The sequence below is a fragment of the Cibotium barometz genome, chromosome 20 (assembly GCF_041138505.1).
Source record: "Cibotium barometz isolate CiBa-2024 chromosome 20, ASM4113850v1, whole genome shotgun sequence".
NCBI lineage: Eukaryota > Viridiplantae > Streptophyta > Polypodiopsida > Cyatheales > Cibotiaceae > Cibotium > Cibotium barometz.
This window is the reverse complement of record NC_141065.1, coordinates 7812393-7956571: the sequence shown is the minus strand read 5'-3', so window position 1 is coordinate 7956571 and position 144179 is coordinate 7812393. Positions and strand designations below refer to the sequence as shown.

The 144179-nt window shown below is 43.7% G+C and overlaps 2 protein-coding genes across 5 annotated transcripts; one reads left to right on the top strand and one right to left on the bottom strand.

The window, feature by feature from the left end:
- Positions 1-7692: 7692 nt before the first annotated feature.
- Positions 7693-45892, bottom strand: LOC147627508 (ycf3-interacting protein 1, chloroplastic-like). 3 transcript variants are annotated; one of them, XR_015268251.1, is made up of 7 exons: positions 45457-45892; positions 32848-32892; positions 23217-23330; positions 22846-22926; positions 22378-22765; positions 16942-19255; positions 7693-9793 (listed from the first exon to the last, which is right to left on the bottom strand). XR_015268251.1 is itself a non-coding variant. In XM_086814424.1 (6 exons), the coding sequence occupies exons 1-6, from the start codon at positions 45760-45762 to the stop codon at positions 9704-9706; spliced, it is 804 nt and encodes a 267-aa protein (XP_086670550.1). In that variant the 5' UTR covers positions 45763-45892; the 3' UTR covers positions 7693-9703. The 3 variants fall into 3 exon arrangements, 2 of the variants coding, with proteins under 2 accessions (XP_086670550.1, XP_086670549.1); XM_086814424.1 differs by lacking the exon at positions 16942-19255 and having other exon boundaries at positions 22598-22765; XM_086814423.1 differs by lacking the exon at positions 7693-9793 and having other exon boundaries at positions 18524-19595; positions 22598-22765.
- Positions 45893-88474: 42582 nt separating this feature from the next.
- On the top strand, positions 88475-132894 carry PEX6 (peroxin 6). Of its 2 annotated transcripts, XM_086814420.1 has the most exons (17): positions 88475-88796; positions 89411-90100; positions 90215-90461; positions 90603-90744; positions 90859-91057; positions 91173-91391; positions 109574-109909; positions 110298-110369; positions 110493-110579; positions 110670-110792; positions 110903-111013; positions 130432-130470; positions 130571-130692; positions 131621-131765; positions 131933-132016; positions 132182-132335; positions 132449-132894. In XM_086814420.1, the coding sequence occupies exons 1-16, from the start codon at positions 88518-88520 to the stop codon at positions 132317-132319; spliced, it is 3033 nt and encodes a 1010-aa protein (XP_086670546.1). In that variant the 5' UTR covers positions 88475-88517; the 3' UTR covers positions 132320-132335; positions 132449-132894. The 2 variants fall into 2 exon arrangements, with proteins under 2 accessions (XP_086670546.1, XP_086670547.1); XM_086814421.1 differs by lacking the exon at positions 91173-91391.
- Positions 132895-144179: the final 11285 nt, after the last annotated feature.

The following is a 144179-nucleotide window of genomic DNA, read 5'->3' as shown; positions in this document are numbered from 1 at the left end:
ATAAGCTTAGGTTGGTATGCCCGTGGCCTTAGGTTGGCATGGCTGTACGCTTAGGAAGGTACAATCGTGGTAACTTTTTTTATTTTTTATTTTTCAAAAAAAGGTTTTTTTTTTCGGGATGTGCGTCCATACGCTTAGGCTAGTACGCTCGTGCCCTTAGGTTGGTTTGTCTGTATGCTTGTGAAAGTACGACCGCGGTAAATTTTTTTTAAAAAAAGTTTTTTTCGGGATGCTACATCCATATGCTTAGGTTGGTACGCATGGGGCCTTAGGTTGGTACGACCGTACGCTTAGGAAGGTACGGCCGTGACAAATTTATTTTTAAATTTTTTTTGGATGGTACATTCGTACACGTAGGTTGGTACGATCGTATGCTTAGGTTGGTACGCTCGTGGCCTTAGGTTGGTATAGTCGTACGCTTAGGAAGATGCATCCGTGGCACGGTATGACCATATGGTTAAGAAGGTACGTTTGTGGTATTTTTTTTCTTAAAAAAGGGTTTTTTTTGGGACGGCACATCCATACGCTTAGAAGCGTATGCCTGTGGCTATAGGTGTGAATAGTCGTGGCAAGTTTGAAATTTGAAGTTCTAATTTGAATTTAAATTTTAAATTTTAAATTTGAATTTCAAACTTGGAGGGAAGTGAGTGGAAGACAACTAAGATCCCCTCATTAATGTAAGGTAGGTGGGAAAAGGGTAAAGTTAGAGGCTATCTCTAAATTAGTGGATTTCAACTAATTTAGAGTCACTCTAACTTAAAAATGATTAATCTTCTTAATTCCACTATTAATTACCTTTTTAACCCTCTTCTTTGCTCTCTAATTACTCCTAAATGGTGAGGAGTTGAGAGAAAAAATTAGACAAATGAAACCTAATTAGTGCTAATTCTTGCTAATTCTTGCTAATTAAAGCCTAATGGGAGTGAACTAAACATGGATTTGGGTCAAGACAAGTGTTTAGAACACTAATGCCACTCTAATTAGTCTAATTACAAGAAATTGGGCTCAATTTTTTGATTTTTTGCTCTGTCTAATCATACTAACCAATAGATTAGTAAAAATTAAGAGATAGTTTATGTTTTTTTTTTGATTTTTTGATGGATTAGTGTTCTATCTAACATTGTTAACCTACCTATGCAAAGTAATTAAGCAAAAGAAATAAAATTAAGCTAAAAATTAAGAACAATCATACTAACCAATAGATTAGTGAAAATTAAGAGATAGTTTATGTTTTTTTTTGGATTTTTTGATGGATTAGTGTTCTATCTAACATTGTTAACCTACCTATGCAAAGTAATTAAGCAAAAGAAATAAAATTAAGCTAAAAATTAAGAAAAATAATTTAGGTTTAATAAAAAACCCTCTTGATTAGGCTCTCAAATTAACCAAATCTCAAGTTTTTTACTTGAACTTGTAGTAATCCTACTCTAAATACAAAGCTATGCATGAATCACAACAAAAACTTACAAAACAACTATACAAAACATCAAAATACATAAAACAACCAAAAAATCGCATGCTAAAGAGCTTACCTAACACCGGGCTATGGAGACTTCGTTGAATTCAAATCAAAGATGGCTTTGACAAGTAGCGGATTGGCGCTCCTTGGGAGCGCCGTTAAAGATGTTGACGAAACCCTACCCTAATGTGTCGTGGGAAGTTGCCTATCCACCGAACTTGAGCTAGGCTCAAGAGCTCCATCGTAACTACTCGTCACCACCATCCTCCCGCACTTGTTTGGTTGCTCTAATCCAACAGGTGGTGCAATCTCTCTCGCGCGAAGATCGTGTGGGATCTCCACGGAAGATGATCACGAGTAGCCTAATCACTCAAGCAAGAGGGAGAGAGGAAGCAAGAGAGAATAAGTGATTAGTACTAATCACTCCTAAACCCTAACCCGAAGCACACCACACATGTTAGATTAGAGTTGCAAGAGAGAGGGAGAGAGAACACTCCACTTCTATTGCACAAATGGGAGAATGAGTTACAAACAAGAGAAATTGGCTTTTATAGTTCCAAGCCTTTTTTCCACTAGGCTGTCGAGAGTAAGTGACCCGGGGCGCCCAAAACATAGTTACAAGGCTTTTCTCTATGGTTTGGCCAACTGACCAAGATCCTCTTGTCTATATGCTATCACATTCATTCACATCCTATATCATTAATTCACATCCCGATTCACATGCTAACACATTCATTCACATCCTACATTCTTACCAATGAGTCTGGCACAATCATTCAGACCGCTTTAATTGATATCTATAGAGCATGCAACATAGAAGCTCACACCACTTTGATTGATATCTGAACAGCTGTAATAACAAAATGTTGGATGGTGAAGATGAGGACCCAAAATATGACCTGCTCCTAGAGCCTGCTGACCACTCTAAGGATTAGATTCATGGGTGAACCATGGACACTCTTCCACAGAAGCTTGGGACAACGTTAGCACGATAGGATGGTGTTAAAATCACATCCTTGTTCATGCTTGCTAGATGCATTTGAAATAGAACCAGCACTGGAAATCACATCCTTGTTTGTGGTAGATGCATTTGAAACAGAACTAGTACTAGAAATCACCTTGAGCTAAAGTTTCCCTTGAAAGACCAACACCTAGCTATATGGCGGTCTTGGTTGACACTTGAGAGGGGGAGGGGGTGGCTAGTTATAATGTTTTATCATGGGAGATGTGGACCTCATTAGGCCATCCACCCTCACACCATTCGCGTTACTAGCTGCTTCTACGGTGAAAAATGGCCAATCCTATTGATTTTTTTGAGACATAGGTTTACATAGATTTACATCAAAACTGAAGATGTGTTGCGTAGTCAATTGATAAAGAAAAACCACACTACTCAATCTTCCCCAAGGGGTGGTGGACGAGGACTTCCCAAACCTATCAACATTCCAAGCCTCATCCTTCACTTACATAGAGGCCACCTCCTCAGGTGGCCACTAACATCCTATTAGAATTATCTGAGCCTCAATGATGTGGGTTATGTCTAGGTTGTTTTGGTGTAAACACCCTCTTAGGTGTAAATACACTTCCACACAACATGGCTTGATCTCTCCATTTCTCCTTCCACCCCAACTCCCTCTTGGACTTGGCCATATTTCCAACATTGTATTATAGCTAGTCTCTATTCCGTCCCCATGTTTCACCTTCTCCCTTCTGCATTTTTAGGGTTTGTATTTTTTAAGGGTTTCTTCATTTTTAGGGTTTTTACATTTTCAGCCTACTATGAGCATTTGTGCTTTTTTCTCTTCATGTGACACACCCTTCATATGTTACATTTTTTTCTCCATTCACACCTGTGTTTGTAGGTTTTTTGGGTTCTCCCATCATGATGTTCCTCTCTTAGCTCACCTGTGCAACCCATATAGCATCCATATATGCTGCCTTTTCAGCTTTGAATTAGCCGCCTCTTCTTTGCCATATAGCTGTACATTTTGTTGCCGATCCAGTTCACCATAGCCATCATGGGCTTCATTTTTAGGTTTATAAAAAACTAGCCCACATAGCCACCTCTATGCACAGCACCTATAACAGTCACCTTTGTTGCATTTCTCTCTGTTATGACCAATCCATATTAGCCGCCCACATGTGCTATGGTTCCAACCCTGTTTGCTGAGACCACCATAAGGTCTACCTCCTATGCTTCTTTTATGAAGCCATGGGATCTTCTGGATTCAACATTGAAGCTTATCTCAAGGTATATGTGTTCGGCATATTGACGCTCACTTGATCGATGAACACATCTAACTTCGGTTCCTCTATTAGCCAAAAAGGATGACCCCTAGTAGCTATTGCTTAGAAACGTTGCCTTGAAAAAGGATCTTCATCGACATATGTTTGAGGGGGGATTCTTCCCCAGCTTTTAATCTATTTTCTATTTTATGTCAAGTCAAGGGTTCTGTGCCCAGATTTTCCCCCAAAATCTAAAATTTTAGATATCTTTTAGAGTTTGTTTTGTAAAGCCTTGGTGCTATAAAAGGTAAAGGTGTATTCTTATCCCAGTACTAAGCATTGATATCAACTTTGGTCATAAGCTGATTGAGGGGATAGCATGGCACGAGAAGTGCACATGGCTAAGAACGTCTCCTCTCTGCAATGATGTGGAGTTGGAGGTTCGGTGCTTCTTTTGCGTTCTGGTCTCACCACCTTTGCTCCAAGGAGTGCAATGATGTGGAATTAGATATCACTCTATTAAAGTGGGATTAGCAAAGTTTTATAATGACATGTTAACAAGAGCCTCTTAATTGCCCTCTAGATTAGTGTTTTGCACTAATCGAACTCTTAAAATGACTAGCAATAGGATCCCAATGCCCAAATACACTTAATGATCACTAAACAAAGTGCGAAACACCCAATTGAGCTCTCTTATTTATTTGGTTTTTAGCTCTCTTGAAACATCTTCCCTAATTGAAAAAACCATAAGGTTAAGAGAAATTAGTGATTATCAAAAGTTTCTTTTGATTTTTTATTATTTTTTCAATGGATTAAGGCTATCCAATGCATTGCTAACACTCTAACTCCTTAAGCTAGGCTAAGAAACACTAAATTAGCCTAGAATCAATGAATTTTTGTTCTCTTTTCTTATGTTTAGTGCTTTCCTCTCATTTTCTATGCAAGTAGAGAGGTAAAGCTCACTGAAGTAGAGTGCTCTCTTTTTTGCTTATGTGTTTCTCTCTTTTCTTATGTTTAGTGCTTTCCTCTCATTTTCTATGCAAGTAGAGAGCTAAAGCCCATTCACTCTCTCCTACTAAACCTAATTCACAAGATTCAAGCACTCTATGCACAAAACATAAAAATAAAAACAAGAAATTAACATAAAACATGAGTCATTAACTTGTCTCATTAGCAAAAAGACATCATTAATTCACAAAACCATGTATTTTTTGCTCTCTAATTACTTTACTCACAAGATTAACCAATCATTAACACAAAAACACAACCAAAAGTAAACACTTTTGACCAAATCTTTCAAAAACAAGATAATGCATGAAAGAAAATCATTCTGTTCTTCTCTAAACTCACTCTAAGGGATCCATAACACTTGTATATGACTTTTCTTGCTACTTAATTTCAATCCTTGTATTCTTTTACATCTACTGCAGTTGGATTAATCTCCGGTATCTCTGGTGCCTCCTCATGTTCACCTTCAATGTAGTCCCAATAGCCTTTTCCCATCAAGAAGTTTATTAATCTAAAACTCCAAGCATGTAAGTTGTTCTTGTCAAGCTTTTTTGCAAAAATCTGGTTAATTTCATAATTCGACATCTTGTCTGTAACACAAACTCACCAAAAACAACACTCTTGTTTGACCTGCACATAAACTGTTATATTCTCTGTAGAGCGATACTATACTACACCCAAACTGTCACAACTAATGACCTCAATTTGCATACATACATCTAATGGCAACTTTAAGACCTCTTTGCAGGATACACAGTGTCTGCATAACCAATTGTCCTCTTTGCAGTTTTAAAAATAGAAATCTACAGAGAATCGAAACTTACCCACAATGCACGTGAACGCATGCGAGCCGAAAAATGGAGGTCAAGATGCACCCGAAATGCGTTTTCGGCTCCAAAAATTTATCTAAAGTTAGTTGTCCTACAGCTCCACTCCTACGAAGACAACTCCTTAATCAGAGTTCGTTTACCTGTGCCTCTCGAAGAGCTCCCGACAAGGGTGTAGTAGCCAGCATAAAGAGGGAAGAGTAGATGAAGCTCTTACTCTCGTACTGCTTCTTGTGCTTCTCTTGTTTGCCGCTTAGCTCCTTGGCATGAACTAGGCTCTGATACCATGAAAAGATGCAGGGGAGAAGGGAGCTTGAGCTCTTGCAAGCGCACACACACTCACACAAATCCTAGAAGAGACAAGATGAGAGAATGAAAAATGTTCTTCTTCACAACAAAAAGAGTTCTAACAAAAGATAAGGAAAATACAACATAAGTACTAAAGTACTATGTACATACGGTCCATAATGTGAACACGCTAACTCGAGTGGGTAGGTGTGGACTAGTCGGTGTAGTCCAGCTATAGAATCTCTAGGGCGAAGATATATCGGTGCTAGCTATCAAACCCGCCAGTGATGTAAAATTCGAATGGTCATACAGGCGCCTTGTGAGTGTCACCTCATCTTGAGCTTGACTTCTCAAAAAAGTCCACGCATAAAGGCTACCCTTATACATTAGATATAAATGCCATGTATAAAAGATACTTTTATATATAGTGCATAAATTCCATGCATAAAGGCTAGCATTTTTTACATAGCTGATATATTCTAAAGGGGTAAGAGTAGCCACCACGCACAAAGGCACATGCAAAGGCCCTTGCCCTATGCATTGGATTTTTTATACATAGCCCATACTTTTGCCTACCAAATCACATTCTGGTTCATTCTTCACTAATAGAGTGCCTACTGGCTTGTAATAAAACAACAGATTTATGGTGTGTCTCTACAAAGTGTCGTTGCACAATTCACTTGTGTTGATCAATAGTGTTGCCACTCCTAGGGATTGTATGCTACACTTATGGGCTATGTGTAAAGCCTATGCATAGGGCAAGGGCCTATGTATATGCCTTTATGTATGGCTCTCCTTGGCCTATGCATATGCCAACCATACATATGGATTGTGTTAAGAATTTGAGGTTGAGTCTAAGGATCTAGTCAAAGTAGAAAAATGATTAAACATTGCTCTGGGTATCGAGTGGACCCGAGTTGTAGATACTTTCCAAGAGAAACAAACTTGGGAAGAGTAGCTTAGATGGTAATCATAAATAAGGATAGAAGAGTTGTCTTGATAATTGAGGAGTTAGAACATCTTGTTGAGCCTCGGGAAGGCGCTTGATTTTCCTTACAATTTGTGATAGTGATGCAATAAAAACACCTAAATGAATCATTCTCCTTTCATGTATAAGGATTATTCTAGTCAGAACATGCTAAATAGGTGAGTTGACAAGTATGCTATAACTCAGAGGGTGGACTATGTAGGTGTAGTCCAATTGTAGAATCACTAACAAAGATTCGTCATGTTGACTACCAAATGTGCCAGTGATGTAAATGTGAAACGATCATGCATACACGTCGTGAGTGTCAACTCTCATTGAGCTTGACATCTCAATAGGCTCGCGCTTATATAGACTCATGTTTGTAGACTCATGCATGTAGGCTTATGTCTCTAAACTAATACTCGTACGTCTAGTGAGTGACCTAGACTTACATTATAGTTGGTGGGCTCAAACTTATGGGCTCACCTCTCTACCTATTGACTTACGGATTTGGGCTCATGGATGTCGTGTAGACTCATGGATGTAGGCTCACTCCTATAGACTCATGTTTGTAGGCTCATGGACGTAGACTCGTGTCTTTAAAAAAAAACTTGGCTCACAAATTTGATTTTTATGAAATAGACCTACGTCGGCACAAATTTTTATGAAATAGGCTTATAATAGGATTGGTGAACAATTATTAGTAATAAATATACTTAATTCTCAATAATTACAAAGGATAAGAATTATCTAGTACAGATTGTCAAGAAAATCTTTATAGAACATGAGTAGGTATGTCCTTAGATAGTTTGGATTATGTAGATAAATTAGCAATTTAAATCACTGCACTAAGGCATACAAAAATTATACTACCCACCAGTTGACTAAATTAACCTCAAGCTACAAAGATCTTGGAGTTGAGAAAAAGAATACCAAACAAGTGGTATTATTTTCAACTTTATAACAATGCATAATAATTGAATTGAAATTGAATTCAATTTGATTCCAAGATAGTAATTTCTTGCCGCATGAAGGTGCACAGGTTCTTGCGCATTGTGCGTGCTCCTTACAGACAAATACTCGTAGGCGACGTTGAGAAGAGATTGAATGCACAGAGAGCATGACATTCTTCAAACGAGGATGTACAAAAATGAACAAAACGGTGTTGTATTTTCTTCTCTCAATTCTACGATCACCATCAATCACAGGACCCAAGTTAGGGCTCTCATAGTAGTCGAGCAACATGATGTTGACCATGGCAATGGAAGCCTGGCACACCAACATCTAACCCCCACGCCAACGGCCAACCATTCATTAGCCAAGCCCAGAGTCCATGGCGAGGCACCCACCAAAGGAACCCCGCCCTGAGCCAACTGCCTTGTCCCCAAGCCAACCACCTTGTTGTAAAACTCTTTAGAAGCTCGACGTAGAAGCCTGTGCATGGCCATGACTGTGTTATTGTAAGCTTTGTTCAAAACTTGACGTGAGTGATTGTAAGAGCTTTTTTAGACCATGGGCGCTGAACGTGAAGGCTTTTGTTCGAAGGTGCAGCGAGGGCTGGGCTATTATGCAAAAGCTCGATTCAGTGTGTGCAAACACCTCACTTTGATTCCATCTATTTGGCGCCGTATCTAGGTTGAGCAGGACAACTCGTCCATGACATATGATGATCAGGCTTCATAACACCGCAGCACCTTCTGATGGTACCAAAATCCATGCTTGTGAGGGAAACTGAGTGAACGCAATATGCAGAAGAGTCGCCACGGCACAGTAAAGAGGTCCATTCCCCACCTGCAGCACACCCCAATGGTGCCAGGATGTAGCCACGAAGGCGGGCGGCCATGATGTCTATTTTCAAGGCACAGTGTCCATTGACGGTGCCATGATATTCCCAACTAGCACAAATGTGCAGGATTGGAACTCTGCCTATAGCACCACTTCCGAGTTCCAAATCTGTGCGAAAACGCATCGTATCTTTGCAAAAGTTCTCCACACGTGCTCTACTCTGATAGTGCCTCCCTGCACCCCCTTCTCTCTACTTAAGCATGGCATTCAACAAGAAAGAGGCGCCTTGTCTCTCCTTTCACGCATGTCTGTGTTTCTTCATCAAATTGTACATAATTTCTGTTTTGTTGTGTGATGGGACGATGGATCCGAAGTTGACATCACAAACTTGTTGTGGAGCCCTTGATATGGTAATCGCTACGATAATGCAAGGTCAGCAGGAATGCTTTTGTGGAAGCTTGAAAAATCAAGGAAGATAGTAGTCTCTTGTAGTTTTGTGCTCCTCAGCTAACATCAAATCACCATCAAGGAAAAGGATCAAAGCTTTCAATGTTGACAGGACCAGCGCAAAAACTGGAGACAATCTGCTCTGGGCTGATGTTCCTGCTGCCACCAAGAGAACAAGCTGCTGGACAAGTCTCAAGTCTCAAGTCTCAAACACATGGAAAAAAGGTGCTTTGCCACATCAGAAAGCAGAGAAACGAAAAAGGAGATGCGCTGCAGAAGCCTGCTCTTCAGCAGCAAACACATGACATATCCTGAGTTTGCATGGGCTAGGAAACGACCTTCTTGTCAATTATGATATAACTTCTTTTATCAATCACTTTTAACATAGTTTAGACTGAAGTGGAAGTCTATCAATCAGAAAGGAAGTACAAAAGACAATGTGGCCTTCAGCCGCTGGCCTAAACAGCCTACATACGATAATGAATCAGGCATTAATAAGCTGGCCCAAACAGCCTACATACAAAGGCGAAAAAGTTCTAGTACAAGCTATAATGAATCAGGCATCTCGGAAAGCCCTCTTCCATATAACTCCATCTACATCCCTTTTGGTTTATCTACACTACATAATGATGATACATGCACAAAACAAAGAGCTGCAGCAAAACTGATGCAGTGCACATCTTCTCGAACAATGTTTTATCGGAGTGAGTTGAGAAAGAGAATTGCAACGACACCTATTCCAATCAGAATTGGTATGGCACTCACTAAGTATAGCACACTAAAACCCTGTCCCAAAAGAAAAGACTTCATTCTCTCTCTCTCTCTCTCACACACACACACACACACACACACACACACTTTTTTTTTGGTGAAAGCACTGTTCTGTTTATTAATTAAATGTACAAAGGAGTGTGTCTCACTCTCTCTCTCTCTCTCTCTCTCTCTCTCTCTCTCTCACACACACACAAAAACACAACGTTTGCAACACTCTTGATTGGGTCTCATAAGTCATTTTGGCCTTTTGCAGACTTTAACATAATCTCTCTCTCTCTCTCTCTCTCTGGCTTGTGCCTAATGTGCAAGTGAACAAAAGAGAAGATAGAGAACAATGGAATAGATAGACACATGCACAACACAAAACTACCTAAACTACTGTAAAATTTATGTACAAGAAAATAAGACACAACAGTACTCTCCAAGTACAAAATGATACTGAAAATGTAGATCTCTCATCTTCAGCCCTAATGTTGCTGTAAGATGTTAGTGTTCAGCCCAACACCAACTGTAGATCTGTTTCTAGCATCTCCAATCAGGCCTCAAGTGGTTGCTCCTAACTGTATGCTCCAAAAACCCTGAGATGAGATGAACAAATGAAGAACCAAATTTCTCTTTATATAGCAAAACCACTCTAGGTCGGGTGATTCAAGTCGGCCAGCCCTTTTTGACATAGGATTATGTTGTGACATGTTACTAAAATTAGGTGAACAAGGCTGAACACCTTAGGAAGGAGCCTCTAGAGATTCCTTTTAACAAATGGGAAAGTATGTCCATGGATTTCATTGTTGGATTGCCATGGACCAGCAGGGACATGATGCTATTTGGGTGGTAGTAGATAGGCTTACCAAGATGGCAAGTTTTCTAACTGTAAAAGCAATTGAATTTGCACAACAATTTGTTGGGCAGCTTTTCAGATTGTATGGTCTATTGTATAAGTCCCTGTGATCATCCTGAATCTTGTATGGGCAAACAAAGAGGGTGAATCAGGTTTTGGAGGATATGCTTCGTTCATTTGTCTCCACGTGATCGGTATATCCCTATGGTTGAGTTTGCCTACAATAGTACTAAGCATTCCATTTTTACAGATGTATGGATATCAACCTAGCTACTGTTACAGTCCATTTTTACGGATGTATGGATATCAACCTGATATGTGGTAACTATGGAACTTCATTAATGGGGTGAGAAATTTCTTAGTGAATATGCGAGAGATGCTAGTCAGTGCACAGAATTCTATCATAAGTGCTCTGGATTTGTCAAATCATGGTTTTGAGACTTCATAAACAGGGAAGGTTGGGAAATTACTACGTATTGTGGACCTACCGGATTCTGAAAAAGATTGGTGAGGTGACCTATAAGCTAGAATTGCCTCGTAATGTGCGAGTTCATCTAGTTTTTCATGTGAGTAGATTCAAGGAGAAACTGGAGTTGACTGGAGCTTTCTGGAGGGCACAATGAACCGGATGGGGTTCCCAGTGGAGTGGATCCGTGGTGTTTCAAGACTTTACTCAGCCTCTCACGTCAAGTTCTCATCCAGGGAGCCTGAGGTGACAGATTTCCCCTTTCTCGCTCGGTCCGGCAGGGCTGTCCATTGGCACCTTGCCTATTTGTCGCCAAGGCCATGAGTAGCTCTCTCAACTCAGGAGAAGGGGCTCTACGGATTGCGTCTCCCCATCCGTACTTAGGAGCTGTTGGACTCCCAGTTTGCAGATGATGCAACAGCGTACCTATCTGGAGATGTGGAGAATCTCCAGAGATTCGCAGAGGCGATTGAGATCTTTTGTCACGCATCAGGAGTGCAGATCAACTGACACAAGTTGTGTGGTTTTTGGGTAGGTAGGCTCTGCACCTGCATCGACTCGCTGCCCAATTGAGGCTTTCAGTGCATCCCGAGGGGCACTCCAGTCCACTATCTGGGATGCCAGGTGGGCATTGATCTCTCCTCAGAGCAGTAGCTTACCCTCTTCTTCTGAGCATTTGGAAGAAGTTGCACTGGAGTTCTGCAAGGCTCTCCCTAGTAGGTTGAGTGGTGGCGGCGAACCAGGTCCTTCTGGCCACCATGTGGTACATAACTTCTTGTCGGGCCTTCTCCCGAGCATGCAATTGTCAGATACAGCGGTTCATCCGGAACTTCTTGTGGGTTGGCAGTGATGGGAGGCTTGCCCGGGCCAAGGTGGCTTGAAGAGTGATCATTCAACCGCGATGCAGAGGGGTCCTAGGCATCATTGACCCCTCCATCCAGGGCCACGCTTTGTTGGGGAAGTTGATTGTTAGAGGACTCCTAGGTGGTGAGCGTTGGAAGGACTTCCTCTTGGCCTGGATTTCAGCCCGTACTCCGAGCCTGGGGGACCCTGGCTGCAGCACACCAGATGGATCTTCACAGAGATGCGGGCCCACGGATTTAGCCCACAGAGGGGGCCTAGGCATCATTGACCCCTCCATCCAGGGCCACGCTTTGTTGGGGAAGTTGATTGTTAGAGGACTCCTAGGTGGTGAGCGTTGGAAGGACTTCCTCTTGGCCTGGATTTCAGCCCGTACTCCGAGCCTGGGGGACCTTGGCTGCAGCACACCAGATGGATCTTCACAGAGATGCGGGCCCATGGATTTAGCCCAACTTTTGAGGACAGATTTGCAGCCAGCCTACTCCGAGCTTGATACCACCTTAAGCCGGCCCTTAGGCAGTTAGATCCGGTAGCTTCGGAGGAGCGTCTTCGGTAGCCCCTGATCTGGAACCCCTTGATCCGTTTACCCAATGGCCATATGTTCGGGTCCCAACCTCATGTATCATGGGGAGCGTTGAGCACAGGACCTACTAGGTCCCTTGGAGATTGGCTTGCACACAGACAGCTTCCCCCAGAGGCTCAGGAGAGAGGCCTGGCTAGGATCCGGGGTAGAGACAGACTTAGCCTCGACATCGACTCTGCTATTCCCCAAGAGTGGCTGGCCCCTATCCCAGATCTGATCCCCCCATAGTGGCTCGGCATGTTTACTAGGCATGATATTCTCTTGGTAGTCCATGGCGGGGATGAGGGTTCTGGTTTGCTCACTTTTCCTATTGGTCCCCACAACAGATTAGAGAGATTAAAGCCCCCTTTGGATGATTTCAGTGGCGGCACCTTACAGAGTGTGAGGGTGATTGGATTTCATGCACATGAGAGGCACATAGACCTCCCGTCGGCCAAGGTGGCCAAGGAGAGACTCTAGCGGTTATGGATTTGGGAGAGCCGGCCCCTCACGCACCTCCAGTGGGACCCGGGGGGGGGGGGGGGGGGGGAGTGGACTTGGCGTGATCATGTTGATCGGGAGGAGACTCTAGATACAGCTTTCTTTGCATACACCGCGCGGCTAGGCCGCAAGATTCAAATGCCTGAGGTTGAGGGCACCCTGACAACAGTAGTACATTGGCAGTCACAAGGCCTCTCACAGCGTTTTCTCTTAGATTTCTGGAAGTGGCTCTGGGACACTTTCTAGCCTCAAAAGATCACCCTCTTTCTTTGGCTGATGGCACATAGGAGCTTGGCAGTTGGTGTTAGCACATTCATCCCCAGTTTCTGCTCATGGTTGGAGTTCCCTTTTGGTCCCTTTTCATGGCCCTTGGTTGTGGGCTGGCCACCCTATTTTCTATATTTTTCTAGCATTTTTCCCAGGTCAGGTCATTGATGTCCAGTTGGCCAGCTTCATGATCTCTTGCTTGGGACTGTTTCAGTGCAGTATATTCCGCATAGTTGCTTCATATTTCTCTCTCTCTTGCACTCTCTCTCAGCACACTCTAGTGACTGTTTGCTTTCGCTCTGTGCACTCTTTCATGGTATCATCGCTCCAGGTTCAGCGTTACTCTGCTGCTCCAGCTTCTCCTCAGTTTCTAGCACCTTCATCTCTGCGTTTTCTTCTTAGATCTATTGCAGGTCGGCTGGCTTCTTCTGGCGCTTCTCCACTGCAGCTTCAGGTCATCCATCACAGGTTTTGACCATTGAGACCCCCTGTACACACTATCAGCTACTCTGCTTCAAGGCAACAGCACTTGTTGTGCTGCGTTTTTTTCTCTATAGGTGTTTCTTGCAGTTGATGGTGTTCTGCTTTGAGGATTGGTGGCATCCAGTACCTGTGGCGGACACTTCTTCTGAGATTGTGCATTTTTCTTTTGAGATTGAGCCCAAGCTTTTGTGATGGCTGTCCCGACTACTCTTCATATGTTCTCTGAGTCTACAAAGTTGGGTGGCTCCAACTACACTTTGTGGAAGGTGAAGGTGAAATCAGCCTTGCGTGGAGTGGATCTCTGGGATTGGCTTGTTACAGCTGCCGATGCCACCCCTCCCACCCTTACTACGTTGGTGTGACTCACGTACAGATTGATATTTGGCGGGCAAATGCTCGTCGCGTTTTCTCTTTTCTGATGTTGAATTGTCAAGGTTTTGTTCTCTCTCACGTGCGTACAACAGATGCTGCACATGAAGTTTGGAAGGCATTTGCAGATCTTTATGAGATTAAGTCTCTAGGTCGGATTTTGGCTTTGGAAAAGCAGCTTATGAATTTGTCAGTTTCTGCCTTTCCATCTTTATCTGCTTTCATCTCGAAGATGAAAGATCTCTGGGACGAGCTTGCTGTTTGTGGCAAGGATATCTCTACAGAGGATATGGCTATTCGGCTTCTCTCCGGATGATTTTATCACCCACCTGGGGTACATGGATGTACACCTATCACATGGGATACGTTGTGCCATTGGACAGATCCGGACCTCATCACACCAGCTGCGGATTGAGACGACAAGGCGATATGTGCATCAAATCTTGGATGACCGCATTTGTCAGCTATGCTACCAGGAGGTAGAGACAGAGGAACACTACATTTGCCGATGTACAGTCTATTATGAGATTTGAGGGAGATATCACTGCCTCTTCCGAGAGGGTTTTGGGCCGTTATGCAGGGTCATGGAGTTTGAGGATCGGAGATGCCTGGGATTGTTTCTACTTGTGCTCAGGAGACACAAAGAGACCCTCTTGGCGGCAGACAGGAGGCCGAGCCATGATGTACCTAGACAGAGGACCCTGACAGATTTCTTCGGCACCAGCACCAGCAACCCAGCCCACACAGTGCCTCTATTGGGCCATCAGGGCACCGACCACGCTCCTAGGGAGTTACCACCAATAGAGCAGTTATCTTATGTCGTGCTCGTCGGCCACGCCCACCAGGATCCCAACCACGGCATCCTCACCATCGCCAGATCAGAGCCATTATTGCTCGGCATCGGAGGTGCCTACCTCGCTTCTACGACCTCTCCATTCTAGACAGCCCCATGGCGGAGATACTTGATCTAAGGAGAGGGCAACACTTCAACTGATCAACATACATGGAACTACCTGATATACATTTTTCAGTATTTTCCAGTATTTTCTACTCAGTATCACCTCGGAGTCTTACAGTTCTGTTCTTATAGCTGTAGGACAATCAGTTTATTGTACTTTTTAGTCTCATTTAATTGTTCTCTTTGATGAGACACCAACTTCAGATGTACTCTTAGTTTTGGTCTCATAGGCCATTATGGCCTCTTAGAGACGTTAATATATCATTTCATTTCTCCAAGCTTTCAGAGAGGTTTGATGCTTACTTTCAGTCTCTTGTTTTTTCTCCTCGTCCTCTTTCACTTACTTGGGAGGAAGTTCTCCCCTCCATTATGCAAATTGAGTTTCGCTTTGAGGAGCGGACTGGCACCTTTGGTGGTTTTGATGGAGCTTTGGCTGCACGAGATAAAGGGAAGAGTCGATAGAAGAAAGGGAAAGGGGGTTCTGACAAGGACAAAGATAAAAAAAAAAATCTAAAAACAAGGACATTGAGTGTCACTACTGTGGCAAGAAGGGTCATAAATTGCCCCAATGTCACAACAAGAAGCGGGATGAAGAAGCAAAGGACTCCACATCTACAGCGGTGTCTCAGACCAAGAAGGATGATGGTATTCTTCTAATAGCAGGTACTCGTCGTGTACTTGCTCTTGTGACTTCTCAATCGCAGTCGTGGATTGTGGATAGCGGTGCTACTGCTCACATGACACCTCATCGGGATTGGTTCAAGGACTTTACTCCCAAGACAGGTGATATCACTTTGGGTGATTCTTCTTCTGTGCTAGTTCATGGACACGGCACCATCCCCATCTTCCGCTCCTCCGAGGACAAGAGGTACTCCTTTGATGTTCTGTACATTCCAGATTTGGCATTTAATCTTTTGCAAGTGAGTGCTCTTATAGCTTAGGGTGCAGAGGTGATAGCGATGTGCCTCTTTTCCAAAAACACACTGACAAGTAGAACTCCTACACTCTTTCTTTTAGTGGGGCCAAAGCATTTTTTCATATGCTCCTCAAACAACCACCCCACCATCTATCTGTTTTATGCATTATCCAAAGCGCATTAGCATGATCTACAATCAAGAAGGAGCAAGCATTTTGATATAGACCCTTTGAGCTGTTAGTTCATGTAACCTTGTAGCATGAGGTGGAGCATCCCGCCAGTCCTTCGAATGCTCCTATTCAACGGAGGCACTAGCTGAAGAGACTACAAGAGGCCGCGTATGAGATGCCATAGAGGCCTATAGTGCATGCCCAACCCATACCTCAGGCTTGCTGCTAGGAAGAAGATAACATAGCCTTCATCATTGACCACATCCGCCACGAAACGTCCATTCTTTTGTGATAGGAAGAAAGCTTTCCGTGGTTCAAGAAGGCCTAACAGAGCATGAAACAACCTACTCCAATGTGCGCATGGTGTTTCCAACCTCCCGTGATCTTCCATGCCATTCCAGTTCTCTGTTAGCAATTTCTAGTCCATGATTAACCTAAAGTTGAAGGGGCAACCTGGTATTTTCCTTGTAAAGTGCCCAAAAACCACCTCCCAGTAGTCGGGGTTCCATGCACCAAAACACACACACACACACACATCTAATCCTATACAAATAATGCCTAAAAAATAAGATTTTTCAAAAATTAGGGCTTCTTGAAAATGATGCTATGTGAGGCTATAGCAACACTTGAATGCTTGATATATGCCCTCAATTTTAAAAAAAGATGAAAGAATTTGGATTAATACTTTGATTAAGCTGGATTTGCAAAAAATTTAAAAAACTGGATTTGCAAAAATTTAAAAAACCCCCAAGAATTTTCTGATGAATACCTTTGTCTGCTAGTTGATTTTGTTGATTTGATGCAGGCTCTCCTCAGGTACTCAGCAGTGTCCTCTCCCTTTTTTTTTCAATCCAAATGTGCACCTGGTTGCTGCAGGTGCCATGTCTATGAAGAAGCTTGTGGCTATGGAGCGCTTTGACACTGCTGGCTGAGGGGCGGTTGGCACTTGACTGGGCAGCAAACAGCGATGCTGATTGTCGGGCATGTGAAGTTGGCGTAGATAGGTGGGCAGCAACTGGTGCAGGTTGGCGTAGACAGGCAGCGCTGATTAGGGGGGCTGGCTATGAGCTGGCAGGTAGTGGCGACAACAGAGTTATGGCGGGTGCAACAAGGCGGCTCAGTGCAGTAGTCGAGAGGCTGACCAGACCCGTGTAGTCGGGCTGCGCAGTTTGTGCAGTGGCTAAAGGCAGGTAGCGACTGACTGTGAAGTGGCAGTGGTGCGTTGGGTTGTGAGGCGCCAGGCGGGTTTTGAGAAACATGAGCAACAAGGCACCAACTCTATACCATGTTGATCTTCATGGTAGAGCTACAGCTAGGTTTTGCACAGCTATGGAGATTGAAAGATCTTCATGTCATAGGAGAGTGTGTGAAAGGAAAGAGAGAAGAGAGAGAACAAAGTTATTAGAGAGAGAGTGGAGTACACGACTAAAGATGTGATAGTTGCTTGATTAATTCAATGAAATACACATACCTTTATAGGTTACAAAGGTTGACCTTCTGACATTATTGCTTATGTCACTCACATACACACAAATATCTAGATATTATTGATACCCCTCTAAAAGGTGGTTCACACACAAACACTACCACACTCATTAGAGTGGGTGTAGAGGCGTCAATTGCCCATTGATTATTAAATGTGAAAGTAGGAGTGGTGTGTGTGAGTTATCCCATAAGGCAAAGGGATTGTATTACTTTGAGCATATTGTATAAAATCTTCTTGTCTAGCTTTTGTTGTGTCCATTCGAACTTGCTACAGGTAGCGCAAGTTTTTGGCGACCCTGCTGGGGAGGGAGAGTTTCCATAACTCTCCCTCCCCCAAATGTTTGGTCTTAATTAGGGTTTTCTGCTCTAGGTTTAGGGTTTCTTTGGTTGCTAATGTTCTCATCTTCATTTTTCTACCAATTCTAGGTTGCTATTTTGCTGTTGCTCTAGGGTTTCATCACTTGTGTGGAGAGGCTTTTGCAGGTCCATTTTCATAGCTACTAGTGGTGTGCTGCGCTTGCTTGGCTGCCCCCAGCACCTGTACTCACCTCCACTACCTTCGACCCCTCGTAGCTTCATCCCCCTCTCACCCTCCCTCATCTGTGCCTTCTCACTCTCGCCTCTTGTCATCACCTGACTCAGCCTTCGCTGCTCCGCACCTTCACACTCAGTGCATCCACCCGCCAGCTTCCCGCTCAGCTCCACTAACTCGTCATTTATACCTGCCGCCCTTCACACCTTCGTCTGCTTGGCCATCCACACATGCTGGCCACCCACCTTATGGGTTCCGAATGGCACCGCTGCTGACATGGTGGTTTGGAGCCTGCTCGGCACACCTTCACGTCACGTGTCAAGTCGTCAATTCTGAGTGTGGGCCGCCCATCTGCCTATCATCGCCACACCTCACCCACGCCCAATCTTACTGCGCAGCCCCCCGGGGCCCCTCTCTCCTGTCTTCCAGCAGTGCTTCCATTTACCGTGTGCGCTTCCCTTTGTTGAGAGCAGCTATCGACTCCTACTCCATCAGAAATAACAGCAATAGCGAGCACCTATCGAGGACTTTGAAGGCCCGAAGGTGATGATCCAGTGTGCACAGCTTCAAGAGAATCTCAGAATGTCTACCCAGAAAAGGTGCTGCCTACCAGTTTGGGGCTCTGATGGGTTTCCTTTTTGCTGTGCTTGGGGTTATTATTCTCGACATTGCCATCAACTTGTTCCCCATTTAATATGTAGCTCTTGACATAATCATTCCGCATCACGTCTTGCATCATTGGCACCACATTTTGGACAGGACCTTCACCATGGGCATCTTTTTCAGTGCTGATTCATACGCCCTCAAACAAATTAATTCACCTGTGGGGATGTGTTCCACTCTAGCAATTATATAGTTGTTCATTCATATGTATAAGGTTTGATGTCTGTTTGGATGGGTATCAGTGATCACTCCACAGTCAAACATTTATGTATGAGGAGTTGTAGGAGCCATGTGTGGTGTGGTGTAGTAGCTTAGGAGCCAAGGGGGCGGAGGGTTAGATCCACCCTTGGTGCAGTAAGGAGAAGATGGCTTGGAAGTTGGTACCAAGAGTAGTCAATCATGCCTCAGTGGTGTGTGAGAGTTATCCCATAAGGCAAAGGGATTGTAATACTTCGAAAATATTGTATAAACAGGGGCATTTGAAAAAATCTATGCAATCTTCTTGTCTGGCTTTTGTTGTGTCCATACAGTGGGTTCACACACAGGTAAGACCCTGATTCTGAACAAATTCATCAAATTATATACAGTATTTTGGGGGCTTTTGCAAAAAATTCATCAATCTGCTTCAATTGGAGCTCTTGCAGTATAGAAAATGTGGGGATTTTCCAAAATATGATGAAAATCATTGAATTGAAGCTCCTGCAGCCACAAAATTTTGGGGTTTTTCCAAAATTATTAAGCTCCTGCATCGAATTGGAGCCAATGTATCAATGAAATTTGAGAAAAATCATCAAATTATAGCTTATGCATACACAGTTTTTCGAGCTTTTGCAAAAATTCAACCCTCTACTTCAATTGGAGCTCTTGCAGTATAGAAAATAAGGGGATTTTTTGAAATATGATGAAAATCATCAAATTGAAGCTCCTACAGCAAGGCTTTTCCAAAATTAAGCCTCATGTATCAAATTGGAGCCAATACATCACCGAAAATTTGGGGTTTTTCCTCTACAACTACCAATTTGTGCAATTCTCTGCCTTGGCCCCCAAGCCTAAAATAATAACCCAAGTGTCAATCGCTTGGTAATGCCGATGCAAAAATGCAAATCTTCTTCAGCACATCATCAAGAAGTTTTTAAACTTCCAAAAATTATCTAATTCCTATTATGTGTGAGTCATGGGTTCTCTGCCCAAGTGGTCCCCCAAAATTGACTGTAATAAATGTGTTGTGACTATGTCAATCTTTCATGTGTTCCATCTTTGCAATAAGCCTTGAACCCTTTTCAATTTCCTTGCTTAGAGACAGGGGGGTTGTCTTGACGGACTGTCATGAGTGGTCACGCTCTAATATCAAGCTTGGCATGGGTTCCAAGATGTTAGCATCATAGTGTTCTTTCGTACCACATGATTACAATCTTGAGCCCAAATCACCATGGCTATTGAAGATCTTCTCAAGCATCTCCACCTTCGCTCCGAGGGGGGTTTGTTGGGATTCGGAATCACATGTTTCTGTGTCCCCCTCATGTGTGTGAACCCCCTGTGTGTGTGTGTGTGTGTGTGTGTGTGTGGACGTGTTATCACTGTTTCTAGTTCTCCTGTAGTAGCTGCTCCATGTTGAGGCAGCTATAATTGTCATTGCATTAATAATGAAATAGTGGTTTCCACAAAAAAATGTGTGTGTGTGTGTGTGTGTGTGTGTGAATAGCCCCTAAAAGGCTTATTGTTCTACTAGTGTGTGAAGACACTCTTATGAGTGGATAAGATAAGTGTGACATGTGGCATCAACTTATTAGAGTGTGATGTTTGTATGGGTCAACAGGTAAGGCTGCAAGCCTCCACAAGCATTGTACTTGGTGAGTGAACTTCTATCACATCAATCAATCTATCGTTGAGTCGTGCAATAATCTCTCTCTTGACCTCTCTCTCTCTCTCATTCTCAGCCCATTGCACATGGATCGCACCTCCGGAGCTCCCCACGAAGATGCACTTCTCCAGAGATCACTTCCTCACACTCATTGAGTATGGATTCATCCAGCAGCCGGGCTACTTGAGTGTTCACATGTCCCATAGCATGCGGATTGCGATTGGCCAAATACGGGCTTCATCCCACTGCCTCAGAGTGGAGACAGGTAGAGTTGAGCGCATCTTCAGAGCCGGGAAGCTCATATGGAGACCCAAAGAGGAGAGGATATGCCGATTATGCCACACAGAGGTTGAGACGGAGGAGCATTACATATGCCGCTGCCCAGTATACTATGAGATCCGCGGGAGCTTTCACTATCTATTTCGTAATGGGATTTGGTCCACTCTCCAGGATCATTGACTTCCAGGACCAGCGTTGCCTAGGCCTCTTCCTGCTTGAGCTCCGCAGACACAGGGACACCTTCTTGAGAGAGCTTCTCGGCCCCAGCCACGCCGCCCCCTCCCTCGCCAGCCAACCATCACTAGTTTCTTCCGAACCCAGGAGGTGGAGGACATCGATATAGTGGATCTTGTGGACCCTCCACGAGCTATTACGGGCCTACCTCGCCCGAGAGGAGCTACCTCAGACCAAGCCTCCGCACTCCAGTGTGCCCGAGAGGAGCTTCCTCGGACCAAGCCTCCGCACTCCAGTGTGCCCGACGCCCCACGCCCCCCGTCCGTTGGAATCACCTCATCAGCTCCAGATCTAGGACATGCTCCGCCGCCATCGAGCTACCTTTCCACGTGACATAACTGAGGGAGACCTCTTGGCCATACTCATTAGCCCCATGCTTGATATTTTGGAGAGTGGTATACCATCTACTCGGAACTAATGTTGTTCTCATGTTTCTATGTTCTTAGTTTTCCATGATGAGATATGCCACGGACATTATTGTATCACTTTGGTCTCATAGGCCCATTGGGTCTTTAGTAGACGCTTAATATATCTTTCTTTCTTTCTTCTCTCTCTCTCTCTCTCTCTCTCTCTCTCTCTCTCTCTCTACACACACACCATGGATCTCTTTGATCCACCATAGCTAGGCTTGTACCTATGAAAACTCTCATATGGAGACCTAGGGAGGAGAGGATTTGCCAATTATGCCGCACAAAGGTTGAGACAGAGGAGCATTACATATGTCACTGCCCAATATACTATGAGATCCACGGGGGGGTTTCATTATCTGTTCCATGAGGGGTTTGGCCCACTTTCCAAGATCATTGACTTCTCGAACCAGTGCTGCCTAGGGCTCTTGTGCTACTATTTAGTCTCATATACTCTTTGGGTCTTCAGACGTTAGTATAACTCTCTCTCTCTCTCTCTCTTGAAGTTCTCAAGCAGTCTTAAGACACTTAAGGGCACAAAATAATGGATAGCAAAGAAGCCTACACCAACACACATAAAGCCAAAAGGGTGCAGAATTGGCTAGAGTCTGGGCCGCTTGCAAAGAATGGAAATGGGCAGTCTTTTGTGATGGAAGAGCCCTGATCAAGAATTTCCACAAGCCCATACCAATCGAGCCTCCACTTGTTGTACGGTTGTACCCCTGCCATCACAGCCTCATCAGCCGATGAGTAGAGTTTTCTTTTCTGTTTAGTGTTTCCTTGAGTACAACAGATTGTCCCGAGACCTCCATGATCTTCATGTCAGTACATGGTCTCATAGGTCATTTTGACCTCCAACAGATGTCAACAAAGCTTGTTTTCTTTCTTTCTCAAAATGAAGTGTCTCAACATGAGCCAAGAGAAACATTTCACTGTAGAGGTCAGGAAGGCAGGAATTACTTACTACAACAGGTGGCACATTCGCGTCTTCTGACTCTTCTCCGGGCTGGAATTCTGCTGCTGCATCCCAATCAACCTTTGTCCTTTGAGCTACTACTCTCGGATCCACACCGGTGTCTGTACTTTTAGCATAAGGTGACTTCATAGGATCACTTGGAGCCTCTACTTCATCCTGGAAAGTCAATCCATAACATCAACACAGAAATTCAACCAACTGCTGCTAAAGCAAAGATAAATTTAAACCATGTTTACCTCAACGTTGGGCCAGGAAACCATCTCTCTTGTGAGCTCTCGTAGAGCAACTCGATCAGAGGGGATTCTCCCTTCATAGACCTTCACGCAAGAAGTGTAATCATACAAACCAGCAAATTGTAAATGGCAGCAAATGAGGATAAAAAGCTGGATTAAAATATTCCTAGTTTCCATTACTGAGAGTGGGAACGGCTGAAATGGCCAAAAAGGGTTTCATACAGGCCCACCGACCCTGAAACAACTGTTTTGGCACAAAGGCCCCAAATTTTGGGTGTTTTGGTGTGATGACTAGGACCCTAGGAGATGGAAGTGAAATGATAGCTTCTTCTTATATTTTGAGGCATACTCCTGCAGAAGAAACTGCTACTTACATCCACCAGAGCGGCTGCCATGTCATCTCTGGAACATCCCCTTTCATTCTCTACACCAAGCTGCTCTCTCTTTTCCTCCTCCCAAGGATCTTCAATCATTATTGTCAACTTCACCTGATTTAATCAAATCCATCAATACTCAAATTATAAGTACCTCCCTATATATGCTCATGCATTTTTGTGTTTTTGTACATTTTTAAAAGGCATATTTTCCTCTCTCTAACCAACCAAAAAGCAGCCTGTTACATCACTTAGTCTGCACAGTCTCAAATGCAAAAATCATGCAACGGCAATTAACCCATCTTACTTAAACAGACTATAGACCTTCTCCTCGTTCTCCTCTTTGCTGCCTCCCAGCTTAACTACATTAACCTCTGCTGTTCTAAGCAGCCACAAAGGCCCCCTCCCTTCAGACTCACAGAAAGAACTCAGTACCTCAAGGAGGTGATGTAAACAGCCATCTTGCTATCTGCTCCCTCTCGTCATCAACCTACCCTGCTGCTGCCCAACACACTCCTCTGCCTGCCCTTCTCTTCATGTTCCTCAATCCCTCTGCATGCACCAATTTTTTTAGAACACCCCAACAAGAACAAAAACAGAACCCCCCTTACAACTTCAGGATGAGATGTTGAAAATACAAACAGATTACACTGTCAAATCATAGGGTTAGTTACATTTCACTTCATGGCTGTCAATTGCAGACTTTCCAGGTGAAACATGACCCCATTTTGATCCTAAGAGCCCACACGATTAAAGGTTCATGGAGGCAATGTAATTCCTGAAAATTGCTGAGAGATTGTAAGATGCGAGCTCATCTCGGAGCCTATTTTCCTCAGAAGAAGAATTAGCTTTCCTGTGGAAGAGGTACGACATAAAGGACATCTGGCATATGTTCTATGAGACAAACCTAGGCATGGCGAAACAGTGTACATTGGATACACTGATGACACTAATGAGTGCTACCTGGAAGAGCTAATCATAAAAACCAATGATGTTTTGGATGGAGATATATCAGAGACTGCAGACAAACAGGTCAAAGGGCACACCAGAAAGCTCTTTTTGCCATTTGGTTAATCTGCCAGATTGGAGGTGTGGAATTTGCTTTGGATGCATTCTTTCATGTAGGAAGGTATGCGCAATCAGGGACGTGGATGGGCAATCATGCATCTGCAGCAAGCGCAATCCTTCATTCTATCATTGTCTAATTAGCTTATGACTGCTATAACTTAAAACATAACCTCAGTCACACAGGTCTTTCATCAAATTGACTTCAGTTTGACTGTCCTGGTTAAACAATATTAATCAGTAATTACAGCTTAGTTTAAGGGGGGAGAAGACACAGGCAAATTGCAAGATTGCAGTCTGGTTCAGAGTGCAATATATAACAATGATGGCAGGAAGCAGGATTGCGAACAAATACACAAAACAGCCGGTGTTCATGACCTCTTTTTTTTAAGAGATTTTTTAACAACCCCACCCACCTGTGTGCGGTCCCTCCCTCAACCCCTTTATGATGACTCTCCTGGCTACAGGGTACGAGACTTGTAGCAGGGCGGTTTGCCTGGATGTGTGAGTTGTAAGCATGGTTGTAATTGAGAAGGGATAGAGAAGATGTGTATGTGTGAGTTATCCCATATGCACATGGGTGCGATGGTGCCTTAAAGTTGTATAAAAAGGCATGTATTGGAGTTTGAAAAATATTCGAATGCAACACAGCTTGTGCTTTTGTGACTTACGTTCTCTCAGTTCATCTTGTTATTCATTTATGCTGTCATTAGTTTAGTTAGGGCATTCAAATCAGCTCAAATGTAGACTGATTTTTGGCATGCCCGGTGGGACTGGGGAGAGCTTCTATCGCTTCCCCTCCCTAGATCCCCATTTTGACGATTTTACAAAATGGGATGTATGACATTAAGGCTCTTCTGTTTTTTTTTTCTTCATTCTGTGCGAGATACTACTCGGCAGGCCCACTTCATGTAGTCGCACCTCCTCACCACATTTTCACTCCCTCAAGCCCTCTTGCTCGCCCTCCCATCCGTTTCTACCCGCGGCCCGCCCCACCATCAGTTCCCTCCATCATCGTCTCCTACTTGCCCCCCATCCACCTCTTACTATAATGCAACTGCTCGGGTCCCTTCATCAGCTACAGAGCTTTCATCGCTCTCCCTCCCCAGATCTCTGTGTTGACACTCAACAGTCCTAGCTGTGATGCACTGGTGTGCTGTCATCCCCATTGCCCACAAGGTCTACATCCTACTTATGTTCGTTAGTACTGCAACCCCTTGGTCCTTGTCATCGCCAAGATTGCGTATACTCACCGCCCCTCTTGTTAGTATTACCCCTTGCTCAGGCCGCCAATTGCTTCGAATGAGCTGATTATGTGGCTCCCCTATCCATTGTGGTTTGCTGCCTGTTGTGGCCGCTTGCATCTGCTGTTCAACATCTGTCCATCATTGCTCATCCCGAGTGTTGGGGCTTCGCACTCTTCTGGCTGAGGGCTCGGCACAGTTCAGACTCAGCACCTTCCTGCTCCTTGCCGCTGGCAGCTGCTTGTCACGTCACAGTGCGCGCCGTTGCCAGCTGCCCACATGTGCTGTCCTTGTTTGGGCCGACACCCATTGAACCCACTTTTCAACCTTCGCACAATTTCATTCGCACTTTACCTAGCTGTGTTCCCACTATTCGCCATTACTCATTCTCAATCCTTATCCGGTCTTATTACTTATCGCTCCCACTATCTACGTATTGTCCACCACCACTTGTCTCTTCTGGTTATTGCCATCTACCATCCCCTCTTCTACCATGAGTGGGTGCTCTCAATCTGCCTACTCGTTGTTGATGCACAGGAGGCCACGATTCACAAATTCGTTGTTGCAGCGTCCAAATTAAGGGTTTGGTGGGGAGACTATCATTGCTGCTTGTTGGTGGTGCTAAAGTCTTTATGGTGGTGCCAAAGGTCTCTACAAATCTTACAAAGCAATTCTCAGCTGCAACGGAACCTGGATTAATGATACGCGATCAAATCAAAGGCCGACACACCATCTCCATTTTAGGTCTCTTCTATTTCATGGTGTAATCTCTCTCTCTCTCTCTCTCTCTCTCTCTCTCTCTCAGATTCTGTGGTGAATCTTCCCCCCTCTCTCTCTCTCTCTCTCTCTCTCTCTCTCTCTCTCTCTCTGCCCGCCTCTCTACTCTGTGCGCACCCACCTGCGCGCCTCTGCCCGCCTCTCTGCTCTGCTCAGTGCACGCCTCTTTGCTCTACCTGTTCTGTTTTGTGCTCGCCTCTCTGCTGTGATCTGTGCGCAGGCAGCTGCCCCCCCTTTCCCCACCCGCAGGTGCCCCCTTTTCCCCATCCACCCTTGCTTAGGCCCCCAAGGCAGCAACTAGGGGAAAACATGTCTCAATCCCTAGAGGGAGAACAGGATGGTGAGACAACCTTTCACACCCCCACGAAGGCACCAAATGCCTACCGCAGAAGACTGAGGGAAGGGATCATGTCCCCTGGCTCACGAAGGCTTGCGAAGATGGCTTGACGAGATGAGGCCCTTTATGAGGAGATACAGCTGCACATAAGGACAGAGATGAACACCATGCGACAGGAGCTTGAAAAGGAATGGACTGTGCAGATGCATGCCCAAAAGAAAGTGATATCGAAACGCTGAAGGAAGAGATATATGTTGAAGGGAGAAATGCAAGCCCAAGTACGGGTTGAGATGGAATTAGCCCAAGCCTTGATGCACACGAAAATGAAAAAAGAGATGCAGGAATGGAAGGATACCGCACCGACGGGTCACGGCACCGGGCGTCCGCAGCTCCTAGAGTGGGAGCTCTGCCTGAGCCTCGTTGTTGATAGCCCCATCCTTTGGGAGCCCCACCCGATCCTCGTCGTCGACCCCCCCCCCTCCCCCCCCCCTTTCTCCCACCACCCAAGCCAGCCCCTTTGCCACCTTAACAACCGAGTAAGGAGAGAGCCTACGGATGGATCCTTCTCACAGCCAATGGGGAGGCCAACCCCATACAGCCACCCGAGTCCTCCCACCAAGAACGGTTGCCGGCAACCCAATCGGGGGCACCAACACGCACAGCACCATCGCAAGCGTGAGCACACGAGGGAGCACAAACGGGAGCCCCAAGCCCCTATAGAGGAGGGGGCCCACTCCCAGAGCCCCGTCCGCAGACACCTCGTCATGGTTCCTCCTCAGAAGAGGGAATAGTTCTCGAGATACTGGTCCCTGCAACAATGAACTGTTATGAGCCCTTACTCTTGGAGGCAGTGGCCGCAGCCAGCCTCCTCCATCTCCGCCTGGATTGAGGAGATTTGGATGCTGGAAGGTCATGGGCTAGCCGTCTACATACCACATGCATAGTGCCAGCGATAATGAGATCATACATAAATAATAGAAGACTAGGGCCATTATCATCCCTCCTCCAACAATTTTCGTGGCTTGGAAGGGATTAGAGTGGTGGAGCACTGGAGGTTAAGCGCGCAGTGACGTGAACACTACTAGAATGGGTGACCTCCCGGGAAGTGGCCCCCAATTTCCAACATGGTATTAGAGCCGGGGAGGCATAGTCACAAGGGAACGGGAACGTTTTGGGGAACGGATGACTGTTTGGAACGGGAACGAAAAGCTTGAATAAAAGGGAACGGAATCGGGAACGCCACATCATTGCATAAATGTGTTTATAAATGTACTTTATATATCTGTAAATGCTTTGGAAAGAGGCATAGTAAAGAAAGAACCTCAAACCATCTCAGTAGTGGCCATGATAATGCATAGGTGTGTTCTACATGATACATAGTTCACTTATATTTCTTACATGGTCTGCGGTGCCATTTTGGAACGGGAACGGGAACGGCTATCTCTATGGAACGCGTTCCCCCGTTCCAAGAGCTTGGAACGACGTTCCCTTGTGACTATGCGGGGAGGGCATGTTGAGATGTTGCTAGCGGAGCTGGTTGACTTGCCAATTCCTCTTGGTGGAGTTGAACGAAGGCCGAGTGTGTGTACGACTAAGAAGGCTACGTCGTGCTGGTATGCCCGGAGTAATCACTAGCAGGCGGGCATATGCTGGAATAGCCGGGTAACATCTTTGTGAGAGCACATAGACCTCTGAGCCAAGTGTCATCAGAGCCTCTGGGTACCCTACGTATTTTTGGCCATTGAGGGAGGGTGTTGGAAGGTCATGGCCTAGCCGTCTACATACCACATGCATAGTGCCAGAGATAATGAGATCATACATAAATAATTGAAGACTAGGGCCATTATCATCCCCCCTCCACCAATTTTCGTGGCTTGGAAGGGATTAGAGTGGTGGAGGTTAAGCGCGCAGTGGCATGAACACTATACTGGGATGGGTAACCTCCCGGGAAGTGGCCCCCAATTTCCAACATTGGACCTCCCACAACTTTCCTCCTGGGTAGGTAGCGACCGATCTGGATACCGCACTACTAGAGATTAGCTCCTTCCTTCAAGGACTGCAGCCCGGGGAGGAACCCTGGAAGGATTTCTTGATCAACTGCATTTCCTCACATCTTCCTACCCGTGGAGACCCCTAGACACTGGGGATTCAATGGAAACCATTATAAGGGTTTATCTCCAGAACCTGAGGCAGTCCATGCTCCCGCAGACTTCACCTTGCCACAAAGCATTATAAGCATTTATCTCCGGATCCTCTTATAAGCATGCCCAGTCCCTGCTCCTGTGGACTTTGCCTTGCCAACAAACCGTTATAAGCATTTATCTCCAGATCCCAACCCAACCCCCCCCCCCCCCCCCGGGGCCCGGTGGCCCCTTCTACCACACCCGGGATGGCCTCCAGGACCAAGTTTCTGTCACCCCAGCCTCTACGCAGCCTCACACCCCCCACCTTCACCGCCTCTTCCAGCTTTGCCACAGCACCCCCCCCCCCCCCGCCCCCTGGGGCCTGCCACCTCCTCCAGCTTCGCCACAACCTCGCCCCCCTCATTCAGCCACCACAGCCCCCCCACGAGAGCATGGTCCGCCCTCCTGTGGCTCCGGACCTGCCACCCACCCATTATCAATCATATCAGCAGTTCTCGGACCCAGTGGAGATCCTCGTTTGCTCCTCCCCAGTATCTTCTATATTCCCTGATCATGAGGGTGTCCCTCCATGCCTCACAGGTTACACGATGGATAATCTTTCGCTGCCTCATAGGTCACACGGTGGATAATTTCTTCTTTTGCTGCCTCCCCTTCGACTCCAGCTCTCTCGAGGAGGAGGTGGCGCCTTTCTGGATCTGTGTTGTCCTTCATCACTCCCACCCTAAACCCACTGACGTTGGTGCTGCAGTGTTCTATTTCCTGCTTTGCATAGCCGCAAAGACGGAGTGGGATGGCCCCACAGCGGACCACACCCTGTGAGACCAGGCGATTGGTTTCTCTCATCTTTTGCATACCCTCAGGGTCATTTATTACCAGCTCTGGTCGCAAAACCATCGAGGATTTCTACCTCGTCTTGCATGCCCTCATCAATTGGCACAAGTCATACGGTTTTTGTCCCACCCCCACCTGGCATCCAATTGAGGCCTTTCAATGGATTCCCAAGGGCACCACCATTTGCTACCTCAGCTGCCATGTGGGTATAGACATTTCTTCCAAGCAGCATCTCATCCCCCTCCTCTTGAGTATTCGGAGGAAGCTGCTATACCGGAGTTCGGCTCAACTCTCCTTGGCTAGACAGGTGGTGGTGGCCAACGATGTCCTTTAAGCCACCATGTGGTACTTCACTTCATGGTGGGCATTCTCTCGGTCTTGCATTCAACAGACCCGTGACTCATTTGGAACTTCTTGTGCGCCAATAACAATGGGCGTGCAGCTTGCAACAAGGTGGCATGGAGTCATCATTCCGCCTCCTCACAAGGGAGGCCTAGGCATTGCTAATCCAGGGACCCGCCGGGCCCTTCTAGGGAAGCTCATTGTCTGTGGTCTCCAAGCGGGAGGAGAACCATGGAAGGACTTCCTTCTTGCTCGCATCTTCAGCCTGCACCCCTTCCCGTGGAGGGCAGTGGATGCCCAGCATCATGTGGATCTTCTCAGCGGCTCCTCTCCACAAGCTTTCGTGCTTGGGAGGCCCATCCTCCTTCCTCTTTCGTCTCGCGAGCATCTCTTGGCGAGCAACGTCTTCAGCAGCCTCTGTTGTGGAATGCTCTCACTCGTCTCCCCTCTAATCACTACCTTCGAGCTCACTCACACATAGCATGGGTCCACCTGTGCTCAGGGCCAGCCCAAACAATGGGCACTTGACTCAGCTTCCAAAAGCTTCAGTGCAGGGCACCATAGGAAAACCAAAGACGCTATGTTTGGGATTGTCCACAGGCAGAGCAAATTTGAAAGCAGATCCTCCATCTATTCACTTCATTTTGTCACATGGGGGGCAGTGGCCTGAGAGGCAGGGGAGGCATTGCACTATGAGGAGGATGGCATTGGCCTTGCCCTTCAGCTCTCACTTCCGCCATCTCAGCCATCACCGTACCAGCATCCCAGTGGACTCAGAAGACCCAGGTATGCTAACTGTGAGAGCTCATCATTAGCATCTTCACCTGGCATATATGACGTGTTACATGCAGTGAGGCAATCAACAGTTCCCCTATATACAACCCCACCCCCCCCACCCCCCCCCAGGCGCCCGGCAGCGCCCGGGCCCGCGTGCAGGAGAATGTCTAGCACACATGGACGGACATCATACACTCTCTTCAAGGGAGATGGGAGCACCTTATTGAATGCAATAGAGGCACAAAGTATTTCTCCACATGTGAAGCCACGGCCCATTCCTCCCTATATGGACTCGGAGCACCCATCATGGCACTACAGGCCCCCAATGAGGCTCCCCTACACAACCACCACCCCCCCCCACCCCCCGGCGGGCGGCCCCAATGTAGACGCCCTCTAAGAGTGGCCAGCCAGAGAGGGAGTCCGCCCTCTTGATTTTTCTATTACACTCGAGACGGTTGTACATATCGCTCCTCTCGAGCTGTTTTGTAGTTCGTGTTTGCAGATGTTCGAGAGCTGTTTTGTAGTTCATGTTTGCAGATGTTCTTTCTTTTATGACTAATGGAGGATCTTTTCATGGAAGGGGAAAAAAATGAGACCAGCGAACACTATCCCCTTTCATGTCTTGCCTTATCTTTCTCCGTGTGACATTGCAATTGTTTCTTCAAGGTCACTCTGATTGTTGGTAACATGGACCGACTCCTTAGATCTTACCTGATTGATCAAAAACCACTTTCCCACATCAACCGGCCACCAAGCAAGTAACTTAAACTACTACTAATGATAGCTGGTCAATCTATATCTAGAAAATATTTTTTTCCCTGGTAAGACATTGGCTGAAGGGGTTTATCGAAATGCCAAGATGATTTAAGGTTCACTAATTAGGGTATGTATGGGGCAGCTATGTGTCTCTTCAAATAGATTTTATGTAGAGACAAAGCCAAGAGGTGAAGCAGACACGATAGCACAAGGAGCTTCTGATCTGCATGGTGTGCAAAACACACAAGGTGGAAACAATTAGACAATCTATATGAGAATACTAAAATAGGTAAGGGTGCTACCAATGTTTGTTCAAAAAGGGGTTCAATCCTTTATGTAGAGTCATTGAGTATGAGGACCAAAGATATATATATACCTAGATGAATCAAGGAACATGCCCGAATTCACCTTTTAGGAACGTGCATGTTATATACTCATGGTAGTCAACCCACAAGACTATATAACTATCAACTCCATTATGCGTAGTATGGACTAGATACTACGACATCCCCACTAACGTCATCAGTGCCCAATAGTGGGTGCAGAACTCTGTATCAAGATATGCTCTCATACACACACTCCACACACACACACACACACATAAGAGCATATATTCACACAAAGCCCTTCGTACTGAGTTTCTGTCAAACCTCCGGAGATGCGAGATCTGTAACTCTCTTCCTGTGAGATCTGTCGACATAGAGATAGACTCCTACAATCACACCACTGTGGATGAGAAGACACCGCCCCGATGCTCCATACTTCCTTTTGAAGGATTGGCCAGCAATGAGAGCGAGATAAAGTCTATACTAGTCCACAAAATTGTGATAGCTAGGATGAGGGCTGCTCATTAGGCGTTTTGTGGCATCCCCCAGGCCCACAATTCTAAGGAAAACATCCGCTACCTAGAGATCAAAGAGAACCGGAAGGATTTCCCACCACAGAGCCAACTAGATCAGATGTTGAACAAAGGCATGCTCAGTGAGCACCTGTAGGGTTCACAATCTCAATGAGATTTTTCGCCACCTTTATAACCTCACTGCTTTGACAGAGGTCGCTTGCAGCCTCAACAGAGGAGTAACTTGCTAGTGCTTCATAGTACACATTATCCTCAGCCACATATCCAACCAGAAGTACCCAAACAAAAAAAATGTGCAAGCAAGCAGATAAGTACACAAGCAATCAAAAAATAAAATATTGGAGCTGCTAATCAAGAGATTTGCAACCTCGAGAAATTATAAACGCATACACATTTGATATACATGTACATTTTATATGAATTGTAACATGATGTGCATATATCATATTACAAACAAGGACAAATAAATGGTTAGAACTGAAAAGATAGAATCTACAACCTCATTGAAAGGCATATCTCGTTTGTCATTGAGAATATTCAAAATCTGCAAAGCAGAACCATGATGTGTAAGTTTCCAACTTTTGACATCAAGGAAAGGCAAATGCATACAGCTATAAAGAAAAGCTTGGCACATTGATTAGGATTTCATCCTTGCAAAACAAAAATTATGGCAATACTTGAGAAAAATAGGAAAGTGTCTTAGAAAAAACAACTTCTAGGATGTCCAGCAGTCTTGCATCCAAGACGAATCACAAATTGTCTCATTTAGAGACTACTTTAGGCTGCAAGAAAATTTGAGATGAGATACAAAAACAGCTCTTTGAAGAATGCTTTTAAAGAATTACATCCAAATTAACTTGATGTACAAGACCAACACAACCTTACGAAGACAAATACAAGGACCTCACTGATCTCGACCTACACATGTTATGCACATCCACAACAATTCTCATACTCATTACCATCTTCATTTTCAAACTGTTCAAAGAGAAACACGCGGAGAGAAAAGTAAGGGGCGGGGAGGGAAGGGGTCGGGGGTCGGGGGTTGGGGAAGCATTGCTAAGTTACTTGCAAGTGGTTAGAGTCTTAAAGATTTCATGGGTTTGCGAGTGTCTAATAGGACTTTCGCTGGCCTATATAAGGCTTGTACATGATTCATTCTTGGTATCTGATCCCTCCCAAGGCCACCAACTTTGTATATACATACAAATTTCTGTATTATTAATATGCTGTAGATTCAGGTGAAAACTGTGTGATTTTCTCTCTCTTCTCTCCATTGCTACTACATGACTGCATCTATGTGTTCCTATGAAAGGTGTTTAGGGCTGAGAGAAGACACAGAGCTTCCGCACATGTAACATTGGTATTAGAGCTTCAGGCTGGTTCTGGGATATTGTCTGAAAGAACATTGAATGCGGAACAACAAAGCACCACGCAAGTGGAGGCCAACAACCGGCCAGGTCCGCCCCCCCCCTCCCCCCCCCCCACCCGAAGATCCCGAGGATCCCGAGAACCACCATAAAGGTGGGGATGAGAGGAGACCAAGGGAATTTTTCCCTATTAGAGGGGTTAATTAGGCCCCCACCCACTATGTGGGATAACAGGCTGCCACATGGCAGGGTGAAAAGCAGAGGGCAAGAATCCATTCCAACACCCTCCCTAGATGTGACGCCTGAAGCCGAGCAAGAGCTGGCGTTGCTCTGAAGACCGATACCATGAAAGAACGGTGAACACAGAACAGCAGAGCACCACGCGCATAGTGGAAGCATGGCACCATGCGAACGGAGGCCAACAACTGGCTAGGTCCCCCCCACCCGAAGATCCCAAGAACCACCATAAAGGTGGGGGATGAGGGGAGACCAAGGGCATTTTGCCCTATATAGAGGGGTTAATTTGACCCCAACCCACTATGTGGGATAAAAGACTGCCACATGGCAGCGTGAGAAGCGAGGGGCAAGAATCCATTCCAACATTGTTGCTGCCCAGGGCCACCAACTTTGTATATACATACAGATTTTTGGTATTATTAATATACTGTAGATTTAGGTGAAAACTCTGTGTTTTTCTCTCTCTTCTCTCCATTGCTTCTACATGGCTGCGTCTATGTGTTCCTATGAAAGGTGTTCCGGGCTGAAAGAAGACAGCAGCTTCCGCAAATGTAACATTGGTATCAGTGCTTCATGCTGGTTCTGAGATACTGTTGCTACTCATGGCCACCAACTTTGTATATACATACAGATTTTTTGTATTGTTAATATACTGTAGATTTAGATGAAAACTCTGCATTTTTCTCTCTTCTCTCCATTGCTTCTACATGGCTGCATCATAGGAACAAAGAAGACAACAGAGCTTCCACGCATGTAACATTGGTATCAGAGCTTCAGGCTGGTTCTGAGATATTGTCATTGCCCATGGCCACCAACTTTGTATATATATACAGATTTTTGGTATTATTAATATACTTTAGATTTAGGTGAAAACTCTACATTTTTCTCTCTCTTCTCTCCATTGCTTCTACATGGCTGCATCTATGTCATGTGCATGAAATGCCATGGACATTCTCTGGAGCTAGTCCAGAAGGGGGGCAGCCACGAAAGGAGCAGTAGAACCAGAAGATGGAGCACAAGAGGCAGTGTTGGACTTGGAGAGGAACTTGGGTGTCGTCGGCTGAGACAATAGACAGTCGGCTGTACCAGTTCAGAGGCGAGCTGCAGGTGCATCATGACAAAGCAAGAAGACCTGTCAGACAGCGTTTAAAGGCATTTAAAGCACAGTAGGCTGGCCGACCAGCAGTCAGCCAATTTTCCAAGTATTCAAGAGCCTATAAATAGCAAGGATGCTCCTCATTGTAATCATTCATTCCTTTAAGGAATGGGTCCAAGTTAGGGACTGTTTTGGGTGATGTTCACCTTTTTAGCAAGGCAGCCTAGGGCTGTAGACTAGAGGACCTTTTTGTACTATATAAATATACTAAATTTCCAGCTATCTCTCTCTCTCTACTGTCCCTTCTGTCTGCGTTTTTGCATCAGCATGTTCTAGATGGTGTTTAGGGCTGAAAGAAGACCCCCAGAGCTTCCACGTGTTACATTGGTATCAAAGCATTAGGCTCAGCAAAGCTAAACACTGATTCAGTCCCATATGAAGGTGTGCAGGTCCAAGGTACAGGAAAGTGCACGGGTACGAAGCCCAAGGCAAGGAACACAGGAACGGGAAGCGCTCCCAGGAGGTTTGTTGGTGGTGTTCCACAAAGCCAGAGGGGATGGCAGTCTTGTGAGCTAGATGGGTTCTCGGGCAACGGTCCCAAGGGAGGATTATCCTCCAAGGGGTGATGTGAGAGTGCCAGACTCATTTCTCAGGAATGAAGACCAAGACAGTGTTCAGAGTCGAGGCAGGAATGGATTGGGGACTGGGTGGAACAGATGCATAGATCTTATTCAGAGTCAGAGTGGTTTTGGAGACTGGGCCGGGCTTTCAGAGAAAAGGGGTTGCCAGTGATGGATGGATGACAAAGGGACTCCCGGAACAAAATGGGATGATGACAATCATCCAAGGAAAAAGTTGGAATCCCGTCATCAAGTTTAGCAAAGGAGGATGTCATGTGCATGAAATGCCATGGACATTCTCTGGAGCTAGTCCAGAAGGGGGGGAGCCAGGAAAAGAGCAGTAGAACCAGAAGATGGAGCACAAGGTGCAGAAGAGGCAGTGTTGGACTTGGAGAGGAACTTGGGTGCTGTCGGCTGAGACAAGAGACTGTCGGCTGTACCAGTTTAGAGGCAGGCTGCAGGCGCATCATGACAAAGCAAGAAGACCTGTCAGACAGCGTTTAAAGGCATTTAAAGCACAGTAGGCTGGCCGACCAGCAGTCGGCCAGTTTTCCAAGTATTCAAGTGCCTATAAATAGCAAGGATGCTCCTCATTGTAATCATTCATTCCTTTAAGGAATGGGCCCAAGTTAGGGACTGTTTTGGGTGATGTTCACCTTTTTAGCAAGGCAGCTTAGGGCTGTAGACTAGAGTACCTTTTTGTACTATATGAATATACTGAATTTCCAGCTCTCTCTCTCTCTCTCTACTCTCCCTTCTGTCTACGTTTTCGCATCGGCATGTTCTAGATGGTGTTTAGGGCTGAAAGAAGACCCCCAGAGCTTTCGCGTGTTACAATCTATGTGTTCCTATGAAAAGTGTTTAGGGCTGAAAGAAGACACACAGCTTCCGCGGATGTAACATTGGTATCAGAGCTTCAGGCTGGTTCTGAGATATTGTCGCTACCCATGGCCATTAACTTTGTATATACATACAAATTTTTGGCTGTAGATTTAGGTGAAAACTCTATTTTTTTTCTCTCTCCTCTTTTCATTGCTTCTACACGGCTACATCTGTGTGTTCCTATGAAGCGCCACCTAGAACTGTCGCCTTGTGCCGCTGCCTGCACAGCCCTTTGCGTTGCCATGTGCCGCTGCCTTGTACCATCTCCGCGCTGCTCAGCCTCTGCCCAACAGCGTCGGCGTTGCCCCGTGTATTCTTCAGCTTTTCGGCAAGAGATACGATTCCAAGTTCACAAATCCGCCATCCGGGTTCGGGTTAAGGATTCCATCGCCAACTTGGTGTTTGTTTTGTTGAGGATTTTCTACGGATTGGATATTGAGTTTATTTGGATTTGGACTTGGGTTTGGATTTGGATTTGGACTTGGATTCGGACTTGGACTTGGACTTGGACTTGGATTTGAACTTGGATTTGGATTTGGATTTGGACTTGGACTTGGACTTGGACTTGGACTTGGACTTGCATTGGATCTAGGCTTGGATTTGGGTATTGGATCTCGTACTAGCCCAGTGAGAGATTCTTGTGGGTCATCCCTGTGGTGTGCTCAGAGATCTCGTGCCTTGACACGGACTTCGACTTGGGATTCTACATCAGCATATTTGTTTGCTTTTGTATTCATTGTTGTATTGATCCTGGCCAACGTGTGCCCGTGGATTGTTTCTGAATAAATTCCTGAAAGGGGGCGGGGCCTAGCCTGTTCCCTGCTCAATGTGGTGTATTGTGCAAGATCACGGCATGCCCCACTAGGCTTACAGTGGTATTAGAGAAGGATTTCTCTTGAAGAAACTTTCTTGGGGTGACAGAGCCATGTCAGGGGCAGAGGGAGACCAAGGGCCTCATGTAGGGGACAACTATGAGGCCGATACAAAACTTCTAGACGGGAACCAATCCAAGATGAGGAATTCCTAGCTTGGAAAGCCAAGAAGGAACAAGACCATAGAAGGGCTCGGATGTTTGAAGATTTCATCAAGGATCAAATCAAGCCACCGAAGCAGAAGGAGTTGAAGCTGCTAAAGCCTATCTTCGGGCCAAAGGAGTCACCATTGCAGAAGGATCTAGAGCTACCTAGTCTATTTCTTGTGGAGGAAACAGGGAGGCTATTCCCAGGCTTGCTTTCTCAGATGCAGCTTCTTCGGGACAAGTAAGGGAAAGGAAGGCAAAGGACCCTACATCAACCAGCAAGATGGACTTCAAGCCGAGAGAGAAGAGCATCAAATTTGATGCTTTTCATGGAAAGCAGGATACACAAAAAGCATTATCTTTTGTTAAGCAATTTGATGCTGCTTTTGGAGACGACGACTACTCCGAAAAGTCAAAGCTCGCATGGTTTGTATGCATTTGAAGGATGCCGCCTTGAATTGGTGGATAAAAGTGGTACCGGAAGGGACCGAGCTGAAGACATGGACCAACTTCAAGACTATGTTCAACAAGAAGTTTCTACCCGCAAACTTTGAAGCAGATGTGTAGAAGGAATGGGATGAGGTAAAGCAAAAAGTTGGTGAGAATGTGACATCTTACCTTAACAACTTTTCGGCAGTTTCTTTAAAGTTTACTTAATATCCTCCTATTCCACCACTAATGGAAATGCGTAAGTTTGTCAAAGCTCACGGAAGCAGCATACATGGCTGGTCCAAAGTCTTTGGAAGAAGCCCAAGACCAAGCTTTGCAAGCCGAGGCCTTGTACATGACTTGGATGGACGGCAAGACAAAGAATGACAGTCGGGATCCACCTCAAAAGAAGAAGTTTAAAGACCAATCCCCATCAAGAGCTGAGTCTCAAGAGAAGAAGCATATGAATGGGACAAACCTCCACTCTTTCGAAGAAGATTGTCCCTCAAGCAACCTCAAGCAACGTGAGGAATACGCCAAAGAAGGGAAGTGTTTCCAATGTGGAAAGAAGGGACACATGGCTGCAAAATGTCCCGACAAGCCAAAGCAAGAAGCCAGACAGATCAGAAGATCATCAGATTGACATCTTGCCAGGAAGTTTGTCAAGAGGAGATTGCATTGAAGCAGTCTTGTACCATGAGGGCCATGTTTCGTTGTAGAATGGAAATTTTGTAACTTTTCTTGTCAACAAGGAAGATTCCTTTAAAAAGTAAACCCGTTTATGTGAAACAAAGGACTTGAAGCCAAAAGTAACAACTCAAGCTTCGGAGAAGCTACTACTATTGGCCTAGCAAAAATAACATTAAGTTTTATGTTCAATAATGTATGGAGGTCAAGTTTGACCAACAAAAGCTAGCAAGATTATTGCACCCACTGAATGTTCTATGGGAGAGTACTGCTATGGATTTTATCTTTGGATCGCCAAGCTCAGGGAGTGATGGTATATGAACATTTTCAGGTTACCAAGAAGATCAACCATGTATGCTATCGGTTGGACCTTTCAGATCATTGGAGGACACATAATGCCTTCCATGACAGTTTATTGAAACCATGTACAGGCTACCGCAAGAGGAGCCTATTTTGGAGGATCCACCAGGGATGGAAGAGCCAAAACAGATTATGTTTCATTCTATGAGAAAAAGAGAAAAGACAATGGTTAGAAAGTTCCTCTTGGAATTCAAGAATTATTTGCTACTAGATGCGAAATGGATATGCATATCTCATCATGGAATGGAAAATAAAACAGAAAGAAAACATAAACATTGCTACCTCACTTGGGCGATACAAAACTATCCATGGAAACTCATCATGGAAATACTAAGAACATAGAAGCATGAGAGCAGCATCAGCTCCGAGTAGATGGCATACCACTCTCCAAAATATCAAGCATGGGGCTAATGAGTATGGCCGAGAGGTCTCCCTCAGCTATGTCATGTGGAAAGGTAGCTCGATGGCGGTGGAGCATGTCCTAGATCTGGAGCTGATGAGGTGATCGTGGCCGACAGGGGGGGGGGGGGGGGGGCACGCTGGAGTGCGGAGGCTCGTCGGTCCAAGGTAACTCCTCTCGGGCGAGGTAGGTCCAGAACAACTCATGGAGGGTCCACAAGATCCACTATATCGGTGTCCTCCACCTCCTGGGTCCGGAAGAAACTAGTGATGGTTGGCTGGGACGAGGGAGGGGGCAGGGTGGCTCGGGCTGGAGCTCTCTCAAGAAGGTGTCCCTGAGTCTGCGGAGCTCAAGCAGGAAGAGGCCTAGGCAACGCTGGTCCTGGAAGTCAATGATCTTGGAGAGTGGACCAAATCCCTCTCGTGAAATAGATAGTGAAACCTCCCGCGGATCTCATAGTATATTGGTCAGCGGCATATGTAATGCTCCTTTGTCTCAACCTTTGTGTGGCATAATCGGCAGATCCTCTCCTCTCTGGGTCTCCGTACGAGCTTCCCGGCTCTAAAGATGCGCTCAGCTCTACCTATCTCCACTCTGAGACGGTGGGATGAAACCCGTATCTGGCCAATCGCAATCCGCATGGCATGTAACATGTGAACACTCCAGTATCCCGGCTGCTGGATGAATCCATCCTCAGTGAGTGTAAGGAAGTGATCTATGTAGAAGTGCATCTTTGTGGGGAGCTCCGAAGGTGTGATCCATGTGTATAGGTTGAGAAGATCTAACCGGATAACCTGGTTGGTATCCTCGTGTGAGAGAGCCAGAGAAAAGGGGAGTCCAAACTGTACTGAAGGGGGGGTAGGCGGTCCATGCGGAGCCCATATACTGAGAACCAAGTGGAAACTAGTGCATACCATACTCCAGAGTGGCCCTCAAGTGCTAGTTGTCTTGAGGACTCTAAGGCAAGCCTCGGGTACCTGTGGGGATCCATGTGACTGACGCGATGGAGGTATGTAACTGTCTGGAAGAGTGCATCAACTACCATCGGCGCTCCAGCAAACTCTACCTGGATAATCTGGTGTGGGACTGATGGTTTGATGTGGATCATACGAGAGAACATCATGACCTCGCTGCCAATCCTCATCGGATAAATCTAGTCCCCCAGAAGGCTGCTTCATACATCAAGGCTGGTGTGACAAGGGTGTCAAAAAGCCAGCCATTCGTCCTAGGCTCCTGGATATGTGCCAGGAAGCATTGCCGCTCAAGTAAGCTCAAGGCTGCATATCCCCATGTCACTCTGGCATGTGCTGCGGGAAGCATGGTGATTCTTGAAGCATGGGCCACTAAAAGTGACACCAAGGTAGACATAGGATGAGATAATCTCCACAAGGTCCCCTCTATATGTGAAGCTCGATTTGGATGTGAAGGGGCGAGAGGTATTGAAGACCATTACCTTGGTTTTACCAAGGTTAACACAGACGTCCCGCTGAGTGCAAAAGTCCTGTAAGGCATCCAACTGTCTCTGAAGCCCCTCGGCTGAGTCTGAGAGGACGACGATGTCATCTGCATAATACTAGTAGTATGGAGATCAATATGTCTGCCAATGTGGGGCCAGTCCCGCCTAATCCGTCAATGAAGCTCGAGATCTCATCAATGTAGGTGATGTCGTGCTCTACCCTCCTCGATGATGGCACGGAGGGTGGAGATGTGTCCTGATGCTCTGCATCCTTGCCTCTCTGCAAATGAACTGAGCTCCGCCTCTAGCACTGATCCATAGAGTTTGGCCAATGTGTGGCCAATCATGATCGTCCTGTAATTATTAGGATCAAGTGGATCTCTGGCTTTGAGGATGGGGGTGATGGTGTTGGAAGAGGGTGGAAATCCTTCACAAAGGGCTCTATTGAACATGTAGGCTAATAGGGGCGCCAGGGTATCATCGGCATGCGAGATGTACTCGGCAGTGAGTCCCTCATGATCCTGGGCTCGCTCATTGCGTAGTCTACGAATGGCCTTGAGGACAATGCCCTTTGTGAAGAAAGTGGAGGTGGTGGGATGGGGATTTGATGGTGGGGGTAGGGGTGGCTGATAGGGGATATGATAGAGAGAGCGTACATAGGAGAGAGAGCACCTCTTGTTGAACTCATGCCGAAGTCGTCGGTGGTTGAGGACAAAGGAGACCATGGTGTTGGCCTCCTCAATGAGCGGGCTGATCCATGGCCATGCCCCTATGTCCTTGAGGAGGTTGTTTAGGCAATGAGCCATACAAAAGGACACCATGACATGTCCATACATACCTTGGAGGATAGCTCCCGCAGCCCTATTCAAAGGCTCTCCATCCGCAACCAAGCCCACTATATGCTCAGGGCCAATGATCTCCATGGTGGTAGCCCACTCCGCCGCAAGCACATCCGCACTCTTCCCGGTGCCGGATGCATCATGAGATGAGATGAATTACATCTCTCCGCGGGAATATGCAACCACGCCATGAATACTCCTCTTACAGGTGTCGCTCCATCCATCCACAATGAGGGAGACTCCATTCCTCCCCATTGCCGCTTTGTGTTGTCAAATGCTTGCTCTACAATGCGCTTCTCCTTCTCAAGCAATGTAGTGCGCGCAAGCTCTCGGATGAGGGAGGCGTATAGGTTGAGCCATACTCCCAATCTGTTTAACCATGGCCTTGAAGTATTCCAACCTATTCAAGAAAGCAATTTACTAATGAGAAGGGGACTAGTATGATGAAAACATGAATGATGAATCGGCGATGATCAATCACACTTACCTAGCCGCTTGAAAGGCAATGTGGTCGTGTGGAAGAAGAAGCGGGCCACCGCCATATCCACCTCCTCCTTCAACTGGTGGTTCCAATTCTCCCAAGTGTAGATTGTCACCGTGGGCCGCGCAAGGGTTGAGAGGCCGTGGAGATGGAGGGTGCCGGCGTGATGGATAGAGCAACATTCCGACTCGATGGTGAAGGTGATGGCGTGCATGATGCCAATCGGCGCCCGATCCACCACATGACTCCATCGTAGAGGCTTGAGTTCCTCTCCCCATTATCACGGAATCCACGGCCACTCATGGTGTCCTTCTTGCCACTTTGACTGCCTCATAGAAGGCAAGCTTGTCGAGAAGTTCCGGTCTCTTTTTGGGCGTGACATTCGTGCAAAACCGCACCTCATGCAAGAGGTGGGCTCGCACTTTGTTGGTGCCACCCGTTCGCCGGTACGGGCAAAGCTTGCATGCCCATGGCCGAGAACCGCCTCCATGAGCAGATGGGGTGTAGTTAACCTCCTCCCACCATGTCCTCCCATCGTCCTTCTACAGGAAGCCCCGGCAAGTGAGGAGGATGCCATGGTTGAAGATGGCTTGTCACTTGAAAGTTGATAGCTTGAGAGAGGGAGAGAGAGGCTTGAGGGAGAGAGACTAGAGAGAGGCTTGGAAGTTGGAAGAGGCTTGAGGGAGAAAGACTATAGTCGTTGTGTGAGAGGCTTGGAAGTTGGAAGAGGCTTGACTCTTGAGGGAGAGAGACTAGAGTGCTTGTGTGTGTGTGTGGCTTGCCACTTGAAGCTTGACTCTTGAGCAATGAGCAATGAGACTTGAGGCTTGAAGGTGTGTGTGTGTGCTTGTTCTTATATAGATAGGCAAGAGTCTTGAAGACTCGTGGCCCAAAAAGGCCCCCAAGACGGCGTCCCCAATGGCCATAAAACGGTCATAAAAATGACCGTTAGACTGTGCAATGGATCATCGCCGTCCCCCACACTGTCCTTGCCCAAAGCCGTCCCTGTCCCCCGTCCCTTGTCCGACCGTCCCCGTTCGGACGCGTCCCGAAACGGCATCCCCATGTCCCATCCTCCCATCCCCTGCATCCCCTGTGACTATGCTTCGAGAACTTGCCCTTGAGATGGCTGCAAGTAGGAAGCATGTCCATGTGGCACTCACATGGGTGATACACATGACATTATTGTTAGATAAAACTAAGAAAGCTGAATAGGTAGCTTGGTCATAAGTTGTCATCGAGGATGATGACTCTTCTTAAAGGGGTGAGATTGTCCAATGTCACAACCCTAGTTAGTTGGCTAACAAATTGGCGAGGATCAAGTGGATCAAGACCAATATATGCACGGATCAAGGCCGAGAGATGAAGTATTCCAATCTGCCCATACTTTTCCTCGAATCTTGCCCTTGAGGCAGCTGCAAGTATGAAGCATGTCCATCTGGCACTCACATGGGTGATGCACGTGGAATTATTGTTAGATAGAACTTAGAAAGATGGATTTGGGTATAGGTAACTTGGTCCTAAGTTGTCATTGAGGACGATATCTATTGTTAAAGGGGTGAGAATGTCACAACCCTAGTGAGTTGGCTAACGAATTGGCAAGGACCAAGTGGGAAAAAAGCCAATAAATAATGCTTTGGACAAGAATGAGAGGACCGAGGCCAAGAGATGAAGTCAAGTCCTTTAAAAAAGTGGTCCGAAGGATAGCATTATACACAACGGCATGAGAATGCACACCTGTTGTAAGTGTGAATACTCGTCTGAGGCAAGCTATTGAAAGAAGGCTAGGTTCATGGGTTCAGCCAAGCTGGCAAGAGAACCCAATGCATGTGTGGGGGAACTAATAACCCGGGCCAAAACTCTGAGGGTGACTTAACTCCATCATCAGAAAATGTGCTTGAGATCTTGGGGACAAAACACAAAAATAGAAGAGCCTTGAAAGCACGTGGGAAATGATGGTGCGTTTCATGTTTTAAAATGCCCAATTGGTAGCCAGCTGCTTTGGTCGTTATCTGGAAACCCTAGCCCCAGCAGCCAGATCAAACATAATCATTGGAGTTTTGAATCAACAACACACAATTATTGGCAAATGTACAAGATAAATAAGAAGTCTTCATTGCCGTCTTCAAATAGGGGGTGAATATTGGAGAGCTTCTGCATCCTACCGCAATCGTGTCCCAAAATGAAATTTTCGTGGCAAGGAGACAGCAAACAAGTGCAACCTTGCACGAATGCATGTGTAAGCAAGGTGGTGCCCATATGTTGAAGCTATTTGTGAAAGACACTTCACCACTTGTGTTGAGACATTCTACTGGAGCCACATCAAGAGTTCCAACTACCTTTTCAATAGCATCAAACATAGTCTATAGGTTCTCCAGTAAGCTCAAGAAATCATTGATAGACAAGGATGGAGATGACATCAAAGCACTCAAGACTATAGCATCACTTATTGCATAAACAACTTTCAAGCACGGTGTCTAACCTTTGAGCATCAGTTGAGCTTTGGCCCTCTGAATGGTTCTAATCCAACCAAGCATCCAAGTGAAAACCATGAGAGACAGAAGAGACCATCCACAAAAAAGGGTGGGAGAAGCATTTGAAACAAACGTTCGGGATGTTTTATCAAGTCTTAAATGTGAGACCATTGGTTATGGTCGTCGCTGGTCATGGGAAACGGGATCTCAACCATTTAATCATGAAGCTTTTATTATGTGACATATTAATAGGATGCTCCCGACACAGCACTGCAGAATTGATTCCACTTGCGACTTTTATGGAGTAGGGAATGGCCGTATAGAGGCCATTTCCTCTGGTAATGGGGAGAGGCGGAAGTGCGACTGATTTTCCCACGTTGGAATGGCTGACCTATGGCACATTACTGGCTGTCATGGGGTTACAACAGGGTAAAGTGATGTGAGAGCTTCTGAGCTTCCTTAGGAGCAGCTGGCAGGCATTTCTGTTCAAGAAAGTGGCATGCGCCCAGTGCCACCCTTTAGAGGATGGACTCTCATTCAGGAGAAAATTCCACAGCAGCCGCAAGGCGATTTCTAGGTCGAGGAAACGCCCATTGGGCTGCTCGCCTTCCAAAACGGAAATAAGGACCAGCTAATCATCCACACCATTGGAACACTGCACTCTGTGGCGAGCAGCATTATGTACAACAAGCTCAGTAGATGCATCACAACGGATACAGAATGTGTTCAAGTAACCAATTGTCTCGAATTTATACTGACCCGCAGAATTTCTCGAGCATTGGCTTCATCCTCCTCTTCGGGAGAGAGAGTAAATTCTGCTTGTGACACCGCAGTATCGGCATTGACGTGGGGCACCATTCTGTGCAGGCGATGGTTAGCGGTTCCATGGGGGTGCCTCAGCTTGCTGCTCCTGGTGGTGGCTGTGGAGGAGGGCATGCTAGGGGTGGGGGGCCGCACCCGCAGAGAGAGCGTACATGGAGCACTGCATCCTGGCCCATTGGAATACGAAACATTAGGGAGCTGCTGTACCCTTAGATGAGGAAAAGAGGCAGCTGCAAACGCCATAGAGAAGGAATGGGTAATAAACTCTCGTTGAAACGGCTGATGAGTGATGAAATTGTAGATTGGAACTGATGGACCTTCTGATGAAATTGTAGATTGGAACTGATGTACCTTCTGACGACCTATCTTCTTTTCGGTCGAACGAGGGGCTTTTTTCGAGGATTAAGTCGTGGACGTTGATTATTTGCTATTTTTTGGTTCATATTTTTAAATTTTTAAAATTGGATAACAGAGGTGAAGTTCAACCAGCTCACTTGATTTTTAATGAGAGAGAGGATCTCCATGGCTTAAAGTACAAAGAAAGAAATAGAGGGAGATAGGGCATGCATGGCTTAAAGTACACAGAGATAGGGCGAGAGAGAGAGAGAGAGAGAGAGAGAGAGGGTGTATGTTTATCATGTTGATGTGCAAGAATTTTGTGAGGGGCTTATTTTACATTCAACAATTAGAACATTTGCAATTATTCTCGACAATTTTCTTGGTGCTGTTCGGTGTTCAGTTCAAAATGCTTACGTGTATGGCAATGATACTGCAACGAATGAGCATCACAAGAATTTTGTCATGACCGTCAGGGGGATTAATGATGTTGTTCTTGCCAACAAGAATGAGCATTAGAGTCTTTCCACTCAGGGTGAATACCCAGCATAGCACCACCTTTGTAATCTTTCTGGTGGTCGGTGAAAAACCATATATAATCTTTCTTGATTGAGTGCGATCGTTGATTGAGCTCAGGACCCCCAATTTTGACTCTTGAAGGGTGATGAAATCTAGACTGAGATCTTTTCTAAAACATCCATTTTAAAATAATCTGGGGTCTCAAAGGGTGCGTGAGACCTTGGGTGTTATAGGACATTATAGAGATGTTCTTCATACTTGCTGTTGTCGGTTTCCCTATTCTTCTAGAGACTTTAGCTTCAGGAGAGGGGGATTCTATTCCAACTTTGGCAAATCTCCTCTTCAACTGAGCAAAATCGTGTGTATCCATAGAGAGTTTAAGAGAGTCAACAATGATAACATTGTTAGCTGGTGTAACAAGAATAGACTCCTCCTTCAGCTCCCTCATAATCTTCCATGTTCTCATCCTTGGTTAGAAGTGTAGAAGTCTAGAGTTTTCTACATCCTTTTAATAATATTGGGATTGGTTCCTTCATTATTTGAGGGATAGTGAGGTCTTCTACAAGGATGTACTGATTTTGAGATGAGAAGATAGTAGAGGGAATATCAGAAGTCATAATCTTCCATGTTCGCATCCTTGGTTAGAAGTGTAGAAGTCTAGAGTTTTCTACATCCTTTTAATAATATTGGGACTGGTTCCTTCATTATTTGAGGAATAGTGAGGTCTTCTACAAGGATGTACTGATTTTGAGATGAGAAGATAGTAGAGGGAATATGAGAAGTTGATGGAATGTCTCTTTTTCCTCTTGAGACAATCACAAAGCCTTCATGATCAATTTAATTTTTTGATGGAGGAGGGGGAGGATTGGGTGTCAAAGACTTTTCTCTATTTCTCAAAGAGATCTTCCTAATAAAATCTTTCAAGAAATAGCCTTTTATTCTACATATTAGGTAGATTCTTGTAAATGACTTTTTTATTAAAAGGAGTGCCTAGACCTGTATCTATTTTGATAAAGTCATGGAGAGGTTCTAGAAGGTTGATTTCTACACAAACCTAATCCATATGTAGCCTAAAAATTCACCTAAAGGTTCACATAATAGAGGAATGCAAGGATAGAAAGATAGTTGGAGATCAAGTAGTTCAATCCACACCAAGATGTGAGAGGAGGGCCTAGGATCATGTGGCTGAAAGTAGAGATTCCAAGTTGTTACTTAGGTTATGGGTTGATTGGCAGATAGATCATTATTGTGCTAGAAGTGTAAGAAAACACAATAATGGAAGTAGGATCAATACAATATAAAGCACTGAATTGCAAAAAGAAATGGAGAGTAAACAATATTACTGTGCTAAACTGATGGCGTCCGCTTGATTATGAATTGAAGGCATATGCCCACTCATGTGCTCCACGACGGAAAAAGCTTTGATGGCATCTAGACAGACTCTACGAAGGATGTTTGCTTACAAGACCGCTTGAACACACTGAACTCGATGATAAACTAAGACTACCAACATAGTTTATATATAATACCCAAGCTCAGCATGGACATAGGTTGGCCACGTTAGCCAACCCATAATTTGGTCCAAAATGGACAACCAACCATGTCATCCGACTAGGACCATATTAGACTACAACAAAGTCATGTAGGCACTTTATACAACTCCCAAGGCCATTTAAGATCGTATGGACCCCCCTCAAATGGGCTATGCAACCTGAGAACAATGTGTTGGCCAGAACTCACTAATGCAGTCACTTAGCCCCCACAAGCATGCATCCTACTTGGCAGGTTTGCCAAGTCTATATAAGTCATCTCCTAACCATTTGGCCACACTTGGCCACACCAATCAGTATCTAAACTAGAATTGTCGTGGGCGGGTTCTCACTACAACGGCTAGGGGTCTTACAAAATAGAGCACATTTGTCACCTACCACAAAAACAACACGAGGGTGGAGCATTGAGCAAATGTTTATCCAAAAAGGAGCACTTCCCTCAACCATTTGGGGGGATTTGTATCTAAAAGAGATGTGGCCATTCTGAAGAAATTAGGATTTTAATACCTACACCCTCTTAATAAATTCTATTAGGAGGACAAGGGCCATGGACTAATCCTATGAGGAAAGACTACATAGGGGGGAAGAGAAATAGCTCCAATTTCCTTGGACCTATTTCTTAATAAATTCTATTGGGGGGACACGACCCATGGACTAATCCTATGAGGAAAGACTACCTAAGGGGGAAGAGAAATAAGCTTACTTCATTTAAACTTGTGATCCAATATTTGGAGCATCCCCCCACTTGACTCACGTAGACTCAGGCAATATCTTCCTTGTATGCCAATCCAATATTCTCTAGTACACTTGAGCATGCAAACCCAAGTTTGCTGCTCTCTTCTAACTCCAACTCGATTTCTTGGGCTGAATGGGTTGAATGCACAATAAACTTTATTTGTCTTTCCTCACTTACACCCCTTCACTCTTTCCTCTCTTGCATCCCAACTCTCTTTCTCCTTCCCTCCTCCTTTAGTACCCCTCCCAAATGGATATTCTAAACTTCCTTCCAGCAGTGAAACAACCTTCCTCCCCTCTCCCCATCCCCTACTCAAAAGCTCAGTTCAGTTCGGACCCTTAGCTTAATACCTTCATCGGAGTGCACCATGTTGCTAACCTGTTCACCTTCAAACTTCATCATTAACAAGAGAACATGCGTTAGCAGCAGCTTGGAACCCACAAACCACTATCATCCTATCTAAGCTAGGTAGTTGCCTCTCCCATGGTCTCTTCCCCATTCATCCCATCTGTGAATCCAACCTCTTTGAAGAGGACCTCACGGAGGAAGCCGATGATCTCCTCCTAGCAAGTGAAAGATATGTACTCTCCAAGGAAGTTGAAGAGCTTTTTTCCATGATCGCTTTCTTAGAAAGGCATGGCTAATGAAAGATCCAAACAAGCAAACCAAAGCAAAAAAGGACATGACCATGTGATTTTTGTACACTTTCGACCATCGCTTTCATTTTCCATCTTTTCACTTACTCAAGCCTCAAATCGCTATCAATTTTCTATTTCTATTGTCTTAACTTATTCCAATAGTATGTTATCTATCATCAACTAGATACACTCTAAAAAATTAATCCTCAACTCTTAAAACAATATGGCTTAGCTATGTTCAAGGTTAGCAAGATAAATTTTTAACGACGTGCACTAGCTCCATGGCAAGGTGCTCTATTAAATTATGATACGTGGGATCACTTTCCTGCTGATGTTCGATACCTCTCGCCCTAGGTTGTGGCTCTTCCAACTGTGTGTTACCCAAGATAAAGTTGCAGAGCCTCAAAGAAAGGCTTCTCTGTGAGTGTGTGGGAGAGGTAGGGTCTTGCTCTTGGACATGTGGTATGTCCATACATTGAGCTTCGGGTTCTCTTGTTTTGAGGTCAGCAGTTTCTCGTCCCATGCTGGGATGGTCTTTGCTCTCACTAGTGCTGTCAAAGATAAGCACCCTTTGGCTCCAAGCGGTATTAACCGATGGGTCTGACCTTATGAGCAAGGCAGCCTTGGGAGAGTTTACGTCATCAAAGAGAGGGTTGTTTTCCACCAATTTACTCGAACGTACGTGCATGAATGTGCGAAATTATTGTGCAGAACCCCCCTGTGAAGAGTCTTTTTTTTAAATGGTACGGCCGTACGCTTTGAGATGGTACGGACGTACGCTTCAGAAGGGAACGTGTGTATGCTTCTCAGGAAGTAGATGGCATGGGCGTAAGCTTCCTGAATGACGCATGTGGCCTCAAGAAGAAACAGGCGTGTGCTTTTGGATGGAGAAGGTACAGGCGTGGCAAGCAGATGGTACAAGCGTGGCAAGTTTGCCATGGGCGTACACTTCCGAAGAGACAAATGGTATGGGCATATACGCTTGCTAGAGCAAGGGGCAAAAGAGAATGACATGGGTGTGGCAAAAATGACGAGGGTGTGGCAGTTGAAGAAGGGAACATGTTGGAATGGGCATACGCTTCTGGAAAGGAACGGCTGTGACACAAATGGAACGACCGTGGCACTTCTAGTTTTACAAGATTTTTCAGAGAATTTAAGGTTGTAGGTTTGACTACCACCTACAATATTCTTTGACAGTGTAGTTGTACCCCTTGGTTTAATGCAATTTATGCCTACTTAATGCAAATATTCTCTTTTTAATGCTAGCTGCCAAATTAATACCTGAAGATTTCCCAAGATTTGCCTGGAAGGAATGGAACAGGCATGGCAAACTTACCACGGCCGTGTCCTGTATGGAACGGGCATGGCAAACTTACCCCCACGGTCGTGTCTTGTAAATGGAACGGGCGTTTGCTTCTCAAAGGTTCATCCAGAATGGGATTTTGGCCTAGTTTCCTCCTTTGATTTTTGCAAATTCAAGTATCTTTCCAATGTTTTTTTGGTTTTTTGTTTTGATAGGCAGCTAGAGCTAGTCTCTAGCTACCTATTTGATGCCTAGAATGCATAAAGAAACCTAATAAATTAAGATTGTTTTGATAATTAAACTATGATGCAAACTTAATGAAAAGATGAACAAAAAATCAAAAATTGTATGAACGTCAAGGGCAAAGATTGAACACTTACCTGTGTCTCCTGCACTTGGTGAAGACCTCAATGCTCCAATGCTTCGGTTGACTTCCATAGCTCCATGGAACACCATCAAACAAACAAACAACAAATCAAACACAAGCAAACAACCGGTGGATTTGTACTCCAATCGGGCAAAATTGAGGACTCTAGCAAATGAAGTAAGTGGAGGACCCTAAGCTAAGTGCTAGCCAAAGATGTTAATCCAAACATACAACCTTGCACATAAGAGAGGGAAAAAATAAGAGAAACAACCATGCAAGGGTCGAGTCAGAGATGTGCACTTAGCCAACCCTAATGAGGGTTAACTCCCCTTTGTGAGGCCACTAGGGGCTCACTCCACCACCATTTATGTCACCCAAGTGGAGATTCAAGAGCTAGGTGAAGAGCAAGAAAGATGGAGCTATGGAAAGCTCAACCTTCACTCCATGCCACATGCATGTAAGAGGGACCTTGGTAGAGAGTCGAGAGAGGAGAGAGGAGAGGAGAAGCTAGATCATCACCATCCCTAACATGCATACACCCCAACAATCAAGCATGCAAGTATCAACAACACAAGCATGCATCCACAAGCTCAAGAGAGTGTGAGAGAGAGGCAAAACTCAAATGAGACTAATGGGATTGTCTCTTTTCATATTCCATAAAATGTCTTATACAAAAGCTCTCATTTTACAATGGTTGGCCGCCCATTTATAATTGGGGGCCCAAAACTAGCTTCCTAGTTCTATGTACATATCTTTCCTATGACCGGCATTACATAATCCATAAGCTCAGTCATCCCATATCTCTTTTATCATTAAGCGCTTTGCACGGTTACAAAAATATAAGTTACAAGAAGCATAGCCATGCTTGAAAAATAATGTTAACCAGAGTGGTTAACACATGAATATTCTCACAGAAGTTCCCAGATATGGGGCAAGGATCTTGTCCACCAAACTCTGAAAACTGGCATATGCATTAAGCAATCCAAAAGTCATCACTATGGAGTAATGAAACTGGTCTTCTTATGGTCCTCAACAAGAGCTATTCTAATTTGATAGTATCCACTAAAACCATCACATACTAAGTACCTTTCATGCGCTGCTACTTAATCCAATATCTCATCTTGAAAGGGAAGAGGGTAGTGATGTCTCTTGGTAGCAGCATTCAGTGGTTTATAGTCCACATAGATTCTCCATTTATTCCCCTTCTTAGGAACAATAACAATAGGAGACACCCACTCAGCATCATCTACTGGATAAATAAACCCAGCCTATAAAAGTAGCTTGGTAACCTCTATCTCTAAAATGTGCCTCTGTATCGTCCCTAATCTCCTTAGTTTTTGAGCTATTGGCATCACTCCTTCTTTCAATTTGATTTCATAAACAACACTAGTGGTACCTCTTATCCGAGTATAATCCTTAGCAAACAACTTGGGATATCTGTCTAGCAATTCTTCATATTTCTCTTTTTCCTCTTTGGTCAAATCCTTTGCTAGCATCTGCACCAATTCATCTTTTGGAACATTTGGCTTCACATCTCTTTTTCCTCTCTGGTCAAATCCTTTGCTAGCATCTGTACCAATTCATCTTTTGGAACATTTGGCTTCACATCTTAAGAATAAGATGACTCTATTGAATGGTTAGTCATTTGTACACCATAAATGTTTGCCTCCAATTCTAACAAACTTTGGTCCAATTCTGACTCCGCATCATTTTCAGATGAACCAGTAGAATATTTCTTCATAACTGTCAATTGAAGTTGAATCAGCTCCTCTCTCTGTTTCTAGCTTCTCTCCAATCTCCAAAATCTTACCTCTTTTTAGATCATATCTTATCCTTTTTCCCTTAGGTCTATCAACAAACAAGTCTATACACCCTCTATACCAGTCATGTCTGGACCTCATTGCAATAAGCCAGGCCTTCCCAGTATGATGAGATACGCCTCAACACTGCTGGCATTACATGCATGTCAATCACTACCTTCTGCCCTAGTACCTTCATCTCCATGGCCTCAATTACACGGAGGCATTTGACTTTTGAACTGTTGGCCATTTTAACAATGAATATGGATTTTCCTGTCACTTTCAAACCCAAGTCATGAAATGCTTCCTCTGTCATAACACACACCTAGGCTCTATACGCTTTACTTACTTTTCTATCCTAAATCTAGACATCTACTATAGGCAGAATGCCAGACACTCTGCTCAGCTGAACTACATTAGTTTGAGGTGTCTTAACCTTGACGATGAGACTGAGGTCGAGTTATAGGAGTTTCCCTCACCTTCTTAGTACACTATAGCACCACACATATTTCTATATACACGAGACTGTAAGGGGATTCCCCTTCTCCTAGTTGAAAGTCAGCCATCCCAATTTTCCTCCTTCTGGCTCTAACTCTATCTCTAACTATAAGGGGATTCCCCTTCTCCTAGTTGAAACTCCTAGTTGAAAGTCATCCATCCCAATTTTCCTCCTTCTGGCTCTAACTCTCCCCTACTTACTGGACTCTGGCTTCTCCGTGGGTGCCTTTCCTTTTTTCTCTATTCTTTTTTGCCCTTGTTTCCTTACTAGCTCCCTCTAGAGCCTAGAGCGGAAATAGGGCAAAGCGAGATCCACCAAACCCAGACTCAACCACCTGTCTGGAGGTCCATGCCTGTCTCAGGGGTGGCCAATTCATTTAGGGCCCAGAGACCCATACAAAACCTAGGGCCAGATCCATCTTCCTAAGGGTCGAAAACATCGTACCAGAGAGAAAGGGCCTACCCGGCCCCTTCTCATCAACCCAGTCCACCTGTACGTCAACAATACCCATCATAGGGAGCATACCTAGGGTACCACATGGGCCACATGGGGCACATTCCAACCCACCCATGAGACAAGGGCCTCCAATGGTTTGTTATCCGCCTCGCCCCGCTCCTCCACCGATCATTCCCCAACTAGCACCCGCCGCTCCAGGGCTAACACTAGAAATGTTAAGATTAGCCATGGAAATAGGGAGGGGGGCATCACACCCCCAGCCCCAGCTCAACCAGCACCAGGACCCCGAATAAAGCAGAACAAACCCATAAACATCTCGAAGCTAATCACTAAGTTCGATGGGTCTGGAGACCCCATCCCACACTTGGAGATGTTCAAATAGATCTGTGAAGCCTTTGGCCACATGGACGATCAAGTTATGGTGAGTGCCTTTGGCCTCACCTTAGACGGTAAAGTCGGCCAATGGTTTAGGTCCTTGAAAGCTGAGGACAAAAACACCTTTGAAGCCTTGAAAGAGGCCTTCAAGGTTGGGTACTCTCGTCAAGGAACCAGATGGAGTCCGGTGGAGCAGCTACACAACGTACTCTATGTTAATGGAATCTAGAAAATTTGTAGAACTGGTTGTATAGAGATCAGACTATGCTTGTTCAAGCTGCAAGCTTGCGGTGGTTGTAGCCTCCTGCTGCTTACTGCTCCTCTAGTACCCTCCTTGTTGACAGTCCTCCCCTTCTTGCTGGTCTTCTTCTCCCTGAATTAAAAAACTCTTTTCTTCCCCACTCCGCTTGGTCTTTTCCTTGTCCAGAACTTGCCTATTCTTGGGGATTTTTAACTGCATCTTCTTTGTGGCCTACATCCTCCCTATGATTTATGTCCCCTCGTTGCCTTGCATCCTCTTTGTGGCCTTTCTCCTTATCTTTTTCAGCTCCTACTTGTGATTTAAACAGGGCTATCCGATACAGGCCAATTTTTGTTTTTGTGTTTGGGCGGTTGATTTTCCCTATATGGTCCTTCAGGTTGTGATATTATTGCGCCCAACAGCTTGGTGGCAGAGCAGAAGGCATAAGAAACCCACTCCACATGTCGTGAGCACCACCTCGGTATCGCACATGTGGAGGTGGCAAACTGTAACCACCAGAGAGCCGTTGCCAAGAACAAGAAGACTCAACATAAAAGGGCAACTGGTCACTATAGATAGGTACAAGGGAGATACGGTGTTAGACAAAAAAGAGAGATAAACACTCAGATAGAAGGAATGCATGAAGGGTGCAGTCATTGTATGCTCTCAATTGATAGTTGATCATGAAGTTTGTTATACTGATAGTACTCAGAAATGGTAGTATATGTTGGGCAGTTGCTCTGTATTAGTCTACAATACTTCCGAAATGTAACTAAGAGGAATCTTGCCATTTCATTATCTTTCTGTGTTACTCTCTGCAAGAAGGTAGCCCATGCTTATGGAAAGATATGAAGGATTGGATGGAGGGATGCCTCGGGGCGGGCATCCAAGAATCCATAGAGCTAGACCACTCTAATGAGTCAGAGAAAGACGAGGTTGTTGAACCCCACGAGATCACTAGCACCCCCACAATTCGATTAAATAAGCTCGAACAATGCTTTGAAGGCGATGAACTCAATTCTGCATTGCCATAACCTTCGACGGCCTCTAGGTTACAGCAATCCTGGATGGGAGAGCAGGAGCGAGCATTGTTACAAAACAATGCTAGGAAAAATGAGGAGCACTCGCCATGGATGACACAACATTACTGGTAAAACTCGTTGACGAAGCCATAGCTAAACCCATTGGTCTATTGAAGGATTTTAAATAAAGATCCTTGGAGCTACCTTCCGCCACACCTTTGTGGTGATGAACTTTAGACGTCACAGCCAATTTCATATGACTGCATGCTTGGGCGACCATTCATGGAGGGAAACCAAAATGATCAACGATTGGGATACCGACCACATCTACATTCGAAGGAAAGATTTGATAGTGAAGATAAACCTACGAATGTGGAAGGTACATCCCATGAGCGCGGCAGACCCTTCCAATTCCTCTTAACAAGAATTCCTTGTCACTCATAGAAACTCCTCCCCCATATTACCCCCAAGCTAATGGCTAGTTGAAAGCACTAACAAAGTTTTGTGTGCCATTCTCACCAAAACTATTGAGGCTAACCCCACAAGGATTGGGAGAAAATTTGAGGCCAACCCCGCAATTGGGAACAAAAGTTACCGGCAAAACTCTGGGCCTATAAAACCTCCTAGAAGACAGCTACCAATGCCACACCCTTCAGTTTGACCTATGGTATTGAAGCAGTTATGCCAATGAAGTTCTTAGTCCCCAACTTATGCATTGTTGTACAAGAAAAACTCATGGGGAATACCTTAGGCTATCGCCTGTTTGGGCTTGAAAATCTTGACGAAACATGCCTTCTAGTTGTATATAGCATGATTGTTGAGAAGCTAAGGCGTAAACAATGGTCTGACAACAAGTTGAAAGACAAGAAAATAAATGAGGGCGACATGGTCCTCCTATTTAGCACAAAAACACACAAAAATAAACTCAAGCTCAGAGGCTTAGAACCTTTCCTAGTTACAAAGATAACCCCACAAGGTGTTGTAAGCATAGAGACACTTGTTGACGATGTCGAAATGGCATGATATTTCAATGGTATCAAGTTTAAACGCTACTATTATGGCCCACCACTAACCAAAACCACCCTAAGGGCCAAAACCACCCTAAGTGTAAACGCTACTATTATGGCCCACTAACCAAAACCACCCTAAGGGCCATTCATGACAAGAAGCAAAGAAAAAAGGATCACGAAGACATGAAACAAGCAGCCCAACAAGAGGCTAGCCAAACCTTGGCAGAAGAATATAGTGGTCAATATGGCCCAAGTGGTAGACCTCAAAGAGGAAGAATGGGAGGTGAAGCCTGCTCAGTTATGGTTAGGAATGACCACCCCGACGAGCTTTGCCCAAAAATTAGCTCTTGTAGATATAGGGGCTAATCACAACCTAATATCTCATGAGACATGGCTTTCTCTCGACCCCCATTGAAAGACACTCCTGCCACACGGTCGCAACAATGGCATCTCAAGAAGTTCACTACTTAGGCATAGTCACACTTTTATTCCACGTTGGAAATAATCCCTTAGAAGGGAATTTTTATGTGATGCCTGTAGGGATAATGCGCAAAGAGATACTCCTCGAAAGGGGATGGATGGGACACAACAGGTGCAACATAGATTGGGATGCAAGGACAACTACCCTACAACTAGCCTCTGGCCAAGTTATAGTCCTCATGATGGACGAAGAAGCCATACCCACTGCTCCCTCAGGCCAAGAAGTCACTCCTCCGCTTACCATCATCATTCCACCATCCAACCCACACAAATCCATCCCACTCAAAAAGAGGCCGCTCATCACTTCGAACACACCACTGCTTGTCACATCCACTCCACTACCCCACTTGGTAGAAACCCAATCCCACATCTCAAAAACCACACAAGTTGCTGACCCACCACAGAAAACTAACCACACTAACCCTCCCAATAGCACTAATAACAAACCCATACAGGGCGTGCCTTCTCAGCTATGGATACCTAAAAGGCTCCTAACCATGCAAGGGTATTATGAGGGGACTTCTACTTTGTGGAACCCCCTGACGATCCAACTCTTATCCTCATACATTAGCACCCCGAGCTCCTCGTCCCCCTTGCAGGCAACCAATTCGACAACCACAACCCTATAGGGTAAAGGACAAACACCGGCCCAAGCGCTCTCTAAGGCCTAACTATCCTCAATGACACCCTTCGCCTTGCCCAACAACAACCTCTCGGTGGATCCCAAAATCTCTACTACAGGCTCAACATTTCTATGAGGGCAATCACCACATTTGAGTCCCCAAATCACCACCGCACCAACTCCCAACTCTTGTCACTCTGTAGTCACCCACCCTTCAATGGAGACCCAAAGTGTCCTCCACCACAGTGACTACTCAGGAGAGAAAGGGAAGCAAAAGCTTCAGGACGATAGTGTGACCTACCAATTGTAGCCAACAGTCCATACTAAAGATATACGCTTGACGTCGGCTGCTTCTACACCCGTCATTGTTAGGCTACATCGGAGTACTCCTAATCAACCCTTAACCACTCCTATCTCATGTACTCCCTCATCACTAGCCTCCGAACTCCCCAAGGAAATCCCCACCTTGCCATCACCTAATTGGAACCAACTCCTCCATTTGGCCAATTAGGCATGTAGATAGTATAAAACCCGCAATGGGGTGTTGGCAGCATAGCCCAAGGGTACAAAATCTGCTTCAGGGTACCCTAAAAAAATAATGCTATTTGCCACAACCGACCAAATTTGCCACATGACCGTACCATTCACCTCTACCTTTGCCATGGCTGGACCATTCAGCACTTCAAAGTTGCCACGGCCGTACCAAAAGTGCCACAGCCGTACCATTCAGAGTTCCAGGTGCCACAGCTGTACCGACATGCAGTTAAACTGCTCTTAAATGTGCCTCGACCGTTCCAACTTTAGCTCCATATGCATGCATGTTCCAACCTCACCACTTAAAGAACACACTTGTTCCAACCAAATGGTATGCCGGTTCCAAACAGATGCCACGCTCGTAGACCTCATCAGAGATGCCCTCCATCTCCCCTGACTAGACTAATCATATGTGAAGCTCACCAACACCCCGTAGCAGTTGACAAAAGGCAGTTTCAGGGGCAAAACCACCAAAGACAGCATGGAATGGAGCAACATCACCTAGGAGGAGCTGGTGATGCCAGCAAGGGCCCTTTCATTTTTATTGACCACTAGGCGGACTGATAGATTTAGCAGCCTATCAACATTGGCCAGAGTCCACCAGGGGATGCTTGTCAATTGGGTGGAATATTTATAGAAGGAGATGTATGCCATCTGCTTGAACCCTCGAGGAAAGCTCCTAGCTGCCACCCTCCTCACCAAAGTCCTCTACCATGCCACCGCAGGGTGGGAGGAGCTTCGTAGGGCCATACAACTCAGTGGGCCAAACGCAGTTCCCATCTCTCTGCCTCCCCCCCAATCACCACTGCCAAAGTGCCATCACCCAGACCATAAAGGCAAAGAGCCTACTCCACCCCCACAGCCCCAACCAAGGCCCTACCCTTGAAGAGCAGGAAGCTGAGGAATCCAAATGAAAGGCCACAATGGAGGAGACACAATGAGATAGGCCTTTTTGGAGAAAAATCTTTGTGAAACCCCACCCCACGGGTTCATCTCCCTTCCCACCTCATTACTCATATGCGAGCCCATCCTCTCCTCAATCCTCCCATTTCAACACCGTTTTTGAAACCCTCCGCTAGGCAAGGACTAGCAGCTTCAAATCCAGTGAAGCGTATGCAGAGAGTGTCCGTTTTAGCACATGGGGAAGTCTCAAACTTTGCCCAAGGCTTCTCTCACATGGCCCGTGAGCTTATAACATAGATGACCGATTGCATTTACCGCCAGTAGAGCAGGAGGCTGCAGCATTGGCACAACAACAAACGTTGCTTGCGAAAGCTCAGGAGTAGCAAACTGCCGATGATCTATACACCTCTAGGTTGAACAACCTCCATCTCCATACGGTCATTGATGAGAAGGAGTAGCATTTGATCAATGCTCTCTCAATAATTTCAGCACTCTAACACCAAATCCAAGCAACCCAGGAAGAAACACAGAGGGCTACCAACAACCTGTCTCTAGCCCAAGCCGCAGCCAAAGACTTCCAGCAAACAAGCTACAGCTGTGGAAGAAGCCCTCAGCAAGACACATCTCGACTTCCAGCGCTACCAGGAGATAATTGAGGAGAAACTCCATCTAGAAAGAGGCCCAACTGCAAGTCACAGAGGCACGAGTAATGGAGCCCCCATCAACACCCTCTGTCCCCTCCTCGAGTTCCACTGACAGAAAGGTAGATGCCTTGATGGACAATGCGACAGAGCTCCCCAACCTCGCCATTCCTCCCCAAAACCCGTTCTAGCTCCTCGACCTCCACTACAGGACGGTCCGCCTCAACTTGTTGCAGCATAACATCATCGAATAACCAATCTCCGTACCACCTACCCATACATCCTCACGAAACTCCCCATTCACAACATCACCCTCCTCCCCAAATTCTTTTTCCAAGGCCTCATCTCCTTCACCTACCCCCACATCTTCTTCGACCATCCTACCCACCCTCTCCGAAAGAACTTGATGAGTTGGTTGCACTTGCTCCACTTCGAGATGCCCCAAGACCCGAACGACATCAAAGATCTCTCAATCCTCGGACGGCTTGTGTCCATACCCCTATCCATCCCAAAGGACAGCAAAAGCCCTTATGTATCTCCACCACAAGGGTTGGCACATCGTGAATGTTGCCTATCGCTCCCTCCACCGAGACAAGCTCCCACCTTACTCCGCAGCTAGCCTACTGATCCTTTACCCCGCAGATGCCATATCCAGTTGGAAGTAATGGAAGCTATGGGCATCATGTAGTTTGATGACTCACATGTGGCGTTCCTGATGGAGTTTACCCCAGTGGAAGCTGTGGAGGCCAAGGTCTTCTTCCACACACATGGCCCATAATACTTCGACGAAGAAGACAACGACAGCGACCACGACAGTAACAGCGGCGGGGATGGTGCCCCAGGAACCCAGCTCCCTCAGCCTCCACCATTATCAGCCCCCCACCAGCCCCCCACCATTATCAGCCCCCCACCAACCTCCACCCCCCAGCCCCTCTCACCCAAGTACTAGCACACACCCACCCCCACCCCCGCCCCCTCTTGACACCACAACACTCCCCCTCTTCCCCTCCCAATCATCTACACCCCTCCGTTTCCCCACTCCACCTCCCTCACCTCCCATATTGACATTAAATTTAGGCATGCATACCGCCCTCACAGATTTACCTTTAACATTGACAAAACTTCTCCTTGTGCTTCATGCTAGCCTCACCCACAATTACCTCTTCATGAGACCAACCCCTCCACCCTCATCACCACTGCCACCCATAAACCCCTCCCCCACACCCTTGGAAGAAGGCAACTTTCTCCCGCCGCCACCACTCGAGAGTGAGGAAGTCGACCCTCCACTCAACCCACTGAACTGGCATGACCCACTCGTCCACCCACCTGCTCGCCCCATAACGTTCGATCTCATGGGCGAGTAGTCGGCTTGGAGGTGCCCATTCTTACTGAAGCCCTATATCTAGGAGAATTACTACAAGGCACTATGTCCCCTTCGAATCAACCCCGAGTACCTGCGAATCAGATGAAGATGGGCCTGGAACCTCTTCTCGAGGAGTAGAAAAAGAACCCCAAGTTGTTCTTCAACTTTTTATGGTTTTCTCCTTTGACGCCCCAGCAGTCGTGCACAGAAGAGAGCATGTTAAAGTGCATCCAGGATTTCATCTGAAGATATGATAAGGTTCCCGATCCTGCTATGGTATCACTATTAAATTTTTCAACCTAATCATCATGCTGCTGGAGACATTCCCTGACTAGAACCACTACCATGAAGGCACGCAAGGATTGGCCTTCGACGTCAACAAAGGGCCAACACTAAAGAAACTCTTTGGTTACTACGAGTGCGTCATGTGGATGCCCGCCTGGCACCTCCAAACTTTTGAAGACATGATGGAGACTACCTTCTAGACTAGCTATCAAGTCTTCCATCGAGCCCCCTCAACTCCCACCCTTGCGCCATGATTTTGTCAGAACTTATTTGATCTACTACCGCTAGATCCGGCTAGCTCCAAAGGACGAACCTGAATTAGGGAGGGGGTATGTTACCACTCCGGTTAACATTATTTTTCAAACGTGGCTACACTTCTTGTAACTTATCTTTTTGCAGCCATGTAAAACACTTAATGACATAAGAGATATGGGATTGTTGGAATTAGAGTTAGGGTTGCAACAATGCACACACACAAGATAGAGAAGCTTGAGAGCACACAAACTCACTAGATTAGAATGAACAAATGTGTGCTAAATACAAAAGATAAGTACACACCCCAAAATGAGTAGATAAGAGAGTGTACATATGCACAGGGAAAAAAAACCTCATAGTGAGGGAAAAAGTGCCCCAACGGTCCTAAGTGTGTTCACACACATCACTACCATATAATGCTACAAATCCCCCGTGGAGTAATGATGTGAACATGTACAGGGCATGGCCGATCAATCATTAAAAGGCAGTAAGCCCAAAGCTATACGAAATGCTTCGAACTTTTCACGAGGAAGAGCCTTCATGAATAAATCTGCCATGTTGTCATGTGTAGGCACAAAGGCCAAGCTAATCTCTACTACAGAGAGTCTTTCCCTGACATAGTGGTGGTAATGCACCTCAATGTGCTTAGTGTGAGGATAAAACACTAGGTTCCTCGTCGCAACTACTAATGTGCTTGCTGTCTGTGAAAATCGTAGTGCTGGAGACAACTGTCCAACACCCAAATCAGCCATAAGATGTCTAAAATCATTTGCAACCAAGTATGCATGAATCTTCTCATACCATGCTCTAGGAGCCTTCTTAAGGCCATAAAGAGACTTTTTCAACCTGCATACTTTAGACTCTTCTCCTTTCATAGCAAAACCAAGAGGCTGCGATACATACACCTCCTCATGCAAATCACCATTCAAGAATGCAGTCTTAATGTCCAAGTGATGTACATTCCACCCATGATGTGCTGCCAAAGCAATGAGACACCTAATGGTAGTCATACGAGATGTGGGTACAAAGGTCTCATCATAATCAATGCCCTTTTGCTGGGCATCCCCCTTTGCAAACAAGTATGGCCTTGTAGTGATCAATGCTACTATTTTCTTTGCATTTTAATATGTAAACCCACTTAGCACGAATGGCCTTCTTGCCATGAGGTAGACCTGTGAAATACCAGGTGTCATTCTTAAGTATAGAGTTATACTCATCCTACATAGCATGCATCCATTGATCATCATCATGTGCTTTCTCAAAGGAAACAGATTCCTCCTCATTACATAAAGTAGAAATGAGAACATGATCCACATGAGAATAATCTGCATGATGAGAACCTACACGAGTTCTACTAGGTAAAGGAGCTGCCAACTTGCTATCCCTCAATGTATGCGTACAAGCCATTTTGACATACGCCTAGATTCTTCTATGGTTGCTCTCTCCTCATCCACTACATCCTCAATAATTGCCTTATCAAAAGGCTGATTTACAAGCTGATTTTGCACCTGCAAGGCTGAATTTCAACACTTGATTAAGTATTCAATTGCTCTACATATGGCTCCTCTCCATTAAACAAAGGTAGGAGGGAATCAAACATGTCCTATGAGCATACATTCTGCTCGTTTTTGCATGAAAGCATGGACTGAACTGAGTTTTTGACAAAAACAACATCTCTACTTACCAAAATCCACTTTGAGGCCGGATGGTAGAGTCTTTATCCCTTGCTTTTTGAGCTGTATCCCACAAATATCCATTTAACTGCCTTATCATCAAGCTTACTGCATTGTTGCTCAGGCATAAGAGCATAAGCAAGACAACCAAAGACACGTAAATGAGCCACATAAGGCTTCCTACCATGCCAAGGTTCATAAGGAGTTTTAGACTACAAGGCCTTGGTAGGGCATTTGTTCAACACATAGTTGCCTCTAACCAAAAACCATGAGGTAATTCTTGGGCTTTCACCATACATCATGCCATCTCCATGAGAGAACTGTTCTTCCTCTCAGCCACACCAATTTGCTGAGGTATGTATGGCACTGTACATTGATACCTTATGTCTTTTTTAGCCATATATGCATGAAATTCCTTGGACATATACTCCCCCCCTCGATCTGAATGAAGGGTGCCAACTTTACATTCACATGCATTTTCAGCCATGGATAAAAAGTGCCTAAAGCACATAAAAACTTTTGAATTCTGCTTTAATGGATACACCCAGCTATATCTGGAGTAATCATCAATAAAAGCGGCGAAGTAGAGATATGCCCCAATAGATGGTGTCCTCATAGAACCACATAAATCACTATGTATAGGCTGTAATTTCTTAACAGCTCTCACAGATCCATCCTTTGGAAATGATTCTTGATGCATTTTACCAAGAATACACCCCTCACATACATGTCTAGTAGGGGTCTCAAGTTGGCAACTCAGACACCGTATCATGCCTTTGAAGGCATAACAAACTGCCATAATTCAAATAGCCAAATCATGCATGCCATAATTTTGCATCACTCATAACACGAGTCGTAGAGACCGAGTAAGCATCATGCTACAACTTCTCAAATACATCCATCTTGTATAGGCCATGAAACAAGGTACCTGAGGTAATGATAGAATAACCATCATTTCTATCCTAAACTATTCATCTATCATCCACAAAATTCACCCCATCAAGCCTGACAAGACTAAGGCTGAAACTGACAGCAAGTTCTTCTTAATGCCTGGCACATATAAAACTTTAAAAAGAGTAAGTGCACCCCCATTTATAGCAGTGAGCACAACTCTACCAACTCCTTTGACAAAATATGAGGAACCATTTGCACATGTGATGGTTCCTGCACTTGGGACAGATTCCAAAGATGAGATTTTTTTTTTTTGTGAAGTAATGTGCTTACTAGCACCACTGTCAAAGTACCAAGCATCCGATTCTGCCACCATTGACATGCATACATCATGAATAGAAGGGTCATAACTGCAATGTACAATCCATGCCCAATCATCTTGAGCAAAACTTTTAGATTCGTTCTTCTTTGCACTTGGTACAGATGCATCAGCCACCACAGCCATGCCCGATTCTTTCTTTTTCTCCTTCTCTAGCCTTTTCTTGCACTCATTTATGTAGTGCCCTGGTTTCCTACAATAGTGGCACTTGCCCTTTTTTTAGGCTTATCACCTTCTTTCTCTACATCCTTATCTGAGGATTTTGATTTTGGCACTTGCCCTTTTTTTAGGCTTATCACCTTCTTTCTCTACATCCTTACCTGAGGATTTTGATTTTGGCTTATAGCCACCATGCGAAGAAGCTTTACCTTTGTCTTTCTGACTGGCAACAAAAGTTTGGTCACTAGCTCGCATAACAGATCTGTTTTGCCTAGACTGCTCTTCTTGCAAGAGTACTAAAACCAGCTCATCAAATGTAAGGGCATTTGGATTTCCCTTCATCATCATGAGTCTAAGGGTAGAGGCAAAACTCTAATAAGAATCCGGCATTGCATTGAGAATTGTGGGCACCAATGTACTATTGGGTATATCTCATCCACACTAGCGAGCTGCTCCTTAAAATCTTTGATCTTGGTCAAGAAGCTGTCCATTGAGTCTCTCATTCGTGTGCTCAAACTCCAACTGTTTGCATAGATATGCAACACGTGCTTCATTGCGTACTTGGTATAATGCAGCAAATGCATCCCATGCTTATTTTGAAGTCTTACATGACCGAATATGAGGAATAATGCTTCGCTTCATAGAAAGTGCAAGCAATGCATGTGCCTATGTATCTCTTCCATCCCATCTCATTTGATTAGCAGTGGGAGGTACTGGTGGTGCATGTGGAGGAGCCACATCTGTATCAGATTCTACTTCAGATGTACCTGCAGCACCTGGATGCACTGGTAGTTGTGAAACAGGACGAGTTTCACTACCACTGACCACATTCCAAAGACCTTTAGCAACCAGTACATGCCTCATCATATAGGACCACAATGAGTAGTTAGTCCCATCAAGTTTGTCCTCAGCAAACAACATGTTAAATACATCACTAGCCATGACTATCTACTACCGAATGCAAAATCTTTCAATACACTGCAAGTACTCAGTATTCACTAAATGCAACCCCGAATGGTTGCAAACTGACCAAATCACCTTCAAAGTGTATGAAAAATAACACAAAGTAGAGAATAGAGTGTTACTTGTAAAAGTATGATGGTTGATGTTGTTGAAGACACTGTAGATGCTACTATACACCAAATCTTTGTTGCTGCACAACCCAAACACCCAAAATCGAGTAAAACCTATCCAAAATGACGCCCTCTCCAGAATGTCTGCAGAAACCTTACGGTACGCAAAACACGCCTGAATCGCGCCACGACCCCAAAAAAATGCTATATACTTTGTATACAGCACACTACATTATATACCTTTTTCTTCTAAGAGATTATCTCAATCGGAGAGACAGAAAAACAGGGTCGTGAGAGGAGGGAGGCAGACTACTAGATCAAGTATCAAGGAAGCTAGCTCTGATACCAATTGTTGGGATTAGGGTTAGGGTTGTAACAATGCACACACACACAAGATAGAGAAGCTAGCTCTGATACCAATTGTTGGGATTAGGGTTAGGGTTGTAACAATGCACACACACACAAGATAGAGAAGCTTGAGAGCACACAAACTCACTAGATTAGAATGAACAAATGTGTGCCAGATACAAAAGATAAGTACACACCCCAAAATGAGTAGATAAGAGGGTGTACATACGCACGGGGGAAAAAACCTCCTAGTGAGGGAAAAAGTGCACCTACGATCCCAAGTGTGTTCACACACATCACTACCATATAATGCTATAGGGATGACCAAGCTTACGGCTTATGTAATGCCGGTCATAGGAAACAGATGTACATAGAGCTAGGGAGCTAGTTTTGGGCCCCCAATTGTAAATGGGTGGTCGGCCATTATAAAATGAGAGCTCTTGTATATAAGACATTTTATGGAATATGAAAAGAGACAATCCCATTAGTCTCATTTGAGTTTTCTCTCTCTCTCTCTCTCTCTCTCTCTCTCTCTCTCTCTCTCTCTCTCTCTCTCGTGTGGATTCATGCTTGTGTTGTTGATGCTTGCATGCTTGATTGTTGTGGTGTATGCATGTTAAGGATAGTGATGATGATCTAGCTTCCTCTCTCCTCTCTTCTCTCTCCACCAAGGTCCCTCTTGCATTCATGTGGCATGGAGTGAAGGTTGAGCTTTCCATAGCTCCCTCCTTCTTGGTCTTCACCTAGCTCCTGAATCTCCACTTGCGTGACACAAGTGGTGGTGGAGTGAGTCCCTAGAGTGGCCTCACAAATAGGAGTTAACCCTCATTAGGGTTGGCTAAGTACACATCTCCGACTCGACCCTTGCATGGTTGTTTCTCTTCTTTTTTCCCTCTCTTGTGCAAGGTTGTATGTTTCCATCATGGATGATTTCTGTGTATATAATGATAGGCTGTTGCATGTAAAGAAGCTTGATGTTGTCTTTATTAAACATCTTGATGATGGAGCTCAGTTAAACCCAGCCAAATGCAAAATAGCAAGAGATGTAGTGCTTATGGGACATGAAGTGAGTGAGAATGGAATAGCCCTAGATTCATCAAAGGTAGTCAATTTGTCATATGGAAATCCCCAAGTCAACCAAGGAATTGATGAGCTTTGTTCAAAAGCTTAGATATCTATCCAGATCTTTCTATATGCTGGCTAAGTTTGTTTATGCTCTGCAAAAAGGCTAGTCAGCAAGATCCATTCAAGTGGAGCCAGGTAGAAGAGGGTGCTTTTGAAAGCCTTAAAGATAAGTTGTCTACCCTACCAACAATAATGCACCCAGATTGGAGCCAACCTTTTTATCTAAGTCTCAGTGTTGGGAAACATGCAATAGGGGCAGCGTTGATGTAGAAAGGAACCAAGAAATCATATATGAGGCTAGTTTTTTACATCAGCAGGACAAAGGGTGGATTGAGAAGGCTTGGCATGAGGTTGAGCTCCTGGTCTCTAGAGATTTGTTTATGCTACAAAGAGGCTAAAGTCCTACTTGATTTATAGACCTTTTGTTGTGCTTACTTCATGTAATCTTTTACCTCATGTGATGAAGTATCCTGGGGATAACCCAAAGGTACAAAAGTGGATCATGGCATTGCAGGAGTTTGATATGAGCTTTATTAAGGAAGACAATGTGAGGGCTCATATGACAGACATGTTAACCTACAAAGAGGTACATGTGAAGCCCAAACCTATTAAGGATATTGAAAGGCAGGTGGTTCCTAATCATGTGAAGCCCAAACCTATTAAGGATATTGAAAGGCAGGTGGTTCCTAATCATAGGTTGCATGTAGAATTGCAGGATGTAGATGGGACTCTATACTTTGATGGGGCTTTTAAAAGAAGTATGGGTAAAGGGGGTGCTGGATTTGTTTTTGTGAGTAAACAAGGTAAAGAGTTGTGGTCTGGCAGCCAACAGATTTAGGTTAAAAGCAACAATGAGGCTGAATATTCTGGCCTAAGATTAAGGCCATATCATATCAAGGTTATGTGAAAGCAAAAATAGAGTGTGAAACCCTTGAAAGTGTTTCATTGTAGGGTTGGGGCAATATGTGAGAGAAGCCTAGAGCTCATAACAAACATGAAATGTGGGAACATCTAATGTATATAAGGAGGAGGATGACATGGATCCTAAGTGAAAAAAACAACATGGCGACACAAGTGGATAAGAGCAAGTGTAAAAAAACCAAAATAGAAGGAGCATGGATGAACAAGGGAGCCAATGCAATCGTTCTAGAAGGCAGTGAGGCAACGGCGGGGTAAAAAGGGGGAATTTAGATAATTTACAGGGAGAGTAGACAAGGAGGGAACAAGATAAGGAAGGAGGGAAGTGTGTGCGAAGGATTTATAGTGAAGAGACTAGCTACAGACAGATGGTCTTCTAGTTTTCAAAAGTTATAGAAGTAGGTTTTAGTGCAGTTGAGGTGAAATTGGGTAAATTAGATCAGAGAAGGTGCCAAGGTCCACAGAATCAGACAAGAGATGTGTCCCCGGTGATTTCTGTGAGATGACTCTGTTAGAAACATGGTTTAATTCAATTCATATTCAATTTTAGCTACTGTCAATCACCTGATGCTAATCAGCTGTGTGCTGATTTGTGTCTATTTGGAAAGGACCTATGGTTTGTAGTTCTGGATTCATTGCAGTTCAAATTTGTGAGTGAATTTGATGATTGGGAGAGTGATAGCTGGAGCTTACCTATGAAGAATCCTCAAGTTTCTAGTGTTTTATCTTGTCTGTTTTGGACCCATTGTCTCCTCAGGGTTGTTAAGACAGTCTATCTTTGTTTTTGTGAAGAAATCTAAGAGTTCAAAGCTTGTATCTGTGTCGTGTTTGATGAGAATTTGTGATATGGAGCTAGATAAGTGTTATTCTAATTAACTTTAATGAGATAGGGCAATTATGAAGGTATGTCTAATGACCTAGAAGTTAGAGCTGTCTCATAGTTGAAGCAATCGTCTTCTATTGAGAGAATACAATTAGATAGGGTCAGAAGAGTGTCAGCTAAAGGCAGTTGTGCGTCTAGGGGGGTCAACTGATGAGATAAAAGAGTTGTCTTGATCTTTGGGATTCAAGAGAAGTTATGTTGAATTGAGTCTGACAGTTATACCTACTGGGATATTTAAAATAATGTTGTTATTCATGGTTGTTTTTGGATTTTATCAATTATTCTTCATTTACAAGTACCTCCATCACTTACTTGAATCTAAAATGATAAATGTCATGCCAAATATTTGCAAGGGTTAAGTCCGCCTACATTTTGTATGTACACTTATCCTATTGTTAGGGAGGATATATTTGCTAAGGGATAATTTCTATTGCTTGAAGCATTGCCCATGGTGGATTGACATGAAGAAGGGCATGCACATTGAAGAAGACAGCTAGTGGTTTGAGAAACACGCCAAGCGTAAGTCTGAATCTAGTTCATTGGGTAACAATACAAGAAAGAAGTTGGAAGAGGAGCAAAAAGCCTTGGATGCAAAGCAAAAAATTGAAAATGTTGAGAAACATAATGTGGAAGGACGTCCAAAGAATAGAAATATGGATGCACCATGTATGGCAAATGATTCCCACCTTTGCTTTATATATGTGATGATATTAATTGATATATGAATTTAATATCTCTTGATTTTCTTGGTTTAATTGAATGTTTAGATACAAAGGTTGATGAAACATATGATCTTGTGGTTAAGAAAAGGATGATATTTGATATGCTTGCCCTTGTCCACGTTCAAAGATGTGGAGTAGCTTGGACACAAAGAGCATGTTATTGTATGCAGGTATGACCACATTACCTTGGGTAGAGAGATTTTAGCTGGGCAATTGAAGAATGGGTTTGAGTAGCTCCGACTCTTCTTATTGGGTATGGGAGGTCACAGGAAGTAGTAATACAATAAGCGATTGCTTGGAGTGCAGATTTCTATGTGATTACTAATGGTGTGGTGGTAGGGTGTTTGGAGTGTAGCCATGGAATGTTCTTTCAAATGATCATTGCACTTACTCATTGGATGTTGCATCTCTACTATCATGGATGATTTTGGGTGGACCTTGGTAATGTTCTCTCCAATGGATGTTATCATGGCTGAGTACATGGCTACTCCAATTAAGATGGAAGTATGTTTTTGATGGGTCACTAGAATCCTAAGCCATATTGTGTTAATGATAAGACTAGATTTAGTGTGTGAACATAGCTTCCAAACACACGAGGCTGAATAATTGTTGTTTGATTGGCCATGCAAATGAGAGGTGCCTAATTTTGTTCAGATCACAACTTAGAAGCCTATGCACTGGATGAAACAAAACAACTAGTGTTGCATACAAATTAATATAAACCAAAGACGGCCATACTTTTGGATCTTAATGGGTTATTATTGCTGCTTCACCAAGATAAATACATATATCAACTTGCATAAGAAATGGATTTTTCAAGATGCATGAAATTTTCACATAAATTATTTTTGAATTTTCATGTTGGAATTTGGTCAACTACAATACAAAAAATGTTTTGTCTATGGTAGACACTTTGGCAAAACATTTAGGAAGAGAGTTGTGAGGGTAGGAGAAGTGTTATGAGTATGAGTGTGAGAACATAAATAGGCTAGATAAGATAGGAAGAGAGTTGTGAGGGTAGGAGAAGTGTTATGAGTATGAGTGTGAGAACATAAATAGGCTAGATAAGATAGGAGTCAAAGCAATGTTTAAACCTCTATAAAGGTTTATACTCATTGGATAGATCATTGCTACATGGAGAGAGCACTGCTCCTTGATGACATCCCTTATTAAGAATGTTTAAGCCCATTAGAATACTATATTTTTCCACCGTCCTTTAATGTTGATGCTGGAGACAATGTTTTGAAAGAGGATGTGTTTCAGTATGTGCACCATTTAAATGTTGCCAAGGATATGCATGGTGTCATATCCTTTGACAAATATGGACAACAACCAATTCAATATGAACATCCAATGTACAATTACTTTCAAAGGGTAATTTTAGAATGGGATGTGATTAACAAGAATTGAAATATAACATGAGGAGAGGACATGTGTTCAAGATCATCAAGTAGGGAGAGCTAAATACATGGAAGGCAAGGCTAAATAACAGATCTCAATGTTTCAATCAAAAGAAAACAATTGGAAGATACACACCTCATGGAAACAAGTACAACTCATGCTCCTCCTACTTATTTGAGAACCGCATAGCTAGAGAAATTGCAAGAATTCCTCTAGCTTCTAGATTGTAAGAAATGGAAGCAATGCACCATGCAATAGACCAGAGTATAATAAGAGATTTATCACAAAAGTGATAGCTAAGAGTGTTATAAGACAACTACAAGAGTTCTATAATTGTCAATAAAAGAGAAACTGTGTTCACTTTTTTCACATGAACTAGGGTATAGTAAAAGATTTATCATAGGAGCCACAACTAAGAGTGTTATAGTACAACTACAAGAGTTCTATCATTTTTAATCAAAGAGAAACTAGGTTAACTTTTTTCATAAACTTGAGAAAGACTCTCAAACTTTACATCTATAACGATGTACTTAAAACATAAGTTTTGTGTATAGCTTTTGAAATTAGATGCTAATTATAATTATTTTTTCTTTATCACAACTTTGAGAGTTTGTAGCAAATAGAGGCATCTCGAATGTCTGAATATCACATTGAAGATGATGACCTACGGCAACTAGCGCATTTAACTATCAAAGTGGGAGATATTTTTTATATTAAGTATACGGTCTATATGGTGGGAAATCAAAGAAGCTAGTCTAGGATTGTTTATACATTCAAATGTGCAATCAGAGGTGACTTTGTTACACTATGCAAGATCAAAATATTCTCATATCAACAAGTGGTTATAAACATGTGCTATTAATCCTATGGCATGAAAATGCTCAATCCTTGAGGATCCTGATGTGGATCTTGAAAATGTTCAATCAAGGATGACTTTATTACACTATGCAGGATCAAAATATTCTCATATCAACAACTGGTTACAAATGTGTGCTATCAATCCTAGGGCATGAAAATACTCACTCCTTGAGGATCTTGATGTGGATCTCGAAGAGGATAGAGTATAGATTGCTAGGGATATGCATGATGAAAATATAGATGGGTACATAAACAAAAGGATTGCAAAGAGTGATAGAATGTGTGGTATCTCTTCTCACTGACTTTACCTCCATGGTATAAGACTAGGAATAGGACAATAAATGTAGATAAAATTGACTACATTTATATGTAGAAATAATACGTGATGTCATGTGGCTAGAGAAGAGTTATTTACTGATTATGATTTTTAATGTAATATAAAAGCGTATTCTTGATTTAATGGTGTTTACCCACCGAAACTTCTAAAAGTTTTTTGATATCTATGTGGTTTTGATATATCTATTTAGTGGAATTGTGATAATAATAATGAAATAATAAATTTTGATTCAAATATATTTTTATGTTTTTTAATATCTATGTGGTTTTTTAATATCTATGTGGTTTTGATATATCTATTTAGTGGAATTGTGATAATAATAGTGAAATAATAAATTTTGATTCAAATAAATTTTTATGTTTTTCAACATTGCAACTTGCAAAGAGATTCTCAATGTACAACTTAAAGGGTTTAGAGACTAAGATTATCTTTAAAGCAATAATCAACTATGATGCAAAGAATTTTTTGTGTTGTTTTTTTAGTACTACCTATGATTACCTTTATTGTAATAATCAAATGTGATGCAAAGAAATTTTTGTGCTCATTTTTTAGTACTGCAACTTTCAAAGAGATCTTCAAGGTTTAGATACTATGATTTATGTTTAAATTTGTAAATTTGAAATGGAAATTTGTTGATTTTCTAAGTGAGTTTAATGGGATATGAAGCAGTATAGTCCAAATCTTTCTCAATTTACCTTAAGTGGGAATTGGGATTTTCCCAAAATCCCTAATATGGTGCTCCACAATGCGTTGAGAGGTTGAGGACAAGTCAAATCATAGTACAAATGTAATGCTTGGATTTCGAGTTAGATTTGAAAAGTGGAGAACATTGAAAAATGGATTAGTAGAGTGATTAAGGATTCATTATAAATAATTAATAGAGATCATTAGATGTTTTAGATTGATCAGGGAATGGTGGAGCCTGTGATACCATGTGGAAGTCCAACATGGGAGCAAGCTATAGAGTGTGGAAATGGATTAAACTCATGGTTTTAGCATAATAGAGTACTAATGATAATTAGTAAATAACAAGGCAATGATATGATATGGAACACTGACAAAATTAGATGCGTGCCCTTAAAATAGGATGAGAATACATCATCATTAGAGCTCTATACTCAAGCTCCCACTAAGGTCCACCACCCCCCACTTTTACATGCATTATTGCTGATTGTTAGTGACTACAATCCATCCACTAATCAATCGTCACCTCCCCCCACTTTTAGGTGCATTAAATGGTGATTTTTTGGACTACAACTCATCTGCTAGCCCACTTGAAGACGGCACCTACTTTTGAACTAGTTTAGGGCTGATTCTTGTTCACATTGCACTCCTTTTTATGTATACAAGTTACATCAAATCCACCTCCATTATATCCTAAGGTTACAAGCCCCCCTTACTGCCAAATTATTGCACCCTTCATCACTTGTAATTCTAACACTTGTTTCGGGTCTCACTGTCGATATCTGTGAGATAGTCAACTAGAGTTTTAAATAATAAATAGATCAAAGTAGATATTATATGGTAGTCTATATATCTTAGCGTCTATTTTTACCATTTTCTTGCTACTTAACTGGATAAGTTTTAGTTTATTTTCTTCTAGAAAAAATTTAATAAAGCTTTGTAGTTTGTAAATAAATGCTTTTAATGCTCTCCCTGTGAGATAAACTTTGGCTTATATCCAAGTTGCATAGCATAACTAATTGCTTACATACCTGGAAATGTATTTTCAAGTTGGATTTGTCTTAGGATCACTATTTATTGTGTGCTCAATTGCATCGGTGCCCTCATAGAACATAGAGTTCTTTGTTGACATGCACAATATTATTAGTTGAACCTTAATTCAACCCAGGCAACAAGGCAAACTCTAAACTTCTAATTTTGGGTGCTTGAGGTTTGTAATAATGACCATAGTAGTATTATTGTTATACTCCTTAAAAGAGCGTGAATGATACATGAATCTACCATAGTGAAGAATTAGTTCATCTCATCCCATTCCTTGATTGTCATATGCGAATACGGACATAAAGGCACATGTTTTTATCCATATCTATATAACCTCTTGCACATCTCTGACCCCATCTAAATGATGTAGATATGATAAAAGGGGCTTCATTAACACATCATCCTTGGTATGACCATCAAAGATGAAGGGAAAGCTGCAATTTTCAAAAGCACTCAAACACCCTTCGTAACGGCTATCATCAATAATGACAATTGTGTGTTCCACTGAGCAATAACCTTCACACAATTTCCACACCTTTAAAACAATGGTTTAAATATTGCTTCCACTCCCCTCTTATAGGACCTATACAACGTCTTTGTATCATTAATGAAGCATTCTCTTCATGTCCCCACATAATTAAGGATATTCTCGATTTGCTTGGTGTTGCAAAGTGTCAATGAGACACTTGATATTCTCTTGTAATGAGACACTTCATATTCTCTTATAATGTTGTAGACTATATTTCCAACATGGAACCTTTTAGTCACATCATTTATAAATTAATGCATCCTTCACGCAAATTAATCCCTTGGTGCCCACATCTAACAATTGTCAAGTACTTGGATGATACATTATCCCAATGCCAATGCCTTCATTATCCCAATGCCTTCATATCTAACTTTGTGCATCTAATACCATGTTTGATAAATCAAATTCTTGAGATCTATTTTTCAAAAAGTGGGGTTGACTCTCAACGCACATTTTCTTATGAAAAAGCACCAATTTAACTAAATTCACATGGATTAGTCACTTGAGTCCAAGACTCAATTTGCACATGGTTGAGTGGCCACATAGAGGTTGGCCAATACTCACCCTATACTTGAAGCATCTTGCACGAGTTTGCCTTGCATTTGAAGAGACTTAACTCACCCTAAGTTTTTAATCATCCCAAGGCAATGTATTTAGGATTAGAAGAGTTAACTAAGACCCAAATCAAACATTGATGTGAGTGGACCCCTCCATGTGCGGGATGCTTCAAGCATAGGGTGAGTCTTGGCCAAGACACCCCTAATGCTAGACAATACACAAATTTGTGTGGGATGCTTCAAGCATAGGGTGAGACTTGGCCCAAGTCAAAGACTCCCCTAGTGCTAGATAAAGTATCTTGGGATGCCTCAAGCAGAGGGTGAATGACCACTCATCTATGTGTAATTTGAGTCTTGGAATTGAAACCAAGACTCTCCTTATTCTAGACAAATTATCTTGGGATGCCTTAATAATGCTAGATAAATTGTCTAGAGATGCCTCAAGTATAGGTTGATCCTTAGCTAAGGCTCCCCACGCACATAGGGTGAGCCTTGGCTAATGCTAAGGCAGATTTGCCTTGGGATGCCTCAAGCATAGGGTGAGTCTTGGTGGACTTGAGTCCAAGACTCACCCTATGTTTGGGGCATCCCAAGACAATTTGGGGAGTCAAGACACTCTCCTCTTATCACGGAAGTGAGATTTTTGTAAAAATAGCCATGTAATCTATTTTTGATGGAATAAAATACTATAAAAAATACTCAAGTGGGGATGCTTTTAGGACACGCTTGGGGGATGCTTTTAGGACACGCTTGGGGGAGCAATTGGTGTTCTCTCTCATTTCTGTATTTTCATGTACGCGAGGTGCGTTTCCCAAGGTCTCGGTTTTCCTATTTCAGTGGTATCAGAACCTAGGTACGCTCTAGAAAAAGAGTTTATGATTGGGGCACTCAGTGGCCCAAGACCTGAAGAGAACAATGACAGGAATCCCAAGTAACCAATGTGGACAATGACTATCACAGAGCACCAGCAAATGCACCATCACTGGGAATAGGCCGACAATAACAAGGCTGGCCACACAATAGCACCACCGACCGGCAAACAGGGACTAACACAAGACCCGCCGTCAAAACCACCAAAAATATGACCGGCCAGCAATGAACAACGGCACAGCACACGGTGAGCCAACAAAGCATGGATGTCTCTTCCAGAGACAATCACGAAGAGTCCCACGTTTCTCCCTTATACCTCTTGTGCAAGACCTTGAAAATGTCATGTGGGATAAAATAACTGATGTGCCTGCTGGTAGCATATCGTGAACTACATAAGAAGAGAACGAGCAAGGCCATCTTCTTGGTGTTGGGCTAGCGAGAAGAGAGAGGCATCATGGGAAAAAGCAAGGCATAGACTGGGAGCGCGCCATGGCTAACATCTAGCTTTATCCTTCCTTAGAGCTCATGATGGCCCTCTCCTCTCACCTTATCCAACACTCTCTTATGGAAGCCATGGTGAGGCCCTTGCTCTCGGGCTTTCCCTCAGGCCCTTCTGGAGACTTGGCCTTCACTTTCGCTCGTAATCCCCTCCTTTGCATTGAGAAGCTCAAGGCCAAATACGACATCGCAATCGGCTTCAAACTTGCCTTGCAACATGTGGTTCTCATCAGCTCCCCGAAACACACTAAGGAGGTTTTGGTCACTAAAAGCAAAACATTTGTAAAGATAGGGATTGCATTCTTTCCGGGTAGTAGACTTACAGGCAATGGTCTTTTAGTTAGCGATGGAGATGTATGGTTGAGACAAAGGAGCCTCTCAAATTCAGCTTTCCGCAAGTGTGTGGTGGATACTTATGCCCAGGTAATGGTGGACCGAACAGCTAATTTTGTGAAGGAGAAGTGGTAGCATAGATGCACGCGAGATGTATATGATGACTTTAACAACTTAACCATGCAAGTTGTTATAACAAGTCTATTTGGAGGATTCTCAGGAAGAGACACTCTCGATGAGATTGGGCAAGCAATCACCACGCTTTCAAGCTACTCACAAAACGTGCCACCTCTATGTTTATCATTCTAGAATGGATTCTAACACCTGATAATTTTAAATACAATATTTCAATCAAGAAGTTAGATAGTGTTTTTTATGAGATGATTAGAGAAATAAGATCTTCTTTAGCTCGTGCTAGTCTTGAGTCGGGGATGAGTGACCAGCATTTGCGAGATGAGCTGATGACTTTGCTAGTTGCGGGGTTATACCAATGATCTCTACCATGGAGCTTCCAACAATTTTCATCTTTACACACGATAGGTTCTCATCTTTACCGAATAATTACATTTTTAGTTATTCATAAATTGATTTTAAATTCTCTGTTTCTCTTAATCTTTTCATTTTGTAGCCAACAATACATCAAGGTAAGACTCTCTTACTTTTGGATTTTATTTTTATGTCATCAAGCTTTATTTAATATTTGTTATTTCACTTGGACTCAATCATGATGAAGAACAAGACTACCACGATGACTACTCCAACTCTTAGGGTAATATATTCATTTGTTTATCTTTACAATAATTTTATTTAAGACTTTTTGCAAATTTCAAGGAGAGTTTTTATGCATCAAAAGTATAACTTCTCGGAGGAACTGGCTCTTCCATCTTAAACTATACTTTATGAATTTTTCAATATGAATTATTCTTATGGTATGGGACATGAGATTAATCCTGTGATATGTATTCCGATGCATACTTATCTCTAGATTTGTGTGAGATAATTTCTGGTGGTATGGGACACTAGAATTTATTACACATAGAAGTCCTTGATACACCGTCTCTTTTACATGTATATGATGAATACACTTAGTGATATTTATCTGTGATGGTGGATAACTTATCACAAATTAAGCGTTGGTTGTGAGTGAATCCAATCAACTATGACATGTGTGATGCATGTAAGGGATGTGTGAGTGAATTCGATCAACTCTTCTGAATTAATTCTTGATGAGGGTAAACGAGTGTGGTATAAGAATCGAGGGTGAATTTGATTCTTTAGATAGTGACCGTAGTTGGTTATGAGCGAATCCAAGCAGCTATGACACATGTGAGACATGTGGTATACTCTCTGAATACGTGTGACGTGTATAAAAACATTGTGAGTGAATCCAATGTAGGAGTTTGATTGCGAGTGAATCCGATCAACTCTAACACATGTGTGATGCATGCAAAGGTTATGTGAGTTTGATTATGAGTAAATCCGATCAACTCTAAGACATGTGCGATGCGTGTGAGGACATTGGGAGTGAATCCAATTAATTATTGAGAGTGAATCCAATGTGGGAGTGAATCCAATTAATTATTGTGGGTGAATCCACTTAAATATGTAATGACATTGTGAGTGAATCCAATGTGGAAACGATTAATGTGTTGATCACTCGTGTGTACTGATAGTTACAACCGGGGATGGTTGTCTCCTAAACCGAGAGGGCTGTCATGGATGGGAGTGAGATTTTTGAAATATTTTATTATCTAATTTTTGTAAAAAGAAAGCTTATAGAGCAAGCTTGGGCTAAAAAATAGCCATGTAATCTATTTTTTATGGAATAAAATACTATAAATATACTCAAGCGGGGATGCTTTTGGCACACGCTTGGGGGGGGGGGGCAGTTGGGACCCAATCTAGTGTTCTCTCTCATTTTTGTATTTTTCAGTGCGCACACTTCCCGAGGTCTCGGTTTTCCCGTTTCACCTCTCTATTCCCCCCTTCTTTGCTCTCCCATTATCTAGTTTTTTAAGTAGCAAATCAATATGCTTTAATATATAATTAAAGACTTTAACTTCCTTGTAACAATGATCTAGCCACATTGGTGTTTGAGGGTGGTGTAGAGAGCCAAAATGTAGGGATAGATGTCCTTGCCATGCTAACTTTGAGGATGATGTATATGGACATATTGCTTATGTATATTCACACAAGAAGTCTTTCCTTATGATATCATACATATGGGTAGGGATATTCCAATTTGGAATGAGGATTTACATGTGGGGTCATGGTGAGTGAGCAGCAGTAACTTTGATGTTGCCACATAAAGTGCCACGTAAATACATGCTTAGGCTACCACCTATATATGATTCATAGTAGAAAATCATGTGCAAATTGAGTCTTGGACTCAATCAACTCATCCATGTGCAAATTGAGTCTTGGACTCAATCAACTCATCCATGTGCAATTTGAGTCTTGCCAAGACTCCTCTAATGTCAGAAAAATTATCTTGGGATCCTTAAGCATAAGGTGAAGACTCACCCTATGATTCAAGCACCCCAAAATAATATGTTGAACATTAGAAGAGTCTTGGACATGAATCCAAGCTCACCCTATGATTTAAATCATCCCAAGATAATTTGTCTAGCATTAGAAGAATCTTGGCTAAGATTCAAATTCCACATAGATTAGTGGACCCTTTGTTATGCAATTTTTGGGTCTTGGCCAAGACTTCTCTTATTCTGCTAGACTAATTATCTTGGAATGTCTCAAGTCTTAGACTTGAGTCCAAGACTCACATATGTGTGGCCACTTAGATGTGCAATTTGAGTTTTAGCCAAGACTCCTCTAATGCTAGACAAGTTATCTTGGGGTGCTGCCCTCAAAAGTGTAAGGTGAATCTTGGACACAAAGTTGAGTCCAATACTCACCGTATGCTAGAATTTAATGTACTTCCTTTCTACAACCTTGCTAGCTATGTTCTCCTTCTTTTTTGATTCAAAAGCGAGAATTGGCAACAACTAGAAACCTAGGAACCTTCAGTAACTAAATTTTAAATTGAGAAGTGTTTACCTAATTAAAGTCAAACATAAGGAAAGAGAGAAAGAATGTTTACCTTATTTTTAATTGAGAAGTGTTGGCCTAATTACATTAAGAGAGAAGGAAAGAGAGAAAGAATGTGATTATCTAAGTATTATGGTCTATTTTTTAGGGTTTCTTTAGGGAGGGAGGAAACTTACCTCTCATACAAGGGTTCCAAACATGTACATTTAGCCTATGATGGTTGATTTTAACTAATATAAGGATCTCTTTCTCAAAAAAGGAGGAGGGAGGAATGTTGCAACTCCTCAATGTGGGTGCATTAGCTTGTCCATGTCCTGTCCTAACTCCATCGCCACATTGGAATGCCCCTTTGGTAAGGGGGTAAAGGAAGAACTCTATTTTTCTAGATGGATACAAATAGAGATTGGCCTTAACAGTGGTTCTTTCTCAAAAAAGGAGGGGGAAGAAGAAGTGAATGAGAGGGAGCAACCTATAAAAAAACCTATTCAAGCAAGCAACCATCTAGCATGCAAGAATTCAATAGAATACATGATGCAAGCAAGAAAAGAGAAGAGAAGAGCTCCCAAGTAACCTTTTACAAGGAAATAAATGTGTATTGCTTAATATCGAAATTGACTTATATACAAGTGCCTTGTAATCTATTACAAGAAAATGAATGTGTATTGCTTAGTGTCAAAATTAACTTGTATATAGGTGACTAGTTTTCACATTAAATTGACCAAACTTAAAAATGGTCCACTAGCCAGTATTACTAGTCTTAAAAGTATGTATATGAAGTTGTTAGACTTTCCCTATTTGACATTATGCTCATGTTAAGGCCGTTTTATATATTCCAGTGCCATTTACAAAAGATAAGTGCTTGTTCGAGCATGTAAGATGGAAAGCATCTGATGGTAGGTCGTCTCGAGCATGCGACACCATGTAAATCTACAAAGGGGCTAACATAGCCCCCTTCCTAATGGTGACTACATCCTGGTATCACCCAAGTTAGTGGTGGAGCTGTTACTGGATCGGAGAGGTGTGGATGGACCAGGATACGCCGTGAAGCTAGCATGTGAGGTTAAGTGGTATGGTTTGAGATCAATATGCAACTCGATGCATAGCTTATTAGTGATTATCTTTGGATAGCCCTAGTGGTTAGGCAACTTGTCGAGGTGGCATGAAAGCTAGATGCAAAGTAGAAGTTCTTCATGTGAGGCCTCCTTTTAATGTGGAACTCGTGTGGAACCTTCGAGTTCAAGCGATGGTAGAATGAGAACCAAGACCAACCAAAGAATGATATAATATTATGCGTAGTGTGATGCGTAGAGAGTGGGCTCTTCGGGGTTAATTCATCAACCTAGGGTAAGATTGGGTTGTGGTGAATTAGAGCTAAAGAGCAAAGGTTGCATACATTGAAGCTCTTTGGAAGTACCTATAGATGGATGATGGTCATCTATGTATCCAGGTGATGGGTCATACCATGGGCCATGCTTACACTTGCCATGGTCTCCCATCTAGAGATGTTCCTAGAGGGTTGGTATTGTAGATACAAAGTAGAAGTTCTTCATGTGAGGCCTCCTTTTATTGTTGAAGGGGCTTGGGCCCTTTGAGTTCAAGCAGTTGTTGGAGAAGTGGCCTATGCACTTGTTGATTGGTAGAATGAGCATTAAGACCAACCAATGAATGATAAGATATTATGCCCATACCTCATAGCATGATACTTAGAGAATGAGCTCTTCATGAGAGTTAATGCATTGACCCAAGGCTTTGTGTTGAATAGTCAAAGAGCAGAGGTTACATATATTGAAACTTTTTGAAGGTACCTATAGATGGATGGTAGTTATGTAAGTGCCCAGGCGATGGGTCGTACCATGGGCCAGGTTTATGCTCACCATGGTCCCCCCATCTAAAGATGTTCTTAGAGGGTTGGCGTTGACAAGTTTATTGCAGGTGCATGTGTCCATGCATGTCATGAGGTGCAAGATGTGGACAGAAAATGTGATGCCCATACTGAAATATACATGTGATGTGCCCTCCTATGTGTGCTCTAAACTTGAAGATTTCTCCAACTTGACTGCTTTCTTTGACTCTCTTTCCTACTTTCCTTGACATGCTTTTTCTTAGGGAGTCAAGATCATTGGATGTTGATGCATGTCACAGACATTGCCCGTAGAGCTGCAATGGAGGTGGGAAACTTCTATTACTTTGTTGATTTATCATTATTAAACATTTGGGATAGAGCCAATGTGGATCAATTATTGCTCTATGTTGGTGAGTGGTGTGGGTCCATCAATGTATGGAAAGTCGAAGGCGGGCCCTTTCCCTTCCACTCGCGAGAACTTGCTCCAGGACCACCTTCTTTTGATTCACCTTTTGATTCGCATGAACCTTGGGTCAATATGCAAACTTCTCTAGATGTGGCCATGTACTCTTGCCACATTTGGTAGTCATTAAGGAGATAGGGCATGCTCCACTCTTTGGGTGTAGCTATGTACTCTTGCCACATTTGGTGTGGCCATTAAGGAGATAAGGCATGCTCCACTCTCGGGTTGGGTGTGTAGTAGTCCCTGAGATCAACAAAAGTGCTAGCTTGCCAAGTGGTTGATATTCCACTGGGCAAATAGATGACCCATGTGTTGATTCACCAGATGGATTTTGGCCATATCAAAGGGTGTATCAAGGCTGTTATGTGAGTTACCTAGGATTGTGAGATCCCACACATTGGGTGTATCAAGGCTATTATGTGAGTTACCTTGGAATGTGAGATCCCGCACATTGGGTGTATCAAGGCTATTATGTGAGTTACCTTGGAATGTGAGATCCCACACATTGGGTGGGTATATAAGTTGCTATTCATAGACACCCTTGGGTCCTTCCCATCATCTTCACTAGCCTCTTGTTGAGTTGTCTTGTGGTAATGTTGCTATCTCATTGAGATTAGGCCTCTCATGGAAGGGTTTAATGATGTAGGGTCTCATGGATATGATTGACGAGGTGGTTAAGCTAGGGAGGATTGGGGTTGAAATGTGGATGAAGTAGGTAATCCCATGGAGGAGGATGCAAATGGATTGATGAGACGATTATGGGTGGGGTGTAGAGTTAGATCAGGTGGAGTGGTGTGTGGGGTAGAATCATGGCTCTTGGGGATTTATTTTTTTATCACCCAAAAAACTAGAAGAGTGTGCCTCATCAACTTGTTTAGTTATATCCTATTTGCCTTCTAAGGAATCTTCAAGGTCATCCTCTTTAATGTGGGTAGGTAAGCCACATGGATGGTATTAATGGTGACATCTCTAATGGTGAGGGCTTGCTCAAGGTAAGTGTAGACTGTTTGATATAGTCAAAGGGCCCTATGGGTTGTATTGGTTGTTGGGAATGTGATAAATTAAGTTGACTTCACTCCTCATTGAACGAGGCTCTGCATGGCTAGCATGGTGAGTGAAGCAGATCTTCATGGATGGGGTAGTTAAGGTGGGTCGTGTTGTAAGTTCAAGGAAGTGATATTCCTTAGTAAAGAATGTAGAGTTGATGAATAAGTAGCACCACATGGCTAGGTTAGACATAACTGGTGGTTACTTTGTTATCAAGACTTGTATAGATGGTCATGAAGCCTCTTGCTCTTAAGACCGATCATAAATTGATCAAGGAGAGATATGTCATTTAGTCTCTGACAAGGGCTGCATCACATGTGGAGATACTTAGTTCTAGCAATATAGTCCCGCATTGTTTCACCCTCATCTTGATTGAGGTTATATATCTGTATGATGGGGTTCATCTGGCTCCACTGGGTGAGAATCCCATAATGAATGTGTCTCAAGATCTCATATAGCTGGCCTTTTCATGTGGGGTTAGAGAGAATTAATCTAATGACTTGCTTTGCCTTCATTAAGACCTTGTCTTCCTTCAAGGTAAAGTCCGAATGAATAGATCTTGGTGGGATCATCAATCCTTCCCATGGCCTCACAAATTTGATCAAACTTTTAGGTATTAAATGGGATCTCCAATTCCATAAAATTTGGTCATCATTTTTGAGATTTGGATTAGCGTGATTTTGCCCGTCTGAGCCTGTAGGTGCTATGCTTGTTGCACCCCCCTTCCCATTTCAAATGCCATCCTTAGTATGTCCTTTGCATATTCATGTGGTGATGAAACATAATGGAGGGATTTTAGGGTACAGAATCTCTTGTGCCCTATGGGGTTGGGTTGTGCGTTTTCCAATGGTACTTGTCTTCTGTCAGCCTACTGGCTTTAAGGTTATAGGCTCGGTGTAGCTAAGAACACGTTATAAGATTGCTCTTGTGGGTCCCTTTGGTTTGAGGTAGTCCCTAACATTGGATCTTTACCCTTCCCCGTGTTCCTTGTCCCTCATTTAAACGGAGTAGATTTGGAACTTGGATCCATGGTGAAGGTGCTTCTATAATGAGCTCTTGTGGAGATTGGGACTCATGCTTATGTTGTGTGCACTTGTTGTTGTTGGGACTCATGCTTATGTTGTGTGCACTTGTTGTTGGGTGTATTGGGAAACACTCATCCCTAATGGTATACAAAAGAGACATATCTCGATTGTAACTCCGGTTGTTGGGCTGCTAGTTGGTCGTGGTGGTCAGCTTCTTGGGGTGAAGGTGCTTCTATAATGAGCTCTTGTGGAGAGTGGGACTCCTACCTACATTGTGTGCACTTGTTGTTCACTGTACTAGGAAAAACTCATTCCTAGTGGCACAACAAAAGAGACATGTCTCGATTACCATAATTGTGGTTATTGGGCTGCTAGTTGGTCGTGGTCAGCTTGGGACAAACCCAGCTCAAGATCAACATGTTTGGAACATTGTGAGCATCCCCAACATGGTTTGACCACTTCCTCAGAGAGCAAACCTTAAGGTTTGTGGTTGTGTTCCTACTCCTTTACTAGAGCTTTGCCCAAAGATAGGGTGATTTAGTACCCTTTTCATGAAGTTTATAGCAATGTTTACACAACCAATTGGTGAATCTAGGGCTCATAGGACTTTGGCAACTTCTGTTTCTAGATGTTACACTATTCCTTTGCTCACGTTTGTATTTAATTGGCTCATTTTATTCCAAAGCTCCTTGCATAGAGGTGGATCCCAAGGAGTCTCTAGTCGTTTGCTGCTACTAGCATTGAAATCTTGTTAGGTTTGAGGAAGCGTGGTTTGATATATTATATCGATTGTATTATTGTTTCCAATAATTAGTCCAGATCAGTTTTGTATCAAGGGTGTCACTATTAAAACGTTCTCCAGTGCTTCTTGAAGCAGGTCTGAAACCGATTTTAGACATAACTATTTTGCTTAAGATACCAAAAAAATTTGTTTCTTTGTATTATAAGATATATATATATATATATTAGTTTTGAGTTTTTTAGTTTCTTTTTTCTCCCCTGGGCTCATGTCTCTAGGTTCATGCCTCTAGACTCACATGTGCAGGCTCTCCTCTATATATTTTAGTTTTGAGTTTTTTAGTTTCTTTTTTCTCCCCCCCTGGGCTTATGCCTCTAGACTCACATGTCCAGGCTCTCGTCTATATATTTTAGTTTTGAGTTTTTTAGTTTCTTTTTTCTCCCTTGGGCTCATGTCTCTAGGTTCATGCCTCTAGACTCACATGTCCATGCTCTTGTCTATAGGTTCATGTGTCCAGGCTCATTACGTTCATGCAGTAGGCTCATATGTCTAGGTTCATGCTTAGGTTCACGCCTATAGGCTCATGTCTTTTTTGTATGAACTAGATTCACGTGCTTTATTTTTTTAAAATAGGCGTACTTGGGGCTTATACTTTTATGTAATAGGCCTATGACATGGTTAGGATGCAATTACTGAGCAATAATTATACTTTAATGTCCCAATAATTACAAAGGACAAGAATTTTTCTTGAAAATCTTAGCTAGTACAGATTGTATGATAAGAAAACCCTTAAAGGACATAAGTAGGTATGTTCTTAAAAGTTTTTAAAGTAATAATAATTGGTTGGTACAATATTAGGTATACCTACCTCTAGGCTCATGTCTAGTTGACTCACGTGTGTTAACTCAAGTATGTGGACTCACGTCTCTAGACTCATAGCTTACGTGTCCAAACTCACACCTCACGTCTCCACAATCATGTGTCTCCAAGATCAGTGTGTGACATCTTTTTTCACGGGATGTCTCCCAACTCGAGAGCTCGTTTAGCTTGGTTTTAGAGTTTTTGGAGGTTTTCTGGACTTGATGAGAGATGATTAAGGGTCCTAATGCTAGTTAATGGTTGTTATGCAAGTGTTTAAGTGCTTTTTTTAATTGTTTATTATTGGTTTTACGTGCTTCTAAGCTACCAATTCAAATACACACCTAATGAAGCTTAATGCTCATGTTTTCAGAGTGCATTAAATCACAATTACTAAGCTATTCCTTATCTCAATGCAATTAAACTAATCCTTTTGGCCTCTAAAATCATGCAAATTGCCAAGAAACTAGGGTTTTCTCCTTCCAAGATACGAAAATAGAATGCCCTGATGGAAATAAACTTCAAATCAAAATTAAAAACAAAAAAACTAGCACATACAAAGCGCTAAAACCATATGTTTTTTGGAGTGTGACCTCCTAATCAACACACTAGGTAATAGCTTGGAATGAATGGATGATGAGCCCTAGGCTAGTCTGACAATGATGCCAAATATGTTCAAGTCAAGAGCTTACCGTAGCCGTGCCAAAGCATGTGTCATTGGTCCTTGCCTTTGAGTCATAAATACAACTTCCCGATGTGGGTGTGCTAGCTTGTCCATGTTGCATCCTCACTTTGTTATCACACCCGAATGCTCCTTGCCAAAGGGGTGAAGGAAGAGCCCTTTATGCCTAGACGGAGGCAAAAAGAGATTTGTCTTTCCGATGGTTCACTTTCACAAAAGAAGGTGGGGGAAAAAGAGGAAGCTTATGCAAGAGGGAAACCTACAAACAAATCTATCTAGCATGAATCCATTAAGCAAGCAATATTCAATGGCAAATATACAAGCAAGAATAGGGAAGAGAAGAGCTTATAAGTATTTTATTACAAGGGAATCATTGTGTATTACTTATTGTAAAAAATGACTTATATAATAGTGTTTAGTTTTCAAACTAGGCCAACCAAACTAAAAAATGGTCCAACCTCTATAACTAGTCTTAAGCAAGTATGTTCACTAAGTCCTTAGATGTTCCGTATTTGACATTAAGCACAAGATAAGGCTGCTTTAAATGTTATAGTGCTGTCTTACAAAAGAGAAGTGCCCGTTTGAGTGTGTAAGATGACAAATTGCCACGGTAGGTCAAGTGGGTGAAACCACACCACTTCCAAGAAATTATAGTTGAAATTTACTTTTCCTTTGGTGCAAAGGATTCTCAATCCTCCTTAGGCTAATAGACAATCCTTCTTCTTAAATCTTTAAGAAAATAAACTTTCAATTGTCTCTAATCCTAAGGTAAACAATCAACATCACTTAGTGTCCTTTCTCCCCATTGATCCCCCTAGACTAGTTGATGGGTGTATCCTTTCAACAATTTCTCTTAGTGTCATTTCTCCCCCCTGCCCCCCATAGACTAGTCGTGATAGATCCTATCACTAGCATGTCAAACATCCTTATAGCACAAATGTTAGTGGGTGAACCCTTTCAATAATATCTCTCAATATCTTCTTTTGGATAGCCTAGCAAAATCTCCAATGCCTTGGGCTTTGATACCATGTGAGAAAAGCCCTCAATGCTATGAAAGAGAGCACACTATGTGACGTGGCCAACTTCACACTTACATTCATGATCTTTCCAAGCACACAAGTCATAAATTTTTTTAAGAGTTATTTATACACAAATCACATAGTCGAGCTGACAAGGGAGTGCACAATTTATTCTTGAGATTACACAACAAAAGAGAGGACAGTAAACTAAAAATTACTATTGAAACTTTGTGTTGAGATAACAAATGGCTTGCAAGCACAATACATGCCTTTTCTGGTTACAAGCTCACAAGTTCCACATATGTGCGTGTGCAAACGAGATGGAGAATAAACAAAAAATTTCTATTGAAAATTTTTGCAGATACAACAGATGACTTGAAAGTTGAAGCTTAAATGACTCTCTGTTGCTCTTTGCTGCTTTAATAGAGGTTGTGATGTGCCACAATCAATGAAGGTGTGGGGTGCTCTTTGAAATGAGAGGTTATATGGAACCTTTTCAAGGCCGCTAAATACTCCTACTTGGTCAATCCCCTGTAGGCCTTGAATTAGGCTCTTTTAGGGTCACAAACCATGGGGGCTATCCCTAGACCAACAGCACAAGTACCAAACAAGCCCAAACTAGCTTCCAAAGTTCCATCAAAATTGCAATTACTCCATGGCTTTTGCAAAAACCATAATCACAATGGATGTCAGCACATAATCCTAGTGTGTTTACAGTGGATGTTAGCACATATCTAAATCTTCCAAAAGTAGTCAATCTATTGATGATCACCATAAGATCTCATTGGGATGGCAAGCGTGGGAGGTGCTCAAAGATGGTCGTTTCTCTCATAAAGGGGCCCTTAGAAATATTACCAACCCTTGATCAAAACGTTAGCCTTGAGCAAAACATCTTGTTGTGGGAAAAGATGCGTGTCCGTGGGCCGGCAGTCACATTCATAGCAGGCCGCCCGAGACGCTTACTGGGCGGCCTGAAATGTGAAACCACCTTGCGCTTTTAAATTGAAGTGCAATAGAAGGAAGTGGCTGAACAAGCGAAGGCCAGTTGGCTGGAATTTGTAAAAATGGGTCGCAGGAGGCAGCCTCTTATACTGGAGCGCACAGCAGCGGTTCTCTCCACTTTCAACAGGAAAATTGTGAGCGCTGACACAGACCCCTTCAATGGGTATCCTCCCCTCCCCGGGATCAAATTGCAGGCTGGCCTTCTTACACTACATGATCAGTTGGAAAACTCTTGCTTTTTGGAGCGTTTTGGAGCGCTCCATACACCTCTGGATGGAGCAGACATTGTGGGTCTCTCTGTAGCAACACTGAAGCGTCTTTCCCTTTGCTCCGGTTCATGGGTAAGCTACCCCCCTCCCCTTCTACACACACACACACACACAAATGCCCAACAAAAAAACACACATAATTAAGTATATTGGTTAATCTTTAGAAAAGGGGTTTTATGCCTTTGATCAAGTCTCCTTTAAAAAAAAAAATTCCCCTCTTGATTTTGGGCTGGTGAATTGGAACAATTAAACGTGGTCATCAACGATGGTATCCTTTTTTTTTTGGGGTTCCAAAAAACGGTTTTAACATCACACGGGCTGTTGATCAAAGATGGAATCCCTTTCCCTTTTTTCATTTTGGTGGGAAAAGAATAGAAAATTTATAAAACACGGTCCATTGATCTTCTTTTCAGGAGTGGGAAAAATTGGATGAAATAAACTAACATGGTTACCACATTCCTTTACCAAAGGGAACTCATCTTTTCTTTTGTTTAAAATGGATCATATTCAATGGCTCAACGTTGGCCCCTTTTGCCCTGTTCAAAAAATAATGGAAAATTAATGACATTGAGCAAAATGGTCATGGAAAAAGGAAAAACCAAAGTAGGCTATGTGTCATCGATCTAATTATTACGTTATATGCTACTGATCACAGATGGTTTTCCCCTCTTTTGTTCAAATAATAGGTGATGGTGAAGCATGCACATACAAGAGTTGGCCGGCCTGCGAGAGTGGTAGTTCTGGATCCTCCAAATAGGTTGTCAGATTGCCTGAAGGAGAATGGCAATGTTGCATCCGGGTGCAATGATTATGGAATGTGTTTTCTACCATCAGTTGCATTACAGTCAATTACGACATCTGATCTGAGTGGGGATGTGGCATACATGTCTCCCATGCTGGCATTCAACCTGGGCCTTCACATAACATGGCTTCAGCTATGGTTATCATGCCATTGCAATGAAAAATTACGTTCAAATGGCTCCAAAAAGTCTTGTTTGGAGCCGTCATACTTGGAACTTTCAAAGGTTGATGTATGTTCTTTATGGCAGTTGCTGCCCGCTACATCTGATTGTTCTCTAGAGCGCATAGCTGAAGGCAAAGAAAACATTGAACAAGCTCCTTTGAAATTTGCCTTTCATGTGCGGATAGGCCATGTGAAAGTTCCAGTATCAGGGATATCTCAGTTTGCAATTGAGGACATGCAATATTTGTCAGAAGAGAGACAAGAGGATGTGGACAGTGCACTGCAAGACTACTTCAAGTGTAGCAGAGTGCTTGCAAGGGGAGATCTTTTTGCTGTGCGGGTTCCCTTTGATGCAAAAAAACATTGTAAAGTTATGAACGGCATGGTGGAAGAGTGCATAATCTTTTTCAAGGTCTTCGCTGCTTATATACATATATTTTTAACCTGCTTTACACATTATACAATTCCAAGTATACTTTTGAATCCATGCATGACTCTCTGTGAAAATTGACCTATGCCATGTCAGGTTATGGCTATGGAGCCAGAATCAGAACCTTTTCTTTGGGTAAACTGCAACCAGACAGCCTTGGTTTTAGGGAACTCTGTGCCTTCTCAGTTGCCGCCTTTGTTACATACTCGTAACCTAGACACAAGACCAACAGCTTGGATGGTACCAGTGATTGAACAACTGGCACGCTTGTTAGCTCCCTCGCTTCATCCCAATGCACCTTCTTTGAACTTGAGAACAGCGGTTCTTCTATGTGGCCCCGCAGGTGTTCTTCATGAAGCCTTATAACCCTTTCAAGTGCTCCTGTTTTCTATATGTTGCGACTTGAAGCATATTTTTTATACGCATGTACCTCTTAAAATATCTCATTTTGCTTTTTTGGATTTTATGTATTTTGATAAAACAGGATGTGGAAAGCGTACCGTGGTCAAGTATGCAGCAAAAGAGTTAGGCATACATGTAGTGGAGTACAATTGCTTTGAGCTTCTTGGACCTTCGGAAGGGAAAACTGCTGCTGCCCTTGTCCAAGCCTTTGAGGTTGCTAGAAGGTCGTAATCGACATCTTTTCATAATTGTCGTTTCACACAGGAATGCTTGAGCCATTCTTGCCTTTGTTCTTAATGTCTGATTGAAAGGGGTTGGGGAACTGGGGTTATCTGCAGGTATGCTCCTGCCGTCTTGCTGCTTAGGCGTTTTGGAGCCTTGGGAAAGAATCCCACAGCTGGACCCCCTTCTGATGGTGCTGGAGGGGTTTCACGGGTGGGCACTGTGCTTCGAGAATCCATTCATTACAACCTGAACACAGCTACGGATGAAGTTTCAGTGGTTCTTCCCCAAGATGCATGTGCAAGACAAGAACAAGTACATGCCGAGCATTGCAGCCATGATAATGTGTCTTTAGTCAACTCACTTAAATGCACAAAGGAGTTGACAAGGTCTCTGACGAAAGTTTTTGTTTTTGCATGGGTGCTTGAAGTTCATGCTTCGCTTTGAAGGGCATAAACCCGGTCTTGTTCTTGTTGTAGCTGCTGCTGAAAGCACAGAGGCTTTGACACCCCCTCTGCGCAGGTGCTTTACTCATGAATTAACAATGAAATCTCTAGATGAGCAGCAACGATCAGAGCTTCTCCACCAGTTTCTTCACCCTAGTAGCCAGTGTAAAGTTGCTTTATCTCATGAAGAAAATAACGAGAAGGTGCACAATTTTCTTTTTAGGTGTATGATATATTAAAGCTGCATGCTCTTTTGTAATATATCGTCTTATTAGGCAGTCCTTTTTTTGCCTTTTCTTTTCATCCCTTTTCCATGCATTGCTATGAAAATCTCTTTCATGCGTATGACCCTTTCATACTCAGCTGGTAGCCCCCTCGTCTCTCTGCTCTACAAGCATCTGGGCACAACCCAAGTTACAAAGAGGCTCTTCTTCAGATTATTGAGGATTAAGGCCACCCAACATCTATAATGGCTTTGGAGAATCTTGCTTCTGGAAACCTTGTCATGATGCAACTTTGGTCTAAGGGTATTCCATTGGGACAGCTCCATCAACTCATGCACAAATTGCAATAGGTTGACGGTCGTAATGCACAACAAAGCCTTCTTTAAACTTGTGAGTTTATGCAATCCACTTTACTTTGAGAGAGAAGAGTAGAGAGAAAAAATAGACAGTCGACACGAGATTGGGTCACAATTATCCACTCAAGGGCCCCCTGTAAGCAAGAGTATTTTCTTGTATTTCTTTGGAGAACTTTTTACAATGATAATGAATGATGACTGAGGATTGCCCAATGCAAGGACGAGGAAGACCGAATGCAGGCTGAACCATATGCTGTCCAAGACATTTTGAATATCTCTTCAATGACCACTATGTAAGCCCATAACTGCTGAGGGATGCACATATGCTGGCTGAATCTTGAAGAAGATCTTTAGTGAGGCCTTGGGGACTGTAGCACAATGAAGTGCTGAATGCTTGATGCATGCACAAGAGACCGGAGGCTCTAGGCACACATCTCTGCTCTTGAATGCTTGAAGCCTGAAATGATGAATGATGATCTATGCAAGGACTGAGGGTTTTCTTATATAGGGACAATACTTGCCGCTCGGTTTGCTTCAGAGGCTGTTGGCCAGTTTTGGACAAGAGAAAATGCCATAAATAGCATTAAATGCTGCACTTTCACACGTGTGTCCCAACTGCCGCTCGGCTGGCTGTTTGAGGCCCCATATAGGTTGATCGTCGTAATGCACAACAAAGCCTTCTTTAAACCTGTGAGTTTATGCATTCCACTCTACTTTGAGAGAAAAGAGTAGAGAGAGAAGATAGATTTGAGAGAAAAGAGTAGAGAGAGAAGATAGATAGTCGACACAGATTGGGTTCCAATTTCCCACTGAAGGGCCCCCCATAGGAGTATTTGCTTGTATTTCTTTGGAGAACTTTGTACAATGATAGTGAATGATGACTGGGGACTGCCCAACGCAAGGACGAGGAAGACCGAACGCAGACTGAACCATAAGCTATCCAATACACTTTGAATATCTCTTCAATGACCACTATGCAAGCCTAGAATTGCTGAGGGATGCACATATGCCGGCTGAATGCTGAAGAAGATCTTCATTGAGGCCTTTGGGACTATAGCACAATGAAGGGTTGAATGCTTGATGTATGTACAAGAGGCCGGAGGCTCTAGGCACACATTTTTGCTCTTGAATGCTTGAAGCTTGAAATGATGATTGATGATCTATGCAAGGACTGAGCGTTTTCTTATATAGGGACAATACCTGCTGGTCGGTTTGCTTCAGAGGCTGTCGGCCAGTTTTGGACTAGAGAAAATGCCATAAAATAGCATCAAATCCTGTGCTTTCACACGTGTGCCCCAACTACTACCCGACTGCCTAATGCTGGCCGACTGGCTGTTTGAAGCCCCATATAGGCTGCTGATTGAATGTTTGAAGGGCTGATGGTGTTTTAGACACCAAAACCAAGGTGCAGCCCATGGTGGGCTGCCTTATGGGCTGTCCATACTGCATGCTTGTTATAAAAGTGCTTCTACGTGCAAAACCCTAATTTGGGGTTGATTGGACATGCTCGTACATGAATGTATATGCTGAAATCTCCAAGTGGGTAAGAGGACTGACACATGTAGACTTTTTAAGGCTGGGAGACTGACCTATGTAGCTTGTGCCTGACATGTCTCGGATCGGGGCTCACAATGGGGTCACGACATACGACAAAATGTTCTTGAAAAAGGTAATCCTACCGTATAAATGTTGCACAAATGAAGAGCCAGTGTGTTACATAGCACTCCAGTGCAGAGTGCATGTGTCATTCCCTCCTCCTTAGCTTGGTGGCCGGTTCATGGCCTTCAAGTAGTTTGCTAAGAGTTGCGGGTACTTTGGGAAGAATTCTTTGTCAAGCCATACGGGTGCATGGATACCTCGATCTCTAAACTTTGTGTAGAACTATCTTTCTCGACTTCTTGGCTTGTTTGGTATAGGCTTCTTGTGTTTTGGCAAGGCGCTCCTTGATGGACTCAATGATCTCTGAAAATGTTTCTGTGGTCTTGTTGGCTTCCAAGGATGGTGACACCAGTCTCACAAGAAGTGACCAAAAACCATAGTCACATGGGACGCAAAATGGGGATGGGGAACGGGGATGGAAAAGATTGAGAATGGCCATTCCCTGTGACTATAGAGTGACATGGGACGGGAATGGGAACGGGAAGATGCTGCCATCCCCAACATTCCTGAGTCTAAAAATGCCCATTCCCTGTGACTATGCGAGAAACGGCGGCCAAATGTTGCCTCATATGGAGTCCGACCAATACTAGATGAGTGAGTGTCATTTAGGTGGTCTAAACCAAAGGAAGATAATGCTCCCACTTTGACTGCTTGTCATGGCAATACAACTTGAGAACTCTTCGACTGGAACCATGCTTCCATCTGTGGAGGAGAATATGCTAAGGCTCAATGACTTCGGCTTCTTCTACCACGTCCGGTCGTTGCTCATCTGAGATTTCCTTCAATGCTAAACAAATGTAGGGCTTGAACCAAGAAACATGGAAGACATTGTGCATGGTCCAACTGTCTAGTAGCTTAAGCGTCATGGAGACATCATTGATCTTTTTAAGGACAGGGAAGGGTCTGAAGCTTCGAAAGCTGCGTTTCAGTACCTTGCTGCGTTTCTGGTCTAGCCCTCTTCTAGTTGCTGTCAGCCAGCCCTACAGGCTGTGTTTTGCTCTTTAGAGGCAGATTTGAAGTGTTTTGGTTGCGTTTTCTACTACAGCATCTGTTGGTGGTGCGTTTCTTGCTCGTGGTGCTGCCAGACAAGTGGCTCTTCACTGTCTTCTTTCTCCACGAGTCCCTGCCCTTCCGGTAGGCGGTTCCTGGTGGATCTTGGACTGTTTTGCTGCTGTCCTGCCTCTTTCTTTCTCTCTATGGTTTGAGAGGGGGCTGATTGTTCCTGGTGCCTCGCTTCGTTGGAAAGCACTTGAGAGACGTGTTTGAGAGTTGAGATTTGTTCTTTGCTGGTGTGGATATGGCTCCCCCCCTGCACGAACAAGGATGACAAGTTGAAAGGACCCAACTACGCTCATTGGAAGCTTGAGATGCGGGTTTGGTTCACCCACAAGGGTTTGTGGGACATTGTTCAGGGCACTAAAAGGAAGCCCGAGCATCCTCAAAACTCTAGGCGGTGGACTCAGGATCAGGAGGATGAATTTGCTGTGGAATTACAAGATTGGGAGAATCGGGACTCGAAGGCGCATTCTGTGCTTGTGCGGACCATCACCGAGGAGGTCGCATCGGCAGTGTGAACTCTCACCAGTGCTCATAAGGTATGGTGAAAATTGGAGGATCTCTTTGCTCGAGATTCATCGATGAGGGCAGTTACCTTGCAGGGGCAGTTCTACGGCTTGTTATTTCTTGAAAACAATTCCATGCAATCTTTTCTCATGAAGGCCAAGGTTATCCATGACCAGTTACTGGCTATGGATGCTGCTTTGTCCTCTTCTCAGCTGGCTGCTCTTATCCTAACCAAGCTTCCTCCTCCGGACTATGATGTTATTTCTTGATCTTTGCGGTGCCAGGTCACATCCACTCAGTTGGATTTTGATGATCTTAGCTCCCTACTTTTGGAGGAGTCGTCCGTTCTCATCTCACAGGGTAAGTTGAAGGTGTCAGTCAACAGTTCTGACCAAGCACTTTCCTCAGTTCAAAAGAAAGGTCGGAGTCGTTGTTTCTCTTGTGGGAAAAGAGGACATCTGTCCAAAGATTGTTTGTCCAAGAAGAAGGACAAGACCAAGGGCAAGGCTTCATCTCAGAGAAAAGGCAAAGACATGACACAGGATAGTGATACAGATTCTAGTATCACTTCTAGGGTTCCTAGGGCACTTCTGGCTCAGGAGACCCCAGATGGTGTGCTTCTCTAGTACACATGTAGTTTCTCCCCATGTGCTTCTAGCCAGAAGTAGCTCGTGGGCAAGAGAGGGGGCTGATTACACCTCCACCTACTGGTGCATGGGGACCGTGATTTGGAGTTCCAAGCATTAGATATTTGGCAGGACATGGTTATCTTTGGTACAACAGAGATTATGAACTGGATCTGTTCCAAGTTCATTGTTCGAGGCTTTTTGGGACATGATGTGTTCCGTCCATTGTTGGGGATTATGGGCGCAGTGTGTCCAGCAGCTCACCATCTATTTTTCGAGTTCACTGCACACTTGTGTAGGAATTTGTGGCCAAGCAAAGTTCCTTGTTGTTCGTGGTGGCATCTTGTTTCGAGGAAACAGGTTGGTGCGTGCTCTCTCCGAGGTGATTCCAGTATTTGCAGTGTTGGAGGGTCCATGGTTGCATCTTCATCGACTTATCTTCTTCTGACTCTTGCACACTATGAGCTGCAGAGGGGGTGTTAGAATTGTGCATCTCAGTGTTCTGGGACTTTACCATTTATCTGGTATTTTACTGGATTTTTCTCCTATTTATTTGTCTAGGGGCAGTCGGCCAGCCCTAGAGGCAGTTGGCCAGCCCTAGAGGCAGTCGGCCAGTTTCCTCTTGCACTATATAAGGAGTTCCCCATTATTCACTCTTTCATCGACTTCCCTTGCACATTGTTCAACATCCAATTGCTAGTCATTGCCATTGTAAAGCTTTACTGCTGTTAGAAAAGGTGATCTTGTCTAACTCTCTCATTCTCCTTTGCACTCTCGTATGTTTACTGTTTATGCTTCCACCTGTGCATCTCCTTCACTGATCTCTCGTACATATGGTCCTTTCGTCCTTTTGTCCTCACAACTGCCCGATGAGTGGCCTCCCCTAGAAATCCATCTTGATGCTTGCCCATCATGCAGGATGAGCAAATGTGTGAAAGAGGCCCGAGCTGAGGTAGTCCATTGACAACTTGCTGAGAATGGAACTTCTATAAGGCAGCAATGAGTACATGACCGAAGCGTGAATGCCACAGAGAAGTATTTGTCTTAGGAAACCAAAGCCATCAAGGGAGAGAAAAGCTGATGAATATGTGAGTCAGTGTGAGGGATCTGGGAAGCAAAGTCGGTGATCTTGTAGAGACCCCCATCATGGACTCCATTGGCAACAACCGAGAGAGTCTTCCTCACTTCAATGACCTCATCATCAAAGTACACACCAAGTCCCTTGTGAGAAGCTTTGTACAACGAAAACAGATTTTTGGAAATCCATGGTACATATAAACCATCATGTAAGGTGGTAGTCCTCCAGGATATGGGCTTGATTGGTCATGTGGGCAAAAGCACCACTATCACCAACCCATTCCACCGCTTGAGGTGTGTCATTGACCTCTTTTGGAGAAGTCATCTCTGTGATCACGAGGAGTGAATCTTGTGAAGAAGTAGATGAATCTGTGCCTACCATGTATGCTACTTTGGTAGATCCCTCCTCTCGAACTTGTCCTTGCCCTCATCTTTGGTGTAGTCTTGTCAGATGCTTTGGAAGCATTCTAGGCTTTATACTTGGCTTTGGCTGCTCGAGAGCTATCGCGATAAGCAAAGCAGCGAGCCTCGGTATGACGTGTCCTGCCACAGTAATCACATTCATTGCTTTTGTCCTTGGACTCCTTTGAATCCCGTTTACTCTTGCCTTTGACTTTGTTTTGTTGTTGTTGTTGGAGTTTCCCTTTCTGCCTTTGCCTTTGTCCTTGTCTTGGGCAACAAAAGCAGACTCCGACTTGCCTTTCCCGCAAAGCATACACTTGTCGTGGAGATAACTCAGGACTTTCTCAAAAGGAGGGAGAGGATCATGGAAGTAAATATGATCCCTAAAAGAATCAAAGGAAGCAAGCAATTTTCCAAGAAGCTTATGGATTGGATTGTTGATTATGCTCTTGTACTCCCCAAGTTGCAGCTTGATACGGGTGAACTCTCCAATCTTCTCAACCATGTTATCTGACTCATTGATTGTAATCTTCTCCAGATCTGACTCTAGTTTGGCAATCTTCACTTTTGAAACTCTCCCATACCTCCTTTGGATCTCCATCCGCATCTGATGAGCATTACTCCGGGTAGAGACAAACTGTGCCTGTATAGACGAAGTCATGCAGTGGATGATGATAAGACGGGCCTGAGCATCCAATATGCTTCTCAAAGTAGGGTCCACCATGTGAGGTGTGGAGATGGACATTCACACACTGGCTCCTTCCCAGCAATAACTGAGTGTAGAAAGACCGTGTATGATAGTTGGTTGCTATAAGCTTCATGGAGTCACTGACTTGGGGAGGAGTGTAGGATGGTATATGGGTAGGGGTGGGAGCAAGAACTGGATGAGAGAAACTCAGAGAAGAAAGATTGGGAAGAGGAACCACCTGGGGAGTGGGAGCAGGGGATCCAGGCTATGTAGGTACTGGAGACTGGAGTATCAACTGGAGAAGGAGCAGCAGTAGAGAAATCTCTTGAAGCCATGTCCTCTGACAAGAAACCTTCTTTGAAGCAAGAGGGCTGTAGTAAAAAACAGCAAATAGCCTCCTCTCAAGCTAGGTAGAGCAAGAGGAGAGAAAGAAGAAAGGGAGTGAGGGAGGGTGGGGAACAGAAAGAGAGAGAGCAAATCTCTCAAGAACCTGTCCTCGGCACCTAGAAGAGGGCCTCAGCCTCCAACAGCAAAAACGCAGCAATCCCAGGCTTTAGATGCAGAAAACGCAGCACTTTCGTGCTTGGAAGTCAGCTTTGGCTTTGATAGCATGAAAGAAAGAGAAAAGACAGGTTGTAGGCCCAAGTACAAATTGTAGAAGGCTGTAGACAAACGTTTATTGCTGAAAATGAGCAAGAGGGAAGCCCGTAGGTGCTTACAAGCATAAGAGACTGTTGCAACAGCCAACAGCCAATGGCCTCTAGCAAATATGCAAAAATGAGATGAGATATGAGGAGAAGGGTGAGAACCCTTGTATACCTCATATACGAGCAAGTCAGCCAGTCTGCTAGTTATGCTCATAGTTGTTACGAGGCGCGCCTCTAGGTGTATGAGGCGTACGACTGCTTGATCAAGGCGTCCACAAATTTTTTATTTTATATTATTTTTATTTTTATTTGCTGGTTTGAGTCTTTAGACAGGGGCTTTAAGGGTCCAAGGCAGCCCGTCTCACACACACTCTCTCCCTCTCTCATACATTCTCTCCCTCCCTTCCTTAAGCCTTTCTCAAGACCCAAAGTTCAAACACACACTAGGATGATGATGTTTTTTATACTCACTTTTGGAGCTATCTCTATACTCTACCAGTTCATTTCAGTTCATTTCATTTTCCCTTAAGCCCTTGAATCTTGATGATGTATCCAAATGATGAGGATTGACTATTTTGGTCATTTTGGCCTTCTGCAGACGTTCAATACAGCTTTCTTTCTTTCTTCTTTCTTTCACACACACACTCTCTCTCACTGCGCCAGATGGACCATAGCAGCAGCAGGACATGGATACCGCACACACCAGTGGTACACTGATTGATCATGCGATTGAGCTTGGGTGGTCCAGACGCCCACGACTACGGAGGAGGGCATCCCAGGCTCCAGCATAGACAGAGGTTGCAGCGGCGGATTCGGATTATTCTTGCGAGACATGCGGGACACCCAGTCAGGGTGCTGACCACAAAGGATATTGAGGAGATCCGCCAGCGTCCGATGTGGCACATATTATGAGATGGAGGCACCCCCATAGTGTACCCCCCCCGTCCCACATGATATTGTATCCCCTCACTGTACTCCACTCACCTCCATAGCGTACCCCCCCCCCCCCCCCCCCCCCCCCTCACTATATTCACACCCTATAAGGGTTTCTGTTTACCTTCCAGTTCCAGTTTCATTTTCTAGGTGCCAGTAGTATCATCTTTATTTTTCATTTTCTGGTTTTTTAGTCCAGACATTGTATTAGATCCACCATGATGTAACTTTTTGGATGTAACTTTTTGGTCTCATAGGTCATTATGGCCTTTTGAAGACGTTAATATAACATTTCATTTCATTCTCCCTCTCTCATACACACCCTCTCTCTCCCTCCCTCAAGGCTCATACATACACACTCTAGTCTCTCTCTCTCTCTCTCTCTCTCAACTTTCACTCTATATCAATCTATCACTATGTATGTATGTATGTATGCCCGCCCGCCCGCCCGCCCGCCGTACGCATGCACGCCGTACGCCCGCCCGCCGTACGCACATACGACGTACGTACGTACGAGTCTTTCGAGGTGCGTACCATACCCGCCTCGTACCAAATGCCTCTGACGCCTCTAACAACCATGGTTATGCTAATACAGAGCCTCATAGAAATGACCTGTACAAGCATGCTAGGGTACATGTAGACCATGTGGAGATGGTATATTTTCCAACAGAGATTTGTCCCTACTTCCATCCTTCTTCTCTTGAGACTCGGCTCTTGATGGGGATCGGTCTTTATACTTCTTCTTTTGAGGTGGATCCCGATTATCTTTCTTGACGTGAAGATGCTGCACCCAAGAGAGCGGGCCTAGGGATAGCCTCCCTGTCTCCTCCACGAGAAATGGATCGGGTAGCTCTAGATCCTTCTGCAATGGTGACTCTTTTGGCCCAAAGATAGGCTTTAGCAGCTTCAACTCCTTCGGCTTCGGTGGTTCAATCCTTGATAAAATATTAAAACATTTGAGTTCTTTTATGGTCTTGTTCCTTCTTGGCTCTCCAAGCAAGGAATTCTTCATCTCTATGAAATTGTCTGAACTGTTGAAAGTCTTGGTACTCTTTTGATGCCATGGCCACGGTCTCATGAGTAATGGATCAACGGCCTTGGTTCCCGTCTTAAAGTCCCAGATCATCCCTATAGTTGTTTCTTTCATTAGGCCCTTGGTTTCCCTCTACTCTTGATGTTACGACCCTGTGTTTTTCTCTGGACAGTATGCAGGTGTGCACGGGGACATGGTGGACAGTGTGAATGGCATCAGATTGGAGTTAAAAAGGAAGCCCATGTGTGGACAACCCCAAGTGTGAAGGGGGCAAAAAGATTTTAACTTAAAAGGTTTCAATTGGTTGGCTGCTGTGTGGCTGAGTTTACAGGCCCGTTGGGGACTGTTTCGGGACTGTTTATGGACTGTTTTTGTTTGGCTGCAAATTCAGCTATGTGCTTGGGTTTTTGGCTGCAAGTACAGGTCACTTGGTTATGTTTCTTGGCATGGGAGTGATGCAAGCTCGCATGGCTGCGTGCTCATGGGGAGCAGATTGTTTTCTTCCTGCTAGAAAGGAACAGAGGGACCTACAGTTACGGGCATCTCTATGTTTCCAGATGTTTCATGAGGGAACAGGTAACTAGATGTATGCCGTGTTTGGCACTGTTGTTGAATGGTGCTATGAATGGTTCTGTATGGAAACAGGACAGAAGTTTCAAAGGGAAACAGGCCTAAGGGTTTCATGTGGAAACAGGTCGTAGGTTTCTCGAGGAAACATGTTTTTGGGTTTCTCCAGGAGATAGGACACATGCAGGCAGAAAGTACAGGAATGGACACATGTTTGGTACAGCCTTGCTACTGATTGGGCAGGGGACAGGGAATCCATGACAAAGATGGATAGTACCCCTTGAAGGTAGAGAGGGTTGGTACAGGTGTGTCAACTGTATGGTATGCTGTGCTGTGATACGAGTTCTCTTTTGAGAGACAGTTTGGGAGTCTGTGTTGTGATGCAGAAGCACTGGATGTGTCAGGGTGTGATGCTGTTCATAGTGTGAGAGGCTATGGATGGTTGTGGCAGCCCTAATCATGGGAGAAAGCTTCTGTATGCAGACTCAATGTGAGAGAGTCTTTCGATGTGAACAATGGCTGGACTTGTTTGTGGATGCCGAGTGGACAAGAAGCCATGATGTAGGTTCTTTGCAGGCTTCAGGGGTTCTACTGAGACGGCTGAGTTCCCAGCCTTATTGTAATCAAAGCTCTTATAATCAATTAAAGAAATACCGCAAGGGGCGCCACTGCGATTTGGGGCCAATCGGTGTCTGTGTACTGTTTGTAGGAGCACTCTAGCTCCCCCTGTTTGTTTTCCTTTTCTAGGTCCTCCATGGCGTTGAAGTGTTTTATGTGCGAGTGTTTGTTTCACTGCCCGTCAGGCCGGTTTCACTTGACATGGCTCTGTCACCCCAAGAAATATTCCTTGAAGGAAATCCTGCTCTGATACCACTGTAAGCCCAGTAGAGTGTGGCGTGGCAGATTCCACCACGTATCCAAGAGATAGAAGCATAGAGAGAAGAAGATAGGGAGAGAGAGAAGAGGGTATAGGGAACTTTGCACAATACACCACATTGAGTAGGGAACAGGCCCTGCCCCCTTTCAGGAATTTATTCAGGAACAATCCACGGGCACCCTAGCCAGGATCAATACAACAATGATTGCAAAAGCAAACAAATATGCTGATGTAGAATCCCGAGTCGTGGTTGGTGTCAAGCATAGTTGTTACGAGGCGCGCCTCTAACGGTTAGAGGCGTTCAAGGCGTACGATTGCCTGATCGAGGCGTCCACAAAAAAATAAAAAAATAAATAAATAAATAAATAAAATATTTATTATTATTTTTGGTTGGTTTGAGTCTTTAGACGGGGGCTTTAAGGGCCCAAGGCAGCCCCTCTCACACACACTCTCTCTCTCCCTCATTCTCTCCCTCCCTCCCTTGAGCCTTTCTCAAGACCCAAAGCTCAAAGTTCAAACTTCAAACTTCAAACACACTAGGATGATGATGTTTTTTATACCCACTTTTGGAGCTCTCTCTATACTCTACCGGTTCATTTCAGTTCATTTCATTTTACTTTGTACCCTTGAATCTTGATGATGTATCCAGATGATGATGATGGACTATTTTCGTCTCATAGGTCATTTTGGCCTTTTGCAGACGTTTAATACAGCTTTCTTTCTTTCACACACACACACTCTCTCTCCCTTTCATACACACCCTCTCTCTCCCTCCCTCAAGGCTCATACATACACACTCTAGTCTCTCTCTCTCTCTCTCTCTCTCTCTCTCTCTCAACTTTTACTATATATATTATATCTATCTATCACTATATATATATATATATAAAACAGACGCCTCTAACATCTCTAAAAAATACGAGTCTTTCGAGGATACCCGCCTCGTACAAAACGCCTCTGACGCCTCTAACAACCTTGGTGTCAAGGCACAAGATCTCTGATGCCGAGCACACCATGGGGATGACCCACAAGAATCTCTCACTGGGCTAGTACTAGATCCAATATCCAAGTCCAAGTCCAAATCCAGATCCAAGTCCAAATCCAAATCCAGATCCAGATCCAAGTCCAATCCCAAATCCAATCCAAATCCAAATCCAAATCCAAGTCCAAATCCAAGTCCAAATCCAAATACCAGTCCAAATACAAATCCAGATCCAAGTCCAAATCCAAATACCGGTCCAAATTCAAATCCAGATCTAAAGTCCAAATCTAAATACCAGTCCAAATCCAAGCGTCTACACAAAAATTCGAGAGGCGATGAAGCTTATGGGGATTAGATTTTTGTGGCCTTAAATTATAAAAGAAGCGGCCCACAAGTGATACACAAAGGTGTTTGAACCATGGCCTGGCTGTACAATACAGATGTCTGATGGCGGTAGCTCAGACAAATGATGGCACTGGGGCAGGCCAGTTGGCGTTAGCTAGTAGGCTGTGGTAGGGTGTCGGACATGTGCAACAGCACTGACACAAGTGGGTTTGACAGCTGACACAGGCAGCGTAGTCAGCTGAAGCTGGAGGCATAGGCGGCTACAACAGTGCCAACGGCATTAGTTGCGCTGCTGGTTGCACTGCTGCAAGTGGTGATGGCTGCGCATGAGGCTAGAACAGACATCGCAAAGGCTGGCGGCAGGGGTTGAGATAAGCGCAGCGCTGGTGGCTTTGTTTAGTAGGCAGCTGATGTTGGTAGCGCTGGCTAAAGCTAGCTCAAGGGGCGGTTCTGGAGGCATCAGTGGTACAAAAGGTGGGGGTGATCAACCCGGTACAGCAACTCCAAGCGGCGTACAAAGGTGGCGAAGGTTCTAGTGGAGGCAAGTAGTACACACAGGTGTAGGCTGCACAGAATTTGGCGCTTTTCAAAAGCTTGATGATGGTGATGATAACGATGAAGATGGTCTTCACACACTTCTTGATCTCCTTCCTGATGCTACGAGAGAGGTTCAAGCCTTTTTATACTTGAAGAGGGCTCTGCTTTTTGCTAAAAGCTTAACCCAAGCTTTCGCTTTTGTCTTTTTCCCTTTGCTTTCCTCTTTATTCTTTTAATAATAAAATATTGCTCAACTTTTGTCAAAGTTCTTTAGCTTTGCTTTTCTAGCTTCAGGACCTTGCTTTTTGGCCTTGGAGCTACTTTTTGGACAAGCAACTTTTAGCTTTTTGGTTCGGCTCAGTCTCTTCTTGCCAATGATATCCTTGGCTCGCAGTCAACTCAGTTTGACTTTTTGCTTTTTCTTGCTTTTTGACCAAGATTGATGCTTTTTCTTGAACAAACCTTATGGTCTCTGTCCCCATGCCTTCTTCCACTTGTCTGGTGTTTAGGCAAGGGTTCCATCTTGTGAAATGGGCTAGGAGGGCCAAATAGTTACATGATCCGTCTTAACTATGAACTCCCTCCTATAAAGGAAAGGTTTCCAATGCTTAAGAGTCATCATAATCCCCAAGAACTCTTTGTCATACATTGAATAATTCTTTTCCGTTGCATTTAATTTCCGGCTATAATAAGCCACTGGGCGCCCTTCGTGTTGGAGGATAGCTCCAACCTCCGCTAAATTGTTGGTATTGGTAATCACCTCAAAAGGATTATCCCATGAAGCCATCGTGAGAACCGGAGACTTGGAGGAAACTTTCTTCATTGCATGGAATGCCTCGAGTGCTTTGCTTGTACTAATGGACACTTTGTGCCAACGCGTCTTCACGCCCTTGAGTAAATTTGTAAGAGGTGTTGTAAGGTCAGAAAATTTGTCCATGTGAGAATTATATGCTTGATAGAGATCTACAAAAGAGGGGATCTCCTGAGCATTTTTGTGAGCATCCCATTCGAGATTTTCCCTTATCTTTTCAGGGTCGAGGCTAATCCCGTTTGCGGCCAGCAATAAAAGTCCCACGACTGAATATTTCAGCATTAAATGCTGAAAATTCACATAAAAAATCTGCGCTTTTCCCCCTTGTTGGCTGGGTATCATGCACTTGAATCTAGATCTGCTGGACCCTGAATATATGCTGTTTTTGGGGACTGGGCAGCCTGTATGGGCTGCCCCAACTTTGCCCTACAGCCCTCATAACACTAGATGTGTTGTTGGCTGCCCCTGGCATGCCCCTAGGCTGTCCTACAGCCCTTCCATCATCCATGGCTGGTGGGTTCAGCCAGGGCCTTCCTGGCCCTCATGGGGGTGGTTTCACGCTATTCCCATGCCCACACTAGACTTGGGGTAGCCTATAGGCTGGCCCCTATTCCTAAAAGCAAACCCTAACTATCTACACAATGATCTGGCATCTGGTACCATACCAAATACACAGAATCACTGACATCATTCCAGAGGGAGACTGACAGCGCGGACTGGCACTGTTTCATGTGCAGGACAGTGCACACTTGACCTTGGACTCCTGTGCAGGACAATGCACACCTGACCTCGGACGATTGAGATACCTCGGACGACTGAGATGGATCCCTGGCTGACTCGTCCTGGACTGGGCTCACATGGGACCAGTTTACCATCCCATGTCCTGCACCTTCTGTATTGATATGTCTACGTGGCATCCAAGTGCGGGATGCACATGACATGCCTTGTCCCGGGGAGAGCAACAAAATGCTCATCAAACTCCACCCGTACTCCAGTCTTGCAAACCTGATGCACTGACAACAGATGAAAACCAAGTGATGGAACATACAACACCTGGGAGGAATGCTTCCCCCCTCTGCCATCGGGAACTATCTCCAACCTACCCTCACTGTGAACTGGGATATTGGATGTATCCCCAGTAAGAATTTGACCAGAATACTTGCAGAGATCCTGTAAAGTTGAATGGGAAGGAGTCATGTGCCTGGAAGCACCACTGTCTAGAATCCACTCCCGAGTATCCGTAGCGGAGAGTTCTCCAACCTCCTCCCTGCATGAAGAAAATGAAACACCGGTGTCCATAACCTCCATGTGCACAAAAGCTGGAGTCCTCACGGTTGCTGCTCAGGATTCTGCACCCTTCTCGGTGCTGCTCTTGGGACACTGCCTCCAATAGTGGCCTTTCTCGCCACAATCATTACAGGTCCTCTCTGCCTTTAGTTTCTCACGGTTTGCGTCGGACATCTTCTTAGAAGACTTCTTCGATGAAGCCTTCCCTTTACCCTTGTTGTTACGGCCTTTCGATCGTTGGCTAGTTAAGGCCTCCGAACCTCCGCCGTGTGGAGGGTTCGTGAATCTTTCCTCCTAGTCCAAGACCATGGGCACAAGCTCCTCCCATGTGATGGTGGTGAGCCTGCCACTGGTAATCAAAGAGGAGGAGAATGCTGAGTACTGAGAGGGCAAATGCGATAGCAACGTTATGGCCATATCCTCCGACGATATCTCTTTCCTAGCCTGGAGAACTTCCTACTGAAGAGCCTGCAGCTTGTTGATGTGCTCCCGCATCGATGACGACTTTGCAGGATTCATCACCCGCATCTGTACTTCCAAGGAGATCCTCTTCATGGGCGATATCCTGTTATAGAGAGAAGCCAAATGCTGCCATATACCTCTAGCCAGCGTCATATGCTTGATATGATTGATTTCCTGCGGTGTGCGGTTGAGGAAGATGAAAGAATGGACCTTGGCGTTGACACGATCCCACAACTGTGCCTGTGCCTCGCGTTCCTTTCGAATCCAGGGTGACTCCCCTTCCTCTAACTCCGGCCGTGGAACCCCAACAACAATGAAATCAGCAAGGTCATAAGACTCCAACACAGATTCCATCATTACCTTCCATATGCCGTAGTTGTTCCCGTCCAACTGACGGTCCACTGGGAACATGGGGAGTGTCGGGATCTTCACATGCCTCTCAGCCATCTCAAGTAGATCTGCCATTGCGGGGATGTAACTGAAAAGGGTGGGTGGGTGGGAAAAGAGAAGAACTTAAACCTACAAGTGGCTGTCCAACAAATCAGCCCGCCTTCCTCTTGCTTCTCCTCTTCCCGAATAGTCCAAAACAGTCCATCAATCAACAACAAAACAGCCCCCCCTCTTGCTCACACAGTTCCCAAGATTTATCAAGAGCCTAGAGCTCTGATACCATGTTAGAATATGCAGCGGAGATGAAGACAAAATCTGAGAACCTCATCAAGTTCCTCCACTTCCAGTTGAGCCTCATTTGACACATCCTCAGGCACATCTCCTCGGCAAGTGCACTGTAGAAAAAATACAGCAATAGAGAAGGAGAGAGAGAGGCGTGTAACTCTGCTATATATACACAAGAAAATCCTGAATACTGAATACAATGAGTGGGGGGACCAAGGGGCCATTTTATATGGCCCCACATGAGCAGTCGGCCAGCAGTAAGGACAGCCGACAGCCTACTGATGGCCCACGACCTGCACTAGCTCCAGTCGGCCAGCCCCAGTGAGTTGGCCCTTGTTGCATGCAATAGGTTGTCTGTCGTAACACACAACAAAGCCTTCTTTAAACCTGAGTCTATGCAATCCACTTTAGTTTGAGAGAGAAGAGTAGAGAGAGAAGATAGATAGTCGACACCAAATTGGGTCCCAATTACCCACTGAAGGGCCCCCCTCAGGAGTATTTGCTTGTATTTCTTTGGAGAACGTTGTACAATGATAATGAATGATGACCGAGGGCTGCCCAACGCAAGGTGAGGAAGACCGAACGCAGGCTGAACCATATGCTGTCCAAGACACTTTGAATATCTCTTCAATGGCCACTATGCAAGCCTAGAACTGCTGAGGGATGCAGATATGCTGCCCGAATGCTGAAGACAATCTTCACTGAGGCCTTGGGGACTATAACACAATGAAGTGCTGAATGCTTGATGTATGCACAAGAGGCTGGAGGCTCTAGGCACACATTTCTGCTCTTGAATGCTTGAAGCCTGAAATGATGATTGATGATCTATGCAAGGACTGAGCATTTTCTTGTATAGGGTCAATACGTGCTGGTCGGTTTGCTTCAGAGGCTGTTGGCCAGTTTTGGACAAGAGGAAATGCCATAAAATAGCATTAAATGCTGTGCTTTTACACGTGTGTCCCAACTACTGCCCGCCTGCCTAATGCTGGCCAACTGGCTGTTTGAAGCCCCATATAGGCTGCCGACCGAATGTTTGAAGGGCTGATGGTGCTTTAGACACCGAAACCAAGGCATAGCCCATGGTGGGCTGGCCTATACTGCATGCTTGTTCTAAAAATGCTTCTACGTGCAAAACCCTAATCTGGGGCTGACTGTACATTCTCCTACATGAATGTATATGCTGAAATCTCCAAGTGGTTAAGAGGGCTGACACATGCAGACTTTTTAAGGTTGGGAGACTGACCTACGTAGCTTGTGCCTGACATGTCTTGGACTTGGACTGGGGCTCACAATGGGGTCACGGCATACGACAAAATGTTCCTGAAAAGGGTAATCCTACTGTACAAATGTTTGCATTGATGTAGAGCTAGTGTGTCACATCGCATTCCAGTGCAGAGTGCATGTGACAACTTGGGACCCACATCAGCCTGATGCAATTCTATACTCTCACTGTGGGACAAATCCTAGTAATGAAGAGAGACAAGACATTCACACATGTATCTCGTCCATAATCTTCCTCTGGCTGTGAAGTATAATCGTTTTCGGATTGCTCCTTCCTGACTATCAGGCAATTTTTTGCAATGTGCTTGCTGGGAGTCACACTTGAAACATTATTATGCCAGCCGCTTGGCTTGGACCTCTTTCTGAGAGGGTCGTGGCTTCCGCACTCTCCTACTAGAGCCATCCTTACTCTCGTTGGCCTTAACATTCTGTTTGTGGAATTATCCTTGCTCTTTTGTTTCTTGTTCATGGTCTTGAGGGTTGCTTGCGTCAAAGGGACTCTCAGGCCTTTGTGGACAAACAGGCACGTGCAGGGATTTCGTATTATACTTACGTACAACATCTTAACCTTACTTAATCAAGACAAATACGCACACACAGGACACAAATGGAGCATGGATGCAGCTAGCAATTCTATGTGTATATGTGCTATGTCACTTGCACTATACCCCAGTGGTCTTTTCAGCTCTCGAGAAGACAATTAAGAGGTACACTGTATAGCTATGGACATCTGTCATCTTCGTGGGGGAGAATGTGACGCATCTGTATCCCAGATGGGCCGCCCTCGTTTAGGCAAAAAGGTGCAGCAACGAGCTGGCTGGGCAGCAGACAGCATGGGCAGTTTGCCAGGCACTTGGAAGAGCTGAGAAGACACATCTGCAGCCAATGTTTGCATCCGGACATCAGCGTTCTTCTGCAACTTGGGCTGAGATATCAGATTGATCATCATTTGTACTTCAGAATAATTAGTTGTACATATATTTACTGTAACAGTACAAGGATTAGGCTATGTTATTTGTGTGATTGTGTTTGCAAGTCTTCCACTATTTCTCTTTGTTAGCACTTTCACATTACTGCACTAGTAGTCTTACAATGAAGCTCAACCTGCCCACTAGCGCAGCCTGCATGCTCTCTGTAGCTGAAGAGAAATGCACGCTCGCACAAGTGTTCTTCATAGTCTTTTTGAACTGGCCGTCCCTCAAATGCGCAGTGTTTGATTGCTTTCAATGTGTTCAAATGAAGAGGAAACTATTTCCAAATAAATGAATTACCTTTATGATGATTTGAGCTATGGGTAATTTTTGTTTAATTTCTTTTAAACTTTTTGCTGTTGTTTCTGATGATTTGTGATAGGAATGCCAATTAGAGCAAGTGGCAAAAACAATTGCATCCCAAACTGCTGGCACTGTGCCAAGAGACTTGCAGGCTATTGCGGTTGATGCTGGTGCATCTATGGTCCTTAAAATGCTTGGTAACAATGGAGAGAGGGAGCATCTCGATGAGGTGACGTGTGAAGGTTCTCTACAGTGTCGGGACGAAAAAGAAGGAAAGCAAAGCTGTGAGACTAGAAGTCAAAGAGATGATAGTGTGGACAATTGCAATGAGTCTGTTGAAGTAAGTGTTGCAGATGTCGAAAAAGCCTTTGAGCGTTTCAAATCAAGGATGGCATCAGGGCTTGGTGCCCCCAAGGTAAATATTGAAATATACAAATGTATGTACATACATATGGACCACACATACATAACATACATACATACATTACATACATAATACATGCACATACTTTCATATGTATGTAAGTACATACAAACACACATACATATAGACCATACATACATGACATATACACAGACATTCCATATGTATGTACATTGTACATACATACGGACCACACATACATGACATACATACAAACAGTACACACATACACATGCAGATACTTACATAATAGCCATTGCTGTTTCAGTCTCTCATAGCTTGTTCAAACAATGTTTTAATGACTCTTCATAGACTGAGCCATTTTAATAGGAAAGTAGAACAGTTTTGTATGTAAATAAATGATGGAATGATCACACAGGTGCCAAATGTAAAATGGGAAGATGTTGGTGGTCTTGAGGATGTCAAAAAAGCAATATTGGACACAGTGCAGGTACTGCCGTGTTTATGTTGGATCATAAGTTCTGTGTACCTTCTAGATGTGTAGAGTTGCGCTTTCAGCTTTTACCTTATGGTGCGGAATTTCCTAACAGCTTTTACTTGATTTCAAAAAAAGCTTCCCCTTGTACATAGAGATCTCTTTGCTTCAGGTCTGCGGCAACGCTCTGGCGTTCTACTCTATGGACCTCCAGGGACAGGCAAGGTAAACTTTGCCAATCTTTCAGTTTAAAAGTGTGTACTTATATGAAGCCTTAATAATTTGCAACTTATCAAGTGTTTGGTGGCATTGCAGACGTTGCTGGCAAAAGCAGTTGCAACAGAATGTTCACTGAACTTTTTGAGTGTCAAAGGGCCAGAGCTTATCAATATGTATATAGGAGAATCTGAGAAGAACGTTAGGGAGATCTTTCAAAAGGTCAGTGAGATTGCATTCTTTGTGTTTGATTGACTTTTTGATAGGACTGATCTATAATGATATGCAAACTAGCCTTTGTAATGTTTTGTTTTGTCTTGTCTTATTTGTAGGCAAGGGCAGCTCGCCCTTGTGTAATTTTCTTTGATGAATTGGATGCTCTTGCCCCTGCTCGTGGAGCTTCAGGTGATTCAGGAGGAGTCATGGACCGGGTGGTGTCGCAGGTCAGAACGGATTGTGATATGTGGTCTTTTAATCTCCTTTTGGTTTTTAATGTTTACCAAGGAGTAGTGTGAGATTTGGAAGATGAGATTGTGACTATAAGCTATCCTGCTCAAGGTGGTGGCATGCCCTTAGTGTTAGTAATGACAACTTGATGGAAAGCCAACGGAGGGCAGCATGGGGCAGCCAAGATGCCTGTAAGCTACAGTGCAGCCACAAGGCCTGTATTTGGCAGCCAATAGGTGCCAGTAAGGGTGGGCTGACCCCAAAGAAGGGTATTGTGACACCAACAATCAACTCATCGGGAGAGTCCAAGCAAGTCATGCAAGTGAGAGGAAATAGCACTTCTTTTACTGCTGATTACTTGGAATAGAACAATGGCTGCAAATGATCCCAATTGTGCGCTTTTGAGACGGGAGTGCAAGTTGCTGGAACACACAGAGAGTTAGGGTTTCAGATGACTGCCACACAGAGATGGAGATGGACACAGTACATAGAGATGTTGAGAATGTTAAGAGTGAGAATCTGTAGAGGTGGTAGAGTCAACCTTCCACATATATATTACATCCATAATAATATGAAAGTACAAAGCAATAGATAGAGTGTCCTTTCACATTGGATATTCAAAGGGAAAAACCACATGGGAAAAAGTACCCTTGGTTAGGTCCTGTTCACACGTAGCACTACCATAAGTGTGCATTTGCCTTCAAATCCCCCCTGTAGTGTAAGTGTGAACCTATACGATCACTCTCTGTATGAGAGCAACCTTAAAGCTTTTCGGAAAGCTTCAAACTTCTCTCTAGGCAAAGCCTTTGTAAATAGATATGCAACATTATTTTGTGTAGGCTAGTAAGATAAACTGATCTCCCCTGCATGTAATCTCTCTCTGACATAATGATAATGGTTCTCCATGTGCTTGGCACGTGCATGAAATATGGGATTTCGTGCCACGGCCATAGCACTCTGGCAACGCAGACTGTCCCTCGTTTGTCGGTGTTTTTCGCTTGTCCTTGGTCTTCAACCACTGCATTCTGGTCACACTCTTATTGCTTGTACGAGCACTACATTGCTTGTACTTGGCCTCATGAAAACTACCATCATGCTCTCTAACTGCTTGAGGCATCAGGCTCTAGATTCTTCGTGTTCTCGTCTTCTTGCTTCATATGCCTGTCAATTGGTCTTCATGTTCGGTGGACGGTCAAAGATACTCTTTCCAAAAAACTTCCGTGGCTGCCATGAAGAGTGTTGTTTTTTTTCTGTAGTAATCAGTGTTAGCACATTCATCCCCAGTTTCTGCCCATTTCTGGTGTCCTTTTGGTCCCTTTTGTATGGCCCTTGATTGTGGGCTGGCCACCCCTTTTTTTCATATTTTTTCTGGGATTTTTTCCCAGCCCATTTGGTATTTTACCTGTCGGCCAGCTCCTCCGCTCCAATCGGCCAGCATATTCAGCTCCAGTCGGCCAGCCCTCCTCACCTATAAATAGGTGGGGCTGGCCTCTCACTTGTACATCTTTTGCTCCCTCACTTATGAGACTACTTGTGTCTCTTGCTTGGGACTGTTTTGCTTCAGGATATTCAGCATAGTTGCTCCATATCTCTTTCTCTCTTGCACTCTCTATTCAGCACACTCTAGTGCCCTTTTGCTTCTGCTCTGTGCACTCTTTCATGGTATCATAGCTCCCGGTTCAGCAATTCCATCTGTTGCCCCAGATTTAGCCTTATTTCCAGCCCCTTATCCTCTGTGTTTTTCACAGATTTGCAGCCTTCTTCTTGCTGCGTTTTGTGGACAGCTTCTGCTGGTTGGATCTTCTTCAGATTGGCTTCATCGCTTGCAGCCATCAAGTAATTTTCTGATCAGCGTTTCATTCCACGTGGAGTTTGGACATAGGCGGCCTGTTTTTTCAGGACAGCAGCCCTTTTCTGGCTGCGTTTTCCTCTCCGGTGGTCATTTCCTTTTGCAGAGGGGGTTTGTGGTGTTTCGAGCTTTGGTGGCACCCTTGGTACCTGTGGAGAACACTTCTTCTTCTAGTCACACCGGCACTGATGTATGGAGCAGCGGTATGGGCGCCAGGCCTTGCTACCCATTGGTGGACACAGATAGAGAGACCACAGGCCCTCATGATGGCACGCATGATACGCAGCAAACCATTAGTACCTCATGACATTATCCGAGCAGAGTTTGCTGCGCCTCCTATGATGGTAGAGGCCATATTCCAGACTATATGCCTACTAGACAGATTCAGAGAGATGCCATAGGACAGATTGTCATACAGAGCTTTTGAGGCATCTAGACAGCTGGCTGAGGCAGGAGACAGAGGATCATGGTATGCATAGGTCACACATTGGTTCTCACAGCATGGCCTAGACATGGATCATCTACCACCATTCCAGTATGACAGGGATGCACCACATATCCGTCTCTCATAGTGAGAGGAACAGAGTATTGAGATAGGACGTATGGTAGCTCTATACACGAGAGACATGGATATCGCCTACACAGCCCCTTCCACCGACGATGCTATACTACAGAGATCACTTCATGAGTATCACTGATGATGGATTTATAGAGAGGCCTAGATACATGGAGGGCTTTTTACCACACGGCTCCCGAGTGGCTATTGGTCAGCTTAGAGTTTCATCACATCGATTGGAGATCGAGACTGGCACAGCAGCACGGATCCCCCGAGAGGAGAGGGTATGCAGATTGTGCAAAGAGGAGGTGGAGAGTGAGGAGAATTATGTATGCAGATGCAGAGCATATACAGCCATCAGAGAGAGATATCCCATTTTATTCAGAGAGCCACATTCCCTACGCCAGATCTTTGAGAGAGCAAACCAACGCATACTGCGAAGATTCATTCTAGACATACAACGTCACAGAGAGACATCATTACAGGCTCAGACAGCTCTAGTGTGTTGGGGTAAAGGCGTTATGCCCACCCTTATAGTGTGTACAAGCCCATAAGTTATAGTACATAGTACACTTAGTACTTTTAATGTACTAAGTGCACTATGTGTACTAGTGCAATATACATGTGTGATAGGGGAGTCACACACTCATGCCTCATGAGTTGACTTATCCCCACAACTCTCTCTCTCTCCCTCCCTTGTGCTTCTCTGTGTATGTCTCTCACATGAATTAACCTAACCCTAATTCTTCATTCTCTCCCACAACTGGTATCAGAGCTTAGTGATCCCTCCCTCTTCCCTCTTCTCCTTGATAGTAGACACCGGCTTAGAAGAGGCATCGCAGCAAAGTGTTGGTGGCCACAAGGCGTAACCCCACACTGGCAGTGATGGCGAAGCTGCTTGTGAATAGGCGAAGGGGGCAGCAATACGTGAGCTGTAGCTCTACACGGCAAAGGCAGCAAAGTCGCAGCAGCTAGGCGGAGGTGGCGAAGGCAGCAGCCGTTGAATCATTAGCGTCGGCTGGGCATAAAAATACGCAGGCGAAGGCGTAATACAACAAGCTGGCTACGTGAGCGACTCTAATCGTGTAGGCGCTAGGCGAATACGTCAACAAGCGCTAGGCGAATACGTCAACGAGCGGAAACACATTAGCGAAGGCAGGGCGGACAGCGCTGGTCCACGTCACCCAAGGCATGATTGCCAGCGCCATGAAGAGCAGATGAGGATGGGAGCTGTCCTCCACGACTTTCCTTTCACCTTCACCCACGAGTCGACTTTCCCAGCAAGAAGGTCATGTTCGTCGATACACTTGCCCTGGCCGTGAAGCAGCATCATCTATACAGCAGCACCAAATTCATCACCCCCCTTTCCTGCAAACAACAGAAAATCAGAAATCAAGGTATTTGCCTCAATTTTTTTTTTGGGACTTGTAATTGAGCAGGTACAATTATCAATTGAGCAGGTACAGGTGCCGAATTGCTTAATTTTGAGCAAAATTGGCAAAATTGGGTGACATTGGTCACAATCAGGATCAATTTGCAGGAAATTGGATGTCGAAATTTGGGGCTTTTGATGTAATTGTGCAATTAAGCACTCATACATGCTGTATGATGTGAGAAATCGCACATTTGGGCAAAATTGCAGCAAATTGCAGTGCAAATCAAGGGGCTTTTGTGCCGTTTTGGTTGATTTGCATGCAGGCAATCGCGTTTGATGCTGTGGATAATGTGTTGATGCCTTACAAGCACTCAATGTGCCTGTAAATCAAGGGGCTTTCATTATTTGGATGTATATGTGGCCAGGGGGAAGCATCGTGAAGACTCTGGATGCCTTCATGTGCGTCAATGTACCATGTATGATCAGAAATTGATCTTAAATCAAGGGGCTTTTCAAGTTCGTATGCTTGTTGAGCTTGGCAAAGCAGCAGGCAAGACATTTATGCCTTGAATCCTCAAAAATCAGCTTGCAGTCAAGGGGCTTTTGCCCAATTTCTGTTCGGGACTGTTTTATGCAATGTTCGGGACTGTAAAAGTCTGATTTTCACTCATTTGGACAGCCAGAAGAGCATTTATTGCTACTGTACCTACTGGTACAGATTTGGCACAGCTTTGTGCAAGTTTTGGCATGGCTGTACACTGTTTTGAGTGACCAAAAGGTTCAATTTCAGCTGCTGTACTTGCCGGTACAGGTTTGGTACATCATTGGTGAGCACTTGGTACTGCTGTACAGTACTTTGGAAGGGCAAAAGAGCACATTTAAGGTGCTGTCCAAAATCTGCAGCAACCAGATTTTGGTGTTTTCATCACATAAAGTGGGAGAAAAGTTGCATTCTTGCTTCCGCAGTGGGAGATAAAGCTTGGGAGAAAAACTGTGAGCACTTTGTGTGCTTTTGGTGCAGTGTTTGCACATTTTGCAGGGAGTCAGGCATTGACAGGTTGCATATTGCTATGGCAACCACAGGTGAGAGCTCTTCATTGCTTCACATCAAGAAGCTTGAAGGCTCGCATAATTATGATATTTGGCAAACCCAGTGCTACAATGTATTGCTCCAGAAAAAGCAGCACAAGCCTATCAAAGAAAGGGGTGTGATGCCCGCTTCTCTTACTGCTGAAGAGTGGGAAGATATGGATGAGCTGGCAAGATCTACTATCATGTTGTCTGTGTCAGACTCATTACTTTTCAGCATTCGTGAAGAAAAGACAGCTTGGGGAATGTGGCAGAGATTGCAGGACTTGTATGCCCAACAAAGTGCCTCAAGCAAAGTGTATTGGTTGAAGAAACTCATAGGTCTTCAGATGAAGGAAGGGGCGTCTATGACAGCCCATCTAAATGAGTTTAATGGTATTGTCAGCCAGGTCATTAATCAAAAGTTGGCAATGGACGATGAGTTCAAAGCCACTTTTCTCTTATGCACGTTGCCAGAGAGTTGGGACACATTCAGGACAGCCACTAGCAATTCGCATGCTATGCTGTCATATGCAAATGTTGAGGGTGCTCTTCTTCAAGAAGAGATGAACAGGAAAAACAACTCTGTTGGAAAGTCCAATGCAATGAATGCACGTGGGAGATCCCAGCAAAGGGGAAAAAGCCAAGAAAGGGGAAGGAGCAAGTCTCGCTCCAAAAAGGATTTGGAATGCCATTATTGTGGCAAGAAGGGACACATTAAAAAGCAATGCTACAAATGGAAAAATGATCAAAAGGAAAAGGGAAAAGGCAAAGACAAAGAGAAAGATGAAGCCAAAGATGTAAAGCCAAAGGGCAAAAGTGGAGTCAAGATTGAAGAAATCAATGTGTCACATGCAGGTGGCAGTGAGGATGAGGTCCTATTTACTTCTTCACTTGATGCCCATTCACTTCTTACAAGTGGTCATGGTATGCACTCATGGATCATTGATTCAGGTGCCTCCTTTCATGTCACAGGTTGCAGAGACTTGTTTGTCAGGTACACTGCTGGCAATGAAGGAGTGGTTTATTTGGGTGATAACCATGCATGCAAGATTCTTGGCAGAGGTGATGTGAGGCTTGTGTTTTCAGATGGCTCACAGCTTATGCTCCATGATGTCAGGCATGTGCCTGAGATCAAAAAGAATCTGCTTTCTACTGGACAGCTTGATGATGCTGATTATGTTACCACATTTGGTCGTGGAAAGTGGAAAATTAGTAAGGGCTCACTGGTTGTTGCCAGAGGCTCTAAGGTGGACACTCTTTACTTCATGCATGCAGGTGTTTGTCACCATGCTAATGTAAATGCAACCGAGCTGCCGGAAATTTCTATGTGGCATAGCCGGTTGGGACACATGAGTGTCAAAGGAATGGAGCGATTGTCTCGTTTGGGTTACTTGCCTTCTCTAAAGTTTTCAAGTTTTCAGTTTTGTGAGCATTGTATATATGGTAGGCAACTACAGTGCCCCCACAAGAAAGCTCTTGGACAGAAAGATGCTCAGTTAGAGCTTGTGCATACAGATGTATGTGAGATGCCTCAGCTTTCTTTGGGAGGGGCAAAATACTTTGTGTCTTTTATTGATGATGCCACACGCAAGGTGTGGGTCTATCCTCTTCGTTTGAAGAGTGATACATTCTCAGTGTTTCAGAAGTTTGTTGCTCATGTTGAGAATCAAACTGGCAAAACACTGAAGGCTTTGCGTTCCGACAATGGTGGAGAGTATATGTCCAAACAGTTTCAGGACTTTTGTGATGCTAAAGGCATCAAGAGGGAGCTCTCTACTCCTTATGATCCTCCACAAAACGGGACAGCAGAGAGGATGAACAGGACCATACAGGACAAGGTCCGTTCTATGTTGTCACATGCTGCATTATCTCATGGTTTTTGGGCTGAAGCTGTTATGACAGCCGTTCACCTTATAAACAGGTCACCTAACACGAGGCTTGGTGGGAAAGTGCCAGAAGAAGTATGGACAGGGAAGCCTCCGTCATACAAGCACTTGAGAGTGTTTGGTTGCGTTGCGTACGTGCACATACGCAGGGAAATGCGCACCAAACTTGATCCTAAGTCTCACAAATGCATATTCCTAGGATATGGTGACAGAGGTGAAATGGGGTATAGACTTTGGGATCCCGTGAATAGAAAGATCATACGCAGCAATGATGTCATTTTTGATGAAACATGCATGTATAAGGAGCCTGCAAGGCAACAGGAGCCTGGCAGAGTCATCTTTGATGATGATGGACATCATGGACAACAACAAAGGGCTGTAAATCAGCCATTACAGCAGGAAAACCAGCCCTTAAATGGTGCTGAAAATGGTCCAAATGGACAGCCAGAGATGGCAGAAGATATCCCTATGGATATACCACAGTTAGAGGATATACCGGGCATGATTTTTCAGCCTTATGGCATGGAACAGGAGCCACCAATGGGTGATATGCAGGCTGGACAGCAACCTGCAAATGATGGTCATTGGGTACGGAGGTCCACTAGACCCTCCAGAGCCCCTGACAGGTTTGTTCCAGGGGTTGACTACTTGATGCTCACTGACTGTGGGGAGCCCTCATGTTATAAGGAGGCTTTACAGAGGGCAGACAAGGCTCTTTAGGAGCGTGCTATGAAGTCAGAGATGGATTCTCTGCACAAAAATGGAACTTGGAAGTTGGTGCCTTTGCCTGCAGGCAAGAAGGTTTTGCCATGCAAATGGGTATACAGGCTCAAAGTTGCACCAGATGCAAAGCCAAGATACAAAGCCAGGTTAGTGGCTAAGGGCTTCAAGCAGGAATATGGTGTGGACTTTGATGAGATCTTCTCTCCAGTGGTCAAAATGACCACACTTAGAGCTGTATTAGCTTTGGTTGCACATGATGATCTGGACTTGATTCAGATGGATGTGAAGACTGCTTTTCTTCACGGTGATCTCCATGAGGAGATATATATGCAGCAGCCAGAGGGTTATGCAGTAAGTGGAAAGGAGAAGCTTGTATGCAAGCTGAAAAAGAGTCTTTATGGACTCAAACAGGCACCAAGAGAATGGTATCATAAATTTGATACATTCATGAAATCTCAGAAATTCAGGAGAAGTGACATAGATCACTGCTTGTACACCAAGAAAGCTTTGGATGGCAGTCTATTGATCCTCATCTTGTATGTTGATGATATGTTGATTGCCGGGAAATCTCGTAAGGAGATGGATGCCTTGAAGCAGAGGCTGCATCAAACCTTTGATATGAAGGATTTGGGTGATGCAAATCACATCTTGGGTATGCGGATACTTCGGGACAGAAATCAGCATGTGTTGTATTTGTCTCAGAAGGAATACATTGGCAAAGTCTTGCAGAGATTCAATATGGACGGGGGGAAGAAGACTAGTACTCCTTTGCCTCCATATGTGAAACTCAGTGCTATGGACAGCCCACAGTCAGATAGAGACAGGGCTGATATGGCCAAGATTCCGTATGCTTCAGCTTGTGGCAGTCTCATGTATGCCATGGTTGCTACTAGGCCGGACATTGCATTTGCAGTGGGAGTGGTTTCTAGATACATGGCCAACCCTGGCAAGAAGCATTGGGAAGCAGTGAAAGGTGTCATGAGATACCTGAAGGGCACACAGGATATGTGCATTTGCTTGGCAAACAGGATGCATTAGTGCATGGTTACACGGATTCGGATTATGCCGGTCATCCAGATAACCGGAAGTCTACTACCGGTTATGTGTTTACATTCACAGGAGGTGCTGTGTCATGGATATCCAGGATGCAGAAGTGCACTGCCTTATCTACTACAGAGGCCGAGTATATTGCAGCCACAGAAGCTTGCAAGGAGGCATTATGGCTATCTCGGTTAGTGGTTGATTTGGGTTATACAGGGGATATTCCATTGTTGCATTGTGACAGTCAGAGTGCCATCCAGTTGGCAAAGAACCCTGTCTTTCATGCAAAAACGAAGCATGTGGATGTGAAGTATCACTTCATCAGAGAGGTGATAGAGAACAAGCAAATTCAGCTTGTTAAGATTCATACAGGTGACAACCCGGCTGATCTGTTGACAAAGAGTTTGCCTCCGGAGCGGTTTGCTCATTGCAGACACTTGATGGGCATTGGATGAGGCCAGTTTCAGCCTTGATTTGGCCTTGTATATTATCATGTACATGCTGATTTTTCTTTTCCTTCATTTAAGGGCACTTTGCCTTTAAGTGGGAGGTTGTTGGGGTAAAGGCGTTATGCCCACCCTTATAGTGTGTACAAGCCCATAAGTTATAGTACATAGTACACTTAGTACTTTTAATGTACTAAGTGCACTATGTGTACTAGTGCAATATACATGTGTGATAGGGGAGTCACACACTCATGCCTCATGAGTTGACTTATCCCCACAACTCTCTCTCTCTCTCTCCCTTGTTCTTCTCTGTGTATGTCTCCCACACATGAACTCTTAACCCACACAGTGGGGGGACGACAGACACAGGTTACTACATTTTTTCAGAGATCCATCCCACTCCCAGCCCCTACACAGCAGGGAATTACTCTCCAGAGAGCAGAGACACTCAGAGCCCGCAGGAGACAGAGGACACCTGACTTTCGGACACCACGTCTATACCAGAGAGAGATGACAGAGATCAGAGTTCAGTTTCACAGAGAGGGTGCGGAGCGGCTGGCTCGCTTCAGAGCAGACCCAGGCATGTTCTTCAGGGAGCTGTGGACACCCCCTTCATTGATGTATACCATTTTATACCCCCAGATGGTACAGGATGGAGCTAGCTAGGTTGCATATCATGATTGTATACCCCATGCATATAGCTTTGCATTCTCCTAGTAGTAGAGCTCCATCCCCTCCCCCACTCATTGTACTTATTGCACACCCAGATTCAGCTTTTTAGTTCAGTACTTTTTCATTTTGTTGGGATGACAGAGGATACCCCACACAGGTACACTAATTTGTCTCATAGACCGAGTTCGGTCTTTTGGAAGACGTTAATAAAATCTTTCTTTCTTTTCTTTCTTTCTTTCTATGCACTCTTTCAATCAGCCCACAAACCCTAACTCTAGACTTGGAGTTCAGGGCTGTATCGAAACTGCTGCTCTATAGTCGTCACAAAGATGTGCATGTGGGTGAGACTCAATGCAAATCCTTTTCCATCATCCTCGTAAAGTAGGGCCTCACCTGCCTCTGTAACCCAAGCTACAGTCCCTCATGTGACGGTGCGGGCGGTGCTCAGATCGGAGGATGCACTGCCATACCTATTGTGCCTGGGGGCAATCCCACAAACAATATCGCTGGCTCCCCTCAAGGTTGCCACAACGGCAACAACCCGTTGGGCTACGAGTGATTGCCAGCCACGTGCTCACAGCTAAGCTTTGATGGTCTAAGAGCCAAAGAAAGAAGGATATCTTCCGGGGACGGAAGATGCTGCAGAGTGCCAAAAATCCTTGATGAAAGTAGCCAGGACTCCCTGGGCCCGCCAGTGCTACTATGCTACCGGGGTGCCATCTGTGGTTTTAAGGAGGATGCAACGGCCAAGCCAGGCGGAGTAATCAAGGAATGGAATGGCCTCCTTGCAATCTTGAATCAATTTGTCTCTCCACTGCCACTCTCTTGGATCCCACTATACGTGAGCCCAACTGGCTGTTCTCTCCCAAAGCCATAAGCGCTAGGATGCGATGCCTTTCCTCCACTTGCAGCTCACCACGGGGACCTCCTGAAGAGGGGAGGGGAGGGCTTCACCGAGCTGCCACTGGGATGTTGTCAGGAGGCCGCATGGTCCGACCTGATGAATGCTAATGAGGCGGCCATGTGAATAACCAAAAAACCACCAGGGGAACTCTGGTGTGGGTGAACATGGATGTCGGGGGGGATCCTCAGGAGGGAGAAGCCAATCTGATGAAATGGCAGAGTCAATGTCGCAGATCATAGTTGAGGCTCCTCTTTGGGTGCCAAGGCAGTCTTGCTGTGCCAGCTTTAGGGGTTGACGATAGCTCTGCTAGGTGCCCAGAGTTTGAGCTGCCCTTTGCAGAGCGGGCCCCAAGAGGTGCGATCGGACATCGATCGATTGTTGTTAGGGAAGGTGGAATGAGGGTTTGAGACCAGGGTCTGTATCTCTCTCTCTCTCTCTCTCTCTCTCTCTCTCTCTCTCTCTAGGTGGAGAGAACTTGGATGAGGGTGGGGCGGAGAAGCTGCCTGGTGTGGAAGAGGCTTGCTGTGCAAACCAGTGCTGATATCATGGAGGGGGGCCTCTAAGAAGATCCATCGAATTCTTGGTGTTTAGGGGCCTCCACAGGTAGGAAGACGCGAGGAAATGCAGCTGATCAAGAAATCCTTCCAGGTTTCCTTTTTGGGCTGCATTCCTCGCATGATCAGCTTGCCCAAAAGGACCCTGCTCTGGGTCGCGGGATCTATCAAGTCCAAGCCTCTTAGAGCCCAAGGCTGAATCAGTACGTGCCAAGCCATCTTCGCCCGAGCTGGGTGACCATCTCCTCTAGACCAAAGAAAGTTCCGAATCAAACGCTGCACCTGTCCAATGCAAGAACGATGAACGGCCCAGCATGAAGTGATGTACCACATGGTAGCCAAAAGAAACCTGGTTTGCTCCCACTGACATCCCGAGTTGGAGAGAGTTACCCAACAAACACTCCTATCACTGCCCTTCCCAGCTAAAGTCTATTCCGAGATGAGAGCAAACAACAAGAAGATGGGAGAAAGCAACTCTTTTATTCTTTACAAGAGGAACCGAGGAGTCTTTTTGTGGTAATTGCAAACAGAATCCCACCTCAGTGTATCCATCAGAAAGAGAACTCTGTATCCAAGCTTTACATGGAACCACCCTATTTGCTGGAAAACCCTATCAAGAAGGCGAGTGGAAACTGCCTTCTGCTGCAAGCCAACCTCCAGGTCACAATCATGTATAACCAGCTCTCCCGACTGCCTTTTGCCTCTTGCTTTGGTGAAAACCCATCCTCTATATGCTGGAAGGCCCCTAATTGTAACTCATTGTAAGCTGCATCCTATCATCCGTCTGTACACTATCTTGACTGTGCATCTTCTCCTGCCTGCCATGTACTTCTTGTTTAACCTGTGCAGAAGAGAACCATATCAACATGGCAGTGGTAGAGTACATGCAACCTTGCTCAAGAAAGAGTAAACCTGTCCAACAAAACCATCAAACTGGGATGACACAAGTCATTAATCTACTTGCTTGTTGACATGCTTCTTCATTTGTTGTGTTTGCTGCCCTTAGTCTTGGCTCTCTTGCCCTTGGTCTTGGCTTTGCAACCTGTGTCTTTAAATGCTAAACTGATGAATAATGATCAACCAAACCCTTCCTTTTATATGGACAACTTCAGGTCAGGTTCAGGTTGGTTTTTAGTTTTCAGACCCCGAAAAATCATCAAAAAGGTTATAAAACATGTTTATATTGTTCCCAACTTGTGTTCCAACCATTATTGCATGTCCTGGGCACCTTTGGGCACCTACGGGGCTGCTAAAAACAGCTCGAATCGGACCATATTCTGCCCCTAATCTTGTCCAACAGTCCGCTGCAAAGAATAATCATGTCTATGTGGCATAAGATTAAGGTGTGCACCTGACACCTCGTTATGCCAAGCATTGCTTAGTGATGATGACACACCTATTTGCCTGGGCCCTGCTCTGCGTGCTTCCTTGACTTGGACCATCTGAATTTTAACATCCTTCTATTAGTTAAAAAATGGCAGCCTGAGGGCTAGATGTACATGCTCAGAATCCTCAAAGGAGGCAAAATACAAACTGGGGAGGAGTGTTTCCCTCCATGGCTGCCTGCTCCCGGAGGGAAACTACCTCATACAAGGGGGAAAGAGCCAAACTGGTGGCCTGTAATGCCAAGTAATCTCGCCGTACCGACCACTGAGAAAGGGGCCCGTGCACCATGTGTGCAGGAAGGCCTCTCTCCGTCTCCGTCTCTGCCTGCGATCCGACCCATCCTGAAGCTTCGCCACTGACTCCGGAGGGAATGAATAATGTTGGCGCAAATGAAGCGGATGGACTCACTTGGAGGGGTGAGTACTCTTGTTGGCCTCGCTGCAATGGACCTGCCAAATATGCCATGCAGCCATGTTGCTGATGATCTCCCATCTCGGACTGTGCTCGTGACCAAGGCTTTGTCGAGCTGTTGGGGGTGGAACTGTATGAATCGGAGGGCCTGCCCACCTAGCTGCCTCCTCATAGAAAAGAGCGGGGCCGACCTTAGTCACCCAGGCTACTGGCCCCCAAGTGATAGTACGTGTCGTATACGGCACTGAGGTGTATAGGTGAAGGGTCCTATGCCAAACTTGTTGCGCATTGGGGCAGTCCCAAAGGCAGTGCCACTCTGTGACTCCGTCGCACGCACTGTGCTGGCCGTTCTCCAATGGCCAACCAAGTACTGACTGGGAGGTTGTGGTGGGTTAACTGCCAGAGGAAGACTATGACCTTCATAGGCTGATAACTGTCCCAAAGCGGCTTCCAAAAATCTTCGAGGAAGCGGGAAGAGATGCCTCGGGATGCCCAGTGGTCTGTCGTTGCCGGTGATAGGTTTTTTCATGCCCAATAGAGGTGTCCCCGCCCAAACCCAGGAATAAGAATAAGCACCGGGTATGTACAGAACCTTAAAGAATAAGGACTGTTGCATGGCCACCTGCAACTAGTGAACTGATGTTATCAGCTGCTGTGAAGTGAAGGTGGAAGTGCTGCATGGATTTCTAGAGTCGGGAGTAGTTGACGAAATCGAGAAGAAGATGCATGGATTTGTGTGGTGATGGTTGAGTAAGAGAGAAGCGCACTGTTGCAAGCAGAGGAAAGAAAATTGAGAAGAAGAGTGATAGAAGCATTGGGGTGATAGCATAGTTGAGAAGTGTGTGAGAGAGCCAAGGGGATTTTGTGTTGTAGCTTTGTGGAAGCAACTGGTGTATCGTGTTTTGGAGAAAAAGGAAAAAGACTTTGGATAGTTTTGTTGGGATTCCCTTGTTTCTTGAGGCTCTCTTTCTCTAATGTTTGAAATCCAGGTCTCAGGGTTGTTGAGACAAGCTCATTAATCATCTATATGCAAGAGGTTCCTTACGTGTTTTGGATGGATGAGTTGATTTTTCTCTACTTTTGTTGTTTGGTTTGATATTATTGAAAGAATATATGTGAGTGAGGATCTGAGGTCTGGTGAGTCAAGTCTGAACCAAAAAGCTTAGGTGTTGAGGTTCTAGGGTTTGGTTGAGTCAGCTGAGTGCTGGGTTGTGTCAGCTAATGTTGTTGAAGTATAGATCTTGTCTTGTTTGACACTCGTGAAGTCTGGTCTGACAATCAAAGACTTGTCAGAAGTTAGCCGGATAGGTTGGGGACTGGATGTTCGCTTAGATCAGCCGAGGATTGTTTCATGTCAGAAAGGTGTCAGCTAGGATCAGCTGAGGCCCAATAGGAGTCAGTTGAGGGTGTACAAGGGTAGATTTGGCCTCTTTGGGTTGAAGGAAAGTGTTTGTAGGGTTTGGTTTGATTGTCAGAAGTTTAGTCAGTCAGCAGCAGTCGGGACTGAGTCAGCTAAGGCAGCTGAGGTAGACAGGTCAGAATCTAGTTAGCAGGGAGTTAGCAAGGGAGAGTTGATAGTATCTGAGAGGTTCTGAAGCAATTATTTGAGGGTAGCTGATGCTGGAGGACTTGTTTGGAAGCTTAGAGGACATTATTCTGACTGGGGTCAGCAGCAGTTGTCCGATTCAGTATTTAGTCAGAAGTAGATCAGTTTGTGTCAGCTGAAGGAGTTTTTGGTCAGCTAGTACAGTTGAAGGGTTTTAAGCGAAGATCAAAGCTAGTGGAAGTCAGAGCTGACCTGGGAGGACCATTGGAGTAGTCAGCTCGGTTAGTTTGAAGAGTTTAGAGAGTGCTCAGGTATCCGCTTGGGTCAGCTGAAGATCAGAGGTCATCAACTGAGTGGACTGGTGCTTTGGTTTGGTGTTTTTGTTGTGGTGCTTGGTGGTTGTTCCCTCATGGTGGTGTGTTCGGACAAGCTATAGCAGGTCTCCGTGATACACCACCGGGTGTGCCATCAATCTCATGAATTTGGATCCAACGACCCAATCTTGCCAAGTAATGAAAGAAGGGTGTGGTTGAGCTCTCCAGGCTAAAGGGGTCCTACCACTCCCCCTCGCCTAGATCACACTGGATGCGATTCAAGGGATGGCTCTCCCATAGCCGTAGGCGTGAGGAACTGTGGCAGGCCACCTTGGCCAAACGAGGGTTTATGTGCCACTGATGATCATTGAAGCCAAGAATCGTCACCTGTTAAAGAGATCCACCACTGTAGTCCTCTGTGGGAGAGAGGGTCAGCCGGCCTTAAGGACTAACTGATAAGATGAGTGCGAGACCCATCCAAATTCTCCTCTTCTCTACTTGCAAAGGTGTGAGATCATCACTCAAGTAGATCTTTGTAGAGTAGAGTGCTAACAAGGTAATCATGCTTCCATATCCCTTGAATTTGAGGATCAAAGAGAGAGAGAGAGAGAGAGAGAGAGAGAGAGAGAGAGAGAGTCTACTAAAGACCTAATGGGCCTATGAGACCAAAGTGATACAATAATGTCCATGGCATATCTCATCATGGAATGGAAAATAAAACAGAAAGAAAACATAAATATAGCTATCTCACTGGGGGTGATACAAAACTGTCCATGGAAACTCATCATGGAATACTAAGAACATAAAAACATGGGAGCAACATCAGCTCCAAGTAGATGGTATACTAGTCTCCAAAATATCAAGCATGGGGCTGACGAGTATGGCCGAGAGGTCTCCCTCAGCTATGTCATGTGGAAAGGTAGCTCGATGGCGGCGGAGCATGTCTTGGATTTGGAGCTGATGAGGTGATTGTGGCCAACGGCCGGGGGGCCTGGGGCGTCGGGAACACCGGAGTGCAGAGGCTCGGTCCGAGGTAACTCCTCTCGAGCGAGGTAGGTCCAGAGCAGCTCGTGGAGGGTCCACAAGATCCACTATGTCGGTGTCCTCCACCTCCTGGGTCCGGAAGAAACTGGTGATGGTTGGCTGCCAAGGGAGGGGGCGGGGTGGCTGGGGCCTGTGTCTCAAGAAGGGGTCCCTGTGTCTGCGGAGCTCAAGCAGGAAGAGGCCCAGGCAACGCTGGTCCTGGAAGTCAATGATCCTGGAGAGTGGACCGAATCCCTCACGAAATAGACAGTGAAACCTCACGCGGATCTCATAGTACACTGGGGAGCGGCATATGTAATGCTCCTCCGTCTCAACCTCTGTGTGGCATAGTCGGCAGATCCTCTCCTCTCTGGGTGTCCGTATGAGCTTCCCGGCATCTGAAGATGCGCTCAGCTCTACCTGTCTCCACTCTGAGGCAGTGGGAAGAAACCCGTATCTGGCCAATCGCAATCTGCATGGCATGGGACATGTGAACACTCAAGTAGCCCGACTGCTGGATGAATCCATCCTCAGCGAGTGTGAGGAAGTGGTCTCTGTAATAAAAGTACATCTTCGTGGGGAGCTCCGGGGGTGTGATCCATGTGCAATGTGTGTAGAGGCTAAGAAAATCTGACCGGATAACCCGGTTGGTATCCTCGTGAGACAGGCGGAAAAAAGGGGAGTCCAAACTGTACTGAAGGGGGGGTAGGCGGTCCATGCAGAGCCCATATACTGAGAACCAAGTGGAAACTAGTGCATACCATACTCCAGACTGCCCCTCAAGTGCTAGCAGTCTGAAGGACTCCAGGGCAAGCCTCGGGTACCTGTGGCGATCCATGTGACTGATGCGATGGAGGTATGTGACTGTCTGGAAGAGTGCCTCCACTACCATCGGGGATGCAGGAAACTCTGCCTGGATAATCTGGTGTGGGACTGGTGGTTTGCTGCGGATCATACGGGAGAACATCATGACCTGGGGCCTCTCAACTCGTTGCCAATCCTCATCGGATAAATCTGGCCCCCAGAAAGCTGCTCCATACATCAAGGCTGGTGTGACGAGGGTGTCAAAAAGCCAGCCCTTCGTCCTGGGCTCCTGGAAGGGATGGAAGATATCTATGGTGTATGTGTAGAGAGAGAGAGAGAGAGAGAGAGAGAGAGAGAGAGAGAGAGAATTCTTAAGAGAGTTGCATGATTCAATGGTAAGTTGATTGATTGAAGTGTACGATTCAATTATAAGTTGATTGATTGAAGTGATGTTGTGTAACTTCACCAAGTACAATGCTTTTGTAGCCTTAGAGGCTCATTTGAATGACATCACTACTTATGTCAGACAGTATCCTAACCACTCTTAAGAGTGGGTTCAACACACTCATGCACACACATGAGTGAGTGTTCACACATAGAAGAACATCAACCCTTTTAGGGGCTGATCACACACACACACACACACACACACGTACACATACAAACAGGGGTTCACACACGACGGGACACATACACATGAGACTTGGAATCCCAACAAATCCCCCTTGGAGCGAAGGTGGAGATGCTTGAGAAGACCTTCATTAGCCATGATGATCAACATGTGATACAAAAGAACAGAGCCCGAACTCTCATGTTGAGCCTAATATAAGAGCTTGACCACACACGACTGTGCTCACATTAGTCTACCCAAAGACAACCCCCCTAGCTCTAAGTAGGGTGTGATGCGGAATGACGAAGCCTTCCATAGAAACAAGGCATTACAAAATGAAAAACACACATGGGGTTATTGCATTCAATTTCAGGGAACTTCCCGGGCAAAGAACCCATGACGCACAAATTTTATGATTGCAGGCACTTCAATTTGCCAACCTTGCCTCAATTTCTGAAAATCCCCAAATTATTGTGGTTGTAAGAGAACTAATTAGATGATTTGTTTTTGCTGACGTGGCAGTCTGTAGGTACAGTCTGCTGTGGTGGCCACAGAAGAGATCTTGGACTAGATGTTAATGTGTTGGAATGCAACAGAGATGAAGAGGTACAGCGGGCAGGTGCTGAGTGATGACAAGCAGTGACCTGGGTGGTGACTGCAGAGGAGGCAAGAGTAGCACAAGCTGGTGAGGGAGGTGGTAGCGCACAGGTGTCAGAGGTGGGCAGCAGCTATGCAGACGGCGGTTCTGAATGGTGGAAGCAGCTCTGCAACAAGCAACACAGGGCGGTGGCTGAGGCAGTGACGCAGTGGCAGCAACTGCGTGGGCGGAGCTAATGTGAGCAGAGATGCATGCGGCACTAGTAGAGGGCTGAATGTCACAGAAGTGCAAGTGCTGGGGCAGCGCACAGGCTGCACAGGTTGAAACCCTAAAAACAAAGATGCTTTAAAAAGCCAAACCTAGCTCTGATACCATTTGTAGAATTTAAGGTTAGGGTTTACACAAGTGCACCTAAGCTAAGGTGGATGGAAGATATCCATGGTGTGTCTAGAGAGAGAGAGAGAGAGAGAGAGAGAGAGAGAGAGAGAGAGAGAGAGAATGAAATGAAATGATATATTAACGTCTTCAGAAGGCCAAAATGACCTATGAGACCAAAAAGGTTACAACAATAGGTGGATCTGATACAATGTCTGTGTAAAGAAAGCTAAAAACAACTAAACAACTAACTGAAACTGAAACAACTATGAGGAAAAGTACGGTACTAGGAGCTCCTAATGGATAACATCTGGGAGGAAAACTCCAGCAACAAAGGTAAGCATCATACACATCACTATCCAAAGATGTCTCTCATCGGTCGATGGCGGATATCCTCAATGTCCTCCATGGTGAGTACTCTCACTGGACGTCTCCCATGCCGTGCTAGTATGGTCCTGATCCTCTGTTGTAGTCTCCGTCGGTGTCGAGATGGGCCTCTCATCTTGGGGCGCCTGGACCGCCCCAGCTCTATAGCCCGATCAATCAGTGTACCTCTAGTGCGGCTATACTCTGGGGCTAGCTGCAATGCCTGCTGGCCTGACTGCTCAATCTCTGGTCGAAAGAAGTCTGTAATCTGCCTCTGTAAGTGTCTCTCCCTCTCTGATCCCCTCCCTCTCAAGAGACCCTCTCTATGTCTACGAAGCTCCAGCAAGTATAATCCGAGGCATCTCTGATCCTGGTATCTCATGACTCAATGATACTTTGAAAAGCTGACCCTAGTTCTGATACCAGTTGTAGAGTTTACACAGTGCACCTAAGCTAAGGTGGATGGAAGATATCCATGGTGTGTCTAGAGTGAGAAAGAGAGAGAGCGAGAGAGCTACAGAGAGAAACACAATGCTCATAGTGTTGCATGACTCAATGATAATTTGATTGATTGAAGTGATGTGTAGCTTCACCAAGTACAATGCTTTTATAGCCTTAGAGGCTCGTCTGAATGACATCACTGCTTATGTCAGACAATATTCTAACCACTCTAAGAGTTGTTCACACACACTTAACTCATCCACACACCTAAGTGAGTGTTCACACATGCAATAACAATAACCATTTTTGGGGCTGTTCAGACACACACACACACAAACAGGGGTTCACACACGAGGGGACACATACACATGAGACTCCGAATCCCAACGAGAGAGAGAGAGAGAGAGAGAGAGAGAGAGAGAGAGAGAGAGAGTTCCTAATCTTTTTCTAAGTTTTACTACAGATGCTAGCGGAAATTGATGGATTGAATGAAGGTCAACAGGTAAATTTTACGACTTTGATTACCTCATTTAGAGGTCAGCACTTGGGTTATTGACATGGACTAATGTGTGTTTTTTTTTCCTTCAAACACAATTTGGCAGGATCTATTTATAATTGGTGCAAGTAATCGTCCAGACCTTATAGACCCTGCTCTCCTGCGTCCTGGTAGATTTGACAAGCTTTTGTATGTGGGCATTAGTACCGACACCTCTTATAGGCAACGGTAAGTTTAAAGTAGTTCTAAAAATTAGTTAAGATGATATTTAGCTGCTTTACTATAATCTAATTTTTATTTGGGAGAGAATAATTTCATTTAAAGTATTACAATTGAAGTGTTTGAGCTAAAGCTTGCCAACGTTTTAGGCCTTGCAGCTCTCACTGTGATACCACCTAAAAACATCTTGTTGAGATTTTATCATATATGCAAGGCTTCCCCATATCAAGGAAATTTATTGCTTTGAGTGGCCACTATCCTTCCAATCTATTGTCAGACCTATTCTGTCAAGTTGAAGCATGTCTCATTGTGTTTTAAGCAGTACGGTTGGGTGGGTGGTCTAAATGTCACTACTAGCCACTCTCCAACTGCTTTGGATGGCCATTACCCACATCAAAAAGGGCGTTATTCCTGGTCTATAAATTTCGAATGTCTTCCCAAGAAGGCCTGTACTAAGGAAAAATAATATTTTGGTCAACTGAGGTAAGGCTTGAAGGTTCAAGGGGCTATTGTTCTGTATTGCAGCCTTTGTTTGGTGTTGTCTATTCATGAGCTCTAATTTATCCTTCCAAGGGATGAATGTACGTTTGCAAAGCTTTCTTATGTGATGTGTGCTTGATACATGTCTCTTCTTTCTTGTGCTCATTTTTCCACGTCATTGGCAAAGCCACCACTTGAGTTTGAGCTTAGGCTTTCTAGTGTACTTTTCTTAGAATCCAGGTTGTGTTTGTCATTTTAGGTGTATGAATTGATGTCCACGTGACGACTTGATTTGGCAAATCCTTATAGAAAGGAAAGGTTCATCAAGTTAATCGTTTGATATGCTTGATCTGGTTAAGTGTACTTCAGTGGTGCACATACTTAAGAATAATGTTTGTGTGTAAGGTTTCGATTCATAATAATAGTAATAATATATGAGGGCTCCTTTGTTGGGCAGGGTTTTGGAAGCATTAACAAGGAAGTTCAAGCTGGATGAAGATGTTTCTTTGGAGGCTATAGCTCGAATCTGCCCTGTCACTTTTACGGGTGCAGACATGTATGCACTTTGTGCAGATGCCTGGATGCAGGCTGTAAAGCGTAAGGTGAGAGAAGATCTTGCTAATAACCTGTCAGGGTTGATGCAAGACTGTGATTTCTCTTATAGACATTTTTCTATCATCACTTTTTCTTCTTGGGGTGTAGGCGCACATACTTGCGTGCATATGTTTTGACCAGAAAGACTACTCTCACATCATGTTGTTCTCATCAGGTTTTTGTGGAAGCGGCTGATACGGGAGCAGATTTAAATGCAGATTCAGAAGCAATCGTTGTAAAACATGAAGATTTTATAGAGGTAATAAGTGTTTGCTTTAAGAAATCTTAATGCCAGGCCATTTTGTTCAATGGTTTTATCAGTATATCACTAAGGCTTGTCAATGTAGGCACCCTTTCACAGTTTAAATCCACTAGTTTTTGAGCTGGAATGTATGAACTTTAGAAAGGCTTGTGCTACATGTAGGCATTACGTGAGTTGACACCTTCATTGTCCGAAGTGGAGCTTTCACGATATGAAAGGCTGCGGGCTCAATTTGAAGGTCAAAAGGCTTGCCCCTCTCCTTCAATGCAAAAGGTCTCATCAATGAATGACTTGGACTAATAAAAAGCAGTTCAAGGTAATTATTTGTTCTCCTTTCAAATTGTTTCTTTTCAAAAAGTTTGCACCCTAAACGTGCTAGGATGCGTGGAAATACTTCAATGAATGACTTGGACTGACCTTGTATTACAGTCTAAGGTTGTTACTTCTCATCAATTAATGACTCGGACTAGTAAAAAGCAATTCAAGCCTCAAGGTAATTATTTGTTTCTCCTGACAAATAGTTTCATTTCAAAAACTTTGCACTCAAAACGTGCTAGGATGGGTACTTCTAGTTGAATCACTTCAATAGGTAACTTTGACCAACCTTGTATTAGAGTCTAAGGTTGTTACTTGTTTATTATAAAAGATTTGGCACAAGTATGTCATGAAAATATTACACTCTCTCACCCTCCACATTCAAGGACGGGGTTTACTTTTATGAGACAAAAGAACTCCTGTAATCATGTATGTCATGGAAATCTTACACACTCTCACCCTCCACGTTCAAGGATGTTTTATGAGACAAAAGAACTCCTGTAATCATGGATTTTTATTTTTATTTTTGGCCTTCTGTTGCACATCATGTCTTTTAATAGGTGGGTTTTGAGTTGTGGCATTGTAATAAAAAACCATTGTTTGTTCAAACAAAACTTGGGAGTTTTAAAAAAAATCAGAAAGAGGCTCTCTCTCTCTCAATAAAGCATTAGCAACCAATTTTGATGTTGCTTTAGGGGTTGGAGCTTTTACTTTCCTTCATAAGGATCTATCAATGCAAGGCATGTCCATTTCCTTGTATCTCCCTTCAGAAAAAGTTACTTGCCTAGCACTTTGAAGAATCCCATTGCATAGATCTAAAACACACATGATACAAAGTCATTTTATCTTTATAACCTGCTAGCTCCGTCATTGCTTTGACCGAGTAAAGGATTCGAGGCAAGTTGGCTACTTTCTTGAAACCTAAGGGTTTGGAGATTAGAGGTGAGCATCCCAAAAGCAACTTTAAGTGGTTGGGGGGAGAGAGAGAGAGAGAGAGAGAGAGAGATCTTGGCCACCTTGTAGACTTGAGAGAGATGCTTACATGGACGATTGAGATGAGATTCCCTAGATGTAGGATTAGGTGTCTAAGGTAAAAGGACATTGTATGGCATCACTTAGGCCTGCTTTTGACCCAAAGGAGCTCATTGCATAGCAACATGAACAAAGACTTTATAGGTACATGCATGCACTTCTAGGCATGCAAGAAGGATCTAGAAGAGGCATTGTGCCATACGCAACTCTAGCAAATCCACGCGCCCATCACCTAGATTCATGAGAGTAGTGGATCTATGGTCTCATATACTTGGAAGGTACTCTCTTTAGCTCCATGCAAACTCTAGAAGGAGGAGAAGAGCCGGCAACACAGTAGAAGCTGATGAAGAGTAGTCGTGTTTGTTTTATAGCTTTCGCTCTTCTTCTACATCTCTACAATATTATACACTTCCCAGACTTTTGGTTTCACTTTTGGAAAATAAAACAAATAATGTCCAAGTTGATAAATGTCAAAATGCAAAACAAGTTTTTCCTTGCAAAGATCTTGGTGAGAGTATCACTTTAAAAGCAAGCTATTTCATTCATATAAATATAAGTGACATTGCGGCACATGGTAGTGTTTTAAAATGATAAAATGATGCGTTCAAGGATGGTATAGGATCCTCATAATAACGTGCATGAGCGGTGTGCTTTTTTAAGATCATTCAATTTTAATGATGAAATAATGTAAATAAATTTCACTTGATTAATTTAGTTAAAACTAATCCATAAAAATAAAATAGAAAAATTAATCAAAAAAATTAAAATTTACTAAATAGTTCTAGAAAAATAATTTATCTCAATTTATAAACTAGCTTTCTCTAATTCAAATTAAGTTTACTTAATTTAATATTAATAAGTTCAAAAGTATTGTCTATATATGAATAATATTACGCTATTAAATAAACTAGTTAGTTAAATTATTTAGTTTTGCTTAGAAAAATAATGTTAATATAAATATAAATATCAATTTGGTTAAAACTAATCAATAAAACTAGTCTTATAGAAAAATAATTTATCTCAATTTATAAACTAGCTTTTTCAATCCCTCTATCGTTGCCATATCTTGATGCTGTCAATTACTCCTTAATGAGCAAGTACACGTGTGGTGTTGTTTTTTTATTTATTTTTTAGGTTTCTTTACAGTCCGTTATAGCCTCAGGAGACCTGGCGCGCCCTTCTTTGGGTCAAATGAGTGTCTGTTTGCCTTGATTTGCTTAGGCGCTAAGCACACGTAAACCTTAGTGATATTTTTCTTAAAAAAAGTGTGTGCCATTGTTGTCCCAAACGGAAGCCGAGGTCTCAAAAGCACGTGTAAATGTCCTTAGGATGAACTTTTCTAGAAAAAGTGCATGCCAGTAGCATCGACAACTCATTGGCATCTTTTCATTCAATGCTCATTAGCCACTAAGGAGTTATGAAAAAAGTGCTTAAGAATTAATCAAAGATTAATCTTTTCACTAATCTTTTCTCCTTTTGAACTAAGTAAGAGCTTTAATTAACTACTAATCACTTATTAATTCACACCATTGAGCACATCCTTGGATAGGGCATGAAATTGCTAAGCTATGTGCCTCAACTAATGTGTAAATTAGTCTATAATTACGAATTAATTAAACTCTTAATTCTAGTCTCTTTTCTTTATGCAAAATTAATCAAAAGAGAGGAATATTCCTTCCATTGATGAAGAAATGGATGTAATTAGGTGTTTTAATGCATCTAAATGCTCTCAAAACACTCAAAAACACTAATTTCTTTCTCTTACATGATTAATTTTGATCCCAAGAAATACATTTTTTAGTTTTTTCTCTTGAATTGGATTAATAATTTCTTAATGATAAAAATCAGTTAATTAAGAAAGATTAATCAATTTCAAGAGTTTTTGAGAATTTTTTTAAAGAATTAAGCTATTCCTAATACTTGCCAACACTCTAATGCATACAAATCAAACAAAAAACACACAAATCAAACAAAAATTAATGATTTTAGCTCTATGTTTAACTTTAAATAGAGCTAAAAATTACATTTTATTGTATTTTTTGATATAATGGAAGAAGAAAAGGCCTAATACACTCTATGTTCAAACTTAACAAACACTAAAAACTAGATTAAAACTAACAAAGCAACATATTTAAGCCAAAAAATCATTCTTTTAAAAATAAAAAAGAGAGCTATTTCTCACAAAATCACACAAAAGTCTCTATCAAAATCACATATTTTTAATGGGTAACCACTAATCAAGACAATGGGCAATGGGTAATGCGTAGATTAGAGAAAAACGATGGAAAAAGCCAAGGGATTCCCCAACAGCAGCGCCAAAAATGTTATGGCTCACCCAAATCCCCCTTGAAACACATCCAACAAAAAGATTACTTGGTGAACCGTAACCATGGGTTGAGCTCGTAACCCTTGAGGTCTCCAAGCTCCATAACTCCTTGAGAAGCAATTCCACCGCGCCTCCCACGAGCGTTGTCACACCGCCGCGTTGCACTACGTATACTTGTCCCTCCTCTCACCTCACTTTACTCACACACACCCACTAGCATGGATTAGAGAGAGATTAGCAAGATCAAGACTCTATTGCACAATAAGAGAGTCCCTTGTATTATGAGAGATATTCACTTATATACATGGCCATAAGTGTTCACACTCACTTAAACTGTGGCCGACCGAGCACTTTAGGCTCATAAGAGGCCTAATGCTATTACAATGCCTACTCTCACAATATATCCATGAAGTACATTACTTGGGACTTTATATTAACTTGTTACCACACATTCTTGAAGCGGAGATCGCCACAAGTATTCCATCGGACCATTACAGGCACTCGTCCAAGTTGTAGATTCGGACACCATTGCTTCATATCTTAAATGTATGACCTTTTAGCGTATTTACCTTGACTCCTTGATGTAAGATAATTGCAGTAGCTCTTGTTAACCCTTGGAATGGATTAACAACAGCTCGGGATGATACAAATTTCGAGAGTGATTTGCTCGATGCTTTGCATTCCATGATGGACTTTACACGGTCCATTAAAGTATACGTGGATTTTTTTTATCTTTTGGAATTTTTTAAATTTGAAATTTTTAGAAAGCTGCAACCGGGATAATATAAATCTACACTTCATTCTCCATGATGGAGGTGCATTAAAGTCTATGTGGGCTTTTTTAATCGTTTGAATTTTTTAAATTTGAACTCGCTAGTGGTTTGAAACCACTCCTAAAAGCAATGTCAAGGACATTGCTTTTGAGTCCACCTTACCTTACTTTCACCCAAAACTCATGTCTGCCACACAAAGTGATGATAATCTTTAGGTTATTTAAGATCTATGGTTCACGCCCTTGCATAGCTAGAAGTGATCATCACTCTAAGAGCACCCTATTATGGTCAATGTAGATAGGAATCTTTGCAATTTCATGATAACCATTGCATTATAGCACGTAGGTTTCATTTACAGTTTGAGTGTGAATTTATTCCCCAACATTCTCACTGATGGCTCGTCTCTCTCCCAGAGGACAAGCTTCTTAAGCTCTCTGAGCCCTTCTTGATGATTCACCCATGAATTTTGTTGAGATTTATGGTTCCTAGGAGGTCTCATAGCAAGCAATGCTGCATAACATGATTTTGTTGAGATTTATGGTGCCTACAGGGGCTCACAGTATCGAGCAATGATGCATAACATGATTGAGAGTAAGAATAATTAGAACTTGAATACGATAATTCTAGGCAAGATTAGTAAGCTCACAAAGATACAATAATCATCTCATTGCTAAATCTCACTCAAAATGAGTGTTGGGAGTACATCATTTTATAGCCTCTCATGGAGCTCCATCCCACAAGATATGTGTACCATTGTGCCATCCATTTATCCATAAATTCTCACACTCCATGTGCCACCTTATGCTTTCCATATGCTTTCTTTTTTACCATTGACTTCACCTTTTACATTTAACCATATAAATCAACGTTTGGGTTAGGACCCTTAGTCTTTCTTCTTCCTTTCTAATGGGCATGCTCTGCCCCTTGATTTACTCATGTTGTAACCTCACGCATTGCAATTTTAAAACTCCCCCTCAATGTGATGAGGATCTATAATCTAACATGCTACACACTGGACCTACACTCCTAGTCATATGCTGGAGTGGTCCGTCTCAACTTCCCCTGTTGGTTATGTTGTTGGCTTTGACTTGACACTTTACACACGATATGAGGATGGGATTATAACCAAGGGCAATCACACCCTAATGGAATAATCACAAACCTAAAACAACAAAGCCTAATTTCAATATCTTGCTAAGAACCAGTCTTAGGGGGCTCTGATACCATGTTGAGATTTATGGTGCCTAGCAAGCAATGCATAACATGATTGAGAGTAATAATCTCTCTCTCTCTCTCTCTCTCTCTCTCTCTCTCTCTCTCTCTCTCTCTCTCTCTCTCTCTCTCTCTCGGGATTGTTCCTACTACGACATTAAAAGAGCTTCTTCTTCTTCTCTTCTCTTCTCTCTCTCTCTCTCTCTCTCTCTCTCTCTCTCTCTCTCTCTCTCTCTCTCTCTCTCTCTCTCTCTCTCTCTCTCTTTCTCTCTCTCTCTTAGAGTTTATAAAACAACCTTTATAGCCCCCATTATTTACGATCAAAAGTGTGGCAATGAAGACATTTACCACAGAACTCTCCACATTAATTATTTTTCAAGCTCTAACAACTTTTTGGATATAGAGTTGATGATCTAGATTAGGAAGATTCATCGACGATACGAAAATTCTAGAGAATTGAATACACATTTTTTGTAGATTTTTTACTTTTCAGGGTTTTTCTTAATGTTTTTTGTGCATACTCATGATGAAATCAATCAAGTGGATAGATAACTTAGTAAATCACACCCGAAAGAACTTCTCTTCATTCCACCACTCCCATGAGACAAAGAATTAAACAAATTAAGCAACATAAAACATAAGAGAGGTTAAGACTAGAAGCAAAAGCTACTCTAATCACACAAATCTACTCCTAATCACACCAATAAAACATATAATCACACAATGTAACTCCAAACCTACACTCGAATACATTTTGTCAACAATCTACCAAGGATTTGCATCAAAGAGAAAGATAGAGTTTTTTAGTTTAAAAAATAGCTCTACTTCCTTACCTCATCCAAGATCCTAGGCACGGTGCCATTTTTCATATCAAGAACCTTCTTTCTCTCTAGCAAGGAATCATAGTGCTAGTGGATAGAGCACTTGTCTTAGATCATGGAAGTTTCTTTGGAGAGGCTAAAGAAGAAAAGAGGTGTGTCAATCTCTCTTGTTTAAGCCCTTCCTCTAATCAACTAAGTAATCCTTCCAAAAGGCAATGGTTAAGCTAGAAAGCTTTAACCACCCTCTTCTACAATCATGCTCAATCACTCTATCACTCAAGCAAGCAAGTATACACACACAAGCAAAAGAAGAAGAAAGCTTTACACTTGAGAAATGCTAGAATTTCACCCATCACATGATCAAAAGTTTTATATATATAAAAGGGCTTTACACGACCTCCCAACTTAAGTGGATGCCGTGACTCCTACTCTACCCATATATAGAAGGTTTGTGGTTGTGTGGTTTGCTTTGATATATCAATAGCCCACAACATACATAATATGAATACAATTTAGGCTAAAGGCGGGGATTTTGGGTGTACGAAGTTAACGATGACAAAGGTGATAGAGTTGGAAGAACCAAAGAGGTTTGAGGATGCTATACAAAGCCATAAGTGGAAAATGGCTATGGATAAAGAGATCGATGCTCTTCAAGAGAATCAAACATGGAATTTTATCCCACACAAGGATGGCATGAAAGTAATTAGATACAAATGGGTTTACATGATCAAATATAACTTGGATGAAAGTTTAAATAGGTTCAAGGCAAGACTTGTTGTTGCAAAGGGATATGCACAAAGACATGGAGTAGACTATGAAGAAACCTTTTCACGTGCTTCAAATATGGCTACGGCAGTAAGAACCATTATTGCTTTTGAGCAATGGGTGTTTCATCAAATGGATGTGAAAAATGCCTTTCTCAATGGTTGCTTGGAGAAAGGGGTTTACATGAAACAACCACAAGAATATGAAGATTTACATCATCCAACATGTGTACAAGTTAAAAAAAGCATTATATGGATTAAAGAACACATCTCAAGCATGGTTTGATAGATTCTTAAATTATTTGAGAAACATTGGCTTCAATAACAATTATGCACATCCTTTTCTCTTTGTGAAGATAGAAGGAAGCAACGTTATAATTTTGGTGCTTTATGTGGATGATCTATTTTACTAGGTAATGATGAAAAACATAATGCTAAAGCAAAAGCACAACTTTATGCAGAGTGCAATATAAAAGACTTGGAAGATCTTAGATATTTCCTTGGAGTAGAAATAATCAAAGGTGAGAAAGTATATGTGCTTTTTACATTGAAAATGTCTTTGATATGTTAGATCAATATGGTTTGATAAATTGTGAACCTATAGCTACAGCCTTAAAGGTAAATGTGAATCTTGAAGCAAACAAAGGATCAATATTTGAAGATGAAACCATGTATAGACAATTGTGGGAAAACTAATTTATTTCATAATTATAAGGCCAGATATTACTGAAGTAGTTGGGGTAGTAAGCCAGTTTATGTAAAGCCCGACAAAGCCTCACATGAATACAGTAAAGAAAATCTTGAGATATGTTAAAGGCATAATGAATTATGGACTTCACTATCGGTGTGAAGATGACCTCAATACATATTATAATGCAGATTGGGTAGGTGACTCATTACCAAGGAGAAGCACCACAAACATGTGTTGCTCAGTTGGAAATGGTTTTGTTTCTTGGGCATCAAAGAAATAAGCTACATTAGCCTTAAGCACTACAAAAGCAAAGTATAGAGGTTCAGCACATGCACAATTACAATTATTACATGGATGCAATAATTATTTCCAGATTTGGAAATAATATTGAAAGAGCCAGTGCTTATATACAATGACAACATGAGTTCCATTTAATTGGCCAATAATCATGAGTTTCATGCCTGTATTATGAAACACATTGACAACCTGTGTTCCATTCAACATGAGTTCCATTCAATTGGCCAAGAATCCTATGTTTAATGCCCATAAGAACCACATTGAGGTACATTATCACTTTGCGAGAGACAAAGTGCTAGAAGGACAAGAACCACATTGAGGTACATTATCACTTTGCGAGAGACAAAGTGCTAGAAGGACAAGTGGACCTAAGGTTTGTAAAGGCTGAATATTGAATTGCGGATATCGTCACCAAAGTATTGGCAAGAGAGAAGTTTGACAAGTTTCGAAGACTATTAGAAGTTGAAGACTTGAACTTGAGCTTGAGAGGAAGTGTTGAAATATACAAGCTCAAGCTAGATGCATAGAGGATGCGAGCTCTAGTCCAACATGTTGAGAATGAAGGCAAACGGATACCTAGAACGAAAGATATGTAGTTTTTTATGTTATGTATAGAAACGTACTCTTAGAATATATTTTTATGTTTGTGAGGGAAATAAAAGCAAAAGGAATAGAAAGCGTCAAGTTGCTTTTATGGAGTTGTATATAAAGGCATTGAGCCTCAGTTTGATATAAGTCAATCCTTTTTTAATGCTTCCATTGTTTTAACATACCTCACCCTTATCATTGATGTAGTGCAAAACATGTTGAGGCTTCCAACTATCTTAGACAAGTGGAGCTAGATGAAGACCATCAAAAAGCTCTAGGCAGATGAAATATATCTAGATGACTACTGAAAGGAAGGGAAAAACTAGAAGAAGATTGCCCCCACATGGCAACTTGGCCATTAACCTTGAACTTTATTTTTTTTATTTTTCAATTTCCTAGGCTTCTAGGTTTCTCATTAAAATGCACATCGTTGGTAGCAAGTTAGGATGAAGTCATAAGTGATGTACTTCATGGATGTATTATGAGAGTAGTCATTGTCATAGCATTAGGCCTCTTATGAGCCTAAAGTGCCCGGCTTGCCAAAGTTTAAGTGAGTGTGAATACTTATGGCTATGTATATAAGTGTATCTCTCATAATACAGCATACTCTCCCATTGTGCAATTGAGTCTTGTTAATCTCTCTCCCTAATGCGTGCTAATGAGTGTGTGTGAGTGAAGTGAGGTGAGAGGAGGAACGAGGATCCGTAGTGCAACGCGGTAATGTGACAACGCTTGGAGGAGGCGTTGTGGAATTGCTTCTCAAGGAGTTGTAGAGCTTGAAGACCTCGAGGGTTACGAGCTCGGCCATTGGAAAGATCCTCATGACAATTGTGGTTCACCAAATAATCTCTTTTTAATGTGTTTCAAGGAGGGTTAGGGTGAGCCTTAACATTTTGGTGCCACTGTCGAGGAGCCATCCCTTGGCTTTTTCCATCGTTTTTTCTCTAATCTACGCATAACCCATTGCCCATTATCTTGATTAATGGTTTTCCATGAAAAGATGTGGATTTGATGGAGATTTGTGTGAGACTTGGTGTAGAATAGCTCTCTTTTTTGTTTTTGAAAAGAATGCATTTTGCTTAATTTTTCGCTTAATTTGTTGGTGTGTTATTGTGGTTTTTCATGTTCTTAAGGCTTGCACATAGTTTGTATTAGGCTTAGTTTGTATCCATTACATCAAACAATGCAGTAGAATGTAATTTTTAGTAAATTTTAGCTCTCTTTAGTGTTAAACATAGAACTAAGATCATTAATTTTAGTTTAATTGTGTGTTTGTTGTTGAAATTGTTTGGATTAGGGTGTTAGCAAGCATTAGGAGCAGCTTAATCTTTCAAAAAATTTCTTAAAACCATTAAAAAATCCTTAAGTTTGACTAATTTCTTTTAATGGATTGGTTTTTGTCATTAAGGGTGATTAATCTTGTTCAAGAGCTCTCTTTAGTGTTAAACATAGAACTAAGATAATTAATTTTCATTTAATTATGTGTTTGTTGTTGAAATTGTTTAGATTAGGGTGTTAGCAAGCATTAGGAGTAGCTTAATCTTTCAAAAAAAATCTTAAAACCATTAAAAAAAATCCCTGAATTTGACTAATTTTTTTTAATGGACTGGTTTTTGTCATTAAGGGTGATTAATCTTGTTCAAGAGGTAAAAAATTTAGAAAATGTGTTAATTGGGATCTAAATTGATCATATGAGTAGTTGAAATTGGTGTTTTTGAGTGTTTTGAGAGCATCTAGATGCATCAAAACACCTAATTACATCAATTTTTTCATTAACTAGAGAAATTTGACTCTCTTTGCTTAAAGAGGAGACCATAATTAAAAGTCTAATTAATTCCTTATTTTAGATTAATTTACACATTTGTTGATACACAAAGATTAGAATTCCCTTGCTCTATCCAATGATATGCTCAATTGTGTGAATTAATTAGAGATTAGTGGTTAATTAGAGTCTTTGATTAGTGTAAAAGAGGAAAAGATTAGTGAAAAGATTAATCTTAGATTAATTCTTAATTATTTTTTTACATAACTCATTAAGGCTAATGAACATTCAATGAGTAAATGCCCATGAGTTGTCAAATTGTCCATTTTGGGCATCATTTAGGGTGTAAGGGGTGTCATTAAAAGGTTGGCTTTTTTTATTCCCACTTACCTTTTTGGAAAAATGCCCATATCTCTTTCATTTTAAATTCAAAAAATATTCCCCTCAAAAAGAGAAATTCGTATCTCACTAAACTCAAAAAAAAAAAAACGAATTTAATATTTTCGTGAAGTCCGATTCATGACGTGAACCATTTTCTACAACTTCATGGCCAAAGGGTTCATGTCCTCGGGAACCGCGCCAAAAAAATAAATTTAATATTTTCGTGAAGTTTCGGTTCATGGCGTGAACCATTTTTTGCAACTTCACGGCCAAAGGGTTCATGTCCTCGAGAACCGTGCCAAAAAAAAATCGAATTTAATATTTCCGTGAAGTTCACAACGTGAACCATTTTCTACAACTTCACAGCCAAAGGGTTCACGCCCTCGAAAATCGCACCAAAAAAAATTGAATTTAATATTTTCGTGAAGTCCGTTCGGTTCACGGCATGAACCATTTTCTGCAAACTTCACGGCCAAAGGGTCCACGCCCTTGGAAACCGCATCCAAGAAAAAAAAGAATTTAATCTTTTCGTGAAGTCCGATTCACGACGTGAACCGATAAGGGTTCATGACATGAGACCCTTCGTTCACGCTAACAAAAAAACAGACTCTAGAAAACAGAGACCCGTATCTCTTAAACCGTATATCCAATGAAGGCGCTCTAGGACTCATCGGAAAGCTGACATCGAGCTCTTCGACTTTGGACTCGACCGTCCAAAGTCAAAATCGACCATTTTGGCCTCCGACAGCAGCCTCAAAATTCGATCCAGAAATCGAGGCAAAAAATAGCCTTAAAACCACAAAATCGTAAAAAATAGCATGAATACGACGACGAGCCATATTCGGCGAGCTATTTTTTGAGGGTCCAAATGATAAAATCACGGACGACTCAGAAAAACAAAGTTATAGTACTCCAAAAATACTATAACTTCCTCATACAATAGTTTTTCAAAATTCTTTTTGGAACACCCTCAAAAACGTGCTGCGAAACACAGAAAAATTTTCGAATTTTTTCTCATCTTGAGAGTGATGGAAAATAGGTTTTAGGACCTCTTCTTCCATCTAGGAAGTTACTAGCATACGCTTTTTCTGAAAAATTATCTCTGTCATTCACGTGCGTATAGCGCCTAAGCTATTTAGGACGAACGGACACCCGTTTGACCCAACGAAGAGTACGCCAAGCCTCTTGAGGCTGAACG

What these genes read in the sequence shown, in the direction of transcription:
- PEX6 (XM_086814420.1), top strand. Translation starts at nt 88,518, where the DNA reads ATGGGTCGCAGGAGGCAGCCTCTTATACTGGAGCGCACAGCAGCGGTT. An exon ending in AGTGCATAATCTTTTTCAAG is followed by an intron (nt 90,101 to 90,214) that starts GTCTTCGCTGCT and finishes ATGCCATGTCAG; the next exon opens with GTTATGGCTATGGAGCCAGA. An exon ending in TGCAGGCTGTAAAGCGTAAG is followed by an intron (nt 131,766 to 131,932) that starts GTGAGAGAAGAT and finishes TGTTCTCATCAG; the next exon opens with GTTTTTGTGGAAGCGGCTGA.
- LOC147627508 (XM_086814423.1), bottom strand. Translation starts at nt 45,762, where the DNA reads ATGGCGTTTGCAGCTGCCTCTTTTCCTCATCTAAGGGTACAGCAGCTC. An exon ending in GAGATATGCCTTTCAATGAG is followed by an intron (nt 23,331 to 32,847) that starts GTTGTAGATTCT and finishes TGATTAAATCAG; the next exon opens with GTGAAGTTGACAATAATGAT. An exon ending in TTTCCTGGCCCAACGTTGAG is followed by an intron (nt 22,766 to 22,845) that starts GTAAACATGGTT and finishes TTGACTTTCCAG; the next exon opens with GATGAAGTAGAGGCTCCAAG.